Source organism: Manihot esculenta, chromosome 11 (assembly GCF_001659605.2).
Source record: "Manihot esculenta cultivar AM560-2 chromosome 11, M.esculenta_v8, whole genome shotgun sequence".
Classification (NCBI taxonomy): domain Eukaryota; kingdom Viridiplantae; phylum Streptophyta; class Magnoliopsida; order Malpighiales; family Euphorbiaceae; genus Manihot; species Manihot esculenta.
Genome location: NC_035171.2, coordinates 4,887,520 through 5,015,278, shown reverse-complemented (window position 1 = coordinate 5,015,278; position 127,759 = coordinate 4,887,520). Strand labels below are relative to the sequence as shown.

Genomic DNA, 127,759 nt, shown 5'->3' with positions numbered 1-127,759 from the left:
CACCAGATTATGTCCAGAAGGTGGTCACGTCTCCCATGCTTTATTTGCTCAGTTTGAGCAGCTCATGCACGAGGTAGCTTGTGTTCCAAAGAGTTTGAAAGTTGTGAAGCAAAAGCTAAGTTTATGAGAGTTTGAGAGTTTGAGGAGAGTTGGTTCATTTTCCTTGGTTCAGAGTGTTCATCTTCTTGTTACAGGAGGTAAGTAATGCTCTTAAACCTGTGTATGTGTTTTCTGAAGGTTTTATGGAAGTTAAGGAAAGAGATGCATGCTTAGGTTAGTATGGTAGTTTTGATGATTTATGGATGTATACATGTTTATGTGTTATGTTTGATTTGTTGTTTGGGGTTAGTAGATAGTTTTGGACCCCTGTGAACATATACTTATGTATATGAGTGTTGAGGAGTTGATATATGCATGTTTGGAGATGTTGAAGGGAAGGAGGAGCTTGGTTTGCCGTCGGGCTGAGTTCTGGATGAACTCAAGTTCGGCAGCCGAAGGGTCCTTCGGCCGCCGAACCTCTTGCATGGTGGCTTAGGCTGCCACAGCTTGCCCCCGCGAGTTTTGCATGTTCGGCTCTGTTTGGAGACTTCGGCCGCCGAAGGTGCCGCCGAAGGTGCTTGAGTTTCGTCTCTGGAGAAGACTTTCGGCCGCCGAACCTGCCGCCGAAAGTGTTCTGTCCAGCCTTCCTTTGCATGCTTTGCATGAGGTTTCAAGTGAGTTTAAGGGGAGTTGTGAGAAGTTTACTAGAGTGGGTCATAAGCTAGTTTGGTCCCTCATGTGCATTTATCTGTATCTGTACAGACCAGAGGAACCAGAGAGAGCAGCAGTGAGTACTGCTCCAGAGTGTTCAGAGCCTGCTCAGTTAGTCGGTCCAGTTAGCCAGAGGTGAGTGGAACGAAACTTAACTCTTTTAATTGACTAATGGAATGTTTTAGCATATCTCATGCATCATGATTATGCCATAGGTTGATTGCATTAGTATCCACGAATATGTTGCATTGCATAGTTAGTTGTTGATGTGGGTAAATGCTGAATGATCCAATAGTCACAGACAGGAAGTCCAGGAGCCTTTGACTACGCCCTGGCAGGTATAGTAAAGACCAGGAGCCTTTGACTACGCCCTGGCAGGTATATAGTAAAGTCCAGGAGCCTTTGACTACGCCCTGGCAATGGTAAGTACAGAGGTGTTATATACACATATACATATATGACAGGAAGACCAGGTGCTCGATTCTACGCCCTGGCACAGAGTTACTGGGACTATGTGGTGACAGGTTTACTCTTGATGTGATTTGTCTGTGTTATGACGCATTCCATGAGATCATGTTTTACTGAGATGTTTTACTGTTCTACTCACTGGGCTATAGAGCTCATCCCACTCCCTTAACCCCAGTTTTGCAGGTTCAGTGGGCAGTGTACAGGGACAGTTCAGCAGAGTACAGAAAGAGTAAAAGAGCTTGTAATAGTATAGCGTGGACATGTAACTTTTAAAGAGATGTTATAGTTGTGTATAACGTTAGAGTTGTGCTTGCCTTAGTTGTGTTGTGTTGTAAAGCTTTTGTTACATACATGATCTGTATATGTATATATATTTTATCACCAGGCTTAACAGGTATGAATTAACCCATCTAGAGCAAGCTCTAGTCAGGGGTACAGAGTACAGCGTACAGAGTACAGAGTACAGAGTACAGAGATAGTGCATGCACAGGTTAAGTCTTGGTTCAGCAAAGAGTTTTTATTTTCACAGAAAATGTATCATGTATGAGTTTTACAGGTGCACAGAGAGTATTGCAGGCTTGCTACGGGTTCTGGCGGCCTTAAGCTGACCTGAATCCTAGCGCCGGTGACGGTCCATTTTGGGGTCGTTACAAGTTCAAGCATACCTTTCTCGGCCTTTTGGCTAAGATCAAGTGTAGTATCTGTTCTTATCAGTTTAATATCTGATACGTGGGCCATCGGCTCACATGATATTAAATTAATTTTTAAGGGGGAGAGCCCGTTACAGTAGCTTGCTACTGGGGCTCTTGAGCGTCGTCCATGCGTTGCACTATTGCTTGGGCCTGGCGCACCCCACCAACTCTAGCTCCAAAATCTTTATTTTTTTTTTGAAAATTTTTGGCTTCGCGCTATTAGCGCATATTATTAAAATCCATCATCAAAGCCTCATACAGAAAATTAGGAGGGCATACCCCCCAAGAAAGACCAGACATGGAACCAGCCGCTCTTGCACAACAATGGGCAACATGATTCGCTGATCTATACACAAAACGAAAACTCACATTCGGTAGCTCATTTAATAGAGCTTTACAATCAACGATAATACTCTGAAAATAAGATAAAACCTCATTATCTTGAGATATCAAGGCTTTCGTTACTACCTGGCAATCCGTCTCCACAGTAACATGATGATATGGCAATGTTTTCAACCAACTTAGTGCTTCTCTGAAACATAACGCCTCTCCTATCGTTGGGTCAGCATTCCCATAAATAGCTTCAATCTTTCCAGCCTCACATAACCCCTGATGATTACGCAGAATAAAACCCAACCCGAACCTGCTGTTTGTCAAAATAGCTATGTCAATATTGCATTTGAACTTTCCAATTTCTGGTGCTATCCATTGTCTATTACGCGCCAATGCCACTACATTCTCCTTCGGCTTTAGTTGAGCATTCTGCCATTGTTGTAAAGTTGACCGGGCTCTATGAAGAACCACCAAAGAATCTTCATGCTTCTGCTGCCATAATAATTGATTCCTGCTGTGCCATAGACTCCAAGACAACATAAATAATTCTTCTTTCTGGGTATGTGTACCTGTCATAATAAGATTAGAAAACCATATTTTAAGATCATGTATGGGTTCCCATCCTATTATGGAAGACACCCACACAGCTTGGGCGTGAGTACAATCATGAAGCAGGTGTAACTCGGTTTCCTGGAATAAGCCACAAACAATGCAAGCATCCTGTACTTCAACCTTACGCTTCCTCAAATTAAAATTACAAGGTAAGCACCCACGAAGTACTCTCCATATAAAAAAATTGACTTTTGCTGGTACCTTCACCTTCCAAATTCGTTCCCACATATCATCATTCAAATAAAACTGAGGGTCCGCTTCATCTATAGCAAGTCTATATCCTTCTTTCACCTTGTAAACCCCAAGCCTGTTCTGATTCCAATACCACATGTCTGATTGTTGGCGCATGGATAAAGGAATTTGTTGTATGAGCTCCACATCTCTAGCTTGAAAATTACTCAAAATGAATTGAGAATTCCATCTTCCACCCTGAATTAAATCTGCAACCAACTGAATCTCATCATCCAAAAAAACAGACTGAATATAAGGGTTGTCATCTAAAAGCCATGGATCCTCTCGAACCCTTGTAGAGAGACCATCACCGATTCTTCTTCTACAACCTGCCATTAAAATTGAACGACTTGCACATATACTTCTCCAAATCTGGCTTGGATTTCCACCTACTTCAGCTGAGAAAAAATCAGTATCAGGGAAATACCGTTGTTTCAAAATCTTAGCCATCAAAGAATCTGGATGACGTAAAATCCGCCACCCTTGTTTGGCGAGAAGGGCCAAGTTAAACAGCCGTAGGTCCCTGTATCCGAGACCTCCATTGGCTTGGGGCACCACCATTCTTTTCCATCGTAGCCAGTGAATGGAGCTTGACTTGCCATTGTTCCAAAAAAAGGAATTCATCACCATCTCTAACTCCTTACAAACATCAATAGGAAGTAGAAATAATGACATGATGTAATTCGGCATTGCTTGTGCTACTGTTCTCAAAAGAACGTCTTTCCCCGCTTTGGACAAAATTTTGGCTTTCCAGCCCTGAATCCTCTTCGTCAATTTTTCCACCACAAACTGAAAAATTTGTTTTTTATCCTTACCAATAATTGAGGGCATCCCCAAATAGCTGCCGTGATTATCTACAGCCTGCACTCCAAAAATATGACAACAAACGTCTCGTTTCGGTTGTGGTGTACAAGGAGTGAACATTACTGATGACTTGGACAGATTTATCTTCTGACCAGATGCAATTTCATATGCCAACAAGCTTTCCTTTAAATGTACCGCCTCTCCTTCAGTAGCTTTAGTGAAAAAAAGGCATCATCAGCGAAAAAAATATGAGAAATTGGTGGAGCATTTCGACAAACTTGAGCCCCATGAATCTTCCCTTGAGCCTGCATTTTAGACAGCATTTGAGATAAACCATCAGCACATAGAATGAATAAGTAGGGTGACAGAGGATCCCCTTGTCGCAACCCTCTATGTGGAAATAACGGACCATACTCCTCTGCCCCTCGAACAAATATATATGAAACTGAAGTTACAATTCTCATAATTTTTTCCACCCACAATTCGCAAAAACCAAGCCCCAACATTATTTGCTTCAAGTAACCCCATTCAATTCTATCGTAAGCTTTGGACATGTCTGTTTTGAGAGATAAAAAACCCGTAAGCCCTTGGGTCTTCCGCTTCATAGTGTGAAACAATTCATAAGCCACTATAATGCTGTCCGTGATTAACCGATTTGGTATGAAAGCACTTTGTGAATCAGAAACCACATCAGCTAATATAGATTTAAGTCTATTTGCCAAGGCTTTACATACTATTCGATCCACCACATTACTTAACGAGATTGGGCGCAAATCAGCCACCACTTCTGGAGTTTTCTTTTTGGGAATAAGCACCACGTTCGTCACGTTTTTTCCAGGCAAAGAATTCCCTTCATTAAGACATTTTAGGCAAGCCTTTGTAACATCTTCACCTACAATCTCCCAATAGGCTTGGAAAAAACCAGGATTTAAACCATCAGGCCCTGGTGCCTTATCCGGATGCATAGAAAAAATTGCTTCTCTGACCTCCTCTGCAGAAAAATCAGTCATCAGTTTCTCATTCTGCCTCACCGTAACCCGCTTCTGTACATATCTTAATACTGGTTCTGTGTCACCACCCTCAGAAGTGAACAGCTTCGTGTAAAAATCAAGAATCAGATTAGGCAGACCCGACTCCCATTCTACCCAATTACCATCGTCATTTTTCAGCTTCTGGAACATATTCTTTCGTCTTCGATTGGAAGCGGTAGCATGAAAATCTTTATTTAGTAGTCAGCTTATTCGCTCCTTTTAAACTTTAATAATGACAATTTTTAATAGATGGCATCTCATTAAGCTGCAACATAAAATGAATTTTGAATTCAAGCTTTTCTCCGAGTAATGTCATTTTTTTTTTCTAAACTCACTAATGAATCACTCTTTGAACTATGCCACAGATGCAGCAGCTACTTTGTCTAGGCTGGCTTTATTTTTGCAAGTCCAATATGCTTGCAGTTTCTTTGGCTAAAATGGGTGGATTAAGACAAGATGTTTTGTGGCCTTTCTTTAATCGATTTTTGGTTGGGTGTCTTTGTATGAGAGGTTTTTCATCAACATTTGACTTTAGCTTTAAATCTGAGTATAGGATCCTGGGCTAGCCTTTTATTGACCTTTTCTCATTTTGTAATTTGTTTTTCTAGTTTGGGTTATCTTCATCAATATTTTCTTTTACCCCTTTCAACACATTTTACTATATTAGATTATTTATACTTACCCAAGAACTCCATGCTTCTCATTTTTAAAATGGAAGGGAACGTAAGAAAAAAAGTAAAAAATTGAAGTCTTTCTTCATCATCTTGAAAAAAATTTGAACTCTTTATCATGATTTAAAAAAAAAATCACTTGAATTGAGATAGTAATATAGATAAAAAATAAAAGAAGCAATGAAGAAAAATAAATGCAAGAAATGAACTTTATTTAAAAAAATTGAAAAAAGCATTTAGACATGATTTTTGAAACAAGTCACTTAATAGTATGGAGCTCTCATACCATTTATTAGTATTAGAGAGAGAAAAATAGCAAAATAAATAAAATATTTATTGTAGAATTATATAAAAAAAGAATCGATCAAACAAATCAATATTTTTTTAAAAAAAAATATTTTCCTTCTTCATTTTCAACATTTACATATGCATGATAAGGACTCCTCTTATTATTTTTCTTTTACTCTATATTTCTCAATTAAAGCAGTCTAAAATTTTATGTTCCTATTACTTAAAAAATAATCCTTTAGATGGCAAAAATGAATGCCCAATTTGTCTTTGCTCTTTTCATAATGACTACAAATTAAGACAAATTTTAATCCCACATTGAAAGTTTATGAAATAAGTGATATGAGTGTAAGATATAAATAGAAATCACATACAACCTTTCTAACATACTTACCTGGACGGGGTCAATGAGTGATCAATAAGACTCATGGCCTAGGTAGATGGCTTTCATTGCACTAGGAAGGTGCATCTGTCTAAGGTCTCCTCAAGTGGGAGAGCCTACGTCATAATTTATGGTAGTAGGGGCCTGCGTTCGCGCGGCCCCCGTCAATATCGATTCCCAAGCTTTTGTAACTTGTCCACTTGATGTAGAGGCAAAGGTTTCTGCTTTTTGCTTTGCAAGATTTGGTCTATAATACGACCTGCAAAATGCTAGTTCTTCTCTTTCATCTTTGTAGTGACGATGACTACAACATGGATGGGTATTGGTGGTTAATTTCTCTTTGCTAATCCAATGGTTTTATCTACTAGATGTCCCACTGAACATGCTAATCCTGAACCATTAGTAATTCCTGAACCATTAGTAAGTGGCAAATTGGATTTGGAGAAGTTGATAAAAATTTAATTTGGAGAAATTGATAGTTTTTGACATGATGGAAGATTTTGCATATCTACGATCTTGTTATATTTGACTATAAAATAAATAATTAAATTAAAACTTAGCTAAAGGTATTGGTAATAAAATAAATAATTAAATTAAAACTCAGCTAAAGGTATTGGTAGATTTGCAATTGATATTAATTAAAAAAAAATCATTGGATTGTCCGTTATTTTGTTATTATCCGTTATTTGGTTATAGTTAATTTCTAGTTAATTAATAATTTTATTAAACGTGTAGATTTAAATAATGAACTGTTTTAAAAAATAAAGAATTCAAACTTATAACAACGCAAGCGAATTATTTAAACCATTAAACCAAATATGCTAATTGCTACTTGTATTAACTCAATTAAATAATTATGAATTTATTTGGATTAATTAGTAGTATGTTGTCTTCTTAGGAGATTTAATAGACTTTTTGAATTCGTAAAAAGACAATAATAGAAAGAAGAGATTCAATAGGCCCTTTGAATTCGTAAAAAGACAACAATAGAGGTGTTGTTTTTCGAAAACAGAAATTAATTGAAAATAAAAATTGTGATGAATATAAATTAAAAATAAAATCTCACAACTTGATTAAATTTCAACTAAATAAAAAAGTTTAGTTTCCAAGAGTCATAATAAATTGTAGAAAATAAAAGAAAAAAAGGGAAGGAGTTCGGCTACAAGAGACCGAAAAGAAGAGAATGGAAAAGAAGAGATAAAAGATAAGAGATGGCTTTCTACATTTAAGTCCGTCTTTATATAAATTTTTTCTAAATAAAAAGATAATTATTTATAATTTAAGTTAAAAATTAAAATAAATCTACTACTCTTAGGTCGATGACTTTTATCCTAATTCTAATATGATTATATTTAAAGTCATTTAAAACAGTTTTAAACTGTTAAAATAGTAATTTTGAAATTTGTCCATCGAGTTTAGATCATATTCGCTCTAAAATAGTTTCAATTTGATTTATTTTTTCATTTTCAGCTCAAAATCTATCCAAAATTAAAATTTAAGAAAAAACAATTGTTTATATCAAAATTATAAAATTTAATATATAAAAATAATGAGTTTTGCAACTCATTACATGCTAAAAGGATTTCATGAACAGTTAAGGAAAATGAAGTACTTGCTCAATTTGTTTAACGTTCCATCTGTATTTTGGTTCTTGTAAAAGAACGACATGATCATATATTTATGTGATGTAAAATATTCTACTGTAATATTATCACAAGAATTTAACAAGTATTGGACATAATTAATATGTTGATACAGAAGATTAATGCTTTTATTCTAAGGCAGTTTGTACAGTTGAACGAAGCATATGCCAATGCAAGCCAGGATTTTAGCTTTTCAAGACTTGGAAGGACAATACGTTTGTTTTGTAGTGAGGTGGCTAAAGGCAATACAGTTATCGTATCCCACCTCGACAAATTAGCAAGAGTTGCCGAGACTGAGGAGAATAAAAGGAAGCATGAGATGCCTTGTTAAGCATACCTTTCTCGGCCTTTTGGCTAAGATCAAGTGTAGTATCTGTTCTTATCAGTTTAATATCTGATACGTGGGCCATTGGCTCACACGATATTAAATTAATTTTTCTATGGGGGGAGCATGTTACAGTAGCTTGCTATTGGGGCTCCTGGGCGTCTCCCATGCGCTGCACTGTTGCTTGGGCCTGGCGCACCCCCACCAACTCTAGCTTCAAAAGTTTTATTGTTAGCTTATTCCTTCCTCACTCTTAATCAATCTTAATCTTATCTCCTAATAGATTGTATCTCATTAGGAGTCTGCAGCATTGTTCCTGGTCTATTTTTAATTAAACTTTTTTTACTGTTATGATCCACTCATAATTAAAATGTCAGTAAATTATTATGAAACGAATAATTTTTTTATTAAAATTTTGAATTAATCATTCCTCCAAAAAATATATATTTTTTGTTAACTTACTAATAAATAACTCCTTGAATTATGCTCTACTTTTGTCTGGGGTTCCTGTATTTTTGCAGGTCGTGAGGCCTTTTTTTAATTGATTTTTGCTTGGGTGTTTTTGTGAGAGGAGTTTTGCATCAACATTTGACTTTAGCTTTAAATCTGAGCAGGATCATTTAACATTTTATTGATATTTCTCCTTTTGTAATTTTCTTTTCTAGTTTGGGTTATCTTCATCAATATTTTCTTTTACTTCTTTCAATAAATTTTCAATTTATACTTACCCAAGAAACCCATGTTTCTCATTTTCAAAATGGAAGGAAATGTAAGAAAAAAAAAGTAAAAAATTTACATCTTGAACAAAAATTTGAACTCTTGATTATGATTTTGAAAAGATCACTTGAATTGAGATGGTAATATAGATCCAAAATAAAAGAAGCAATGAAGAAAACTAAATGCAAGAAATGAACTTTATTTTGCATTTAGGCCTGATTTTTGAAACAAGTCACTTAATATGGAGCTCAGATTCCATTTACTAGAATTAGGGAAAGAAAAATAGCAAAAATAAACAAAATATCTTTAGTAGAATAATAAAAACAAGAATCAACTAAACAAATCATTTTTTTTTTAAAAAATATTTTCCTTCATTTCAACATTTACATGCATGATAAGAACTCTCCTCTTATTCTTTTTCTTCAGCTGTATATTTCTCAATCACAGCAGCCTTCTCTTATGTAATGCCTTTGAATGGAAAATTTTTATTTTTCCTATTACTTAAAAATAATAATTCAAATGGCAAAAATTTATTCCTAACTGTTAATTCCAATCAGAATGCCTAACTTGTCCTTTCCCTTGTCATCACAACTGAAAAATCAAAGAAAACAATAATCCCCAATCAAAAATTTATAAAACACATGACATGAGCCTAAGATATAAATAGAAAGTTCATGTTAACTTGTAAACATACTTGCCTGGATGGGGTCTATGGTTGATCGAGAAGACTCATGGCCTAGGTAGATGGCTTTCATTGTACTAAGAAGGTGCATCTGCCTAAGGTCTCCTCAAGTGGAAGAGCATAATTTGTGGTAGTGGGGGCCTGCGTTCGCGGGGCCCCTGTCAATAGCAATTCCCAAGCTATTGGAACATGCTGACCTGAAGTGGAAGCAACGTTATTTATTCTTTCTGCTCTGCAAGATATGTTTTGAATCCCCACTGAACATGGTAGTCCTGAAGCACGAGGAAGTGACAAATTGGATTGTAATTGATGATTTTGGACACGCTAAAAGGATATTATGCATGCAAGCAAGGATTTGAGCTTCTAGGTATTGTGGTCATATGTATAGACCTACAAGGCAGATAGAAAAGAAAGAACAAAATGAATAGAAATATCTAGAACAAGCAGCAGCCATTATTAATTCAGCGTCATAACTAAATGCTGCAAAGGTTTCTTAAGTTCACATAGAATGCTGCTGCAATCCCACATCGGTGGATAACTGACAGACATGACACCGACCTTCCTATATAGTTAGCAGCTGTCACATTTTCTTTCCACGCAGCCATGTAGTAAGCACAGAGCGAACTATTCTTTCGCCTTTTACTAAAGAATATCATGTGCTTGCTACTGATAAGTGGCATACGCTTATTTTTGGAGGGTTGATCTCATCCGAGCCCAGCCCTTAGCCAAATCAAGTCTATTGTTTTTTTATTTCACAGACAAGAAAAGATGATTGGTTGGTATAAATGATCGGATGTTAAACATGAATAACAATAATTCGCTACTTGAATTGATTTTGGATCTTCTAATTAGTTGATTTTCTACTTATTCAGCAAAATATAAAGCTGCACCGTTGCAAGATAAAAAATTTTTGAGTAATTTTTATTCTAAAGGGCTTGGGAATGAAAAACAAAAATGGGAGTTAAGACGGGTGCTCACAAGTCTTTGCATTATAACAACTGCTTGTTGCTGAATGTATTTCCCATCAAAGCGCTGTTCTAAAAGTTAGTATGAGAAAATACATTTAATCTTTTAACAGTTCCAAAAGTTCTGGCGAAAATAAATAGAAGCAGCCTCTCCAATCTCCTTCTCATTAATAATATGGGATTTTATTTTTCTTCAAAATTCTATTTTCTTGCATTGAGTTGGGATTTGGGTGTAAAACAAAAGTTCATTGTAATAAATGTTTTTCCAATTAATTGCAATGCCTAATTAATTGCAGTTTTGCCCTTGCACTCACAAGTCAGTAGTGACGGACTTGAAGCCCACATCGGATGGCTATGAAGACCATGATATGAGGCTAATCAATAAATAGGAATCATGATGCCTTGTAAACATACTTACCTGGACGGGGTTAATGGGTGATCATGAAGACTCATGTCCTAGGGAGGTGGCCTGCATTGCACTTGGAAGGTGCATCTGCCTAAGGTCTCCTCAAGTAGGAGAGTCTACGTCATAATTTGTGCTAGTGGGGGCCTGCGTTCGCGCGGCCCCTATCAATATTAACCCCAAGTTTCTATAAGTTGGCCTTCTGAACTACGTCTTCTCAAGTTTTTGCTTTCTGATCTGCAACTGTCTGTAATTTCTTTTGAATTGTCAACCACCACGAATATTCCATTGTGAGCTTTACGCCTGGATCTCACGCAACACCACCTGGTAGGCTAGTGAATCTGCAAGAATCATCCCCATTGAACATGGTGCATTTGTAAGCACCTTTGTAATCCAGAACCACCAGAAGTGGTTGGATATGCAAGTGATAATTTTGAACTTCAAAAGAGAATTTCATGGACAATTGAGGAAAATGAAGAATTATGAAGATGTGCTTGCTAAGTTTGTCATGTTTCCTTCCAGCGGACATATTGAAAGGATAATTCCTTCTGTTGATCCATCTACATTCTGGTTCTCTATAAAACCAAAGATGAAAAAGAAAATGTAATATTATGACATCATGATTCGATAGCATAAAAGTTCAAAGAACTAAAAAGGAGAAATTCGCGAGGCCTAGAATAATAATTGAAGTATTGGACGTAATTTAGTTTCTATATATTGGCATTGTATATAACATAATTGAATAGGATTTTTGCACTTCATATATGTGGCCTATAAATCAGCCAGAAGAGAAGAAATGATAATATGAATTGAAATATCTAAGGACATGCAATGAAGATGTTGAACGCCACAGTTAATTCAGCATATATCTCGCAACTACATGCTGCATATTGTATGTAAATGCTAATTTTACGTAGAATGATGATGCAATCCCACATCGGCTGATTACTAACAAACACGAAACCAGCCTTCCTATATCAGTAGTGGCTGTCGTTTTGCTTTCTCACGGAGCCATGTAGTAAGCACAAAGCGAACTATTCCTTCGCCTTTTACTAAAGAATACCGTGTGCTTGCTACTACTTAATAGTGGCATACGCTTATTTTTGGAGGGCTAATCTTACTAGATTACAGCTCTTACTCAAGACTAGTAATAGTCTTATTTTTTATTAAGATACTAAGCGACAGCAAGGTGAAAAATTTCAGTAACACTTTATTCATTACTCATCAGGAAATTAAGATAAAATTTTATGTTCCTAGCACATCGGATGGCTATGAAAGACATGATATGATACTAATGTATAAATAGAAAGCTCGTGTTACCTTGAAACTCATGGCCTAGTTAGATGACTTTCATTGCACTAGGAAGGTGCATCTGCTCAAGGTCTCCCCAAGTGAGAGAGCTTTATGTCATAATTTGCACTCTCAAACATTACTTAAATTTTTATATTATCTGTGCATTGTACAAGCACTGAAATGGTGATGACCAGCTTTCTAGCTGCACTGGACTGTATCCTTTGAATGGAGCAGGTGTTTCTCCAATACACCAAACATCTCAACATGTCTTCAGTAGAAGCACAGATTCATTCTGCTTTTCGCTAAGTAATTTCTTGTTCTCTGGAATTATCAAGCATGAATCTTCTGATTGTGAGCTTTATTACTCCCTCTGATCTTTTATAGTTTTTGTTCATCATTTTTTAATGTTATTATAATCAATTATTATAATTTTATTTAATTATATTTTATTTTTAAATTTTTTTAAAAATATTAATAAAATTTAATATCTTTAAAATGAGTATAATTAAAAAAAAAATTCATATAACTAAAAGTACTATCAAGCTAAAGTTTGAAATTTATTGGTAAATCCCTTCATAATTAATTTAAGGAAATTTTAGAAAAGAAGATTTATTTTTGATTGACATAATAAATTTTATTATTTTTTATATTTTTTTTGAATAAAATCACTTTCATATTACAAATAGTTTTATCTTATATTCATAAGTTAGGAAAATAGTATTTTAGAAACCAAAATAATAATGAAATGGAGAAAAAAAAGGAGTAAATAAAATAAGAGAAAATATAAAGAATAATAAGAGAAATAAAAAATGTATAGGGAAATAAAACGAGGATAAAAAAATGAAATAAGAAAAGAAAAGAGGAGCAAATGATAGAAAGAAAAAGAAGAGAGAAAAAGAAAAAAAATGAAGAAAAAATAAATTGAGAGAATGAAAGAATATGGTATAAAAAGGAAACAAAAAAGGAGCGTGATAGAAAATGCTAGAAAAAAAAATAAAAAGAGAGAAATGAAAGTACATAATAAAAAATTATGGAAAAAGGAAAGAAAAGGAAAGAAAATGATAAAAAAATAAGAAAAATGAAAAAATAAAAAATGAGAGGAAAAAAATGATAAAAAAGTGAAGAAATCATAAAAAATGAAATGAAAAAACAAAAATTGTAATGAATAAAATTATGAAAATAAATTGCATTATATTTTCAATCCATTATTAAATTCTAAAAATATTTTTTTTGTATAAAAATTAAATTCATTAATAAATTATTAACAATTTGCTGTTAAAGTCCGATGATAATCGAATAAATTTCTGTAAAATAAGGTTGATATGAAAAAATATATATATTTTTAAATGAAAATTGGTAATTAAAAAAATAAAATTTAAAACTTTTTAAATTTATTTAGATATATTTATTATCAATTAAATTTAATAGGAGTATATTAAATATTTTATTATTTTTTTTAAATAAAAAATAGCAGAAATGTACTAAAATTGAAAATTTAGAAATTGCCAATAATTCGTTACCATTCGTTTATTTTCAAGTATAATTAAATAATCTTGATGAATATATGCATGCTGAACCTCTCAATTTTGGAAAAACAAAATGTCCAAATTAAGTTAAATTACCTTTTTACCCTAAAATTGTCATGAAAATTGAGGCTTTAATCGACCTTTTCATTTATTCTATTTTAGCCTTATCCAATGGGAAGATGTAAGAAATGCAATTGCCATTACGGCGTCGTTTCGGATATAACAGAAATAACTAACTTAATGGACGTTTTTGAGAGGCAGAATTCGGAGCCTGGGGAGAGGTAGAAGGAGCTTGGCGAGCGAGGAAGATGGATACCAATGTCCGAAAAGAACGAAGAAGAAAGATTGTGGAGAGAGGGGGTGATCGTTTGGCTCTTATCACCGGCCAAGTTCGTGCCCTTAGTGCATCGCCGTCGTTACCATCGCCGACACCGGCATCATCACCATCGTCAGCAACTCAACGTCAACGTCATGCACACACAGAATCTTCTCCATCAATTATGTTCATGTCTAATGATAATACTCAAACTCAAATCCATGGTACCCATTTTCTCAAATCTGTTCATTAGTATAATACTATGGTTTCCCTGATTTGATTGTTATTAATGCTGGTTGGGCTAATGATAATTTAGATTTGCATTATTGTTCATGCATCATTGAACCAAAGTTAATGGAAAATGTTGATTATTTTATAATTTCTACCATTGTAGAAAAAACAAAATGAAGATAATGGACAATTTTCTTGATCTTGTTTAAAATAGAAAGAAACCCTTGTACCCTTTTCTTTTTCTAATCAATAATTGTTGTCAGATTTAGATTTGGAATCAATCCTACGTGATGTTTGAGAAAATTCTTAGTTGGTTTATTCCTTGATGGGTGTTTGTAGCTGGTCCTGAGGAAACAGATGGTGACTCTGATTCCAAATTGATCAAAGGTAGGACCATCAATGAGTATCCAGGGGCCAGAATCTTCCATAGAGGAAATCCAAAAAGTGTGACAAGTCCTGATCCCTTGTCCGGTATGGACAAAAATTTTGAGATCTCATCATCAGTTCAAAAGCCACTAAGTCAGGCCAAATTGTTCTCTTCCAAACGGATAAACTCCTGCATTATAGCTTCTGAGAGAACGAGAGCTATTTGTTCTCTCATTATAGCTTGTGTTGTGGTTATTTCTAACATTGATTATCCACTGATTGGATTTGACATTATGAGTTCAGATAGCTTCATTGCCTCCAGGCCTTTTTGCATAATCCTGCTAACTGATGTAACAATTGTGCTTGCGCTATTGTTTCTTGAGAGTGGAAATGACTCTGAGGAGGTTGACGAAGAAAAAGTTGCGGGTAAAGAAGATGAAGATAACTGGACTGGAGCAGTCAAGCTCTTGGAAAGAGGTTTGGTCCTGTACCAGATCATTCGCGGCATCTTCATTGACTGCAGTGTTTATTTGGTTGTGGTCATCTTTGGGCTCTCTCTAGTATAGCTAATTTGCCTACAAATTAAACTGATTAATAAGATAATTTTAACCTTCTGCAGGCTGCACTTAGTTTGTAGGCAGTGCAGCCAAAAAATAATTTTTGTTAAGTTCCATCTTGATTGGTTTTATTTTTTTTTCCCAGTTTCAATGAAGATATGTTACATTTTGTTTATTGTTATTGCCTTCCCCAATCTCTGTACAAAAATGTTTGAGAATAAATTTGAAGCCCTTTTTGTTGAATTAAAAATTCTACTATCATTATGAGTTCTTCCATTATTTTTCTCTTATTCATGTGCATCTGTCATTTGCTTATTACTTGGAGTGAATATAAGATTGCTTTGTTGGCTTCAAATCATGAAAGCAATCTCTAGTAAGAGGTCTCTTTTCAATTTAATGATACATGTTGAAATATTTTGTTCCTTATTGGGCCAATTATTGGAGCTTTTACTTTAAGTTTTTAATTTCATTAATGAATGCAAGAATATCCATAAAGTTCTTTTATGTTCTGATGATGCTCAGAAGATATGAATAGCTCAATAATTGGAACATAACATGACTCAGTATTTGATTGGGGATAAGAAATTAATTATATTATTTATCCATTTCATGTACAACTATACAATGATGATGGTCATTAATGGCTGGTTTGCAGATAGGTAGTGGATATTAGATATACTGGGACACGTGTGTGTTTAAGGTCATGACCATATACCAAGAATTTATCCATTGTTAGTTTCACTTGATGTAGAAGTATGCCAGGAAAAATAATGCAAAAGAGTAGGAGGTGAGATTGGTGGATATGGCTTAGATGAGTTCGTTGCCATTCTTAGTAGGTAAACTTGATATTTAAGTTGTTTGCTCTCTTTCAAAACCAATGGTAGAGATGCCATGAACCCAACAGCAACCTACAAAAACACAACTTCTTCTTTGTTGGCTGATTCAGTACCCAAAATCATATATCCTCCACTCTGTTTTGTAGGGGCTCCTCATAAGATGTATTACATGTATGCAGCAACTTAAAAGGGGGATCTGTTTGACCCACAAAGAAAACTGCTTTAGGATGCTTAAAATTAATTGCATCACCAAAATTTGACTAAAATTTTCTGTTGGCTTATGGTTATAGCTATCCCTGCCTTTATAATCTTGGGATCATATTGGCTTGGGGAAGTGCTAAAGGAGGTCTAAGTGTCCCTTAGAAAATGCATAAATCATAAAACAGTGTTATGAACCTCTTTATAGCTCTTTAATATGGGAAGTTTTTTGATTCCATAAGTAGGGCATGGGCATCCTCTACCATTATAATTGCTTGTGGACGTCATGTGAAGCAGAGTGTGAACCCTAGAAATATACAGCTTTTGTACTAGTTTGAATTGAAATCAACATATAGTTTTAATGAGACAGATGGGTCCTTGTGCAACTGTAATGCTGCACATGCACTGACTTGCCCCATATGCTTATATCAACTCACTGCTTTATTATTAGAATCCAATTGGAAGAGAGAGAATTTTTGAATTATCATCAACCACTGCTATATTATTAGAATCCAATTAGTTTCCACCATTATTTATGTTGGTGGAGAGATCCCATTTTGTATGGGGGCACATGGATTGCTGTATTTTTCTAGATAGATCATCAGCTGGTACAGTGCCTCACCCTTGTGAAATTTCTGGTCCACTAAATCAAAATTATTATTATTATAATTTCAATAATCAGTATCCACTAAATCTATTTTCAACGACCCATACACTTTTTTAATAATTAAAGCATTTCTTGAAATTGCAAAAAGATCGATGTTAATTTATTAATTAGTTCATTAATTACCCATTTGGAGATTAATTAATTATTTTCTTTAGTAATCATCATTGTTATGATTGGTTAGTTGCTTAAAATTTAATAGGAAAAAAAGAAAAAGAAAATATACATAAATCCAAAGGCATCTTTAGTTACGTCTGATTCAAGTGACAACGAGAAGAAGAAGAAGAAGGTGCCAAAAATACATGAACAGTATGAAAAAAATTCCAATTCCCCGAAAAAAAAAAGAGAAAAATTACATATTGAGTATCAAGAAATTATAAGAGAAAGATGAAGAAGGTAGCCTCAAATTAAACTCCATGATTTAATTTCTTGTGATTCCTACACTAAAGGATGAGTCTTTTCAAAGATCCTGGAAGAAACAGCAAACCTGGCAGAGAAGGAACGAGACATATTATCAGGATCAGACCACATTGAGCCTTGATCGAAATTCTGAGAATAGGTATAAGGATCATAAGAGAAATGCATCCGACGACTGCAGGCTGATGACGAGCAATCAAAAATTTTCTTCTTTTCTCTCATTATTTTCCTCCACAACAATCTCCATCTGGGCCTCCTCAAAGCAGTACTGCTCTCCAACACATTAAACGACGACACGATTCGGTCGTACCGACCATTCACGTAGGCATCCATGTTAGAGCTAGAGGTGCCAGAACTGCACCAGCTGCCGAGTTCCATGGGAGATAGCTAGCTAGCTTAGACAGATCTTGAAAGTTTAAGGTTTGTGTTCGTTTAATTCACAGAAGCAGCAGCCCTTTCTCTGGGTGTTATATATATAGAGAGGGCAAGGTGGAAATAAACAAGTTGTTTTTGAGACATGATCACATGGTAATATATAATCGGAGGGTAAATTTGTCATTTCATATGGTTTACATGCCATAGGATTTAATCCTTAGCTTTGTGTTTAAAAGTTTAAAAACAAAACCGCCTAAGTTGGTCTTCACGTCAGAGATTTAAATTTGAGTTCTTTCCTAAAAATAATTACTGAAATTAATTTATATTTTAAAAAATTATTTTTTATACAAAAAATATTTTTCAATAATATAATTTATATATTATTAGTTAATTTTAATTTAAAAAATAAAATTTATTAATAAATTTATATATAAAGATAATAAGAATATCAAAATATATAAAATAATTATTTCTTTTTAAAATAGAAAACCATTCACTTTAATCTAATTTATTTTTTTATTTATAAAAATATTTTTCGTTAATTAATTTTTTTAAATATTTCAAATGATAAAAAATATGAAAAAAATTCTATTTCAAAAAAAAAAATATGAAAAATAATTTTTTTAAAACATATTTTCCTTAAAAATATTAGGTCCAATCTTTTGTACTTATTCTAATCTCCAATATTTTAGGCATAAGTCGTTTAAGTTAGTTAACACAAACATTTAAATTTTAGATAAATTCACTTAATATTTATATTTAAGTATATTTTTATTAATTTTTAAAAATTAAAATATGAAAATTTACATTATATATAATATTTTATTATTTTTTAAATATAAATTAATTTTATGTATAAAAATAATATTAATTCATATTAAATTACATTTTAACTGATATATTTAATTTAAAAAATAATAATATTTAAATTGTTAAATATATAATTCATAATTTTAACAGTAGTTTTATTTTATTTTATAGTAATAATTATAAAAATTTTATAATAAAATATTTACTATTTTAAATTAAATAATATATTTATTGGAAAATATTCATAATTATTTATAGAAAATAAAGTCTATTATTATAAAAAAATATAAACTATATATTTAATAATTAAATTATTTATTTTAAATTTTAATTTTAAAATTAATCAAAATTACACTTTAAATATAAATATTAATAAATTCATTTAAAATTTAAATATTTTAATTAGAATACAAAATATAAAAATCGTTAGACATTTTTCGGTGAATCCACCTCATGGATATTATGGGTGAGCATTCGGTCGGTTCGGTTCAAAATCGAATCGAATCGAATAAACCAAAAACTAAATATTTAGTGTTTATGAAAACCGAACCGAATCGATTTTGGTCAGAAACCGAATCAAACCGAACCGATCTGATTCGGTTTGATCGATTTCAATTTTTAATTTTTTTTATTTTTTACTTTTATTTTTAATATTTTAAAATTTAATTAAAATATTTTAATTTTAATATGATTTAATTTCTCTATATTATTGAAAAAACATATTATTATCACTAATCGATTCGGTTTGATTTTTTCAATTTTTTTTATCAAAATCAAACCGAACCGAAATAACCGAAATTTCTAAAATTAAAAATCGAATCGAACCGAAATATATAAAAAACCGAACTAAATTTTCAAATTGATTCGATTCGGTCAATTTTTTCAATTTGAACCGAATAATGCTGTCCCTCAAATCCCACTTACCTTAATGAAACATTTTTGACCGATTGAAGCATATTAATTGAGTTCAAATTTTTATAAAGGTTATTTTTTTCATTTTATAATTTTTATTTATTATTTTAAAATTATTTTTTTAATTATAATAACATATAAATGGATAATTATAATTTTATTTTTTATAAATTTTTAAAATATTTTTTAATATTTAATAAAATTTAATATATTTAAAATAAATATAATTAAAAATATTAGACGCTTTAGTATGATCTAGAAATGACTTCACTATTGAACGCTCATTTTTACAATATTAAAAATATTTTTTAAAAAACTATTATTAATATTTTTCACAATATTTAAAATCTAAATCTTACATAATTTTTACCATTAGAAAATATAAATTAAGATGAAATTTTTTTTCAAATATTAACAAAATAAGATAATACATTTCTTAATATTTATTATAAATATATGCATTCAATTAATGCTCAATATTAAATCAAATTCTAAAAAAGTGCAAATACAATTGAAGTTAAAATAAAAAATAAATGACAAAGGAAAAGAAATATAAAATGAATTTAAGAGTTAATTAAATAATTTTGATATAAATGTTTTAAATGAAATTATTTTTTAAAAAATCTTAACAATTTTGAAAAAAAAAATATTTTTAATTCAAAATTATATTGAATTTGTACAGTTTTGCTAATACCTAAAAGTAAAAAAAAAAATTATTTTTTATGTAAAATAAATATAAAATGAGTTTAAGTACTGATTAAATAATTTTAATATAAATAATTTTAAATAAAATTATTTTTAAATATTATATATATGCAGTCTAATCACAGAAATAACATTATATATAATAAAGTATTAATTTCCATTAATTCTTCTTTAAATAATTTTCATTCTCAAAGAAACACAATAAGCCACGGATCATATGATTACAAATTAATTCCCCCTTTTCTTTCTACCAGAAACCAATTAATAATTCTTCGTCAAATTTGAAGAAATATCGATGCCAAATTCAGCAAACTGGATCAAAAACTCATTAATATCATTCATGGGTGATTTTTTTAAGCCATGTTTATAGAAAGCTTCATCAGCAAATCCAAAATTTGTAACAGCAACAACAAGCATAGATTTCACTTCTTCAATATCATGAGAAGAAAATGCAGCCGAAGCATGTCCAATGCTATTACTGGCTCTCCAGTATTGTTCCATGCTCATCTCCAAACTCTTCTTCAGTTTTAAAGGGGTTGATGGATCTTTATGCACGTCCATTGCAACAAAGGAAGCATCCTTAACAAGAACATCAAGGGTTTTGATCACAGCTTGCAAAGATGTAAGGGGAGTTACAGGCTGAGTTACGTGTGAAGCAAGTAAAGTGACACACATCTTAGGGTTTTGAGTAACAGAGCAGATATTTTCAAGGGAAGAGTGGATTGATGAAGTTGGAACCTTTGGGAAATGCATGGCGATAAATGTTGTGATATTGAAAGAAGAAAAAGTAGGGTGGGAAGCTTGAACAGCTGGTGAAGGAGATGGGGAATCTGGTAGAAAGAATTTAAGGTCGAGCTCTGAAGGAACTTCAGAAGTGGCTGAAGTAGTAGTTGAGAATGAGAGAATGGAAGAGAAGAAAAGGAAAATAAAGATTGATTTGTTACTGATAAGCTCCATTTTACTGTGTCCTTCTTAGCTAGGTTGGGATGCTAGATTTGAGACCAAGTAAAATGGAGCTTTGATTATTGCTGTGTGTGAAGGAAAAGAAGTGAGGTTTTTAAAGGAGATACTGTTAAGATTGAATGGTTGCTGTTTAGATTCTAATTTTGGTATTTTCTTAAAAAAGAAGTTAGAAAAATAATAAGAAGCATTAATTGGGTGGCCAATTTTATTAAGGAACAGACTCTTTCATGGCAAAATTATTTTAAATTTTTTTTTTAGACCCAATTTATAATAAATTTAATATTCTAACTCACATAAAATTAATTTTCCTTACCTATAATAATATCTCCTAATTAATAAATAAATGGTAAAATACACACAATCGGTTTCATTTGCAGCACTTGCTTATAATGACATGAGAATATATACACACATAGCAGAAACAGGCATATACAAGTTAAATTCTTTTAGCTTCTGGTGCATGCATGCAGGCACGTCGTCAATGGCCATGCATCATGGTGGAAGGACATGAGCCTCTCTCTTTCTCTCTATATATACCTCTGAGAGGCAATTTTGACGAACAATTGTCTGGCTGTTTGTGTTCACCAATACTTCACATGACATTTTTGCCTGCTAATTAGGAATCACATATTAAAAAAAGACATGAGATAAAAGCAAGAATTATAATATAATCTAGAAATCAAAGCTTTCAATATTTAACTTTCATGTGAAGTGGATATAATGGATGCAATTATAATTAATTAATAACAAAATTGAGGATATAATTATAAATAATTACAACATTCAAGGGATTAAATAGTAATTTCATTTCAAAAATATATAATGTCTTGAAATTTGATTATATATAATATAAATTTTAAAAAATATTAATCCTAAATGAAATATACATTCCTTTTTTCAACTATTGTTTTAGACAAAGTTCATAGGAGTACCTTCAAAGGAAAATAATAATAATAATAATATTAAAATAAACGAAAACTTTTCTTTTTTTGAAAAAAAGTCCTTAAAGAAAAGAAGAAGAAGCTTGATAATTACCTTCAAAGGGAACTGAAAGAACCAAAACCCAAGCTTCCCAGTGAAGGCAGTAGTAGTATCCAAGGGCACCCTGCCCCTAGCCAAATCCTCAAGCAAGAACACCACGTCAGACAGAACCCTGACCCCATTAAATTCCATCTCAGCATCCACGTAGGATGATGCTAGGGCCCTCACATGCCCTTCTCCTGATCTCACATTCCCTAGCATCTTCCCTCTATACTTGAGATCCACTTCGATGTGCCTAAAATCCATAGAATACACGTTTAAGTTACGTACTTTTACGGTGACGTGTAGTGACACGTCAATGCTGATTACAGGCAAAGTGTGGATATGCAGTTTGTTTAGCTGTAGCCGGACGATCTTGATGGAGGGATCGGAAGGACACAAGAGATAGAGGAAAGCAGCAACGAGGAGGAAGACGGCGACGGTGATGATAATACGCCTGCGCCAGGGAGGGAGATGGATGTTGGTGGGATGGTAAAAGGGTAAAACGATATAGTTTTGGTCGTGGTGGCATGGTAGAGGAGCGTAGTAATGGGGAGGAGGTGGTTCAGCTTTGGGGATATCCATGGGAAGGAAAGGTGAGTGGGGGTGAGATGAAGAAAGAGTAAAAGAGAAAATGAAGAGCGAGAGTTTTTGGTTTTTTGCTCTTCATTATATTTTGTTTTTGTGTGGGGAAATTGTGAAGGGAATTTCCCAGCTGTCGTAAGGTTTGCTTCAAGAAAAAATTATAAAATATTAAAATATAAATATTTTTGGGGTCCATCGAGAATGATTATATCTAGAAAAAATTTATCTAGACGATTTCTCATATTTACCTAGTGGTGTTCTGATACGATAATAGGAGAGGACCTTATATTTATAAAAAAAATTTTAAAGGAACTGTAGTGGGTTCCACAAGTCAAATGGGCTTATGCCATGGTCTTTACCCATTTATATTGGTCCACATATAGAGAGATAGGGCCGACCACTTCTTAATCGTGACAATGGCATTGAGAGTTATTGGAGTGATTTCGGATTTCTCTTCTTCTCCTAACAACTTTTGGTGTAATCTACATGCTTAATATCTCCTTAATGAAATGCAATGACATGGTGGAAAAGAAAAAGGAGAGAGGGGGAGAGCAGTACAGCCAATGAAATTTTAACAAAGAAATCGCAGCTTTTTCGAGTGTAACAGCTATATTATGCAGGACGTTTATATATACAATAAATAAATATAAAAATAATTATATATATATTTTTTAAAAAACTACTAATTAATTATCATAATTTTAAAATTTATTAGTTCACCTGTAAATTTGAATTATCTATTTATAAAATTTTATTATATTATGTAGACAATTCTTATGAGAATTCTACTATATAATTTGTTGTTGGCCAGGTTACACCCTTTTCTTTCGGATTAAAATCCCTGCCGGAAAATTATTGATTTCGAACATTCTGACTCATTTGTGAACTTTTCTCACCAAGTCCTCAACAGTATTAGATTTTATTGTATGGGCTTTGTAACATGATGGTTGGAACCAGATCGAGTTAACAACGCATTTAACAATGGAATCAATCAACCAACAGCACTGAGCTATAGAGAAAAAGAGAAAACCAGTAACAATGATGTCTGAAAAAACACAACTTGCCCAGTTCCACTTGACCCTTTAAGCTATAGCAAACAAAAAATTTTCCACCAGGCAACTCGACAAGTACTTACAAACTCAACCTTCAAGCTGCATCAATTTAATAAAACAAAAATATGTAAGGACATGTTTCATATCAAATTTGCAGCAGAATGACAAGTTAAACAAGACATAAGACAAGGATTTTCTTTTCCCTGAGGTTATTTTTTTATAGGGTATACAATCAAATAATACTGAGGCATAAAATTGTATTCTCATCATGAGTTCTGGCTTTGATTTCGATGTTGTGCTATGGACCTCAAATTACTGTACATGTCTGAACAAGCTAGAGCAATATCAGTCATTGCCCTAAAGAGCTCTGGTAAGCGAGTTTTGAGACTGGTGAAAGATTTCTCCCTCACCTGTACGCTAAGCTTTTGGCAAGCTTCCTCATCCTCTTCCAACTGCTTGCTCAGTGAATCCAGGACAAACTGTCTCTCTACCATGGCCTCCTTATGGGGGTTGTCTTCTGCCCTGTCAGGATCAGATTCAGTATTTGTAAACCCTATCATATGCTTTTGTTTCCACTCTTCAAATTGCTTGGTCTTGCGCGCGAGCTCCTTTCTTGTGACCTCACATTTTTCTCTCGCCTTCATTTCCTCTTCCTGCTGATTCATAATGGTCTGTAATACAGCAGCAAAATTACCTATTGCACTTCTTGCAACCTCATCTGGAAGTTTTTCCAAATAATCTTGCCAAGCTATGAGAAGCGCATGAATTGGAGGATTATGAACCCTCGGAGGAGAAGAAACCTTTTCCTTCAAATTGCTCTCAATAGGGATGAGATTTAGCTTTAACCAATTGTTGAGTGCCTTTATGTAATCTTTCTGATTGTCTACAAGCTTACAAAAATTTGTATGCCAATCTCTTACAATTGCACAAAGCTGACAAGTGCGATCATAATGATATTCACTAGTTTCCTTGGGGGACTGAGAAATGTCCAAAGATCTCAGGTCATATACAAGCTTAGCCTGGGTCTGATGGTGAAATCTCATGGTCTCCCACATTGTGGCCATCCTGAAATACACACCAATTCCTTATGTTTCCAAAGTAATACAATTGGTGCAAGGAGATCACAACAAATATTCCATTATTCAAGCCAAAACCACTATTTTCCTTTCATACCATTACAAAAGGAAGCAGTGTTATAATGAGGCATTAAGTATATTAATGTATTCCTAAAAAAGCATTTAAACAAGATTACCATCAACAAAACTTTATGCTGAACGGTGCCACTAGTAGCCAGTAACAAAAAGTCGCAACTTAGCAGGTACCACTTCAGCATAATGTGAAGTTCATCAGGTTTTAACGGTTGTACAGCTGATGCATGGAGTCATGTATAAAATAAAAAATGAAAATGAAAACAGTTCCTACCAGCAAAATTAAACATGTGGATTTACAAAAAAAGGATCAATTTTGCCTGTACTGTGGTTCTGGCCCAAAAGAACACATATATAGATCTAATAAGTGAAACAATTTCATGCATACCATTGAGTAAAAAATAATGATTGCAGTGAAACTGTAGTGTCTTGCATCAATCAAATTTTTGTTAAATAATTATACTGACTATTACAATGATGATGGCAACAACAATGATATGCTAAGCATGTGTGCTAATGAATGAACCAAGAAACACATAAACAACAAATGCAAATGATACCATCTTAGAGTACCCAACATAGTACTGACTGGCCCAAACTTCATAAGCAATTTAAGATTAATGTACAGTAGATAAAACAGATGTGTGCTAATGAATCAACCAAGAAACACAAAAACAACAAATGCAAATGATACCATCTTAGAGCACCCAACATAGTACTGACTGGCCCAAACTTCATAAGCAATTTAAGATTAATGTACAGTAGATAAAACAGATAATAGATCAATATGTTCAATGTGATAACCAATTCATTCAAGCTTCAGTTTAAATAACAAATGAGTATGATTTCTCTTATTCTTCCTGTGAACTCTTAAGCCATTGAGATGGATAAAATATAATGTTTTTATTCACAAATAAGTCTGAACTCATCAAGCTGTACAACTTCACCTAATTAATTATTATTATTAAAGCAACTTACCCGTCAACAAGCTCAACGAGTTTTGGATATAATTGTTCATCACGTAAACGATTTATCTCAGCAACCGTGGAGTCCAGTGATTGCATGTCTACAATGTATCTTGTGTGCAGATGGCTTACAGCTGCTTTTAATTTCTCCATCGACTCATAGCTACCACCCCGTTTCTTCTGCTTATTCAGCAAAGCGACCTTCCTTTGATACTCAAATTTCATAATTTCACCTGCCTATCCAGCACAGTTAAGCCCCTTATAAGCTTCATCACAAAACATGACATAATAAAAGGATTTCATACCAAGCCAGGAATAGAGACTGTATGTGTACTAGACTAATGCATTAAAGTTTTCCTTTTTGGTTTACCTTGGAAATGAAAATGGGGTGCTTAATTCCATCCCATTATGTGGTTACAAGGAAGCCATAATTTCTGCATCACATTGATATATTTGCCTCGATCCAATTTCAGTGCATACCAAAAAAGATTTCCAATTTTTGGTTTTGAAGCTGATTCGGTTTTAAAAAAAGTGAATGGTGAAAAAGGATATACACAGCCAACCTCAACTAGTTTAGAATTAAAGCTTAGTAGTTATTGCTTCTTGTCAATTTCAGTGCAAAATGATATCAGCTTTCTGTATAATTTTCAACTTTTCCTACAAACCATATTTTATGTCAAAATAAATCATAGATGGAATTTTTGGAATAGGATGTCTAAGTTACAGCAAGCATATCCCAGCAAATGAATAAAGGGTCAGGCACAAGTTTGCGACCTAACACTTCAAGCATATGAAATAGCAACAAACCAGATAAAATTGTCACTGAGTGATGATTGAATGAAAGTTAAAAGCAAAGAAAGTAATTAGTCTTTACCACTAAAAGGTTGCTGTTCTACGAAGAACAAGCAATTGCATGTGAACTCAAAGTTTTATATGCTCATAGGACAGGATAGGCTCCCTATCCCAAATATATATATATAAACTGATCTTATGAACAAATTATGGATGCATGCACCGGGTGCATATGTAAAGCATGAATGAATGAACCCAAAGGTGAGAGGCCATTGAAATGTACCTTGACTTCTTCATAAAGCTTCTTTTCCCAGGCTAGCATCTTATCCAACACAGTAGCATGAGTTTCATGCTCCTCTGTATCAAAATCATCCATACCGTCATCAACACTAGGCATCCCTTTAAACGACCGATTCCATGTAATAACTCGCATCACTCTTTTGGAATGATCAATATGTCCTACAACACAGGCAGCAGGGTCAATTCAATGTGAAATATGTACATCCTGTTCAAACTACTACCGGCACCCCAAAAAAAAAAAAAAAAAAAAATAATCAGCAGCTCCTTGCTCAGATAAATCATCAAAAGGGAGGTTCTGATGCACCGTCTCTTCCCAATTTTCTCCAACACAAACAATTCAACAGAAAAATGCATAATTAAACAATTGTTCACAACCAAATGTTATGAACTAATTGCAGCAGATTACTAAAGAAAACAACGAACCCATCATTACCCCGATTATCGGCAAAATTAGAGTGATAATGCAACCGTGTGGCCTCTAACATCTTGGAAACCTCATGGGCACTCTCAGAAGCCTTCAAGAAATGATCATCAAGCTCCGCAAATAAGACCACCAAATTCACCGGTTTTCCCACCCTCCTCCCCATTTCTCCAGCGCCCTTCTTCGCTACCTTCTTCTCCACTGCCGGAACCGGAACTGGCACTGGCACTGGCACAGGCACCTCCACGGCCTTCTCCCCTTTTTCCTCCATCACCAACACAGGATCCTCCTCCTCCTCCTCCTCTCGTGACACTTTATTTGCCTTTTCCTCAAACTCCCTCCGTCCCAATTCCTTCTCCGCCTCCAACGGTTCGGCCAAAGTCGGCCCCGGCATACTCTCCACTGGCGCAAAAATGTAATCACCCCAAGACGATCCCTGATGTATCGTAGGGCCGCGCATCACCTCCTCTTTCCACTGCTGCTGCTGCTGCGGCGGCGGCGGCGGCTGTGGCTGTGGTGGGCCCTGCTCCATCTGATTCTGAGGTTGATGATTCTCTTCTACAGCTCTGTTACTGCCACTTCCTCTGTTACTACTACTACGTTTCCTTATCAATTTCTCATTATCAGGAGTATCATACTCCATTTCCTCATCTTCCATGATCGTTGGCCCCACCGACTTCGTTTCCGGCTTCGTGATCTTCATCTGTGGCATGCTCGCGGAGCGATGCAACGAGGAATTCTCGAACGGGGGAGGAGGTGGAGGGAAGATAGTCTCAACAGTAGAAGAAGTAGCGGCAGCGGTGGTATGAGCGGGCGCGGAGGAGGAGCGGTGTGCAACCTCTCCCTGGGTGTAATCACTGAGAGCGGCGCCGGTGTTCTTCAAGGTTATAGCGTAGGCGGAGTGAGCAGCGGCGAAGGCGTTGCGAGCGGCGACGGCATCTTTCATGAATCGCTTGCGATCTTTGCAGCGAGAAACGGCTTCTTCATTCTCGATCTTGGATTGGGAACAACCCATCTCTCTACTCCAATTTCCACAAATTTTCAGCTTCTGTTCGCAATTGAAAATTTCTATTCTTGTGGCTTTGGGATTTTGAAGAGATTGCTGGACAAGTTATCGCTCGCTGTTACGGGAATAAGGAAAGGAAAAAGTAAAAGCAGAATGGTGGAATTACGATGTCGTTTAATGATCGTTTTGGTTTTTTGGGAGTAGTTAAAAGTGTTTTTAGCTTAACCAAACAGGAGGAAGAAAGGACAACGACTTAGGGATCGACGAAATCTGTCGGATTATAAGATAACTAACGCGGACGCAGTAAAACCTAAATAATTTTGTGAAATTAATGAAAATGAAAAAAATATTATGCTTAAATAATTAAAAGAATATTAAGCTCAAGTACATTTAGTTAAATTTAAAAAATAATAAATTTTAACGCTCTAATTTTTCATCTTTGTAAAAAACATATTTATATCTCTATATTATATTATATTAAATTATCTAAATTATAATAAAGCACTATTTAATTTAATTATCTTTTATCTCATATGTTTATTTTAATCCTAATAATTCTTTTTTTTTATTAATATATTCATAAAGAATGAGATAATTAAAAAAATTACTATATAATTTCTATAATATATGAAAACTTTTAAATATTTAAAAATACATTTAAATATTTTTTATATTTTAATAATTCAACTAATTAATCATCGCAGTTAGTTTATATGTCTGATAAAACTAATGATAAATAAAAAAATTATTTTGAAAATAATTTTTTTGTAATGTTTAAAAGTCTTAAATTTTAATAAAATTTCTAATTTTCTCCTATTTTCTATCCACTCGTCATTTTACATGGCAGCCAATGAAAACCCTTTAAATAACATAATTAAAGTTTTTGTATAAATATTTTTTTAATAAATCCAATCAAAATTCCTTGATTACATTTTAAACCATCAAATTTTAAGTATGCATAAATTAAAATATCTACATTTCAAATCAATAAACATGCATAAACTAAAAATGAAGGATTACCTGTTGTATGACTACTCAAGACCACGGCAACATGGTGCATTAAACAATGTCTAACGGCGAGAGAAGAGAGAAAGGAAAAAGGGAAGAGGGAGAAGAGTAAAGAAGAAGGGAAAAGGGAGAGATTCAGTGAGATGGGGTGGGGTGAGACGTGTTGGTAGAGAAGGGAAAGGAAGGAAGACGGTAGTGGGCTGAAAAAATACCAGATAAAGAACAGAAGAGAAAAAGGGAAAAGAGTAAGACTCGGTGGGATAGAGTGGGGGAGAAAAATTAGAATTTTAGAATTTTTTTTTATTTTTTAAATCATTTAAGTTATTAGTGTAAAATTTTAAGTATATTTTCATCCTCTCTATTATTTTTAATGATTTTTAGTAATAAAAAAATTAACTAGTAAAATTATTAAAATAGAAATGTTTTAATATATTTTTAATATTAAATTTAAATTTCTATACTTTAATTAAAATTAATAAGGTGATTCTGTGCATGAAGAGTCTAGCATGCTTCTTTTTCCTTTGAATCTTTATTTTTTGCAGGTACGCTTTTTGCACATGCTTAAGTTGCAAGCCAAATCCAACGAAAGTCCCACTATGAGCAAATCACCTCATGGATTGTTCTGGTTGGCCAGTTTCCCAAGAGCAATTGTAGTTGGTGAAGCAGAGGATCCAGACCAGATGATGAGAAAGATTGCTGGCATAAAATAGAAACTAGCAGCCTGGCAGGCATAAAGTAGAAACTTGGTATGGCAAATGTCCATCTGTAGTGGAACAACACAGACAGAATAAAGGGAATGAAAGAACCTTTGCCACTTTTTCATGTAAAATTCTTATATACATTTGGATTGAGATGTACAAGTTAATTAATATACTTAAGTAATCAAAAATTAAAATTCATTTAATTTTATTTTAATAAAATTTACTATAATTTTAAATTGAATGAATATTGATGTTAGGTATACAAGTGTGTAAATTTAGTATATGAGAATCATGTATCTCTTTTTATTTCTTTTTTTTTTTTTATTTTTTAGTGATGCATAATCGTCATTCTGCTACAGTTCCACTTGTTCTTGCGTGCTACCTGTCCTTATCATGCAGACTCGTACGTATAAACGTATCTACTTACCCATTCTCATCACGTGGCCATTTAATTTCTCTTTGGTACACATACTGATAAGGTCGTGATATAATCGGGCCTGCTCTCCTATTTTCCGTCACATCATACGAGTTAGGCTCTCTTTTGATGGGTCCAAATCTTGAGCTAGTCCCGCCTTTTTAGTCACATGTTATATGACGCGCTAATGAATTGGCCTGCTTGATAGATTTTAATGGATTTTGAGTCTGTTTCCTTCTAAAGTGTTCAGTCTCAGCTTAAGTGCTAAAAATTCAGCGTTCATAAAAAATCCGGCAAATATAAACACTAAGTTGCGTATAAAAATTTCTTCTTTTTCAGTTAATACGTGCCCCAACCAGCTGATAAGCCCCTGAGAAGGTCATCTAGAGCTATTGTTCCAAACAAGAAGTATTTGGACTAAAGAGGCCTTATTGCTTTTCTGTTTTTAGTCTTGCTGCTATTTTTATTAATTGTTATTTACTGCAATTATCTTTTAGTTGTTTGTTTTACTTAGTCAAATAGCATTTAGTTGATCGTGGGCAATAATATCTCTTTGTGCTAAGTGTGGCCAAGAGAATAGGACTAGGTTGTTTGATTTGTTCCTATTTATATTCTTTGTAGCAGCAGGCTTCAGGGGGAAAAAAATATCAGTAACTTCTTAATTTTCTTGTGTTAATCTTCTTGGCTTTGACTGGGACCTATCATTGGTATCAGAGCCACATTTTTTTTTTATTTTTCTTTCCTTCTCAATGGCCACAAACAAGGAAAGGATCGAAAATCTTGAAACAGGACTTGGCCAACTCCAAGACAATCTGTCCCGTATAGAAAAAGGGATTGGCGAAGACTTACAACATATTAAGGCGGCGATCACGAAGCTATCAGAACTCTCCTCATCCAATAGGGAGGAATCAAGTGGTGTCAACGATCGAGCTAGCCAGATACGCGCTACTCCTGAAATCTCCAGAGATGGAGGGAAGCTGTTATTTTCAGCTAAGCTCGCCAAACTGGAATTTTCCAAATATACAGGAGACAATCCGACGGAATGGTTCACAAGAGTCGATCAGTTCTTTGAGTACCAGGGAACTCCAGATACAAAAAAAGTCTCCTTGGCGTCATACCATCTTCGAGGTGAAGCTAACGAGTGGTGGCAATGGCTTCGACGAACTTATACTGAGGCCGGGAAAGGGGTTACGTGGGAGATATTCTCAGAAGAATTGTGGTCACGTTTTGGGCCCACAGACTGTGAAGATTTTGACGAATCGCTCTCTAAAATTCGTCAAACTGGAGACTTACGTGATTATCAGAGAGAGTTTGAATGATTGGGTAACAGGGTAAAAGGTTGGACTCAGAAGGCACTGGTTGGAACCTTCATGGGGGGACTCAAATCTGAAATCGCAGAAGGGATCATAATGTTTAAACCCAAGACCTTGAAGGATGCAATAAGCTTGGCTCGAATGAAGGATGAGCAATTGCTTCGTAATAAAAAAGCAATTCGCCCTTCTTTTCAAACGGGTAATTTCGCTCCATCAAAAAGCAAACCTTCCGCCCCTGTGAAACGATTAAGCTGGGATGAGATGCAGAAGCGAAGAGCTCAAGGGCTCTGTTTCAACTGTGACGAGAAGTTTACCCTGGGTCACCGTTGTACTAAGTCACTGTAACGACCCGAAAATCGGACCGCTACCGGCGCTAGGATCCGGGTCGACTTAAGGCTGCTGGGACCCGTAGCAAGCCTAACATACATCCTGTGAACCTGATTAATCCCATACATGATCAACAATCATACATAAAAATTAAAACTTTTCTTTCAATCATTCTCTCATACACCAAACTCAACCTGTGCATGCACGGAACATAGCCATAATCATAAACTTGACCCCTCTGTGGGATCCCAACAATGCCCCTAATGGGTGACATAACATGTGTTGAGATGGTTTACATAAGCAGTATAAAATATCTAAGATCATATATAAAAAAGGGATTACAATATACTATGGTCAAGCACACTTCTAACATCCTTAAACATCATTTCATAATATATCTATACTGAACTTTTACATTACATCATTCTACAATTTGTCATGTCCACATTCTAGCTATTACATGCATAAGACTTCATTACTCTTGCTGACTTCCTGGTCTACCCTGTACCTGCAAGCCTGGGGGTTAAGGGAGAGGGGTGAGCTATAACGCCCAGTGAGCAGAATAATAAAACATTTAAAATATATGATAACATGAAATGCATCACATCACAGCTAATCACACCAAGGATGAATTTGTCACCAGTAGTCCTCTACATGGTCCAACTGTGCCAGGAGCGTAGAATGGGCCTCACTGGTCTTTCTCTGACATAACATAACATAGCATAACATAACATTCCATAATGCCAGGGGCGTAGAATGGACCTCACTGGTCTTTCTCTTACATAGTGCCAGGGGCGTAGAATGGGCCTCACTGGTCTTCCGTACTGTATCATCATCATATCATAACCTATGAGGACTAAAGGATCATTCAACATTCATCCGCATCATCAACATATTATGCAATGCAGCATATTCGTGAGTTCTAATGCAAGCACCCTATTATTTCTCATGGCATTCATGATGCGTGAATCATGCTAAAACTGGTTTATTTATTTAAAAGCATAAGAGTTATTCCACTCACCTTTGGCTGAAGCTCTATTGACTCAGAAGCAGCTGACTCACTGCTGGGGTCCTCGGTTCCTCGGGTCCGAACCTACACAGGTGGACTCAAATGAGGGACCAAATATACATGAACATAACTCTAAACTACTCCCCAAAAACCCCTGTAACGACCCGAAAATCAGACCACTACCGGCGCTAGGATCCAGATCGGATTAAGGCCGCCGAGACCCGTAGCAAGCCTGACATGAAACCTGTAAACCTGTTTAATCCCATACATGATCAACAATCATACATAAAAATTAAAACTTTTCTTTCATTCCTTCCTCATACACCAAACTCAACTTGTGCATGCACTAAACATAATCTTAATCATAAACTTGACCCTTCTGTGGGATCCCATCAATGCCCCAAGGGGCGATACATCATAAGTTGAGTTGGTTAAACATAAACATCAATAGACATTAAGATCATGTATCAACAAGGGATTACAATGAACTATGGTCAAGCACACTTCTAAACCTCAATATCATTATACATAACATAACTATTTAACTTTACATCATTATACAATTTACCATGTCCACTATCTACCTATTACAAACATAAGACTTTACTCTTCTTGACTTCTCTGTCTAGCCCGTACCTGCAATCCTGGGGGATTAGGGAAAAGGGGTGAGCTACTAGAGCTCAGTGAGCAGAATAATAGAAAACATTTAAATCTCATGCCATCATGTAATGCAACACATCACAACAAATCACATCTCGGATGGTATTGTCACCAATAGTCCTCTACATTCTAAAGTGCCGGGACGTAGAATGGGTACAACCGGTCTTTCTCTTAACATAACATATCATGCATACCAATGTGCCAGGGACGTAGAATGGGTACAACCTGGACTTTCTTTTACATAGTGCCAGGGATGTAGAATGGGTACAACCTGGACTTCCATACCATATCATGCCGTAGCATCATCATACCATATGAGGACTAAAGGATCATTCAATAACCAATCCACATCAACATCATAAATGCAATGCAACATATTCGTGATTTCTAATGCAAACAACCTAATTCATCACATGGCATTCATGATGCATGAACATGCTCAACTGTATAGTTCATTTGCTTTAAAACATAAAGGTTTATTCTACTCACCTCTGGCTGAAACTTTACTGACTTAGAAGCAGCTGAACTCACTGCTGGGGTCCTCGGTTCCTCGGGTCCGAACCTACACAGGTGGACTCAAATGAGGGACCAAACAACTAGAACATAACTCTAAAAAAATATCCCCCAAAAATCCCCTTAAAACACCTCAAAACAATCATGCAAAAACATGCAAAGGAAGGCAGAACAGGGCAGGTTCGGCGGCACCTTCGGCGGCCGAAAGTCCCTCCAGAGCCGAAACCCAGGCAGGTTCGGCGGTCGAAAGTCCCAGACAGAGACGAAAGTCTCTTTTCGGGGGCAACTTCGGCAGCCGAAAGGCCTGCCTCCCCAGCCATGTTCGGCGGCCGAAAGTTCCTTCGGCTGCCGAACCTGGTTTCTGCCAAAGGGCAGAAACTTGGCTCCTTTAAGCACATTTGCCTCCAAAACTTCCAATCATGCATTTAGCTCAACCAAAACATGCAAATATACATACATTGGCTCCTAGGGGCTTCAAACTAACTTAAACCCCAACTACAACACACAACAACAACACAAATCCAACATACATTGCTCAAAACATAACATTAACTCAAAAACCTAACTATGAGCTAAACATGCATTCTACCCCATAGATCTTGCATAAAACTTACTTTAAACATGAAATGAGCTTAAGATCGGCTCTTACCTCTTGAAGATCGAGAGAGAGACGTCCTAAACTCGGAGGTGGGAGATTTTGAGTTCTTGAACCTCAAAGCTCCAAAACTTGCTTTAAACTCGAAAATCTTCAAAACAACGTAAAAACTTGTGAAAATCTTGAAAGATTTGAAGGAAAGAACTCAAGGATGGTGAGGAACGGCGGAAGGGCTCACCTTGGCCAAAAATAGGGAGAAAGCTCGCCCATTTCGGCTAAGGGGCTCTTTTATAGTGGCTGGCCAGGCCACATTCGGGAGCCGAACGTGCCCCTGCATGCATGCCATGTTCGGCGGCCGAACTTGAGGTTCGGCGGCCGAACCTGGGCTTCCCTCACTTATGCCTTCGGGGGCCTAAGGCTCACCCGAAAAGCATGCATGTTCGGCGGCCGAACTTGAGTTTCAGCGGCCGAACCTGAGTTTCCTCCAAGGGTGTTTTTATTCCAAAAATTCATTTCCTCTTTACTTAAAATCATCAAAAACATTAAAACATTTCATGAAAACATGGTTTTACCCTTCTAGAGGTCTCCGACATCTGAAATTCCACCGGACGGTAGGAATTCCGATACCGGAGTCTAGCCGGGTATTACATTCTCCCCCCCTTAAGAACATTCGTCCCCGAATGTTCCTCAACTAGCACATGCATAGAGTCATCACAACATACACATGACACACATGAAACATACAAGAACTAACCTTAGAAAAGATAAGGGTATTGCTGGAGCATGGACTCCCGTGTCTCCCAAGTGCATTCTTCCAAATTGTGGTGGTTCCAAAGGACTTTCACCATCGGGATTTCCTTGTTTCTCAGCTTTCTGATCTGGGTGTCTATGATCCGCACTGGCTGCTCAACATAGGTGAGATCCTCTTGGATCTCCACATCAGGCTCACTAAGAACCTTGCCCGGATCTGACACAAATTTCCTCAACATTGAAACATGGAAAACCTGATGGATTCTTGCCATTGAAGCAGGCAAATCTAGCTTGTACGACACATTCCCAATCTTCTGCAAGATTTGAAAGGGTCCGATGTATCGTGGGGCTAGTTTACCTTTCTTCCCAAAGCGAACCACTCCTTTCATTGGAGACACTTTGAGCAATACCAGATCCCCCTCCTGAAACTCTACCTGTCTTCTGTGGAGCAAATCTAGCTTGTACGACACATTCCCAATCTTCTGCAAGATTTGAAAGGGTCCGATGTATCGTGGGGCTAGTTTACCTTTCTTCCCAAAGCGAACCACTCCTTTCATTGGAGACACTTTGAGCAATACCAGATCCCCCTCCTGAAACTCTACCTGTCTTCTGTGGATGTCTGCATAACTCTTCTGTCTGCTTGCAGCAGTCTTGATTCTCTCTCTGATTATGGGTACCACCCTGCTGGTGATCTCTACTAGCTCAGGCCCTGCCAAGGCCCTTTCTCCAACTTCCTCCCAGCAAACAGGTGACCTGCACTTCTTCCCATATAAAGCTTCATATGGAGCCATCCCGATGCTAGCATGATGGCTGTTATTATAGGCAAACTCCACCAAAGGTAGATGCTGCCTCCAAGAACTGCCAAAGTCCAGCACACACATTCTAAGCATATCTTCGATAGTCTGGATGGTCCTTTCTGACTGTCCGTCAGTCTGGGGGTGGAAGGCAGTACTGAAATCCAACCTAGTACCCATGGCATTCTGCAGACTCCGCCAAAACCTGGAGGTGAACTGGGGCCCTCTATCAGACACTATCGAAACAGGAACCCCATGCAGCCTGACGATCTCATCCACATATACCTGCGCCAACTTGTCCACAGAGTAGCCACTCCTGACAGGAATGAAGTGAGCAGATTTGGTGAGTCTGTCCACAATCACCCATATGGAGTCCACTCTGTTGGACGCCGCCGGTAACCCCACTACGAAGTCCATAGCTATATTCTCCCATTTCCACTCTGGAATAGGTAGCGGGTTAAGCATTCCAGCCGGCTTCTGATGTTCCAGCTTCACCCTCTAACATACTTCGCAGGCGGACACAAACTGTGCCACTTCTTTCTTCATCGCTGGCCACCAATAAACCTTCTTCAAATCTTGATACATCTTGGTGGCTCCGGGGTGAACGCTGTATCTTGCATTATGAGCCTCCCTCATAATGTCTCCTTTTAGCCCTATGTCATCTGGTACACAAAGTCTGCTCCTATAGCGGAGGATCCCCTTACTGTCAAATCTGAACTCGCTGTCCTTGCCTGACTGAACAGTCCTGGCAATCTTCACTAACTCTGGGTCCTCATGCTGTTTCTGAGCCACCTGCTCCAGAAACACAGGTGTCACTCTCATCTGGGCCACTAAAGCACCGGTACCAGACAACTCCAACTGTAGACCTTCATCAATGAGCTTGTAAAACTCCTTCACCATTGGTCTCCTCTCTGCCGTGATGTGGGATAGACTGCCTAGTGACTTCCGGCTTAGGGCGTCTGCCACGACATTCGCCTTACCCGGATGATACTGAATCTTGCAATCATAGTCACTCAGCAGCTCTACCCATCTCCTCTGTCTCAAGTTCAAATCTCTTTGACTCAGGATGTACTGCAGGCTCTTATGATCTGTAAAGATCTCACATTTTACCCCATAGAGGTAGTGCCTCCACATCTTGAGTGCAAAGATTACTGCTGCCATCTCAAGGTCATGTGTGGGGTAATTCAACTCATGCTTCTTCAGTTGCCAGAAGCATAAGCAATCACCCTCTCATTCTGCATCAGTACACAACCCAGTCCCACACGGGACGCATCACAAAAGAATGTAAAGTCCTCATCACTAGATGGCAGAGCTAAAACTGGTGCTGAAGTCAACCTCTTCTTAAGCTCTTCAAAACTCTCTTCGCACTGGTCGGTCCACAGAAACTTCTGATTCTTCCTGGTTAGTCTGGTCAGAGGAGTTGCTATTTTCGAGAAGTCCTGAACGAACCTTTTGTAGTAATCTGCCAAACCCAAGAAACTCCTGATCTCCGTCACTGAAGTGGGTCTAGGCCAGTTAGCCACAGTTTCTGTCTTCTTGGGGTCCACCTCAATCCCATTCTCTAACACTACATGCCCCAAGAACGAAATGCTCCTCAGCCAGAACTCACATTTAGAGAACTTGGCATACAAGCCATGTTCCCTCAAGGTTTGCAAGACCAACCGCAGATGATGGGCATGCTCCTCTGCATTCCTGGAATACACTAAGATATCATCTATGAAGACAATAACGAAGTGATCCAGGTACTGGCTAAACACTCTGTTCATGAGATCCATGAATGCTGCAAGGGCGTTGGTTAACCCGAACGGAATTACAAGGAACTCAAAATGCCCATATCTGGTCCTGAAGGCTGTCTTCGGCACATCCTCATCCCTTATCCTTAGCTGATGGTACCCCGATCTCATATCTATTTTGGAGAAACAACCTACTCCAGCTAGCTGGTCGAATAGATCGTCGATCCTTGGTAATGGGTACTTGTTCTTGGTAGTGACTTTGTTCAACTGCTTGTAGTCGATACAAAGCCTAAGGGATCCATCCTTCTTTCTCACGAACAAGACTGGTGCACCCCAAGGTGAGGTGCTCGGTCGGATGAAGCCCTTTTCTACCAACTCTTGCAATTGTTCCTTCAATTCTTTCAACTCGGCTGGAGCCATCCTGTAGGGAGGGATAGAGATCGGTCGGGTTCCAGGCATCAATTCTATCTCGAACTCTATCTCTCTAGCAGGTGGTAAACCTGACAGCTCATCTGGGAAGACGTCTAGAAACTCTCTAACCACTGGCACCGAGGCGGGCTCTCTAACCTGACTGCTAAGCTCTCTCACATGAGCCAAATACCCCTGACATCCCTTCCTAAGCAACCTACGAGCCTGAAGAGCTGATATCAGACCTCTAGGTGTACCCCTCCTGTCTCCTCTGAAGATAACCTCTGACCCATCCTGAACTCTGAACCTGACTACCTTGTCCCTGCAGTCCAAGGTAGCACCATGGGTAGATAGCCAGTCCATCCCTAGAATGACGTCAAAATCTGTCAAATCTAGAACCACCAGGTCGGCGGACAAGCATCTTCCCTCAACAAACACAGGACTACACTGGCAGACTGACTCTGCCACTGATGGATCACACTTGGGTCCACTGACCCAGAGAGGACACTCTAACTCAGAGATCATCAACCCCAACCTCTGGACGGCTCTCGGAGCAATAAAAGAATGAGATGCACCAGGGTCCATCAAGGCATACACATCTGAACAACCAATGACTAAATTACCTGCCACCACGGTGTTAGATGCATCTGCCTCCTGCTGAGTCATTGTGAAGATCCGTGCTGGAGCCGATGGACCTTCACCTCTGAAACCCGCTGAAGAAGAGGCTGCCCCTCTCCCTCTGCCTCTGCCACTTGCCTGAGTCACGGCTGGAGCTGCTGGCTGAGCTACACTACCTGAAGCTGTCTGCTGAGACTGTGCTCCAAAAGCTGCCCTAGGACACTCCTGAGCCATGTGTCCCTCTTGCCCGCATCTGAAGCAGGCTGCTGTCCCAGCCCGACAAACTCCCCTGTGTAGCCTACCACACTTTGCACAAACTGCATTATCCGCGCCAGAGCTTGAGCCACTCCCTAGTCCCAGACTAGACTTGACCTTGTTCCAAAACTTGTTCTTCTTGGGCTTCCTAGTGGTGTTACTCCACTTTTTGCTACCTGAAGCTGCTGCACTGAAAGAAGAAGAGCCTGGGGTCTTGGAACCAGAAGGCTGTGCCACTGACTGCTTAACTGTTCCCTGAACGATGGCACTGGCCTCCATTTTCCGGGCCATATCCACTATGGCGTGGAAGCTCTCCCTATCTGCTGACTGGATCAAGGAGGAATATCTAGAGTGGAGTTTCATGATATACCTCCTTGACCTTTTCTGGTCTGAGTCAAGATTCTGCCCTGCAAATGGCAACAGCTCCAAGAATCTGTCTGTGAACTCCTCTACACCCATCTCATCAGTCTGCCTCAACTGCTCAAACTCTATCATCTTCAGCTCCCTTGAACTATCTGGGAAAGCCCATCCTGCAAACTCGTTTGCAAACTCCTCCCAAGACATGTTGTCTACTCTGGGGTTCACATAATTCTTGAACCACTCTCGCGCCTTCTTACACTTAAGAGTGAACCCAGCCATCTGAATGGCTCTACTATCATCAGCCCCAATCTCATCTGTGATCACCTTGACCCTCTCAAGATACACAAACGGGTCATCCCCTTTTTCATACTGGGGAGCACCCAACTTCATGTAGTCGGTCATCTTGACCTTGCTCCCACTGGCTGAGCTAGGTCTAGGAGGTTGGGTAACTGGGGCTGCTGGTTCTGTAGGTGGTGCAACATTTTCTGAGGTAGGGTTTGCTGGATTTGGATAGTAAGGTGGGGGTGGATACATTGGGTATTGTGAATATGGTGGGTAGTAGGGTGGGTATGGCATCTGTGTGGGATAAGGGGTAAAGCTAGGGTAATCCGATGTACCTCCCATCGAATACCCGGGATTTTGTGAGAAGTGTGGGTAGTGGGGTGGCTGGACAAATCCCGAGGCCTGAGTGCCTCCTTGGGATTCTCCCATTCCCTCTTCTGACATGCTAACTCCCAAACTGCCATCCCTCCTCTGCTCTACATCCATATCATCCCCCATGCCTTCTGACATTCCTCCCTGAACTGTTCCCCTCACTGATATGCTCCTACCCAGATCCAGAGACCTTCTAGGGTCTCTTACTGCTCTTTCTCTGTTAGACCTACTAGACATTGCCCTAGGCAATGTAGGAGGATGGGCGCTCATGCCCTCATCCTCAGGTGGCACTCCAGTCAATCTTGTTGATCGACGAGTTCCCCTCATCCTGTTTTCTGAAAAACAGCACATCACATAAACATTAGCATCATATGGTTCATGTGGGCACACATGAACCCTCATCACATACATATCATTCATATCATAGCATTAATGCACATGTATAAAATCATGGCATTTCACATCATCAAACAAGACAGGACTCCACATCCTATCCTAGTGGACATGATCTTCCTATTGTGCTTGACCTTCTACAACATCTATGAGCCCGACACTCTAGGTCCGACCATATGAACCTAGGGCTCTGATACCATTCTGTAACGACCCGAAAATCAGACCGCTACCGGCGCTAGGATCCAGATCGGCTTAAGGCCGCCGGGACCTGTAGCAAGCCTGACATGAAACCTGTAAACCTGTTTAATCCCATACATGATCAACAATCATGCATAAAAATTAAAACTTTTCTTTCATTCCTTCCTCATACACAAAACTCAACTTGTGCATGCACTAAACATAATCTTAATCATAAACTTGACCCCTCTGTGGGATCCCATCAATGCCCCAAGGGGCGATACATCATAAGTTGAGTTGGTTAAACATAAACATCAATAGACATTAAGATCATGTATCAACAAGGGATTACAATGAACTATGGTCAAGCACACTTCTAAACCTTAATATCATTATACATAACATAACTATTTAACTTTACATCATTATACAATTTACCATGTCCACTATCTACCTATTACAAACATAAGACTTTACTCTTCTTGACTTCTCTGTCTAGCCCGTACCTGCAATCCTGGGGGATTAGGGAAAAGGGGTGAGCTACTAGAGCCCAGTGAGCAGAATAATAGAAAACATTTAAATCTCATGCAATCATGTAATGCAACACATCACAACAAATCACATCTCGGATGGTATTGTCACCAATAGTCCTCTACATTCCAAAGTGCCGGGACGTAGAATGGGTTCAACCGGTCTTTCTCTTAACATAACATATCATGCATACCAATGTGCCAGGGACGTAGAATGGGTACAACCTGGACTTCCATACCATATCATGCCGTAGCATCATCATACCATATGAGGACTAAAGGATCATTCAATAACCAATCCACATCAACATCATAAATGCAATGCAACATATTCGTGATTTCTAATGCAAACAACCTAATTCATCACATGGCATTCATGATGTATGAACATGCTCAACTGTATAGTTCATTTGCTTTAAAACATAAAGGTTTATTCTACTCACCTCTAGCTAAAGCTTTACTGACTTAGAAGCAGCTGAACTCACTGCTGGGGTCCTCGGTTCCTCGGGTTCGAACCTACACAGGTGGACTCAAATGAGGGACCAAACAACTAGAACATAACTCTAAAAAAATATCCCTCAAAAACCCCCTTAAAACACCTCAAAACAATCATGCAAAAACATGCAAAGGAAGGTAGAACAGGGCAGGTTCGGCGGCACCTTCGGCGGCCGAAAGTCCCTTCAGAGCCGAAACCCAGGCAGGTTCAGCGGCACCTTCGGTGGCCGAAAGTCCCAGACAGAGACAAAAGTCTCTTTTCGGGGGCAACTTCGGCAGCCGAAAGGCCTGCCTCCCCAGCCATGTTCGGCGGCCGAAAGTTCCTTCGGCTGCCGAACCTGGTTTCTGCCAAAGGGCAGAAACTTGGCTCCTTTAAGCACATTTGCCTCCAAAACTTCCAATCATGCATTTAGCTCAACCAAAACATGCAAATATACATACATTGGCTCCTAGGGGCTTCAAACTAACTTAAACCCCAACTACAACACACAACAACAACACAAATCCAACATACATTGCTCAAAACATAACATTAACTCAAAAACCTAACTATGAGCTAAACATGCATTCTACCCCATAGATCTTGCATAAAACTTACTTTAAACATGAAATGAGCTTAAGATCGGCTCTTACCTCTTGAAGATCGAGAGAGAGACGTCCTAAACTCGGAGGTGGGAGATTTTGAGTTCTTGAACCTCAAAGCTCCAAAACTTGCTTTAAACTCGAAAATCTTCAAAACAACGTAAAAACTTGTGAAAATCTTGAAAGATTTGAAGGAAAGAACTCAAGGATGGTGAGGAACGGCGGAAGGGCTCACCTTGGCCGAAAATGGGGAGAAAGCTCGCCCATTTCGGCTAAGGGGCTCTTTTATAGTGGCTGACCAGGCCACATTCGGGAGCCGAACGTGCCCCCGCATGCATGCCATGTTCGGCGGCCGAACTTGAGGTTCGGCGGCCGAACCTGGGCTTCCCTCACTTATGCCTTCGGGGGCCTAAGGCTCACCCGAAAAGCATGCATGTTCGGCGGCCGAACTTGAGTTTCGGCGGCCGAACCTGAGTTTCCTCCAAGGGTGTTTTTATTCCAAAAATTCATTTCCTCTTTACTTAAAATCATAAAAAACATTAAAACATTTCATGAAAACATGGTTTTACCCTTCTAGAGGTCTCCGACATCTGAAATTCCACCGGACGGTAGGAATTCCGATACAGGAGTCTAGCCGGGTATTACACTAGAACATCATGAAACAATCATGCAAAACATGCAAAAGAAGGCTGGATAGGGCACTTTCGGCGGTAGGTTCGGCGGCCGAAAGTCCCTCCAGAGCCGAAAGTCAGGCAGGTTCGGCTGCCGAAACTCCCAGACAGAGGCGAAACTCATGCATGTTCGGCGGCACTTTCGGCGGCCGAAACTCCCAGATAGAGACGAAAGTCTCCTTTCGGGGGCAAGCTTCGGCAGCCGAAGGCTGCCTCCACAAGAGGGTTCGGCGGCCGAAAGTCCCTTCGGCTGCCGAACCTGGTTTCTCCCAAGGGCAGAAACTTGGTTCAAACATGCACAAATGCCTCCAAACTCAAACCAACATGCATTTAGCTCAACCAAAACATGCATACAAGCTCCTAGGGGTCTCAAGCTACCTTAAACCCCAACTACAACACATCAAACATACATATACAAGCCACATTGTTCATGAACATACATTTATACCCATAAACATAACCATAACCTAAACATGTATTCTACCCCCATAGATCTTGCATAAAACTTACTTTAAACATGAAATGAGCTTAAGATCGGCTCTTACCTCTTGAAGATCGAGAGAGAGACGTCCTAAACTCGGAGGTGGGAGATTTTTGAGTTCTTGAACCCCAAAGCTCCAAAACTTGCTTTAAACTCGAAAATCTTCAAAACAATGCAAAAACTTGTGAAAATCTTGAAAGATTTGAAGGAAAAACTCAAGGATTGGTGAGGAACGGCGGAGAGCTCACCTTGGCCGACAATGGGGAGAAAACTCGCCCGTTTTCAGCTAAGGGACCCTTTTATAGTGGCTGGCCAGGCCACGTTCGGGGGCCGAACGTGCCTCCGCATGCATGCCATGTTCGGCGGCCGAACTTGAGGTTCGGTGGCCGAACCTGGACTTCCCTCACTTATGCCTTCGGGGGCCTAAGGCACACCCGAAATGCCTGCATGTTCGGCGGCCGAACTTGAGGTTCGGCGGCCGAACCTGGGTTTTCCTCCAAGATTATTTTCATGCAAAAACTCATTTCCTTTCATGCTTAAAATCATCAAAAACACTAAAACATTTCATGAAAACATGGTTTTACCCTTCTAGAGGTCTCCGACATCCGAGATTCCACCGGACGGTAGGAATTCCGATACCGGAGTCTAGCCGGGTATTACAGTCACAGCTTCTCATCTTGGATGGTGGGTGTGATCTGGACGATAATGAAGATGACACAGAAGCTAAAATTTCCTTGCATGCCTTGATTGGTTGGACTTCAACAGGAACTATGAGGGTGGAAATTCAATTTAATTCTTGTCAATTGATTATTCTCATTGACAGCGGTTCGACTCATAACTTCATCAATGAGAAGATCGCCGGAATGCTCAAGTTACCGGCCAGACCAACAGCACCTTTCAATATCAAGGTAGCAAATGGAAATCCATTACGATGCACCAGAAAATTCAAAGATGTTTCTTTCTCTCTCCAAGGTATACCATTTACTGCGACGTTCTTTTCTCTTCCTATAATGGGTTTGGACGTTGTGTTGGGTGTATAGTGGCTACAACAGTTAGGGACAGTGTCATGTAATTGGAAGAACTTGACTATGGACTTCACATGAGGAGGACAACTGAGACATTTGCAGGGTATTTGTAGCCAACCGATTGAATCTCTATCCTTGAAATCAATATCCAAGGAACTGAGGCACAACAGTACAGCTTTTGCAATTTGTCTCAAAAACTCTACAGTCACACTTCCTGAGCAACTCCATCCAGATATGCTGCATCTGTTAACTCAATTTTCAGATATATACCAAAAGCCGAGTCAGCTACCTCCTCAACGAGAAATTAATCATCACATAATTCTCAAAGAGGGTGTTGATCCGGTGAATGTTCGCCCTTACAGGTATGCTCACTCCCAGAAAGATGAGATTGAGAAACAAGTACAGGAGATGTTGACAAAAGGCTTGATTCGGCCAAGCACTAGCCCCTTCTCATCCCCTGTTTTGCTGGTCAAGAAGAAGGATGGCTCTTGGAGATTCTGTACGGACTATCGAGCCCTTAATCAAGTCACTATCAGAGATCGTTTTCCAATACCCACAGTGGATGATATGTTAGACGAGCTCCATGTTGCCTCTTATTTTACTAAACTGGACTTCATTGCAGGATTTCATCAAGTCAGAATGCATCCTCCTGATATTCATAAAACGGCCTTCCGCACTCATAATGGCCATTATGAGTATCTGGTGATGCCCTTTGGGCTGTGCAACGTGCCCTCCACATTTCAGGCACTAATGAATTCTGTTTTTCGCCCCTACTTAAGAAAATTCGTCTTAGTTTTTTTTGACGATGTTCTTATATACAGTCCATCATGTGAGGCTCATCTGGAGCATGTGCAGTTGGCATTCCAGCTGCTTCGGCAACATCGATTCTTTATAAAGCTAAGCAAATGTGCTTTTGGGCTGAAACAGATCGAGTACTTGGGTCATGTGGTTTCCGGCGATGGAGTACAGGTGGATAAATAAAAAATTAGTGCAATTCTAAACTGGCCTACTCCAACAACAGTCACTGAATTGCGTGGATTTTTGGGACTCACTGGTTACTACAGAAAATTTGTTCAGTCTTATGGGATTCTTGCACAACCATTGACGAATCTATTAAAAAAAGGCAAATTTTTTTGGTCGGCAGATGCTGAAGCTTCCTTTCTGGCTTTGAAAACTGCTTTGACAGCCACGCCTACATTGGCAGTACCCAATTTTAATGAACCTTTTTTTATCACTACTGATGCTTCTAATACAGGAATTGGTGCAGTACTGTCGCAACAGGATCGTCCCATCACATTTATGAGTCGAGCTTTGGGTTCTTCGAAGCAAGCTTGGTCTACATATGCTAAAGAAATGCTTGCCATCTTGCAGGCTATCAAAACATGGCGACCTTACATTTTGGGTCGTAAATTCTTTATTCAAACAGACCAGCGTAGTCTAAAGTACTTGGTGGAACAGAAGATTGTTACTCTAGAGCAACAAAATTGGGTTTCAAAGCTATTGGGTTATGATTATGAGATCCTTTATAAACCAGGCAAAGAGAATCGAGTCGCAGACACTTTATCTCGCGTCACTGGAAGTCTAAGTCTCAATTCCCTATTTTTGTCGCACTCTTCTCTTTGGGATCGTATTAAAGCTACCCTCACTACTGACCCCTATATGCTTCATATTGGTCAATTGGCATCCAATCGCCCTGGGCAACCTTACATTTGGAAGAATGGATTGATTTTTTTTAAGAATCGGGTGGTAATTCCTCCTAAGTCTGATCTGCCTACTCAGCTTTTGCAGGAGTTTCATGATTCTCCTTGTGGTGGCCACTCTGGAGTCCTCCGCACATTTAGACGCATCGCACAACAATTCTATTGGCCTTAAATGCGATTGCAGATTCAGAAATATATTGCAGCGTGCTCAGTGTGTCAGAAAAATAAGTCGACCACAACTTTACCAGCATGCTTACTTCAGCCATTACCGATTCCTCACCAGGTCTGGGATGACATCGCAATGGATTTTATTGATGGGTTGCCCCCATCCTGTGGTAAATCTTCTGTTCTGGTAGTCATTGCCAGATTGAGTAAATATGCTCATTTTTTGCCATTATCACATCCTTACTCTGCTAAGGTCATAGCTGAATTATTTGTCAATGGAGTTGTCAAGTATCATGGCATGCCTCGGTCTATCGTCAGTGACCGTGACCCAATTTTCATGAGTCACTTTTGGCGTGAGTTCTTCAAGCTCTCAGGAACCCAATTGAATATGAGCTCTTCCTACCATCCACAAACGGATGGTCAATCGGAAGTCACTAATAGGTGCTTGGAGCAGTACCTTCGTTGTTTCGCCAGTCAACAACCTCGAAAGTGGTGTTCATTCTTACCTTGGGCGGAATACTGGTATAACACCTCCTTTCACATTTCTATTGGTATGACACCATTTTTGGCATTGTATGGCAGGAATCCTCCAATGATTCTGCGGTATGAATTGGGTTCTTCTCTAGTTCATGAAGTCGATCAAATTTTGAAGACCCGAGATGAGATTCTGAAGGACCTTAAGCTTCACTTATCACGTTCCATAGAGCGCATGAAACAGGTGGCGGACAAAAAACGCAGGGATGTGGAGTTCTATCCTGGTGACTTGGTCTATCTTAAGTTACAACCGTATCGACAGCACTCAGTGTACAAGCGTGCATTCCAGAAATTGGCTAGTCGTTTTTATGGGCCTTTCATGGTTGAAGAGAAGATTGGTTCCTTGGCATACCGCTTGCAGCTTCCGCCTGGATCAAAAGTTCATCCGGTCTTTCATGTTTCCTTACTTAAGAAACATGTGGGTGAAACTGTTCCTGTTTCTTCTGAAATTCCACATCTCACTGATGATGGCTATCTTGTTTTTGAGCCTGCTGAGATTTTAGATACAAGGTGGGTTCATCTTGGCAAACGTTGTACCGAAGAAAGCCTTGTTCGTTGGAAGCATTTGCCACCTGAAGATGCCACTTGGGAAATTTCTTCGGACTTGTCTGCTCGATTTCCACATTTGAACCTTGAGGACAAGGTTCCACTTCAAGGGGGAGGTATTGATAAGCCCCTGAGAAGGTCATCTAGAGCTATTGTTCCAAACAAGAAGTATTTTGGACTAAGGAGGCCTTATTGCTTTTCTATTTTTAGTCTTGCTGCTATTTTTATTAATTGTTTTTTACTGCAATTATCTTTTAGTTGTTTGTTTTACTTAGTCAAATAGCATTTAGTTGATCGTGGGCAATAATATCTCTTTGTGCTAAGTGTGGCCAAGAGAATAGGACTAGGTTGTTTGATTTGTTCCTATTTATATTCTCTGTAGCAACAGGCTTCAGGGGAAAAAAAATATCAGTAACTTCTTAATTTTCTTTGTTAATCTTCTTGTCTTTGACTGGGATCTATCACCAGCCTGTTGTGTGTATGGAATTTTTTGGGCACAAACAGCTTACCGAACAAGCCATATGTTACAGGCCTTGTTCATTTATTTCTCTGCCCTAAGGTTTTGATGTGAAAATAAAGTGGAATTTAATGGAAAATAAATCAAACACAATGAAATTAAAAAAGATAAAATTAAATTATATCATTGTATTTATAACGATTTTATTTATTATATCTATTAATACGATAAGTTCCACCAATTTTTCTGGTAACAAACAATTACACCCAATTGTCCCACCAAGATCATGCAGATCTCAAATCTTATTGAAGTATTGAAAAAATTCATAACATGATTGTCCCATCAAATTTATTGAGAGTGTAATGGATCTTTGGCCAAAACCTGAAGAAATTCTAGAAGGACTGGCCAAGTTCCAAGTCCTTCCTGTTTCTTATTGAAGAGAAAACAGAAATCTGGCTAGATATGGAATGCTCAGATTTAAGAACAAATGGAAACAAGTTTCATTATTTCAATGCTAAAACAATAAAATGAGCAAAGTCCAAAAGCATCAGATGAAGCTCAGATTCAGCTATCTACTTTTTTTATCATCTCCATAATAGCTTCATGAAGCATTTGCGGGTCAGAAATAGACTTGGAAACAGTCTCCTTTTCTAGGCATTTCGCAGCCCACGCCACAATCCCAGGGCAATCCACTGTCATGCTAAAGTTTCCCAGACTCTCGTACGTGTAAAACATGCTATAGAAAGGGATAAGTGCCAAATCTACGTAACCAAAGCTCTCCCCTGCAAAAAATGGCTTGTCTCCAAGCTCCTTCTCCAATGTTTGAAAGCTCTCAATCAGATTCTTTGCGTGTGTTTCCTTCACTTCTCCTTCAGATTTCCACAGCATCCTTCCATTTGGGTATATCTGCAGGCACTCAGTTCACATAATAAGATCAAGAAATCTCATTTTCATTTCAAAAAACAATAATAAAAGTCACCTTCTTGTCGATATAATCAGCCCAGAACCTGGCATGAGCTCGTTGATAGGGATCAGATGGCAACAAAGGAGCTGTGTCTTTCCAGACCTCATCAATATATTGAACAATGATCATGGATTCGCAGATGGGTTTCCCATTATGGATCAAGACAGGGACTTGCTTATGAATAGGGTTCATCTCAAGAAGAAGATGGCTCTTGTTGTTCAAGTCTTCTTCCTTTAACTCATACTTTATTCCCTTCTCGGCTAGGGCTATCTTCGCTCTTTCTGCAAAAGTAGAAAACTTGGCAGCCAGCAGAACTACTTCCTCATCTGCCATTTTTTGCACTGCTTCTTCCATTGGTGATCAACTACCTTTTTCTTTCCTTGCTTTGAGAAAATATGGTGGAGTTGTTGGACAAGATTAGCAAGTCTTATTATAACAACTGTGCTCTTCTTCATTCTCAATGTCATCATTGCTTGCATCAGAAATTCAGTATTGCAATAATCAGGCATGGCCAATTAGTTTTAAAAAAAAAAAAAAACTACGTAAAAAATATGTGATTTTTTTTTCTTTGGAATATGAAGCCATGCTCTAATTGAATTTTTTTTTCTTCAAAATAATGATTTTTTCCAATATCATGCGATCAAGGCTCCATCTTAAAGAATATGCCAATGCCCATAACTTGAATTAGGTGCAAAATTGGATTTTTTTTCACATGCCCATATATATAATTCACCTAAATAATTGATTATTTATTGTTTTTAAATAAATATTGCCACATTCATCATATGAACTACCTACCAATGTTTTGAAAATTGAAGAAATATTAACAAATTAATGTCTATATATATATATATAAATGTTTTACTTTATTTTTCATATGGCATATGGCAATCTCACAACACTTGAAATGCTAGATTATGCCACAGCATACAAGAGGCTATTGTTTTATCAAATTGAGAGTTACGCCTGATTCTAAATGTTCTGAACCTGTATCATTCTTCTGCCATCTTTTCATGGAAACCCAAAGAAAGATTACAAAATAATATGAGGTAATGGAGAAGCCGAGGCAAAATCCAAGATATTCTCTCTTATTCATAATTTTTGTTTATTTTATTTTTTCATATTTATTAAAAAAATAATTTTTTTTAAAAATTTTTTAATTATATTTATCTTAAAAACATCAAATTTTATTAAATATTTACTAAAAATATTTTAAAAATTCATTTAAAAAAATAATAATAAATGATAATTTATATTAAAATAAAATTAAATTAAATAGGATTATATAATAATTAATTTATATATCAACCTTAATGTAAATAAAATAGATAATAATTTACAAAAATAATCTGAGAAAATGGAGAAGCTGAGTAACCCTCTTCGTTTTATAATTTTTATCATTTTATTTTTTTACATATTAAAAAAAATATTTTTTTAATTTTTAAATATACTTATTTTAAAAATATTTAATTTTATTAAATATTAAGAAAAATTTCAAATAATAATCCATGAGAGGTTGTATTTGATAATCCTGGGCTTCGCACTCCCTTTGGGTTGAATCAGGACACACAAAAGCAGATCAGGTTTTGAGTTTGGAACGCCCCTAGACAGGTCTGCTAAGTGGTTTCGACCTAAGATTTAGCATGAAAGATAGGTCGTATCGTCTGCGAGCCCAAATCCAGTAAGAAAGAGGCCGATCCAAAAAAGAGATATGGAAAGAGATGAGCAAACCCCATCCTTTCACAGCTTTATCCGCATCTGCACTCAAAAAAGTTAAATGACCGCTTGACATAAGTATGGCAACTGACAGTATGAGCTCGCCTGACAGAGACAGATATCACTGTAGCAGAGAGACCGCTAGACACCACTAGCAAGCAAAAAGAAAATAATAAAAAAAAAGCAATACCTGAAAGGATCGAGCTTACATACACATAAAAATCCTATCTCAATAATCTCAAAACATATATAAAAAATTAATAGAAATGATGAGAGGAGTGTTTAATAGCAAAAGAATTTTCCTGGCGTGGACTGCATTTAAAAAAAAAAAACATAATAATTAAATGTAATCCTGTCCATCTATCGTCTGTGTGTGCTTGGTCCTATCACGCAATCAACGGCCAGTATCCACTTAAGTTCGAGGGCATTCTCGTCCTATTACAAGTTGTACTTAACCTAACAAACTATTAGTTACCATGGCATTTCCCTCCATTTCTTATAATTTCGTTTCAATCCCGTGCGAGCTTGCAATATGCCAGTTGCGACGCCCAGAACACAAACCCACGAGTGAAGAGAAAAAATCAATCGATTTGAAGATAATCGAAGCTAGAAAATGCTGAATGTAATCTTTGAAGTTGCAAATATGAAGAAGCTTAGCTTCCTCTTTTTCTTTATCTGTATCTTGATATCTCTCAAGAACCAAAATGCAGAGACCAAGAAAGGTTCTTCGACTTTTTGCACTGCAACCAATAGGTTTCCTTCTTCCTGGGATTTGTGTCCTTCATTATTCTTGTCTATGGAGGATGAAGAAGATGGCCATTCTCGGGGCTCACTGTCGTATGATTTTTACCGTAATTCCTGCCCACAAGCTGAGAACATCGTTCGAGAGTTGGTTCGGGATATTAACAGAGTCAAGTCCAGTGTCGCTGCTGCTCTCTTGAGACTTGCCTTCCATGATTGTTTCATTGAGGTCATGATCTTTCTTTCTTGTTCTTCTTGAATTTTTTCTTGGTTTCTGGGTTTTTTGGCCAAATTAAGTTGATCTGTGTTTTAGCAAAATTTTTGCTTTCCGGTTTTGGCGTTTTCTCTTGTTCTTGTTTTCCCCCTTTTATCATATTGGCATCTCAATTATCGATGGACTCTGATGTGGGTTTTGTAATACTAGTATATCCTAGTGGTAATTTTGTTTGGCTTTTCCGCTGGTAATACTATTTCATTGTAAGTTTATTTCTCTCTTTTTTTTTTTTTTTAATTCTCCTCTGTGAGTCTTGATCCAATTTCATTTTATAATGTGTTTGGTTCAGTCTCCAATTTTGATTAGTACTTTAAGACAACCCATGTATTTACAGTTCTGTGTTGAAGCTAAAATCTCTTTCAATCTGGTTCACAAATTTTGTTCAGTGTTGGGATTTCTTGATTCCTCATTTTATATTTCTATGCTTCATTTGCTGTTATCTGAACCAGTGTAAATTTGATTTATTTACTTTATCAATGCAAGTTGTGCAGGGGTGTGATGCTTCTATTTTACTGGATCCTGCTGGAGGCTTAAAATCTGAGAAAGAATCATCACCCAATCTAAATCTGAAAGGATTTGATATAATTAACAAAATAAAGTCACAGATTGAAGAAGTATGCCCTGGAGTTGTTTCTTGTGCTGATATTGTTGTTTTAGCGGCCAGAGAAGGTGTTGTTCAGGTATATATCTCCGCCGCCCACCTCCCTTCTCTGTCTCTCCGAGAGTCTCACTGAATTTGTGAATTTCAGAGTGGTGGTCCATTCTATCCAGTGTTCACTGGCAGAAGAGATTCTACTCATTCTTTCCCAGATGAGGCGACATTGAAGCTTCCTTCACCCCAAGCTCAGCTACCTGAAACCCTTGCATCTTTTGCATCTAAGGGATTTGATCAAAGAGAAACTGTCAGTCTCTTGGGTATTACTCTTCCCCCACTATGTTCCTCAATCTCTTGATTGCACATTGTATAAATAATAAATGTTTCCTTGTGTTGCTTCTAGGTGGTCACAGCATTGGAATGATCCACTGCAAATTTTTCATTAACCGTCTCTACAACTATAATGGGACTAATAAACCTGATCCTTCTCTCGATACTCAATTCCTTAACATTTTGAGGTTCATATGCAACAACAGTTCTGCATCATTAGCAGATTCATTACCATCAACACTGGTAGCTCCGTTTGGTTGCTCAAAGTTATTATCAAAAGCATCATCACCTGACTGTATGGGATCACAGTCTTCAACTTCTGAGAAGCCGAGAAGTAGCACACAACTGTCTTCGCTTGAGGAGCCAGGAATCAATATGGCTTATGAGGGACCTGGAGTAGATTTTGGCAGATTGTATTACCGGACTCTTCTACAAGGTAGAGGAATCCTAGTTTCCGATCAACAACTGATGTCTGGGGAAGAAACTGCCAAATGGGTGAATGCATACGCTTCAGATGTCTCTCTTTTCCGCCGAGATTTTGCACGAGCAATGGTGAAGCTCTCCAATCTCCAAGTCTTGACAGGTTCAGATGGACAGGTCCGGGTCAATTGTTCAAAGATGGCATGAGAGAAGGGAAACTCTATTACTTGTTGAGCTTCCTCTCTACTGGTTTTTGGGGTTCTGTTCTTGCACATTTGAAATTTTGAAGAACTCGAATAGAATTCTGTTGTTGCGTTGTAAATTAGTGTCCAGAGCAGAAGCAATTATCTCAAACACTAGTTCAACAAATGCTATAATGGAAGTGAGCTATCTGTACTAATTCCTGTTAGATCTATTGAGGCTTTTGGGTTTCCACACTATGATATATAGACCAAATCACCATTTATAAACCAAAGGAATTCTTCATTAATTATATGTTTATTGATAATTATGGAAACACAATACAGTTTTATTAATTAAAACTTATGAATTTTGTAGTAGATCAAGTTTGTCTAAGAATTTTTGGACTGAAGTCCATGCAGATCCGCTTCTGCTTATCTCCGAGATAATAGCATAAAACTTCTGCTGATCACATAAAGACTTAGAGACACTCTCCTTTTGCAAGCATCTCTGCGCCCAGTCCACAATCTTTGGGCACTCCTCTGCCATGCTCAAATTTCCCAAGCTCTCATATGTATAGAACAAGCTATGGCATGGAATGAGGACCAAATCAACGTAGCCGAAACTTTCACCTCCGAAGAAAGGCTTGTCTCCAAGCTCTTCCTCCAGTGTTTCAAAGCACCCAATCAGATACTTCTTTGCAGCTTCTTTCACTTCCCCTTTTGATGCTGCCAACTGCATCCCTCCACCAAAAATCTATGGATACCCATTGCAAAGGAAAGTGAGATCAATCTTATAGTACTTCAATTTTTTACGTAGAAAATGAAATTTAATTAACTGACCTTCTTATCGACATAGTCAGCCCAGAATTTGGAATGCGCTCGTTGGTGAGGATCAGAGGGGAACAATGGAGACTTGTGGTTCCAGACTTCGTCGATGTATTGTACTATTACCGTTGACTCGCAAATGGGTCTGCCATTATGGATCAACACTGGGATTTGCTTGTTAACTGGGTTCATCTGTAGAAGAAGAGGGCTCTTGTTGGTTAAATCTTCTGGTCTGGACTCATAATTTAATCCCTTTTCAGCCAAGGCTATCCTCACCCTTGCTGCGAAAGGACTAGGGTACCACTCCAATAGAATTAGCTCGTCGGCCTGGGACATTATTGCAGAAATTGAGAAGAAAAGTGGATATAGTAGATGTGGGAATTGTTTTCTCTGTGAGATTACTATGAAATTGAGGCCTAGGCAAGCTTTTTTATATTGCAATTTCATTTGGTTGAGGAATTTTGTAGCTTTCAAATGTTGTCATTGCTCACGTCAATGTTCAACTAACCCAGCAAGCCATGCTTATATAATATTTCCAAGTCAAAATAGCTGCATTAATATATATACCTTTCCGAGAAAAATTTAGCCATGAAATTGTATTTGGATTCTACAAAATCTTTAACAAGTTTATGTAGAAATACAAACTCTTTAAGTTTGAATTTACTTAGGGTTCAAGCGTTAGGGTGTTCAAAAATCACATCTTCTGAACAATGAAATTATTGGGTGTTCATAAAAAAATAAAGAAAAAAAACTACATAAAGTTAAAAAAATAAAATAATATTTATGAAATTTTTATTTTCAGCCAATTTATTAATTATTTGGAAATGAAAACAGATTTCAATACAAGAACACTGAAACAGAAACACACTCTAGTGTGCAAAAGAGTATATCAAGCAGCTAGCTTTGCTCTCATGGAAGGTCTCTACTCAGCCCCCAACTTCTTCCTTATCTCCAAAACAACTTCATAAACCTTGCTAGGCTCGCATAAAGACTTAGCCACACTCTCCTTCTGCAAGCATCTCTGAGCCCACTCCAGGAGCTTAGGGGACTCCACCGCCATGCTAAAGTTTCCCAGTTTCTCAAATGCGTAAAACATGCTATAGAATGGAATGAGGAGCGCCACATCTACATAGCCGAAGCTTTCACCTCCGAAGTAAGCCTTGTCTCCAAGCTCTCCCTCCAATGTTTTAAAGCATTCAATCAACTCCTTCGTTGAAGCTTCTTTCCTTTCGCCTTTTGATGCCCACAGCATCCGCCTAATTGGGTAAATCTGCAGGCAATCCAATTTCAATAATTGCCAACAAAAGATAAAAAGAATTTAGAGCTTAGTTAACTGACCTTCTTGTCGATATAGTCAGCCCAGAACCTGGCATGTGCTCGTTGGTAAGGATCAGAAGGCAATAATGGAGATTTGTGGTTCCAGATTTCATCAATCTATTCAACTATTGACATTGATTCACAAATGGGTCTGCCATTATGGATCAACACTGGGATTTGCTTTTGAACTGGGTTCATCTTGAGAAGAAGAGGGCTCTTGTTGCTCAAATCTTCTTCTTTGGACTCATACTTTAATCCCTTTTCAGCCAAGGCTATTCTCACCCTTGCTGCGAAAGGGCTAGGATGCAAATCCAGTAGAAGTAGCTGATCAGCCTGGGCCATTGTTGCAGAAATTCTAGTAGTTTTTTTTGTTATCGATCTGTGATGCTTTGGAAGCTGAGGCGTATAGGCAAGCTTATATATAATGCAAAATTAAGTTTACATAGAATAGTCCTCGTACATGTCGTCGTAAAATAGTCCTCGTACATGTAGTTCTAGGTAATTCCAAATGCTGTCATTGCTACAATCACATTTCAAACATATAATTTTCCCAAGTCATATTTAGCAGCTCCATTTTCTATACATTCTCTTATTTTACTTCGGCTAATTTTACAGTTTAGTCTTGGAGATACAGCAAAATTTAGCAATTTAATTATTTAAAGAAAAGTATTTCTTTTATTTTTTATTGTCTCAAAATAATTGTTGATAATTTTTATTGTTTAGACCGTAAAAGTATATAAATTGAATATTATAATTCTATTTAATTTTATCTCTTTTTCAAAAAAATCTCTTATGTCATTTTTAGTATTTAACAAAACTTAATATATTTAAAATGGGTATAATTGAAAAGTTAATAAAAGAATTTATATTTTTTAATATGTATGAAAAAATAAAGTGATGAAATATTTTTTTAGAAAAAATTACTTTTTAATTTCTGAGATATAGCATAATTAATGGATTTATACCTCTATTTTTAGAATCTAACACTTTAATTCCGTTAAAAATCAAGATCTCTTTGTAAAACATTTCTGTTAAATCAATGATTTTCACTCGGTCAAAGGAAAGAGAATAAATATGATTCCAAAAATACCCTTATCAATAATAAAATGAGAAATTACTATTTAATCTCTATAGTATGGAAAAACTCATTATTTAGTCCCTCAATTTTGAAAAGTATATTAAAATGTCCTTGACATTTTAAAAAGTCTGTTAGTTAGTTTCTCTATTAATTTTATTACTAAATATTTTACTATTTAGTCCCTAAAGTTTAGAAAAAAAATTATTAGTTGGTCCCTCAAATTATTAAAAAGTTTACTAATTAGTCCCTCCATATCAGGGGTATTTTAAATTTTTTTTATAATATTTAATAATTAAAATTAACGGAAAGTCTAATTAGTAGACTTTTTAAAATGTTAAAAATGTTTTAATGAATTTTTCAAATGGTGAGCAGTGATTGACGGCGAATGACATTATAAAAACAATTTATATTGAGTTTTAATTTTTTATTTTTAATAATTTAAATTTTATATATTTTGATTTTTATTACCTTTACTGAATTGAAATCATAAATTTATTGAAATTTTAAATTGTTCATAGAGATGGAGTTTGAGATTTTCTTCCTTAAATTTTGACGAAATTAAATTTCAGGGGGTAAAATGTTGCATTTGAAAAATAGAGGGACAAATATATTAATTATGTAATATCTTAGGGACGAAAACATATTTTTTTCTTCAATTCTTTAAAAGAGAGACCTATAAATTTATAGAAATTAAATTTCAGGAATTAAAGTGTTGGGTTCTAAAAAGGTAGTTCAGTCATTTTATTTGTCACTAAAGGCATTTTTGACGGAGAGATCTCTAATTTTAACGGAATTAAACCTTAAGGATGAAAGTGTTGGATTCTAAAAATAGAGGGACGAATCCGTTAATTACGCTATACCTCAGGGATTAAAAAGTAATTTTCCCTATTTTTAAATTAAAATTAAATAATAAAATATAAATTATTTTATTAAAAATATTTTTCAACTATAAATTATTTTCTGTAAATAAAAACTTATTTTCTAAATTTTTATTTATTAACAAAATAATCATCTAAATTTAGCGCAAATATTAAAATTAAAAAATTAACTATTATAAAAATAAAATTTGAAAGATTAAATTCTTATAATTTAATAATTAATTTTAATAAAATAAAACTTTAAACTAAGTTATTTATATTAAAATAATAAGTTATATTAAAATAAAAAAAAATTAAGTTATAGATCTATTAAATCTCAGAGACTACCTTATAAATTTGGCTTATTAATTTTATAAAAAATAAATTCTATTTGGAATTAAAATGAATTTCTTCGACCCATTCAAATATTTAACTTAATATTTAACTTAATAATAAGTGTGTTAGTTTTATTTTTTTTATTTTTAATTTTCAATTTAAAAAAAATGAATTTTTCCGATAGAGGAGAGAGAAAATAGAAAAGGAGATAAAAAAGGAAGAGAAATGAGGAAAAAAGAAAAGGAAAATAATTGTTACTTTTACAAAATTGTTTCCTTGTGTTGCTTCTAGGTGGTCACAGCATTGGAATGATCCACTGCAAATTTTTCAGAAACCGTCTCTACAACTATAATGGGACTAATAAACCTGATCCTTCTCTTGATACTCAATTCCTTAACATGTTGAGGTTCATATGCAACAACAGTTCTGCATCATTAGCAGATTCATTACCATCAACACTGTTAGCTCCGTTTGGTTGCTCAAAGTTATTATCAAAAGCATCATCACCTGACTGTAATATGGGATCACAGTCTTCAACTTCTGAGAAGCCGAGAAGAAGCACACAACTGTCTTCGCTTGAGGAGCCAGGAATCAATATGGCTTATGAGGGACCTGGAATAGATTTTGGCAGATTGTATTACCGGACTCTTCTACAAGGTAGAGGAAACCTAGTTTCCGATCAACAACTGATGTCTGGGGAAGAAACTGCCAAATGGGTGAATGCATACGCTTCAGATGTCTCTCTTTTCCGCCGAGATTTTGCACGAGCAATGGTGAAGCTCTCCAATCTCCAAGTCTTGACAGGTTCAGATGGACAGGTCCGGGTCAATTGTTCAAAGATGGCATGAGAGAAGGGAAACTCTATTACTTGTTGAGCTTCCTCTCTACTGGTTTTTGGGGTTCTGTTCTTGAAAATTTGAAATTTTGAAGAACTTGAATAGAATTCTGTTGTTGCGTTGTAAATTAGTGTCCAGAGCAGAAGCAATTATCTCAAACACTAGTTCAACAAATGCTATAATGGAAGTGAGCTATCTGTACTAATTCCTGTTAGATCTATTGAGGCTTTTGGGTTTCCACACTATGATATATAGACCAAATCACCATTTATAAACCAAAGGAATTCTTCATTAATTATATGTTTATTGATAATTATGGAAACACAATACAGTTTTATTAATTAAAACTTATGAATTTTGTAGTAGATCAAGTTTGTCTAAGAATTTTTGGACTGAAGTCCATGCAGATCCGCTTCTGCTTATCTCCGAGATAATAGCATACGACTTCTGCTGATCACATAAAGACTTAGAGACACTCTCCTTTTGCAAGCATCTCTGCGCCCAGTCCACGATCTTTGGGCACTCCTCTGCCATGCTCAAATTTCCCAAGCTCTCATATGTATAGAACAAGCTATAGCATGGAATGAGGACCAAATCAACGTAGCCGAAACTTTCACCTCCGAAGAAAGGCTTGTCTCCAAGCTCTTCCTCCAATGTTTTAAAGCACCCAATCAGATCCTTCTTTGCAGCTTCTTTCACTTCCCCTTTTGATGCTGCCCACTGCATCCCTCCACCAAAAATCTATGGATACCCATTGCAAAGGAAAGTGAGATCAATCTTATAGTACTTCAATTTCTTACGTAGAAAATTGAAATTTAATTAACTGACCTTCTTGTCGACATAGTCATCCCAGAATTTGGCATGTGCTCGTTGGTGAGGATCAGAGGGGAACAATGGAGACTTGTGGTTCCAGACTTCGTCAATGTATTTTACTATTACCGTTGACTCGCAAATGGGTCTGCCATTATGGATCTGTTAGATAATAATGCAAAAATATTTACTGCACTTTTAATGTTAGTTTTAATAAGTCAATGTTTGTTATTTTAGTTCCTATTTTATTGTTGACGTGAGATATTTAGTATCCACGAAATCTGGGTTTTTGATCATTTTGTGATTGTATTTAAAGAGCATTTGATGAATAAAAGGATATCCCATTTTTCCTCATATTCTCTGTTCTGCTCTGTTTTTATTAACATCTGGTATCAGAGCCTGGTTCTCGTCCAGATGGCTTATAATTCAGTAGGAGTTAATCTCTCACAACCTTCGGTTCCAATCCTTCGAGGAATCGACAATTATGATATCTGGAGTGTCAAAATGAAAACTCTTTTCCTTTCCCAAGAGTTATGGGATTTTGTGGAGAATGGTTACAACGAAACAGCATCCGCTGAAACTCTCAAAGACTTGCTGAAGAAAGATAACAAAGCTCTTTTTCTCATCCAACAAGCTGTAGATGATGCTATTTTTCCTCGAATTTCTGCTGCAACAAAAGCGAAAGTAGCATGGGATATACTTCACACTAACTACCAAGGTGTTGAGAAGGTGGTTACAGTAAAGCTGCAGACACTTCGCAGGAAGTTTGATTGCTTTGTTATGAAGGATAGCGAGTCTATGCATGAATATTTCAATAGAGTAATGGAAGTTGTAAACCAAATGCGAAAGTACGGGGAGCGGTTGTCTGATCAAAAGGTTGTGGAGAAAATTTTGCGGAGTTTGCCCAAGAAGTACGAGTCTGCCGTAGCTGCAATAGAAGAATCGAAGAACTTAAGCACCCTGACTATTGATGAGTTGATGGGTTCTTTACAATCCCATGAAGATAGGCACCGCGGTTACGAAGAAGATGATGTAGAAAAAGCCTTTCATGCCAAATTGCAGATATCTAAAGAAGGAGAAAATTATAGCAATGACCATAATAATCGCGGTGGACATTCTTTGCATGGAAGAAGAGGAGGCAGAGGTAACAGAGGGGGTGGACGAGCTGGTGGTCAGAGTCAGAATTACAACACTGAAACCAGTAAAGGTGAAAATCGTTCCCGTAATTTTACATGCTATAATTGCGGGAAACAAGGTCATATAGCAAAGTATTGTCGACAGAAAGGAAATCAAGCAAATTTGGTCGAGCAAGAGAATAAAGATGAATGTGAAAGTTTATTTCTTGCTGCCTTGGCTACTAAAGAATGTGATTCTAATGTGTGGTATATGGACAGTGCTAGCAGTAAACATGTGACTGCTAATTTGGGGGCTTTTGTTTGTTTGGATAAGTCCTTCAAATCCAATGTTAAAATGGCGGATGGAACAATTCGTCAAGCCCATGGCAAAGGAATTGTGAAGATGAATGATTGTGAGATTAAAGATGTTCTCTACGTGCCTGATTTGGACTCAAGTCTTTTAAGCGTCGGTCAATTTATGAGAAAAGGGTATTCACTCCTGTTTGAAGATTTCTCAAACAGCTGAACTTATACATGCTGATGTTTGCGGGCCGATGCGTACTTCATCTCTTAATGGCAGCAGGTACTTTGTTGTCTTTGTAGATGATTATAGTCGAATGACTTGGGTTTTCTTTCTTAAAAATAAATCAGAGGTGCTGCCAACATTCAAGAAATTCAGGAGCGTGATTGAAAAACAAAGTGGCAATGCAGTAAAAATTTTGCGGACGGATCGAGGAGGTGAATTTATCTCTGCAGAATTTGACAAATTATGTGAAGATTTTGGGATTCAAAGGCAGCTTACAGCAAGTTATACTCCCCAACAAAATGGGGTGGCAGAGAGGAAAAATAGAAGTCTTGTGGAGATGGCCAAGAGTATGTTGAAAGCCAAAAATCTTCCAAAAAGTTTTTGGGCAGAAGCTATTCATACTGCTGCCTACATTCTTAACCGGAGTTCTACATCAGCTTTATCAAATCAAACACCATTTGAAGCTTGGAATGGGTGGAAACCAAAGGTAAAACATTTTAAGATCTTTGGTTGTGTTGCTTATGTGTTAGTGCCATCTCAAAAGAGAGGAAAACTTGATGAAAATAGTGTGAGGTGTATTTTTGTGGGTTACAGTATGGAAACTAAAGGTTATCGTTTTTATGATCCTCTTTACAAAAAATTAATAATTAGCCGTGATGTCATTTTTGATGAGAAAAGTGAATGGAGTTGGAGTGAGATGCAGCCAGGGGTACATTTTTCACAAAATAATGAAGAATTTATTCCTGAACAAATTCAAAATGAAGGTAACAATGGTGGTTCAGATTCATCATCTCCAAATACTCCCATTTCCAGTCCTTCTAGTTCGACATCATCCTCTTCATCAAGTACACCTCCACGAAAATGGAGATCCTTACAGGAGGTTTATGAGCAACTTGATGAATGTCATCTTGTGGTCACTCAAGAACCAAGCAGTTTTGAAGAAGCAACAAAAATCATAGAATGGCAAAAGGCAATGGATGAAGAGATGGATGCCTTAGAGAAAAACAAAACGTGGGAGTTGGTTGACTTGCCATTTGGTAAAGAAGTTGTGGGGCTGAAATGGGTGTACAAGGTAAAACACAAGCCTGATGGGTCTATCCAGAGACACAAAGCTCGGTTAGTTGCACGTGGTTATATGCAGCGTGAAGGTGTTGACTTCGAAGAAACATTTTCTCCAGTGGCAAGGTTTGACACTATTCGAGCTACTCTTTCTATTGCTGCTTATCTTAACTGGAAAGTTTTTCAGTTTGATGTCAAATCGGCCTTTTTAAATGGTATTTTGGAAGAAGAGGTTTATGTGCAACAACCGAAGGGCTATGAAATTTCTGGTGAAGAAAAGAAAGTGTACAGGTTGAAGAAAGCTCTCTACGGCCTCAAGCAGGCTCCGAGGGCCTGGTATGGGAGAATCGACTCACATTTTTGCAGAAATGGTTTTCAAAAGAGTGCAAGCGAGCCCACTTTGTATGTCAAGAGAAAAGCAGACAATGAGGTATTGATCATTTGCCTTTATGTGGATGACTTAATCTATACTGGAAATAGTATTGAGTTATCCACTGAATTTAAGAAGATTATGGTGACCGAATTTGATATGACTGATTTGGGACTCATGAGTTATTTTTTGGGTTTGGAAGTGAGTCAAGGTAAAGCTGGAATTTTTGTTTCACAACAAAAATATGTGAATGATCTGCTTACAAAATTTAACATGAAAGATTGCAATTCAGTCACAACTCCAATGATCACAAACCATAAATATTGCTTGGATGATGGAGAAGAGAAAGTAGATTCTCAATTATATCGGAGTTTGGTGGGAAGTTTACTTTATTTGACAAATAGTCGTCCGGATATTTTGCAAGCAACTAGTCTCCTGTCAAGATTTATGCAAAGTCCGAGCAAGGTTCATTTTGGTGCTGCGAAGAGAGTGTTAAGATACTTAAAGGGAACCTCTTCTTATGGGCTGTTCTATTCTAGCTCAGACAATTTTAAATTGTATGGTTTCTCTGACAGTGATTGGGCAGGTTCCTTGGATGACCGTAGAAGTACTACAGGATATTTATTCTTGCTTGGGTCTAGTGCCATATCCTGGAGTTCTAGAAAACAACCATCCACAGCATTATCGTCGTCTGAAGCTGAATATATGGCAGTCACCTCAGCAACTTGTCAAGCTATTTGGCTCAGACGAATTTTGCAAGATATGAAGTTTGAGCAGAAAGAAGCAACTGTTATCTACTGTGATAATCAGTCCACAATTTCAATGGCCAAAAATCCAGTTCATCACCAAAGGACAAGGCACATTGATATTCGTCATCATTTTATAAGGGAGCAGGTTGCGGAAGGAAGTATCCAGTTAGAGTTTTGCAATTCAAGAGAGCAAGTAGCTGATTTGTTTACAAAAGCTCTTCCTCTTGAGAAGTTTGCATATCTCAGAGATAAGTTACAAGTTATAGATTTTTGCATTAAGGAGGAGTATGTTAGATAATAATGCAAAAATATTTACTGCACTTTTACTGTTAGTTTTAATAAGTCAATGTTTGTTATTTTAGTTCCTATTTTATTGTTGACGTGAGATATTTAGTATCCACGAAATCTGGGTTTTTGATCATTTTGTGATTGTATTTAAAGAGCATTTGATGAATAAAAGGATATCCCATTTTTCCTCATATTCTCTGTTCTGCTCTGTTTTTATTAACAGGATCAACACTGGGATTTGCTTGTTAACTGGGTTCATCTGTAGAAGAAGAGGACTCTTGTTGGTTAAATCTTCTGGTCTGGACTCATAATTTAATCCCTTTTCAGCCAAGGCTATCCTCACCCTTGCTGCGAAAGGACTAGGGTACCACTCCAATAGAATTAGCTCGTCGGCCTGGGACATTATTGCAGAAATTGAGAAGAAAAGTGGAGATAGTAGATGTGGGAATTGTTTTCTCTGTGAGATTGCTATGAAATTGAGGCCTAGGCAAGCTTTTTTATATTGCAATTTCATTTGGTTGAGGAATTTTGTAGCTTTCAAATGTTGTCATTGCTCACGTCAATGTTCAACTAACCCAGCAACCATGCTTATATAATATTTCCAAGTTCTACTCTCATTTTATATTAGAATTTATGTCAATTCGTTTTTAACAAGTTTATGTAGAAATACAAACTCTAAGTTTGAATTTACTTAGGTCAAGAATCACATCTTCTAAACAATGAAATTATTGGGTGTTCATAAAAAAATAAAGAAAAAAAAAACTACCTAAAGTTAAAAAATAAAATAAAATTTATGAATTTTTTATTTTCAGCCAATTTATTAGGATATTTAGCGTAGCAGTTCAAAAAGGGAAATAAATTCATTGCTATTACACTATCCACTACCACGGAGGAGCCCAACCCTAAACTTAGCAAAATCGTATTCATTTCCCTTTCAAAAAGGGAAATTTTTATTTTCAGCCAATTTATTAATTATTTGGAAATGAAAACAGATTTCAATACAAGAACACTGAAACAGAAACACACTCTAGTCTAGTGTGCCAAAGAGTATATCAAGCAGCTAGCTTTGCTCTCATCGAAGGTCTCTACTCAGCCCCCAACTCCTTCCTTATCTCCAAAACAACTTCATAAACCTTGCTCGGCTCGCATAAAGACTTAGCCACACTCTCCTTCTGCAAGCATCTCTGAGCCCACTCCAGGAGCTTAGGGGACTCCACAGCCATGCTAAAGTTTCCCAGTTTCTCAAATGCGTAAAACACGCTATAGAATGGAATGAGCGCCACGTCTACATAGCCGAAGCTTTCACCTCCGAAGTAAGCCTTGTCTCCAAGCTCTCCCTCCAATGTTTTAAAGCATTCAATCAACTCCTTTGTTGAAGCTTCTTTCGTTTCGCCTTTTGATGCCCACAGCATCCGCCCAATTGGGTAAATCTGCAGGCAATCCAATTTCAATAATTGCCAACAAAAGATAAAAGAATTTAGAGCTTAGTTAACTGACCTTCTTGTCGATATAGTCAGCCCAGAACCTGGCATGTGCTCGTTGGTAAGGATCAGAAGGCAATAATGGAGATTTGTGGTTCCAGATTTCATTAATGTATTCAACTATTGACATTGATTCACAAATGGGTCTGCCATTATGGATCAACACTGGGATTTGCTTGTGAACTGGGTTCATCTTCAGAAGAAGAGGGCTCTTGTTGCTCAAATCTTCTTCTTTGGACTCATACTTTAATCCCTTTTCAGCCAAGGCTATTCTCACCCTTGCTGCGAAAGGGCTAGGTTGCAAATCCAGTAGAAGTAGCTGATCAGCCTGGGCCATTGTTGCAGAAATTCTAGTAGTTTTTTAGTTATCGATCTGTGATGCTTTGGAAGCTGAGGCGTAGGCAAGGTTATATATAATGCAAAATTAAGTTTGCATAGAATAGTCCTCGTACATGTCGTCGTAGAATAGTCATTGTACATGTAGTTCTAGTTACTTCCAAATGCTGTCATTGCTACAATCACATTTCAAACTTATAATTTTCCTAAGTCATATTTAGCAGCTCCAATTTCTATCTCATGCTCTTATTTTACTTCGGCTAATTTTACAGTTTAGTCTTGGAGATACAGCAAAATTTAGCAATTTAATTATTTAAAGAAAAATATTTTTCACTTTTTATAGTGTATTGTATTGTGATGCTTAGAAAAATAGATTAATAAAAAATAGTTTATTAATTAAATTAAAAATTAAGTGATTTTAAAAAATAAAATAATTTTTTACATTGTAAAAATTATTTTATTAATACATCTGCATATAAATTTTAAATAAATTTTACTCTTTTTATCTCATAATTTTTATTTATCTTTTACTTTTTGATTGTCTCAAAATTATTGTCCATTATCTTTGTTAGACTATAAAAGCATATAATTTGAATATTATAATTCTATTTTATTTTATTTTATTTTTAAAAAATCTCTTATATTATTTTTAATATTTAATAAATTTTAATATATTTAAAATGAGTATAATTGAAAAGCTAATAAAAGAATTTATATTTTTTATTATGTGTGAAAAAGTAAAGTGTTCAAAAATAATGAAATGGATGAAATATTTTTTAAATTAAAATTAAATAGTAAAAATAAATTATTTTATTAAAAATATTTTTCAACTACAAATCATTTTCTCTAAATAAAAACTTATTTTCTAAATTTTTATTTATTAACAAAATAATCATCTAAATTTAGCTTTCTTTTCTGCCATAAGACAGAGAGTGGTTCATCTGTCATGATCGTTCCTCACCATAGTCAAACTATAACTGAGTTATTTATTTTTTCATTTGTGGTTTGCAAGTCTTTATTGTTCTAGCTACTTCTAAATGCTGTCATTGCTACCATCACATTTCAAACTTATAATTTTCCAATTCATATCTAGCAGCTCCAATTTCTACCTCATTCTCTTATTTTACATCGGGTAATTTTATGATTTAATTTTGAAAATATGCTAAATTTTAATCTTTATTTAAATAATAAAAAATTTAGAGAAAAATATTTTTTACTTATTATAGCGTACTGTATTGTGATGTTTGAAAAAATAGATTAACAGAAAATATTTCATTGATTAAATAAAAAATTAAACCATTTTAAAAGATAAAATAATTTTTATTATTTTATTTCACTGACGGATTGCACTTGAGTCCACTGACCCAAAGGGGACATTCTAACCCAGAAGTCATCAAACCCACTCTCTCTATGACTCTCAGAACAACAAATGAATGAGAAGCACCGGGGTCTAATAAAGCATACACATCAGAACAACCAATGATGAGAGTACCTGACACCACAGTGTTAGACGTGTTAATTTTCCTCCTGCTGTGTCATAGTGAAGATCCGAGCTGGAGCTGAAGGACCTTCACCACGGGAACCTGCTGAAGAAGAGGCTGCCCCTCTCCCTCTGCCTCTGCCCTGAGTCGTGGCTGGAGCTGATGGCTGTGGCATACTGCCTGGAGCTGTTTGATGGGACGGTGCTGTAAAGGCTGCCCTAGGACACTCACGAGCTATGTGTCCCTCCTGACCGCACCTGAAACAGGCTTACCACACCTCATACACTCTGGAACCTCTGTGCCTAAGCTCGATCCACCACCTAATCCCAGACCTGCCTTTAGCTTATTCCAGAACTTGTTCTTCTTTGGATTCTTAGTGGAGCCACTCCACTTTTTACTGCCTGAAGCTGCTGCACTCTGAGAAGAGGGATTTGACTTATCCCTGCCTGGGGTCTTAGAACCCGAAGACTGTGCCACTGGCTGTTTCACTGTCCCCTGTATAATGGCACTAGCCTCCATCTTTCGTGCTATATCCACCACTGTGTGGAAACGCTCCCTCTCTGCTGTTAGGATCAAGGAGGAATACCTAGGATGAAGCCTCATAGTGTACCTCCTAGCCTTCTTCTGATCTGTGTCATAGGCCTGACCCACATATTGCAGCAACTCCAAGAACCTGTTAGTATACTCATCAACACTCATATCATCTGTCTGCTTTAGCTGCTCAAACTCTATCATCTTTAACTCTCTGGAACTATCTGGAAAAGCCCATCCAGCAAACTCATTTGCAAACTCCCCCCAGGTCATGTTATCCAGTCTAGGGTCCACATAGTTATTAAACCACTCTTTTGCTTTCTTGCACTTCAGAGTGAACCCCGCCATCTGAATGGCTCTGGTATCATCTGCCCCCAGCTCATCTGCTATCATTTTCACCGTTTTGAGATACTCAAATGGATCATCTCCTGGTTTGTACTTAGGAGCATCCAGCTTTAGGTAATCGGTCATCTTTACCTTGCTCCTCTCAGATGGGCTAGGTTGAGGTGTTTGGATAACAGGAGCTACTGGTTCTACTGGTGGTGGAGGAGGTGCAGAACTCCCTGGAGTAGGGTGTGCTGGACTTAGGTAGAAGGGTGAGGGTGGATACATGGGGTACTGTGGATATGGTGGGTAAAAAGGTGAATAAGGCATAAAGGTGGGATATGGGTTAAAACTAGGATAATCCGATGTACCTCCCATCGAATACCCTGGACCATGTGGAAAGGGCTGGTATTGGGGTGGATAACCAAACCCTGAGGCCTGAGCGCCTCTAAGTGATGATCCCATACCCTCCTCAGACATGCCAACACCCAACCCTCCATCTCTTCTTTGGTCAACATCCATTGCTTCCCTCCCATCACCTAATCTTCTACCCTGCTCTGTTTCCCTTCTGCTTTCATCAAAAGACCTTCTAGGGTCCCTTGATGTTCTGTCTCTGCCTGTTCTCTGAGACATTGCCCTTGGCAAAGCAGGGGGACGGGCATCCATGCCCTCATTCTTTGGTGGAGCTCCAGTCAATCTAGCAGATCGACAAGTCCCTCTCATCCTGACTTCTGAAAACATAACATACACACATAAACATTAGCAACATATGGTCCATAGGGAAACACATGAACCCTCATCACATACATAGCATATCATTAAATGCACATGCATAAAATCATGGCATTGCACATCATTATTAAGATAGGACTCTACATCCTATCCTAGTGGACATGATCTTTCCTATTGTGCTTACCCTTTCTATAACCTCTATGAGCCCGATACTCTATAGGTCCGATCATATGAACCTAGGGCTTTGATACCAATCTGTAACGACTTGAAAACCGGACCGCTACCAGCGCTAGGATTCAGGTCGACTTAAGGTCGCCGGAACCCGTAGCAAGCCTATTGTGCACTCTGTGTACCTGTTAAATCCCATACATGATCATACATTTCCATAAAAATTTTGAACTTTTGCATTTACCAAGCTTGACCTATGCATGCACTAACTCTGTGAACATAAAACCACATACTAGAGCTCTCATCATAAGCTCTAGATGGGTCATCATCAAATAACAAGCTTGGTTCTCATCATAAATTACAATAAGACATAATGAAATGATCATGCACACAAGGGATAACATACTCTAGGGCCAAGCACAATACTATCTTCATATACATTACATCATCTCTATACATTACATTATCTCTGTGTACAATACATCATGTCCACTACTCTATACTATTACATAAACCTTTATCCTTGCTGTTACTCAGTCTTCTCTCAGGCCCTGAAAACATAGGGGTAGGGAGAGGGGTGAGCTACTAGAGCCCAGTGAGCAGAACAATAAAAATATTTAATAAAACATGCTATCATGAAATGCGTCATAGTACAAGTAAAGCACATCATGGATGGACTGACCCAAAAATCCCTCTGCTCTGTGCCCGGCCCTCAAAGGAGCTACTCAAGACTTCTGTTACATACAATATACATTGTGCTCGGCTCTCAAAGAGCTCCTCAGGACTTCTGTTACATGGAAATAATAACCAGAGGGCTAAAGGGTCTCCATGTTGTCCATCCCCATCGACAATAAACAATGCAATGCATCACCTTCGTGAACACTAATGCAATACACCCTAGTATAACATGGCATTTATGATGCATGAATCATACTCAAAACTTTGCATTTATGTAAAAACACAGTTCAGTTCCACTCACCTCTAGCAACTGCTGGGCAGTCTCTGTATCTCTAACTCTGTGGGCCTCTTGGGTTCCTCGGGTCCGTACCTACACAGGTGGACTCAAATGAGGAACCGGGAAGGAATTCAACCCATTCGCCTTGTGGACGCGCCCGGGGAGAATCAGAGGCCGTTACGCATGGGCAACGATCTGATTTCCTCGTACGTCCATATCAACGTGACAGGGACAGGTGGCCCAATGACATACATTCTGTTACACGTCACTAGCAGACAAAAGGAAACATATAAAAGGAGAAATACTCTCCTCTAGGTCTAAGCTTTTCTAGTTTTACAGAACCCTTGTAAAAACCCTATTATCTGGATCTCAGATCATCAGATCTTATTAAATCTCGGAGACTACCTTATAAATTGGCTTATAAATTTTATACTAGAAGTCAGCTTTCATTTGGAATTGAAATGAATTTCTCCCACGGAAGAAAGAATAAGAGAGAAAAAGAAGAGAATTGAGAAAAAAAAAAAGTAATTGTTTTTTTTCTATGAAATTTTAGTGGGTTTCTCTAAATTTTATTTTCTATAGTTTTATTTTATTTTATTTTGATTTCCATTTGTTAGCTTCTTTTTTGTCTTCCGACAGAGAATGGTTCTTGCCATGATCATCCCTCGCCATAGTCAGACGATAATTGAGTCTTTTATTTGCTTTCTGCTTTTTTTTTATTTGTGTTCTGCAATTCCTTATTGTTTGTTTGAATTTTGTGAAGACTGACTATCTCACTTTCACCGACGAAAAGGACTTTCTTAATATCGATGTTATATCTTTGGAACTGCACCGCTGCATCCAATGACTCACACTCCCTTTGACCGATGATCAACTGAGCTCTAGATATCTCTTTTCTATCGTGCTCTGATCTTTGCTTGGTTTATCAGTGTTGATATTCTTGAGAAATTTTATAATTTTCATTATTGCATGTCAGTCTATTATTGTGAATTCTACTATTTTCGACTGTCGTTATTGTCTCGCTTTACTTGTGCTATGTTACTCGATGTTGATAATGGTGGCGGTGTTATAATTGTGCGATATTGGAATGGTGCGGATAAATTTTGGCATGCAGTGGTGGATTGGATTGAATTAGTTAGTGCAGGTTGGCTTATAAATTCAGGTCGGGTCGAACCGGTGTGGTGATTGTGAGTTGAATTTAAATTTATAATTAACTAAATTTTAAGTTGATTTTCTTGTATCCTTTGAACCCTCTTACTTTACCTTCTTGGCTTCTAAATGCAATAAGATATGCATTACTACAAAAAAAAAAATGAATTTCTCCAGGAAAATTTCTGCCATTGCTTTCATTAAATAATAAAAAAATTTGACTTTCTTTATAATATAAAACGCTGCCTTCATTTTAATATTATTTCTGATGTAAAATAATTGATTTTCAAAGAAACAATAAAAAAAAATCGTATTAATGTCATAAAAACTAATACAAAGACATTATAATATAAATTAAGATATGATATTTCCAAGTAAAATAGCTGCATTAATGTCATTGCTCACGTCAATGTTCAACTAACCCAGCAAGCCATGCTTATATAATATTTCCAAGTCAAAATAGCTGCATTAATATATGATGACGTAGAGTCATCTGGGTCCTGGGTTCACACTAGTGAATATTGTCCGCTTTGGCTCAAGGCCGCATGGTTTTACTTAAAACGCGTCCACTGGGGTTTCAAGGGCAGAGACTTATAAGGCCTTCTCCCTTTGAACCTCTTTCCGATGTGGGATACTTTTGATCCACCCGCATAGGGCTCTTTCCCCCCATACAGGCCTGAGCGTACTCGCTCAGCGCACCGTACTCGTGAGGACCAGGGTTGTTTCCCACAAACGGCGTCAATTGATGATCTGCGATCCAGAAAATAGGGTTTTACAAGGGTTCTGTAAAATTGGAAAAAGCCTCCTTTCTAGAGGAGAGTATTTCTCCGTTTATATGTTTTTTTTTGTCTGCTAGTGACGTGTTAACAGAACGTATATCATTGGACCACCTGTCCCTGCTACGTTGATACGGACGTACGAGGGAATCAGATCTCTGTCCCATGCGTAACGGCCCCTGATTCTCCCCGGGCGCGCATGCGTATGGACCCACATGACGAACAGGTGGGTCTCCCTCCTGATTCCAAACTGGACTGGAAGATAAGTCACGAGCCGAGGCCAAGAAGGATCTATTAATGTCATAAAAACTAATACAAAGACATTATAATATAAATTAAGATATGATATTTCCAAGTAAAATAGCTGCATTAATGTCATTGCTCACGTCAATGTTCAACTAACCCAGCAAGCCATGCTTATATAATATTTCCAAGTCAAAATAGCTGCATTAATATATATACCTTTCCGAGAAAAATTTAGCCATGAAATTGTATTTGGATTCTACAAAATCTTTAACAAGTTTATGTAGAAATACAAACTCTTTAAGTTTGAATTTAGTTAGGGTTCAAGCGTTAGGGTTTTCAAGAATCACATCTTCTAAACAATGAACTTATTGGGTGTTCATAAAAAATAAAGAAAAAAAAACTACCTAAAGTTAAAATATAAAATAAAATAAAATTTATGAAATTTTTATTTTCAGCCAATTTATTAATTATTTGGAAATGAAAACAGATTTCAATACAAGAACACTGAAACAGAAACACACTCTAGTGTGCAAAAGAGTATATCAAGCAGCTAGCTTTGCTCTCATCGAAGGTCTCTACTCAGCCCCCAACTCCTTCCTTATCTCCAAAACAACTTCATAAACCTTGCTCGGCTCGCATAAAGACATAGCCACACTCTCCTTCTGCAAGCATCTCTGAGCCCACTCCAGGAGCTTAGGGGACTCCACCGCCATGCTAAAGTTTCCCAGTTTCTCAAATGCGTAAAACACGCTATAGAATGGAATGAGCGCCACGTCTACATAGCCGAAGCTTTCACCTCCGAAGTAAGCCTTGTCTCCAAGCTCTCCCTCCAATGTTTTAAAGCATTCAATCAACTCCTTTGTTGAAGCTTCTTTCGTTTCGCCTTTTGATGCCCACAGCATCCGCCCAATTGGGTAAATCTGCAGGCAATCCAATTTCAATAATTGCCAACAAAAGATAAAAGAATTTAGAGCTTAGTTGACTGACCTTCTTGTCGATATAGTCAGCCCAGAACCTGGCATGTGCTCGTTGGTAAGGATCAGAAGGCAATAATGGAGATTTATGGTTCCAGTTTTCATCAATGTATTCGACTATTGACATTGATTCACAAATGGGTCTGCCATTATGGATCAACACTGGGATTTGCTTGTGAACTGGGTTCATCTTGAGAAGAAGAGGGCTCTTGTTGCTCAAATCTTCTTCTTTGGACTCATACTTTAATCCCTTGTCAGCCAAGGCTATTCTCACCCTTGCTGCGAAAGGGCTAGGTTGCAAATCCAGTAGAAGTAGCTGATCAGCCTGGGCCATTGTTGCAGAAATTCTAGTAGTTTTTTAGTTATCGATCTGTGATGCTTTGGAAGCTGAGGCGTAGGCAAGGTTATATATAATGCAAAATTAAGTTTGCATAGAATAGTCCTCGTACATGTCGTCGTAGAATAGTCATTGTACATGTAGTTCTAGTTACTTCCAAATGCTGTCATTGCTACAATCACATTTCAAACTTATAATTTTCCTAAGTCATATTTAGCAGCTCCAATTTCTATCTCATGCTCTTATTTTACTTCGGCTAATTTTACAGTTTAGTCTTGGAGATACAGCAAAATTTAGCAATTTAATTATTTAAAGAAAAGTATTTCTCACTTTTTATAGTGTATTGTATTGTGATGCTTAGAAAAATAGATTAATAAAAAATAGTTTATTAATTAAATTAAAAATTAAGTGATTTTAAAAAATAAAATAATTTTTTACATTTTAAAAATTATTTTATTAATACATCTGCATATAAATTTTAAATAAATTTTACTCTTTTTATCTCATAATTTTTATTTATCTTTTACTTTTTGATTGTCTCAAAATTATTGTCCATTATCTTTGTTAGACTATAAAAGCATATAATTTGAATATTATAATTCTATTTTATTTTATTTTATTTTTACAAAATCTCTTATATTATTTTTAATATTTAATAAATTTTAATATATTTAAAACGAGTATAATTGAAAAGCTAATAAAAGAATTTATATTTTTAATTATGTGTGAAAAAGTAAAGTGTTCAAAAATAATGAAATGGATGAAATATTTTTTAAATTAAAATTAAATAGTAAAAATAAATTATTTTATTAAAAATATTTTTCAACTACAAATCATTTTCTCTAAATAAAAACTTATTTTCTAAATTTTTATTTATTAACAAAATAATCATCTAAATTTAGCTTTCTTTTCTGCCATAAGACAGAGAGTGGTTCATCTGTCATGATCGTTCCTCACCATAGTCAAACTATAACTGAGTTATTTATTTTTTCATTTGTGTTTTGCAAGTCTTTATTGTTCTAGCTACTTCTAAATGCTGTCATTGCTACCATCACATTTCAAACTTATAATTTTCCAATTCATATCTAGCAGCTCCAATTTCTACCTCATTCTCTTATTTTACATCGGGTAATTTTATGATTTAATTTTGAAAATATGCTAAATTTTAATTTTTATTTAAATAATAAAAAATTTAGAGAAAAATATTTTTTACTTATTATAGCGTACTGTATTGTGATGTTTGAAAAAATAGATTAACAGAAAATATTTCATTGATTAAATAAAAAATTAAATCATTTTAAAAGATAAAATAATTTTTATTATTTTATTTCACTGACGGATCGCACTTGGCCCACTGACCCAAAAGGGACATTCTAATCCAGAAGTCATCAAACCCACTCTTTCTATGACTCTCGGAACAACAAATGAATGAGAAGCATCGGGGTCTAATATAGCATACACATCAGAACAACCAATGATGAGAGTACCTGACACCACAGTGTTAGACGTGTTTTCCTCCTGCTGTGTCATAGTGAAGATCCGAGCTGGAGCTGAAGGACCTTCACCACGGGAACCTGCTGAAGAAGAGGCTGCCCCTCTCCCTCTGCCTCTGCCCTGAGTCATGGCTGGAGCTGATGGCTGTGGCATACTGCCTGGAGCTGTTTGATAGGACGGTGCTGTAAAGGCTGCCCTAGGACACTCACGAGCTATGTGTCCCTCCTGACCGCACCTGAAACAGGCTGTAGTCCCGAGACGACAAACTCCCCTGTGCGGCTTACCACACCTCATACACTCTAGAACCTCTGTGCCTGAGCTGGATCCACCACCCAATCCCAGACCTGCCTTTAGCTTATTCCAGAACTTGTTCTTCTTTGGATTCTTAGTGGAGCCACTCCACTTTTTACTGCCTGAAGCTGCTGCACTCTGAGAAGAGGGATTTGACTTATCCCTGCCTGGGGTCTTAGAACCCGAAGACTGTGCCACTGGCTGTTTCACTGTCCCCTGTATAATGGCACTAGCCTCCATCTTTCGTGCTATATCCACCACTGTGTGGAAACGCTCCCTCTCTGCTGCTAGGATCAAGGAGGAATACCTAGGATGAAGCCTCATAGTGTACCTCCTAGCCTTCTTCTGATCTGTGTCATAGGCCTGACCCACATATTGCAGCAACTCCAAGAACCTGTTAGTATACTCATCAACACTCATATCATCTGTCTGCTTTAGCTGCTCAAACTCTATCATCTTTAACTCTCTGGAACTATCTGGAAAAGCCCATCCAGCAAACTCATTTGCAAACTCCCCCCAGGTCATGTTATCCAGTCTAGGGTCCACATAGTTATTAAACCACTCTTTTGCTTTCTTGCACTTCAGAGTGAACCCCGCCATCTGAATGGCTCTGGTATCATCTGCCCCCAGCTCATCTGCTATCATTTTCACCGTTTTGAGATACTCAAATGGATCATCTCCTGGTTTGTACTTAGGAGCATCCAGCTTCAGGTAATCGGTCATCTTTACCTTGCTCCTCTCAGATGGGCCAGGTTAAGGTGTTTGGATAACAGGAGCTACTGGTTCTACTGGTGGTGGAGGAGGTGCAGAACTCCCTGGAGTAGGGTGTGTTGGACTTAGGTAGAAGGGTGAGGGTGGATACATGGGGTACTGTGGATATGGTGGGTAAAAAGGTGAATAAGGCATAAAGGTGGGATATGGGTTAAAACTAGGATAATCCGATGTACCTCCCATCGAATACCCTGGACCATGTGGAAAGGGCTGGTATTGGGGTGGATAACCAAACCCTGAGGCCTGAGCGCCTCTAAGTGATGATCCCATACCCTCCTCAGACATGCCAACACCCAACCCTCCATCTCTTCTCTGGTCAACATCCATTGCTTCCCTCCCATCACCTAATCTTCTACCCTGCTCTGTTTCCCTTCTGCTTTCATCAAAAGACCTTCTAGGGTCCCTTGATGTTCTTTCTCTGCCTGTTCTCTGAGACATTGCCCTTGGCAAAGCAGGGGGACGGGCATCCATGCCCTCATTCTTTGGTGGAGCTCTAGTCAATCTAGCAGATCGACAAGTCCCTCTCATCCTGACTTCAGAAAACATAACATACACACATAAACATTAGCAACATATGGTCCATGGGGAAACACATGAACCCTCATCACATACATAGCATATCATTAAATGCACATGCATAAAATCATGGCATTGCACATCATTATTAAGATAGGACTCTACATCCTATCCTAGTGGACATGATCTTTCCTATTGTGCTTACCCTTTCTATAACCTCTATGAGCCCGACACTCTATAGGTCCGATCATATGAACCTAGGGCTCTGATACCAATCTGTAACGACATGAAAACCGGACCGCTACCAGCGCTAGGATTCAGGTCGACTTAAGGTCGCCGGAACCCGTAGCAAGCTTATTGTGCACTCTGTGTACCTGTTAAATCCCATACATGATCATACATTTCCATAAAAATTTTGAACTTTTGCATTTACCAAGCTTGACCTATGCATGCACTAACTCTGTGAACATAAAACCACATACTAGAGCTCTCATCATAAGCTCTAGATGGGTCATCATCAAATAACAAGCTTGGTTCTCATCATAAAATACAATAAGACATAATGAAATGATCATGCACACAAGGGATAACATACTCTAGGGCCAAGCACAATACTATCTTCATATACATTACATCATCTCTATACATTACATTATCTCTGTGTACAATACATCATGTCCACTACTCTATACTATTACATAAACCTTTACCCTTGCTGTTACTCTGTCTTCTCTCAGGCCCTAAAAACATAGGGGTAGGGAGAGGGGTGAGCTACTAGAGCCCAGTGAGCAGAACAATAAAAATATTTAATAAAACATGCTATCATGAAATGCGTCATAGTACAAGTAAAGCACATCATGGATGGACTGACCCAAAAATCCCTCTGCTCTGTGCCCGGCCCTCAAAGGAGCTCCTCAAGACTTCTGTTATATACAATATACACCGTGCTCGGCTCTCAAAGAGCTCCTCAGGACTTCTGTTACATGGAAATAATAACCAGAGGGCTAAAGGGTCTCCATGTTGTCCATCCCCATCGACAATAAACAATGCAATGCATCACCTTCGTGAACACTAATGCAATATACCCTAGTATAACATGGCATTTATGATGCATGAATCATACTCAAAACTTTGCATTTATGTAAAAACACAGTTCAGTTCCACTCACCTCTAGCAACTGCCGGGCAGTCTCTGTATCTCTAACTCTGTGGGCCTCTTGGGTTCCTCGGGTCCGTACCTACACAGGTGGACTCAAATGAGGAACCGGAAAGCAATTCAGCCCATTCGCCTTGTGGATGCGCCTGGGGAGAATCAGAGGCCGTTACGCATGGGCAGCGATCTGATTTCCTCGTACGTCCATATCAACGTGACAGGGACAGGTGGCCCAATGATATACATTCTGTTACACGTCACTAGCAGATAAAAGGAAACATATAAAAGGAGAAATACTCTCCTCTAGGTCTAAGCTTTTCCAGTTTTACAGAACCCTTGTAAAAACCCTATTATCTGGATCTCAGATCATCAGATCTTATTAAATCTCGGAGACTACCTTATAAATTGGCTTATAAATTTTATACTAGAAGTCAGCTTTCATTTGGAATTGAAATGAATTTCTCCCACGGAAGAAAGAATAAGAGAGAAAAAGGAAGAGAATTGAGAAAAAAAAAAAAAGAAGAAAGCAATTGTTTTTTTTATGAAATTTTAGTGGGTTTCTCTAAATTCTATTTACTATAGTTTTTTTTTTATTTTATTTTGATTTCCATTTGTTAGCTTCTTTTTTGTCTTTCGACAGAAAATGGTTCTTGCCATGATCATCCCTCGCCGTAGTCAGACGATAATTGAGTCTTTTATTTGCTTTCTGCTTTTTTTTTTTTTAATTTGTGTCCTGCAAGTCCTTATTATTTGTTTCAATTTTGTGAAGGCTGACAACCTCACTTTCACCAATGAGAAGGACTTTCTTAATGTCGATGTTGCATCTTTGGAACTGCACCGCTGCATCTAATGACTCACACTCCTTTTGACCGATGATCAACGGAGCTCTAGATGTCTCCTTTCTATCGTGCTCTGATCTTTGCTTGGTTTATCAGTGTTGGTATTCTTGAGAAATTTTATAATTTTTATTATTGCACGTTAGTCTATTATCGTGAATTCTACTATTTTTGACTGTCGTTATTGTCTCGCTTTACTTGTGCTATGTTACTCGACGTTGATAATGGTGGCGGTGCTATAATTGTGCGATATTGGAATGGTGCGGATAAATTTTGGCATGCAGTGGTGGATTGGATTTCTGTGAATTAGTTAGTGCAGGTTGGCTTATAAATTCAGATCGAACCGGTGGTGGTGATTGTGAGTTGAATTTAAATTTATAATGAACTAAATTTTAAGTTGATTTTCTTGAATTGTATCCTTTGAACCGTCTTACTTTACCTTCTTGGCTTCTAAATGCAATATGATATGCATTACTACAAAAAAAAAATGAATTTCTCTAAGGAAAATTTCTGCCTTTGCTTTCTGATCAAGCATAATTTAGCCACATTTTTATTATATTTATTACTGTTTATTTACACATTTTTCTAGCTTAATTTGTGTTTTTGTTATGTTTTTACAGAAAAGGATGAAATTGGGAAGTTAGAGAAAAAGTGAAGAAAAAGCTGGAAAAGTGATTGGGTCTGAGTGATTTGGCCAAATCACTCGCAGGAACTGGCCAAATCACTCGCAGAGACAGAGACAGAAACTGGACTGAATCCCAGAAAGCGATTGGGGCAGATTGGGCAAGTGATTTGCCCAAATCACTCGCAGAAACTGCCCAAATCACCTTGACAGCAGAAGTTGACAGCAGAGCGGGAAAAGTGCAGAAATTAGAAATTCGAATTATCAGAAGTCCAAATCCAACTCAATCACTACCAACATAATTCCAGGAGCCACGAGACAATTTCTCACCTAAGGAATTCCTTTTACAATTAAAATCCACATCCAAAGAGGAATCAAAGACCAAGTCAATAAGGGATTTCAAAACCCTAGATGGATGAGAGTCTCCAACTATAAAAGAGCAACCTCCAAACCAGCAAAGGGATCTCTTTTCTGCATCTGCCATCTTCGGAAATTCTCCAGCAACACAGTAGAAACTTTCCTTCTTTCTTTTCTTCTTTATTTTTGTGTATTTTAGTCACCATGAGTGGCTAAATTCATTATTTTCTAGTTGAAGTTGAGAATATTCAGATTTGTGATGAATTGGGAGGTTTAATACTCCATTGTTGAACTCTTGCTTGTTTCAATATTTATGCAATCTGATCTTTTCCATAATTATTACTTTGCTTTTAGAATCAATAAGGGCCCATTGCTTTTAAATTGCTTAAGTGATAAATTGTTTGAATGATTTAGGTCCGTAATTGCTTAAATTGTTTGAACATAAATATAATCAGTTGCATAACCTAGCCTTGACCACGCGGTTGGCAAGGATAGAATTAGGTTTCTCTAAGTCTTAATGCGATCAACGGTTGTTCGATGCTAAATGCCCCAAGGACGTTCCTTGGCAACTTGTTGATCAGTGTTTGATTAGCGAACGTTTCCTAATAGAACTAAAACTAAGGAGGAATTTGGATTGTAAGAAGCGTCTTCCACAACCAAAACTGATTTATTGAAATCAAATAGGAGTCTTTAATAATCAATGATCAATTCTGAACAAACTGAATTAGGCTCACACTTCAGCTAGAATCTCTTTCCCATTGATATTCTCACTTATTTAAATTATTCTTCTCTTTTGCTTTTAGCTTTTAACTCATCAAAACAAACCCCCCTCTTTTACTTATTTGTTATTACTTGCCTTAGTCATTATTAGGAAGATACTTGGTGTCAATTCCCTGTGGTTCGACCCTATTGCCACTATCTGCAAATTTATTTGTTGATTGATAATAGGTTATTTTTGACGGCTTCGACAACCGCCTATCACTTTCATTAAATAATAAAAAAAATTGACTTTCTTTATAATATAAAACGCTGCCTTCATTTTAATATTATTTCTGATGTAAAATAATTGATTTTCAAAGAAACAATAAAAAAAAAATCGTATTAATGTCATAAAAACTAATACAAAGACATTATAATATAAATTAAGATATGATATTTCCAAGTAAAATAGCTGCATTAATGTCATTGCTCACGTCAATGTTCAACTAACCCAACAAGCCATGCTTATATAATATTTCCAAGTCAAAATAGCTGCATTAATATATGATGACGTAGAGTCATCTGGGTCCTGAGTTCACACCAGTGAATATTGTCCGCTTTGGCTCAAGGCCGCATGGTTTTACTTAAAACGCGTCCACTGGGGTTTCAAGGGCAGAGACTTATAAGGCCTTCTCCCTTTGAACATCTTTCCGATGTGGGATACCTTTGATCCACCCGCATAGGGGTCTTTCCCCCCATACAGGCCTAAGCGTACTCGCTCAGCGCACCATACTCGTGAGGACCAGGGTTGTTTCCCACAAACGGCGCCAATTGATGATCTGCGATCCAGAAAATAGGGTTTTACAAGGGTTCTGTAAAACTGAAAAAAGCCTCCTTTCTAGAGGAGAGTATTTCTCCTTTTATATGTTTTCTTTTGTCTGCTAGTGACGTGTTAACAGAACGTATATCATTGGACCACCTGTCCCTGCTACGTTGATACGGACGTACGAGGGAATCAGATCTCTGTCCCATGCGTAACGGCCCCTGATTCTCCCCGGGCGCGCATGCGTATGGACCCACATGACGAACAGGTGGGTCTCCCTCCTGATTCCAAACTGGACTGGAAGATAAGTCACGAGCCGAGGCCAAGAAGGATCTATTCATCGGGCCTAATTAAGAGGTTAAGCCGGCCTGATTGAGGAAATTGGTTGGAGTCCGATCTGAAGGGGAATGGGTTGGACCAGTTTCACGGGGAAGGCCTTGGACCCCCCAAATGATGGGCTCACGATATGGGTCTGGCCCCAGTCCGAGGTGGAGAAATCCAGCGGTCATCAATATATATACCTTTCCGAGAAAAATTTAGCCATGAAATTGTATTTGGATTCTACAAAATCTTTAACAAGTTTATGTAGAAATACAAACTCTTTAAGTTTGAATTTAGTTAGGGTTCAAGCGTTAGGGTTTTCAAGAATCACATCTTCTAAACAATGAACTTATTGGGTGTTCATAAAAAATAAGGAAAAAAAAAACTACCTAAAGTTAAAAAATAAAATAAAATAAAATTTATGAAATTTTTATTTTCAGCCAATTTATTAATTATTTGGAAATGAAAACAGATTTCAATACAAGAACAGTGAAACAGAAACACACTCTAGTGTGCAAAAGAGTATATCAAGCAGCTAGCTTTGCTCTCATCGAAGGTCTCTACTCAGCCCCCAACTCCTTCCTTATCTCCAAAACAACTTCATAAACCTTGCTCGGCTCGCATAAAGACTTAGCCACACTCTCCTTCTGCAAGCATCTCTGAGCCCACTCCAGGAGCTTAGGGGACTCCACAGCCATGCTAAAGTTTCCCAGTTTCTCAAATGCGTAAAACACGCTATAGAATGGAATGAGCGCCACGTCTACATAGACGAAGCTTTCACCTCCGAAGTAAGCCTTGTCTCCAAGCTCTCCCTCCAATGTTTTAAAGCATTCAATCAACTCCTTTGTTGAAGCTTCTTTCGTTTCGCCTTTTGATGCCCACAGCATCCGCCCAATTGGGTAAATCTGCAGGCAATCCAATTTCAATAATTGCCAACAAAAGATAAAAGAATTTAGAGCTTAGTTAACTGACCTTCTTGTCGATATAGTCAGCCCAGAACCTGGCATGTGCTCGTTGGTAAGGATCAGAAGGCAATAATGGAGATTTGTGGTTCCAGATTTCATCAATGTATTCAACTATTGACATTGATTCACAAATGGGTCTGCCATTATGGATCAACACTGGGATTTGCTTGTGAACTGGGTTCATCTTCAGAAGAAGAGGGCTCTTGTTGCTCAAATCTTCTTCTTTGGACTCATACTTTAATCCCTTTTCAGCCAAGGCTATTCTCACCCTTGCTGCGAAAGGGCTAGGTTGCAAATCCAGTAGAAGTAGCTGATCAGCCTGGGCCATTGTTGCAGAAATTCTAGTAGTTTTTTAGTTATCGATCTGTGATGCTTTGGAAGCTGAGGCGTAGGCAAGGTTATATATAATGCAAAATTAAGTTTGCATAGAATAGTCCTCGTACATGTCGTCGTAGAATAGTCCTTGTACATGTAGTTCTAGTTACTTCCAAATGCTGTCATTGCTACAATCACATTTCAAACTTATAATTTTCCTAAGTCATATTTAGCAGCTCCAATTTCTATCTCATGCTCTTATTTTACTTCGGCTAATTTTACAGTTTAGTCTTGGAGATACAGCAAAATTTAGCAATTTAATTATTTAAAGAAAAATATTTTTCACTTTTTATAGCGTAGTGTATTGTGATGCTTAGAAAAATAGATTAATAAAAAATAGTTTATTGATTAAATGAAAAATTAAGTGATTTTAAAAAATAAAATAATTTTTTACATTTTAAAAATTATTTTATTAATACCTCTGCATATAAATTTTTAATAAATTTTACTCTTTTTATCTCATAATTTTTATTTATTTTTTACTTTTTTGATTATCTCAAAATTATTATCTATTGTCTTTGAGATTATAAAAGCATACAATTTGAATATTATAATTCTATTTAATTTTATCTCATTTTCAAAAAATCTCTTTATCTTATGTTATTTTTAGTATTTAATAAAACTTAATATATTTAAAATGAGTATAATTGAGAAGCTAATAAAAGAATTTATATTTTTTATTATGTGTGAAAAAGTAAAGTGTTAAAAATAATGGGATGGATGAAATATTTTTTAAATTAAAATTAAATAATAAAAAATAAATTATTTTATTAAAAATATTTTTCAACTACAAATTATTTTCTCTAAATAAAAACTTATTTTCTAAATTTTTATTTATTAACAAAATAATCATTTAAATTTAGCGTAAATATTAAAATTAAAAAATTAACTATTATACAAATAAAATTTAAAAGATTAAATTATTATAATTTAATAATTAATTTTAATAAAATAATACTTTAAACTAAGTTATTTTATATTAAAATAATAAGTTATATTAAAATAAAAAAAAACTAACTTATAGATCTTATTAAATTTCGGAGGCTACTTTATAAATTTGACTTATTAATTTTATACAAAAGTAAGTTCTATTTGGAATTAAAATGAATTTTTTTTATATATTTACAGATTTAGTTTTACAATAAGTATATGTGAGTAAATTTGAGAGATTTCAGGTTTTATTCTACCAATTTCCGATTTCCAATGAATGAGAGAGAAAATGAAAAACAAGAGGGAAAAAAACAAAGAGAATTGAGGAAAAAAAAAGGGAAAACAATTGTTACTCTCACAAAATTTTAGTGCTTTTTCTCTAGATCTTATTTCCTATGGTGCTTTTCTTTTTTATTTTGGTTTCCATTTGTTAGCTCCTTCAGATAGAGAGTAGTTCCACTCCTTCAGATAGAGAGTAGTTCCACCTGTCATGATCGTTCCTCACCATAGTCGAATGATAACTGAGTTTTTTATTTACTTTTTGATTTGATAAATCTTTTTCTCCTTTTGCTCCATAATAGATCTGACTTTCTTCTTTGTCCATCATATGAGTCCATCAAATGTGTCTCTCAATATTCTGTTTGATGAAACGACCTGCAAAATAAGGAAAAACAGTCAGGAGTCTACCGGGATGCCCCGGTGGAAACCCTCCAACGTTTAAGTCAGATTTTATGAATTAGAGTAGTATCTTTAGGCAAGAGTTGATAAAAAATGGAGTTCAGGAAAGAGCAAGAAGAAGAAGAGGAGAGCCCCTTTTTTCCTGCCCCCCACATCTATAGTGCTACCTGTCTGTGTCTTTCAGGCCTGTACGTACGGACGTGTCAGGCCCTTCTCCACGCAAGCGGCCATTTAATTTACCTGGCACGCATGCGAACAGGGTTGGTGAGTGATTGGGCCTACTTCCCTATTGGACTTGTGTTCGTATCTGATCCGGATTGTCCTGGGTCGCTGGCCCAGGCTCGTGAAGTTGAGCCGTCTTTCGAGCATATGATCTAATGGGCTTTAGACCTGTGACGTTCTTTTGGATCCGACCTTATTCTTGAGCTAGAAAAGATATGGAGGTTATTACTTTTTATTTTTTATTTTTTATTTGTGTTTTGCAAGTCTTTATTGTTCTAGGTACTTCTAAATGCTGTCATTGCTGCCATCACAATTCAAACTTATCATTTTCCAATTCATATCTAGCAGCTCCAATTTCTATCTCATTCTCTTATTTTATATCGAGTAATTTTATGATTTAATTTTGAAAATATGCTAAAATTTAGCGATTTAATCTTTATTTAAATAATATAAAATTTAAAGAAAAATATTTTTTTACTTATTATAGTGTATTGTATTGCAAAAGTTAGCAATTTAATATTTACTTAAATAATAAAAAATTTAGATAAAAATGTTTTTCGCTTTTTACAGCGTATTGTATTGTGATGTTTGAAAAAATAGATTAACAGAAAATATTTTATTGATTAAATAAAAAATTAAGTCATTTTAAAAAATAAAATAATTTTTTATATTTTTTAAAAATTATTTTATTAACAATTCTACATATAAATTTGTTAATAAATTTTATTCTCTCTATCTCATAATTTTTATCTATCATTTATTTTTTAATTATTTTAAAATTATTGTCCATTTTTCTTTTTTAACTATTAAAACATATAAATTAACTATTATAATTCTATTTAATTTTATTTTATTTTCAAAAAATCTATCATACCATCTCTTATAGTATTTAAGAAAACTTAATATATTTAAGATGGGTATAATTAAAAAACTAATAAAAGAATTTATATTTTTTAATATAATTAGAAAGGTAATAAAAATTAATAAATTTTATAAAAGCTAATAAATTAAAATTAAATAATAAAAAATAAATTATTTTATTAAAAATATTTTCCAACTACAAATGATTTTCTGTAAGCAAATAAAAACTTATTTTCTAAGCTTTTATTTATTAACAAAATAGTCATCTAAATTTAGCATTTAAATTGAAAGTAAATATTAAAATTAAAAAAATTAAACTATTATAAAATTTAAAATTTGAAAGATTAAACTATTATAATTTAATAATTAATTTTAATAAAAAAACTTTAAACTAAATTATTTTGTATTAAAATAATAAGTTATATTAAAATAATAAAAACTAACTTATAGATCTTATTTAGGGATGTATAAGGGTAGGGTACCCGCGAAATTGAGGGTACCCAAATCCGAACCCGATTATATATAAAATTTTCGAATCCTTCCCAAATCCGTTTAGTATTTTAATTTTACTATCCGTACCCGTTCCAAATCCGTTTAACAATACCCGTACAATACCCGAATCCAATCGAACCCAATTTTTTTAAATTGAATTCAATGAAAAAAATTTAAAAATTTAGATCTTATAACCCAAATATCAAACCCTAAATTAGAAAATTTGCACAACCTGAATTAGAAAATTTGCACAACCTGAATATCAATCTCAATTATCTATTCAACTAAAACTATTCCTAAGATATGCACAACCCAGCAGTAGAAATATTGGAGACATACCCAGTAGAAATATTGAAGAGCAATAATCAAATAGCAAATATCCAAATAATCAAATTAATAGTTCATAAATTCTAAAATTCTTTAATAACAACTAAAAATTCTTTAACAATATGCACATAAAAGATCTGATTATCAAAAAATTTGATTGCAAACCTATTCCAGCCAAAGGAGATGTCGCCGACGCCGATTGTGGAGAGGCGGGGAGAGGAAAGAGTTGTCTCCGACTGAGAAGTGGGAGATATGGGGAGAGAGAAGATTGGCACTCGTCAGTGAAATGGGGGAGAGAGGCGTTGACTGGAAAGTGGGACTGTGGGAGATGTTAACGACTGGAGAGAGGAGATATTGATGACTGAGGGAGAAGAAGATCACAAAACCCTAACACGAACAAAATATCCCAATCCAATGAATTCCAATACCTGAAAATTAAACTCGATTCCGATTCACCGAGTTAGGGAAAGGAGCTGAGTCGTTTATAGGAGGAGAAGAATCGTTAATCACCGAGTTAGGGAAAGGAGCTGAGTCGTTTATAGGAGGAGAAGAATCGTTAATACCGCAATATAAACAAATGACTGGCGAGGAAGAACAGTGAGCTCCTGCATTACTACGGTGACTGCGGACGGGCGGATGAAGAAGAGAGGAGAGTGAAGTGGAGGAGAGAGGCCGATTGGGAATTGGGAATTGGGAATTATAGGAAGGGAAGCAGGGAGAGAGGCGCAGACTAAGAGAGGGTAGTGAAAATGAAAAAAAGGAATTATGGATCAGGGTTAGAGTTAGGGTTAGTTTTGTTATATACTAATCGGGTTCGGGTAACGAGTATCCGATAGTCTAATTCCGAACCCTATTCGAATCCGAGACGGGTAAAATTTTTCAAACCCGAATCCGCCCAAATCCGTTTTGTAAAAACCCAAATCCGTTCTAATAGGATTTGGGCGGATCGGGTACCCATGAAAACCCGCCCGCCTGACATCCCTAATCTTATTAAATCTCGGAGACTACCTTATAAATTGGCTTATAAATTTTATACTAGAAGTCAGCGTTCATTTGGAGTCCAGGAAAGAGCAAGAAGAAGAAGAGGAGAGCCCCTTTTTTCCTGCCCCCCACGTCTATAGTGCTACCTGTCTATGTCCTTTAGGCCTGTACGTACGGACGTGTCAGGCCCTTCTCCACGCAAGCGGCCATTTAATTCACCTGACACGCATGCGAACAGGGTTGGTGAGTGATTGGGCTTACTTCCCTATTGGGCTTGTGTTCGTATCTGATCCGGATTGTCCTGGGTCGCTGGCCCAGGCTCGTGAAGTCGAGCCATCTTTCGAGTATATGATCTAATGAGTTTTGGACCTATGGCGTTCTTTTGGATCCGACCTTATTCTTGGGCTAAGAAAGATATGGAGGTTATCACTTTTTATTTTTTATTTTTATTTCTGTTTTGCAAGTCTTTATTGTTCTAGGTACTTCTAAATGCTGTCATTGCTACCATCACATTTCAAACTTATCATTTTCCAATTCATATCTAGCAGCTCCAATTTCTATCTCATTCTCTTATTTTACATCGGGTAATTTTACGGTTTAGTCTTGAAAATACCGTAAAATTTAACGATTTAATATTTATTTAAATAATAAAAAATTTAGAGAAAAATATTTTTCAGGGTACTGTATTGTGATGTTTGAAAAAATAGATTAACAGAAAATATTTCATTGATTAAATAAAAAATTAAACCATTTTAAAAAATAAAATAATTTTTTACATTTTTTAAAAATTATTTTATTAACACTTCTATATATAAATTTATTAATAAATTTTATTCTTTTCGTCTCATAATGTTTGTTCATTTTTAATTTTTGATTGTTTTAAAATTATTATCCACTTTTCTTTTTTAACTATAAAAATATAAAAACATATAAATTAACTATTATAATCCTATTTAATTTTATTTTATTTCCAAAAAATCTCTCATTTAATGTCTTATAATATTTAACAAAACTTAATATATTTAAGACGCGTATAATTGGAAGACTAATAAAAAAATTTATATTTTCTAATATAATTGGAAAGCTAATAAAATTTATTAGTATAATTGGAAGACTAATAAAAAAATTTATATTTTCTAATATAATTGGAAAGCTAATAAAAACTAATAAAAATTAATAAATTTTATAAAAGCTAATAAATTAAAATTAAATAATAGAAAATAAATTATTTTATTAAAAATATTTTCCAACTACAAATGATTTTCTGTAAGCAAATAAAAACTTATTTTCTAAATTTTTATTTATTAACAAAATAGTCATCTAAATTTAGCATTTAAATTGAAAGTAAATATTAAAATTAAAAAATTAAACTATTATAAAATTTAAAATTTGAAATATTAAACTATTATAATTTAATAATTAATTTTAATAAAATAATTATTTTATTAATAAAATAAAATTTAAACTAAATTATTTTGTATTAAAATAATAAAAACTACCTTATAGATCTTATTAAATCTCGGAGACTACCTTATAAATTGGGTTATTAATTTTATACAGAAGTCAGCTTTCATTTGGAATTAAAATGAATTTCTCCAACGGAAGAAAGAAAAAGAAAGAAAAAGGAAGAGAATTAAGAAAAAACAAAAAGAAAGTAATTGTTTTTTGTATGAAATTTTAGTGGGTTTCTCTAAATCTTATTTCCTATATATTTTTTTTTTAATTTTGATTTCCATTTGTTAGCTTCCTTTTTTTTTGTCTTCGGACAGAGAGTGGTTCCTGCCATGACCGTCCCTCACCATAGTCAGACGATAACTGTGTCTTTTATTTGCTCTCTGGTTTTTTTTATTTGTGTTCTGCAAATTCTTATTGTTTGTTTGGATTTCATGAAGGCTGGCAACCTCACTTGAAAGAATTTTTTAATATCGATGCCGTATCTTTGGAACTGCAACACTCCATCTAGTAGCTCACACTCTCTTTGACCGATGATCAATTGATAGGGATATAAACGAATCAAACTATTTGTGAACTATTTGAGACTCGAATCGATAATCTCACATCGAAAGTTGAAGAGATATGTAGAATCGTGACTTCTCTATAAAAAAACAATACTTCTACATTCTTTTTCATTATTTTTGGGTTTGAGAGTCTTTAATTAAATAAAAAAATTTAATTTAAAAATCTCTTAATAATCTTATAATTTAAATTTGTTTATAATTTAAATAAATTTGAATTATATTGAACTTATTTATAATATAATCGAACTCAAAATTCGAGCCTAAATAAGATCAAATTCGAGTTTTTTGAATGAAATTTGAATTGGCTTGTTAATACGATAAATGAATTTATAACGAATCGAACTCGAGTTTATAAATGAAGTTCGAGTCGAACTTGAACTCAAATTTTTAAATTTATTTTCTAATCAAATCTGAGTTTATCAAAACTCAGTTCGGCTCGATTCGATTATAACTCTATCAACTGACCTCTATGATATTTCCTTTCCATGGTGCTTTGATCTTTGCTTAGTTTGTCACTTGTCACTGATAGTATTCTTGAGAAATTCTATAATTTTCATTATTGTAAGTCCGTCTATTATTATGAATTCTATTATTTTTGCTGTTGTTATTGTCTAGCTTTATGTGTGCTATGTTACTCGATGTTGATAATGGTGGCCGCGCTATAATTATGTGATATTGGAATGGTGCGGATAAATTTTGGCTGTGAATTAGTTAGTGTAGGTTGACTTATAAATTCAGATCGAATCGGTGGTGGTGATTTAGTTAGTGTAAATTGGTTTATAAATTCAGATCGAACCAGTGGTGGTGATTGTGGATTCAATTTAAATTTTATGTTAGATTTTCTTGAATTATATCCTTTGAACCCTCTTACTTTACCTTCTTGGCTTCTAAATGCAATATGATATGCATTATTAAAAAAAAAAAAAAAATTTCTCCAGGAAAATTTCTGCCTTTGCTTTCATTAAATAATAAAAAAAATATTGACTTTCTTTATAATATAAAAAGCTGCCTTCATTTTAATATTATTTCTGATGTAAAATAATTAATTTTCAAAGAAACAATAAAAAAAGTGTATTAATGTCATAAAAACTAATACAAAGACATTATAATATAAAATAAGATATGAAAAGCTCAAGTTTAAAATTTGTTTTCCTAGTCACTTCTCATTGTCCCTTTATATATATTTTTAATTTTTTTATTTTAAAATAATTTTAAATAATTATTCATACTTTAAAATATCTAATTATCATAATTATTTTATTCACTTTTAAAATCTTCATTTTTTTTGTCAAAGTAAAATCTTCGTTAACATAACAATATCTCAGTTACATAAATTATTATTATTATTAGTTTTTTTTTTTAAAAAAAAAAGAAAATTGATGGGACATCATTGATTTTAGGATAAAGATAATAATATGGTATTCAATTTATTTATTTTTTAAATCATTTTAATGCCCCATCCCCCCAAGACGTTTGTCCGCCCTTTAGAGAACTACGTCGTTTGGTGATCCCCGACTACAGACATTCAGCCAAGACAAAACAAGGGAGTAAAATTGCAATTTTCATCTTTCCTTTCAAGGACAACAGGCAGCAGCCTCCTACAGCCTGCTGCATGATCCGGTATTGCTAAACCAACAATAGCAGCTTGCCGTTCGAATTTTTCCGGCAACGGAAGTTTCTCGAAGAAGAGATTAATTATGGTTTGGATTTGTTTAAAAATGAATTTAAGCTGAAATCAAACCCCATGAATCTTCTGAACGGGTTTCCTTCCAGCAAACTTGATGTGCCAGAGTTCAACGTCATTTCCTCTGTCATACTCCCTAACGTATTGTGGAATTAATGAAAGATCAACACGTTTGCCAACAAAACAAGGGGAGGTTCCATATCCAAGTTCTTCATATTCTGCATCATTCATTGACATATTACAAGTTAAAAGGATAATACAAGTTACAGGAAGAGAATATGGAATTGGAAACACACATACCTTCTTCCTCCCTCCTGAGATAACTTAGGAAATGTGAATAGCCATTAGCAACGACATCAAGGTCATCAAGACTGAAGTTATAACGCTTTTCCAATGCCAAGTATAAAACCTAAAACACATGAAAATAACTTGCTTATATTCTCTTGGGACCATTGATTTACAGAACCAGATATAGAAAGACAGAAGCAGAAGAGCATGAGAATCAAAACCATGTAAGTGGAAACTTACAAAGAGTGACTTTTTTCTTTCTTATAACATTGAAGAGCAACATATCACAGTTTATTTTCATAATGATTACATGAAGTTTTTTTCTTTCTTTTTTTTCTTTTTTTTTTCTTTTTCAATATTCTTCGTCCTTTCTGTCGGCTGCAAGGTCAAATATCATTAAAAAATTATACTAAGCTAATACAAACATGAATGAGATCCAATGAACTAATGATTTACAGATGGGACCCTGAATATGGATCCTTGTACTTGAACACAATAAGGACCCAATAACCTATTTAGGATAATTTTCACTTACACTGACTGAATTTAAGTCATTATTTCACGACAGTCTCTGAACTTCAATTTGTTTCAGAAAAATCATTAGTGTTTAAATAGATATCTGAAATAGTCATTCGAATAATTTTCCGATCAATTTTTCGATGAAGCACATACGAAGCATATTCTACGTGACTTCAAAAATTTTGAAATTAAATTATTTTGCCATATCAGTGAGACTTTAAACATCTTGCTAAAAAAATTTCCCATTTCCCATTTTCTTCTCTTTCTCTCTCTTTCTATCTCAATGGCCTCAATCATCGCCCAATTGCTCCCTCGCTGCTCCTATCCAGGCCTCCCCCGGATCCTCTATGAAACCAGAATCAAATCGCCAGAGGACCTCTCCTCCTTCTGGGTGAGCCCCTCTCTTCGAATGGTTCTTCGATCCCAACTACGTTAACACCACCTCCAACAGCAATGTAGGGGTTCGTTCGATATCCAAGGAAAAGCATTTTTTTTCTTCTTCATCTGTTCATTTGCTTTCTTCTTCGTTGTATGGTTTTGTTTCTGTTATTTTTCTCTCCCTATTATTAAACCACTAATTCTCCTATCTGGGTTTCTTGATTTTCTTTTTTTAGATTTTTTTGGGTTTTTCCATGAGTTATTGCTTATTACAAATTCAATTACAAAATTTTGCGAGTTCTTTTTTTCCCTTGGATTGAATAGCAGAAAAAGAAAAATCTTTCTGTTTTGGGGTTGTGGTTGCTGCTTTAGATTTTGATTGTAACGCTTTGTTTGGTGCATATTCATTAAAGAAAACAAAAATCAAGTCTTTTTTAGATATGGGCTTTTCTAAGTCAGATCAAAGATTTCCTTTTCTTTTTCATGCTCTGTTTCATTGCCTAAAAAATACTATCTAGTTCACTGAAACACTCTCTGTTTTCTTTTCCCTGTTTTTGTTTTCGAGAAAAAAAGAGACAAACATGGGAGAAGAAAATCAAAACAGAAGCAGAAATAGAAGCAGCTATAGCAGTAGTAACAAAGCAATGGAGAGCCTCTCTTTGGAAATAAACAACTACCCAAGAGATGAAGAAGAAGAAAAAAAAAAGAATAACAGATGAAGAAATTTTTTTTAAGCCACGTAGGACATGCCACGTGTGCACTTTGTCGGAAATTTGATCGGAAACTCGTCTGAGTGACTGTTTCATATAACTATTTCAACATTAATGATTTTTTTTGAAACAAATTGAAGTTCAGTGACTGTCGTAAAACAATGACTTAAATTTAATGACCATGAGAGAAAATTACCCAACCTTTTTGAAACTCATATTCAATGGTCTTTTTTTTTATGGATCCAAAACATCAGCTGTCTAGTGGATTTTAAGCAGAAAAGAACCCATCATCCGTCCTATGTCACAAATGCTATTCCTTACTGCTAATGATTTTACTTTATGTATTTATTGATACATACCTTTTCTGAACCCAGTGACATTAGTTTCTCTAGAATACTAAAAAGAGCATCAGTCAGATCATCACTGTATATCACGTCAGCAGCTAGAAGCAAAGAAGCCCCCTGAGCTTCTTCAACTTCTGTGGGGATCCACAAGTAACTGGAAATCATCAGAAAGCATATTTAACTTTGTTATAAGAAAAGCAATTTCATTGAATAAAAGGAAGTTAATTACAACGTGGAGGATAAAACATGACACTATAGAGAAGAAAATACATAACCAAGCAACATAACCAAACAAATTAAAATCCACACCCTCTAATCTTGTTGCACTACTTAACTCTCTTGGATTTACTCTATCACGCAGACTCCTCGCATCTCTACTAAGATTTCATGATTTCTTTTTCTTCTATCCCTTCCTACTTTTTCTAATTTCCCATAATTGACAGAATTGGCCGTTCCAAACTTTCCTAATTCCCATAATTGATAAAATTGACCAACTTCTCCTCCCACAATTGATAAATTGGCCAACTTCTGGAACCCTCTCTCAACCTTCTTTCTTCCTACCATAGGTACATGGAGAAAGTAACCTTAACAGTTCCGATTATGTTCATGACCTACAAGGTTTGCAGGTCCGGATTTCTTTCCCATTAAAATTTGATTCTCCTTAAATACTATACATCTAATAGTATTTTAAAGACAGAAACTATCCTCCTGGGATGGGGACCAATCCTTAGCAAAATGGATCTCATTTGTACAGCCAGAACCTTTTCTCTTCTTCCCCAAAACAACAATGATTCAAACAGAATTACTCCTTTTCAGTTAGCGGCTTAGAGCAACATCATAAACAACACACTATCATCAATCCACAAGAAAATGTGATAGGTTTCTCAAATATATAGGCTGTATTTAGAAAGCTGATGAAAAATTATGTTGGAAGCCACCAAGATATTTTAAGTGCTTGTTTAAGAGAATATCATCTAAAACTTACCTTTTATGATCTCCAGAATTTCCAAGGCACATAGGTGGCCAGGAACTCAACCAATCAAGTTCACGTACATGAATTGCACCATGATATTTTAATACTTCAGAATTGAGGTGAACATTCCTTGCACAGTTGTCAAGAATTTCATAGCCTCGGTCTGTTATTAATCATGGAAGGCTTGTCTGAGACGCATAAAAAAAGAAGAAGCACTTCAAACTTTCCCTCTACCTGAAGTGTATGTATGTCCTCTTTGAAAATGTCAGCATCTCAATAAGACAACCACCAGTGTATCCATGCTTCTTAAATTGTTTATGACTTCTCAATATTAACCCTCTATTAATCAACTATGATAAACACTACTTCCCAATAACCGGCAATTTGGTAAAATGAAACAAGTTCCCAAATATTAGTGTTACTCCAGAAAGATGATTGCTACAAGACTAACAAAATACAAGGGAGGACCAACACTTCAAAATTGAGGAAGCAATTGTTAATTGTTATCACTAACACAGGTTCGTCAGTCAAGGACTCAAAAGTTGATATTCATTGGACTGAATTGCACTCCATACAGATCCTCAAATTTGTGGAAGAATTCTAAGGAACGGCTATATAATAGTACATAGATTCTGATAATTCACATTTTCCTTGCCTTTGGCAAGGACCAAAACAAATAATGGTTAATTTGGAAATGAGACAACAAAGAGGGATGGAAGAAAGAAAATACAAAATGTTGAATTTAAGATAAAAATCAGACAAGAGCTCCACTGAGGATACAACTGCCATATTTTGATGATGTTAATGTTTTAAAAAATTGTTTTGACAGGTGAAAAAACAAAATAATTGAGATAATGATATGTAAAGGATTGAAAATTGAGCTTTGAAAAGGATGGTATCTTTAAAAGATTGAACAACAAAAAGAATTACAACCCAAATGAAAGAAGTTTCAACATTTAATTATATTCATGCAATACCTGTTAGGAACACAGTTTTCGCAACATGTGCAAGCAACATACCCACCAGCCCTGGTAAAGACAAGTGAAATAAAATAATGTCACACGAGAAGTACTTTGGGCGTTTGCTGAGAGCCTCTAAAATAGTTGAAGCTAAAACAAAGAATATACAGCTGTAATTGTATCAATGAGTCTGTTAAATATTAGGAATCAGAACAACAGAAAAGGTTGACAATGGGTCTAGAAATTAATATACCAGTTCCAGCACCAAGTTCTAATGAACTAATCCCATCCAGTTCAGAAGAAGTAAACATTTTATGCAACACAAAATCAGATAATACCAGTTCTGCTTTCCAAACCTGACAGAAGAAAAACAAGTCATATTACATCATCATATGGCAAAGTAAGCTGAAGAAGTGAAAACAGCATAATAAACCAACTATCACCTGTAACCCCACACTTGGAATTGATGATGTGATATTATGCTGGATGGTTACACTAAAACTATGAGTTGGATAATCTGCACAGTTGCACAAGACATTTTCGGTACAGTCAATTATGTTAATAAATGCACAAGCTTGGGATAGAAAGCTAGAAATACAATAGGCATTGTTTAATGGTAAGACAAACCAAATCATAAAAAAAAATGAATTAACCCACTTAAGGCCTTGTTCGGCAATATTAACTATTTTAATAGTTGTTAACTGTTTTACTCTATGTTTTGGATGAGGTGAGGGAAGTGTAAATAATGGAAGGGAAAAAAAAGGTAAGGAGTGGTAAAGAAGGTTACAATAAAAAATTTGCATGTTTGGAATGAGGTGAATTAATGGAAAGGTAAAGAGAGGCAACATATATTTTTAAAATATGGAAAGAGGTGAAGGAAGGGAATAAAAAGAGAAAATGAAAGATAAATAAACCACTTACCCTCACCTCCCTAAAATTTGGAATTTGAGGGGTAAGGGAGGGTAAGAGTTACCTCTCCTTACCCTTACCCTCCATTAACTCAACACTTCCTAAACAAGAGTACATAACTTACTTACCTCTCCTTACCCTTACCCTCCATTAACTCAACATTTCCTAAACAAGAGTACAAGACTTACTTACCCCTCCCTTACCTTTGTTTACCCTTCCCCCACTCTCATGCAAACAGAGTGCTAGTAGCTAGTAGCTGTTCTATTATTGGTTAGCCAAATATTATAAAAGGTCCACTCTCTCAGCCTCTAAATACTAGTGTTTCGACTTAGTGGTTAATATTTCTATCCAGCCTATTGAAGTTAAGCTTAAAACATTAATAACAAAGAGCTAGGATCATGTAAAATTAGCCATCATGGCTCTTTCATTTTCCGTTGAGCTAATTGTATAAAAAATAATATAAAAAAATTAAAGCGACACATACAATCTAAATGCAATTGCAGTGCTGAATCCTAGGTGTTAATAGCGAGAGCTAACAATAAAGTGCAAGAAGCTCCCTCTAACTGACAATGGTTCGTATTACATAATAAGCAGAATCATTATGCAATCCTAGGTCCTAAAAGCACTCAAACCAAAATCCCCATTTAATAAACACAACATTTTAGCTCCAAGAGTTAGTCATAAATGAAGGGAACCACATAATTTGATAAGAGAACTGATAGACACATAATGAGTACTTACAGCTGCGTCTATTTAGAATAAGATCACCATCTTCGTCCAAACAAATCATTTGTTGCAGAGGTATTGATTCATCTTTAAATAAATCCTTACTTCTGCTATGATCAACACCTAAATAGCCCCAAGGTTACAATTTAAAAACCCTTTCAATGTGTCAACATAAGGGCGCAAAATCTCTATTAAGAAATCACCAAAAAAAAAAAAAAAGGAAACTAATTTCCCGTATGAGAATCTGAAGTTTTGATGACAATAAATAAATAAAACCCCACCCCCAAATTTAGCAAACAACCTAAGCAGACTAAGCAAGATGATTCTGCCATCGCATAACATCTATAAAAGAATTGAAACAGAGTTCAATACCAGGTGGAATGGAGATGGTAAAATGAGAAATGTGTGGCCCAGAGGAGTCAGGTGGGCAACCAAGGTGGACTTCGCTCATCACCTGAGCTTCCTCCTCCCTCTCATCTAAGCATGGCTGGTCCATTAGTCTCGATATTTGCACTTCTTATTTTTGTGACGACAGTAACGGTGGGGAAGCTGAAGATTTAACTCTCTCTCCTCCTCTATTGATAAAAGGGCATAAGCTGTCCTCTCCCTGTTCGAGGTAGATGACAACCTCAAAACGCTGCGTCTTGATACGTAATCTAACGAAACGATGCATTTTGATAGTAAAAAAATGGAATAAGATATTAAAAAAATAATAAAAATGAAAAACCTCTCCCATTTCAGCTAAAAATAAATTAAGATTCCGGGTTCTTATTTAGTGTTTCTGGTTTCCCTCCTACGTATCCAAAAAATTCAGTTCTCATAATTATTATGTTCTCCCAACATATTCTTGTCCATAACAATCTATGAATTCAAAAAATTATATGTTTTATTTGTTTTATATAAATATCACCATAATTATTATGTATTGATTTAGAATTTTTCTCTCATTTTTGCAGGAATAATTTTATATAAAAAAAAATAGATGAATTCTTATAAATTATTCATAATTTTATTTTTATATAAATTTTTTAAGTTAAAAAAATTATTTTTTTATTATAAATAAGAATTTTAATAAAATAAATTAAATACTTAAAAAATTTTTGATTCGAAATGGAGAGTTAAAAGTATTTTCCATCTTCCCTCCGCTGAAATATGAAGTTAATGGAGAAAATAAAAAATAAATTTGAACTCACCGTATGTAACCATATAATATTATTATTTAACAATTTCAAAGAACTAAAACAATCAGATTTCATTTGAATATAGTGGGACTATAGATGACAGAAAATACAGATCTCATATGCCAGATGTTAATGTTTTTCAAAAAATCCACTTTTATCTGTTTGTTTTAGTTATAGGAAACGGTTAATATCAAGCAGTCAAGTTCCAGGAAACTAATGCCATTTTTCTTTTATCTCCTCTTAAGAGCTGCAAATCGAGCTGCCAAATCTTCATAATCAGGCAGGTTAGGGTGCACATGACCATTCTCTGGCTGCATTGAAACTAATCGATTATGCCCTTTTGCTGCCTTCTTTGGACTTGCTTCTTCGGCTTGGTATGCTTCTCTACCTGGTGGAAAATGCAAGTCAGACTTTGTGCTTCTGAGCTTTGGAGGAGGTTTTAGATTTGGTTTCATTGAATCCTTGCAGTAATGCATCAGAAGACCATCAATGATCTTTTCCTCTTCTTCCTTTTGATCAATATCATCTCCTTGCGTTTTCATTGAACCCCTTTTAACCTCATCTTCTTTCACTGCAGTTGAATCAGCCTTTGCAACCGCGCCACTTTCAGGTCTGACAAAATTTTCATGGCCTGGCGGTCGCTTCAATGGTCTATCAACAATGCCAACAGTTTCATGACCTGGAGGTGGCTTCAATGGTCTCCTTCGGACTGATTTTGGTTTTGTCTTAGCTTCACTTATCAAATCAGCTTCAGTATGAACATTGCCAGTTGGTAGGCTGTCGAGGTCACTGCTACCTTTCCTCCTGTGAGAAATCACCTTATCTTCACTGCTGCAAGGCAGATTGTATCTCTCATTAAAGCTATTCTTCCTTCCACGAAATGCAAGTTTGGATTTTTCTTTTCTCAGCAACGTATCCTCCACCGTGTCATTCACTTTGTTCCCGGTTTCATGTTTTGTTCTTTTTGTGAAATCATCACCCCCATCGTTACCCTTGCAGTTTACTTTCGGGGAAATGTCATCATTGTTTTTAGGAAAACGATTATTCTGGTCCAGACAAAAAACACTCAGGCTGTGCTTATCAATGGAAGAACATTGCAGAGACCAAAATATTATCTCGTGTTGTGCTTATAAACTATGAAAATTTGGCTGAGCGGTGAGTGGGGTTATGTAGGGGCTTACCTCTTGAGGCTGTTTGAAGAGTTCCTGTTCCAAAGACTTTGCATTCCATTGTATATTGAATTCTTCTGCAATGTCATGCATTAACTGAAGCTTCATCTCCTTTGTCGTAGTCTTTGGCCTCAGTGTCTCAACAAACTACACAATCAATTTACCCTATCAGTTATAAATTTAATATATAGAAGAATTTTAAATAGATAAAGACAAAACTTTCAATTATTTATATGTTACTTTCAATGATGTAACAAAATTTAACGAGATAAAACAAAATTTTCAATGATCGAGTATTACAAAAACATTTTAATTTCTTTTGGGGTGGATTTATCTATTTACCTGTTTATTTATAAAAGATTCAAGGTGAGTCCCATATCTTTCGACAAATAGAGTTCGAAGATCTCTCAGTTCTGGGAATTCAGGAATTCTTGCTGCTGCATATATTAGAGATTGTACAGCTTCTCTGCATTCCTCGGGGCATTCCCTGAATCAGAAGATGAATGTGAAGTGTGAGTGTACTCGATTAAAGACAATAATATATTTTTGTAGTAAACTGGATAGCAGCACACCTCTGCTTACAAATGGCTGAAAGATTGCTGGAGATGCATTCACAGAACTGCTCAATGAAATTGAAGCATGCTAACATCTCCTGCTCAACCAAAAGCCCTTCAGCCTGCATAACCATCCATATAAAACTACAGTCAGTAAAGTGAACATGCCATTAAAGTGAGAAATTGGGTCCCACGTGGGGTCATTCGCTTAGGCCAAATTATTAAATTCACCTAGTGTAACACTTGCTGTGAGTTAGTTTTATCATAAAAATTTCCAATAAAAGCACTCTTCATTTGGCATGAGTTTTTACAACCAAAGAATTCAGATAATTCATATGATTTCTTTAAAATTTATACTAAATTTATTTCTTTAAAAATAAAGTTTTATAAGTTAAAAAAATAAATTATTCTACACTAAATAAAAAAATTTAATAAAAAATAAATAAATTAAATCAATTTTTTTGTGAAATCTTTGATTTCAAACCATTGAAAATGGAAATCGCAAAGGTTAAGGCAAATGGAAATATTCCTAGTGCATTGAAGTTCCAGGACGCCATATCAAAAGTCCAACAAAAATACAAAGGAAAAAAAAAAAAGAAGTCCAACAAAAATTATTCCAGAAAAAACAGTTGAACGTAAAGAACTTGTCCATTTTATTTTACAAAAAGCCAAGAGGAAAACTAACCCTGCAATAAGCATTGTAATCAAGGCCATTCCTGATAAGTTCAGCCATATCATTCTTTAAGAACTTTGCCACCGAGCTTTTCTTCTTCTTTAGCATATCCAGTCGAGCCTTTGTCATCTTCATCAGCGACTTGCTATAAAGGCATTTTGGAGTTTAATTAAAATTAACAAACAGAATCAACAAATGATTTAGGAAGAGGAAAGAAAAAACAGAGCACCATGAACAAAAGAAGGAAGAAAACATTAAAGAATTTAAGGTTTATAAAATACCATTTTGAATAGAATTTCGACTTCAATAATCCGTCAAGCATTTTGATCACTTCAAACTTTCAAATTAATCACGAAACTTCAAAGAATGACCAAAAAAATGAAAATGGAGGATCAATAGAACAAGAAAAGAGAAGGAGGAAGCTCCGAGAGGAGCAGATTCAAGAGAACAAGAAAGATAATAGAGAAGAGGAAGAAAGAGGTGAATGGTCAATCAAGAATCTCCAGACTGGCTATAAAAGAGAAGCTCAAAAGCAAGAAACGGAAGAAGCTGTGGCTTTAGAGCGAGAGAGAGGCCTTTTGGCTTTACCGTTGCCACGTGGAATTCTCGCTCTTTTAATGCTCAAAAGCTTTTGCGCGCCGTTCTGTTGCATTTTCAATTAATTACAGAACGATGACAGTTATTAGTTAATAATTTACTATAATGCCCCGGCGCCTTTCCAGGTGTATTTCACAAATGTGTAAGGGTAATTCTGGGTAATTAGTATATGACTTTGACGTAGACGTTATCTCTAAGCACAGCTGAGAAGAAACCGCGGGAAACCAAATGATTGGTAAATTTTGGCCCTATGAAATCGGCAATAACTGATTTTTGGCTAAATCTAATAAATCACGTGAATTTTATTATATGCATGCTTTATCATTTTATTTAGCATAAAATCTCATTTTATTATTAAATATATTTGAATGAATTTTTTTAAATTTAATTAAACAAAATGGAAGCATGCAAAATAATGGCATCCATAAGAACAAAGAATTTATTCCTAAAAATTAGAGATAAGAAAGACATATATGCAGCCAGCCGTTAAAGGCTGGCCTTGCTTCACGGGCCTGCATGAAATCTTACTCATATGACGATAATGCCCTCTCTATTTTTCATTTTTAAGCTAATGCACGGTTAAGGACGACAAATGGAAGCTTAAACTATGAAATATCCAGCTGAAGTGAGCAATTATTATGTTTCTTTAGTTTTGACACGGTTTGAAATTTCTTTCTTGCCAAACACTCCATTCATCGTCTGGTCATTCTATTTCTTCATGTAAAGTGAGTCACACTGCTAAGATGAATTCAACCAAATATTTTTTTTTTTTTAAAAAAAAGAAAAAGTCACAAATAAATTTTATATATATGCATGGATGTATGGATGTGGACGGAGTCTGCCGTCACATATATACTCATTCATTTATAGGCTATTTTTTTATTTAGTAATTTATTAATATATTCTTATTTTAATATATGTATTAGAAAATAAATTTAATAGTTTTAATAATTTATTAGAAAACCATTAAATAAAATTAATAATTTTAATTAATTAATGTCAATAATTTTTAAAAAATTATATAAAAATATAAATAATTATATAATTACGAGATGGTATGCGATTGATGAAATTACTACTTTATTTAATACTTTCTCGTTTGGTTTGGCATTGATTTAGGCTGAAAATCTGGCCAACCCACATCGAAGACCCATGTGGAACAAGCAACAACCATATAAATGTGTTGCTTATTTGATGAAAAAGTAAAGAATCATCATGCAGGCCCTCTGCCTTACACAGCTGTGATCCACACATCTTCCAATGGATGTGTACCCTATCATTTTTATTCATTTTATTTTTTTTATAAGTGACTAATAAATTTTAAATTTTATAAATAAACAAGTTAATTAAAATTTATAATGAGCTTATAGATTAAGCCATGTGTACCCTTCTTATTATTTTTTGAAACTAAAAGAAAAGCAGATGCTATAGTCGATGGACGTGGAAAAAAGAAGAAAACTTTTTCAGCTTGATCGTAGCCACCAATTTATAGTTTTGAATCATGAGAATCTATAATTAATATTGGACATAAAAGCTAATTTACCTGGAATCTAATCATGAGAATACCTTTATCCACCAATTGCCTTCCGCTTGATCCGATTGTTTCGGATTCGAACCTTCCATTATAACATAATAAAAAATGAGTACCTCTACTCTTCCATTTAATTTTAAAATTCAATTAAAATTGATTTTGGTATGGGCACTTGGTGGACTGTGTCACCTTAAAAAAAAAAAAAAAAAAAAATTCTAGCGTATAATATCTAAGGAGGAGGTAAAAGAAGAAGAATCCTAGGCACATTCGAACATGGAAGTTTGGTAGTCATTGATCAATTAATTAACTGTTAAGTGGTTGGGATCACACCATTAGTCATAATCACAGGTGGTCGTTGCTGTGGCCCTACAAGTCACGTGCCATATATATCTTATGGTCACACCTTATGGTCACACCAAGCATAAGAGTTTGGTGGACAAAAGTCAAGAGCTAGGGTATTTTGAGAGGACTATTATATTATATTGTAGCAAGTTCACATGGCAAAGAATCTCAACAGCATGCAGTTGTGGAATAAAAGTTAAGGCCAAGTAGTTGAAAATGAGCATAATGAGTTGCTTCAGCTTTGCTTTATTAATGGGGTTACGTTTGCTAAAACCTGTAGCTGTGGCTGTTCCTGTATATTAATTTATGAACACTATCAAGGAAAAAAGGTCCTAAATCTTGAAGGAGGAAAGGCAGAAAATACTATTATTGTGATAAGTAATTCAAAACAACATCAATTATATACATCGTCGTAGTGGTTTTAAAAGGATAAACATAGAAAAAGCATACCATGATCAGCAAATATATCACTCAACAGACATCAACATCTCCAATAGATGCATGGATCTTGGCGGATAAAGCCTCCTAAACACGCTGACGAATTTAGCTAAATGATCTGTTACTTAATAATGCAATATTTCTTGTATATTACATTTTGATCGGATTTGGCACGTCCATAATCCTCTTTGAATTGCAATATAAGGAATCCTGGAGGTTTTCTGGGGATTATGTTCTATTGAAATTGGCAGGCCCACGACGATTAGTTTGTAACCAGAGATTTGCCAGCAGAGGCCCATTACAGCTCTAATTTCATTTCACAAGCACAAAGAAAGATTACCCATAAACTATGAAATCAATTGATCTACTGATAGCATGTTTGGCATTGAGTCAGGAAAAAACCAACCCAGTTTAAGAAAATAATTTATAAAGGAATTTTTTAATATTTTGTAACCATTACATTTAAACAAAGCCTTATATTTTCTTGCGTCTCTTCAAAGGTCAAAGACTAAACGACTCACCAATCCATCCATGGATACATTGCATGACAAGTATGCAGTTCTCACTCTGAAACCGATTGAGTTTAAAAACAGCATGGAAATATTTGATAAAATTTTAATCTAATGCTATAGCTACCAGAAACAACTCAAAATACTGATGAGAAAATTAAACAAATAGTTTTCCTCATGAAGCAATTCTCGACGAACCAATCTCTCTAAGGTCAAGTTTCTCGGAAGATGATTGCTGTAATACAGTAAGGTGGTGAGAGAGGCAGCTGGCTGTGACATTAGTATCATCAGTAGCTTCACCAGTGATCTCATCATCAATGCCTGCAATTGGAACCCATCAAAACACACATTCTTCTGAAAATGAACATATGAACCACAGCCATGCAGAAGAACACACACAGAGAGGAAGAGAGAGAGCGAGAAGCATACCATGACCTCAAGAATGAAGAAGATGATAAAAATAATGAAGAGAAAAAACTAAGATTCAAATTTATTTAACTGCCAATCTTCGTTGAGCTGAGCTGATGTTCAGACCTACCCTTCTCTCTCGAGTCAATGAAATACAAAAGCATGGTTGAGAACTGCTAAAAGTGACTGAGAAACCCAAGTGATTGGGCTTTGTTGGTTGCTGCTCAACATTGGGCCTATCGAGACACAATAAAGCTCATAATTCACAGTCCACGCCTATCACCTTAGCTAACTCTACGAGAGCGACGGATCAGATATTTTATTTATTCAATTCAATTAATTCTATTTCTATCTTGAAAAAAAAAAATAATTCTATTAAAATGAATTTAAGTACTTATAATTAAGTTTAAAATTAAAAAAATAGTATTTATATAAGGATGAGAATGAAATTAAGAAAAGCACGTGCTTAATTATTGATTAATAATTTGGTGATTTTCACAAATGTTGCATTAATTTTTTTTTTTGGTATTTCATATATATTTTACTTTATTGTTTTAAAAAGAATTTTCAAAAGGGAAAGAGGTTTTCTAGTTTATAAAACTTCAATAAAATCAAATATCCTTTTTTTTTTTAATTATTTATAGTTCATATAATGTTTAAATATGATCACAGTAAACTTGTAACAGCTTTTTCAGAGTGGAATTGATAACAGACTATGCACCAATATGCATTTTTCTGCAAAAAACTATCAGGGTGAAAATTGTAAAACCAGAACCAAATATGTATTCTCTGTCAGTTTGGTCCTAATGCTCTTGCCAATATGAAACCAGACCATCATCAGCATTAATAAAATAATACAACTGGTCAATAAGGGATCACAAATTATATAAAATTGTCTCCATCTCTAAAGTCAAGAATCAAAATAATCAGCTAAGTATTATAAAACATTGATAATATTTCTTCATCTCTGCCCTCAAGCTTCTCCATCGTGGCTATCAATCAAAGAAGCCAAATCGTTCTCAGTTTTTTATATTATTTCCTGTTGATTGGTCCCTCTCATTCGTTTACAGACACGTTACTACAAGGCCAACAGCTTAAGGACCAAGATCACTAGACCATCATCAGCATTAATAAAATAATACGTGGAAATGTCTGCTGAGGAAGCCTTAAACAGGAAATAAACTAAACAATGGTCAATAAGGGATCACAAACTATATAGAAAGTTGACATTTCTCTTGTTGCAGTAACCAACAATGATCATTCCCCAGTTAAATACTCACATAATTCTAAATTATTTGAATAAATAAAGGCACAATTGAAGTATCTGTTAATTATATAACTTAATAGTAAATATATTTTCTTATGAATAGAATTGTTATCTGAACCAAAAAGTCAGACTCTTCCTTTTATAGTGTGATTGATGAGTACGCGTGTGGCTAGTATTATGCATTTGTTCAACATGGTCACCTACATGAAGTTTCACATTAAGAAAAGTCAAGAGTCAAAATAATCAGCTAAGTATTATGAAACATTGTCTCCATCTCTAAAGTCAAGAGGCAAAATGATAAGCTAAGTATTATGAAACATTGATCATATTTCTTCATCTCTGCCCTCAAGCTTCTCCATCATGGCTATCAATCAAAGAAGCCAAATCGTTCTCAGTTTTTTATGTTATTTCCTGTTGATTGGTCCCTCTCATTCGTTTACAGACACGTTACTACAAGGCCAACAGCTTAAGGACCAAGATCACTTGATTTCAGCAGATGGGAGTTTCAAGTTAGGATTCTTCAGCCCTGGCACTTCAAGAAGCCGATATTTGGGAATATGGTACAACGTTGTAGATGAGAATAAAATTTTCATTGCCAAGAAGAAGGAGGTGTGGGTTGCCAACAGAGATAATCCAATCTCTGATGCATCTGGAATCCTGACAATAGATAAATCTGGCAAGTTGACAGTATTGCATGGAGACAATTCCACCATTCCATTAAGTTCTGTTGAAGCAGCAAGCAATGTGAGTGCAGAACTGTTGAATTCTGGGAATTTTGTATTGAAAGAGATGAATTTAGATGGTTCAACAAAGCAGATTCTATGGCAAAGCTTTGATTACCCAACAGACACACTATTGCCTGGAATGAAACTTGGATTTGATAATAAAAAAATGCATATTTGGTCACTTACTTCTTGGATAAACGACAACAACCCAGCTCAAGGTTCTTTTTCACTTACCCTTGGCATGGCTTTCAACACCAGCCAACTCGTCATATGGTGGAAAGGAAGCATATATTGGACTAGTGGAATGTGGCAAAGTGGGCGTTTTGAACTAGCATCTCAGTTATCAAATGAATGTCATCCAGACTTTAGCTTCATCTCTAATGATGGCCTGAATTACTTCACATATTCCTTGAGTCAAAGTGAAAATCATAGTTTATCAAGATATATGATAGATTCAAGTGGTTCACTGCTAGAAATAGGGGGGATGGCACCATTTGGTGCTTGCTCCTACAAATCTGATCCTGGTTGTGTAGCTCAAAAGATGCCTGATTGCAGGAGCCAGAACGTTTGGTTTGAGGCCAAGAAAGGATTCATGTCTGCTGAAGGACAGAAGTTCATGGAAAGTTCCAACTTGAGCTCTTTTGATTGTCAAGCAAAGTGCCTGAACAATTGTTCTTGTGCAGCATATGCTTATAGCAGTGCAAACCAAACTGTTTGTGAGATATGGAGTCAAGGGATTACGTTCACAGAGAAATATGACGAAACCAGAGTCATATATGTCCTCAGAGGAAAGAAAGGTAGATACACATACCTCCCCATCTTGTTCAAGTCATCATGCATTTTAATTATATCACTCATTTTATTATGGTGGGAGTTTATCTCTGCCTTGCCCCATGGATGTAAACCCGTCCGTGTTGCCCCATGGATGTAAAACTTTTGGTCAAATTATGCTAACTTACGTCTTTTCCCTTCTCTCTCTAATATTACCATTGAGAGTGCGTGTGCCCCTAGCATCGTGTGTTTATTTCAACAATGTATTTAGTAAGGACATGTCTTTTAATGCAGCGAAGAGGTGGATATGGGCTGCCATAACATTTCCAGTTCTTATGGCTACACTCGTGGCTTGTTCAGTGTATTACTTCATACAAAGAAGAAACAGAATGGCAGGTAAGTTCTTGCAAATACTTGGAATGTTTCAAAGGATTGCTAATCAACATTAGACATTGGTTGTTTATTAGCCACTTAATCTCACAACATATACAATTTGCAGCAGAGAATGATGCAGAACAGGAGATTTTACTATGTGTATTAGAAACTGAGGCAACAGATTCAAGTCCAACTGGGAAGTTAAATGACGTTAAAAGAGACAGGAAGAAGAGCCATGAGCTGAATTTTTTCAGCTTTGAAAGCATAGTATCTGCTACAAATAATTTTGCAGCTGCAAATAAGCTTGGTGAAGGTGGATTTGGACCAGTTTTCAAGGTACATTAAAATAACTATGGGTACAATGGATCGATGAATTCAACTATATTTTGAAGTAACTGGTTATTCTTTCAGGGAAAACTAAATGATAGCCAGCAGCAGCAAGTTGCAGTAAAAAGACTTTCAAGAAATTCTGGGCAAGGACTAGCAGAATTTAAGAATGAACTTTTGCTAATTGCAAAGCTGCAGCATACTAATCTTGTCAGGCTTATTGGCTGCTGCATTCAGAGAGAAGAGAAGATACTAATCTATGAATTCATGCCAAACAAAAGCTTGGATTCTTTTCTATTTGGTTTGCAAACTTAAAACACTTTCTACTAGTTTTATCTGGTAATATTCAGTCACTGAAACGTTCATTTTGTTAACTTCTTCTGGAACAGATCCTGAGAAAAAGCACTTATTGGACTGGAAAAAACGCCTCCATATCATAGAAGGCATTGCTCAAGGACTTCTTTACTTGCATAAATATTCAAGATTGAGAATAATTCATAGAGATTTGAAAGCAAGTAACATTTTGCTTGATGCTGAAATGAATCCCAAGATATCAGATTTCGGCATGGCTAGAATATTTGGGAAGAATGAATCAGAAGCAAAAACTATCAGAATCATTGGTACACAGTAAGTATATATGATCAGCTCCACAAACAAACATATTAGATCATGTAAATATATGTTTGTCTCTTCAAATGCTAAGATTTTTAATCAAACTTGAATTCAGTGGCTATATGGCTCCAGAGTATGCTTTGAAAGGCGTTGTTTCAATTAAAATAGATGTATTCAGCTTTGGGGTTCTACTACTTGAGATAGTGAGCAGCAAGAAGAGTTACAAAGACTATAGTTCTGAATATCCACTCAACCTTATAGGACTTGTAAGTTTTTCTCATTCAATTTGACATTCCCAAAATTTTTTAACCCACATATGCAATTTTAACCTTGACAGTGCCTATGCTACTGGGGTTTTTTCAGGCATGGGAGCTGTGGAGTGAAGCTAGAGGCTTAGAGTTTATGGATCCAACTCTGGAAGAATCATTTTCGCCTAATGAAGTTCTGAGATCCATTCATATTGGCCTCTTGTGCGTACAAGATCAGGCAACAGATAGACCCACTATGTCAGACATTGTTTCTATGCTAACAAATGAAACTTTGGATCTGCCTGCACCAAAACAACCGGCATTTTTTCTTGATAGATCTGCAGATGAGCGGGAGGTTCACAGAAACAGTTCAGAAAATTCTTTAAACAGTGCATCAATTACAGTGGTGGAAGCTAGATAAAGTTCTCTGCTTAGATGTAAATATTTATAATGGTTGATTGAATACTGGGATTCTGTTTTCAAGTTTCCCATTTTATGTAGATTCATGCATGAGTACAGATATTTCAGATCCTATGAAATGTTCAAAATAAGGCCACAAGTCAGGTCTAGTGCTCGATCTCCATTCCCAAATTTACATGTTTTTATTACAAAGCATACTAAGTAAAAGCCCAAAACAAAGAATTCCCATTATTTAGATCTAAAGGATCAACAACAAAATGGGACAAAGGATCTTATAAATGGCCTTACCTCAATGGAAGTTTGCCATGAGTGTAACGACCCGAAAATCGGACCGCTACCGGCGCTAGGATCCAGATCGGCTTAAGGCTGCCGGGACCCGTAGCAAGCCTGACATCTAACCTGTAAACCTGTATAATCCCATACATGATCAACAACATACATAAAAATTAAAACTTTTCTTTCCATTCATACACCAACTCAACCTGTGCATGCACTATACATAACATAATCATAACATTGATCCCTCTGTGGGATCTCATCAGTGCCCCCAATGGGTGACATAACATATGCTGAGTTCGTTTACATAAACATCATAAAAATCTCTAAGATCATGTATAAAAAGGGATAGCAACAATCTATGGTCAAGCACACCTCTAACATCCATAAACATCATCTCATTACATATCTAAACTGTACTTTTACATTACATCAAAATCATTTATCATGTGCACACTAACTAATACATAACCCAAACTTCATTACTCTATCCGGACTCCTGCTCTATCCTGTACCTGCAAGCCTGGGAGTAAAAGGGAGAGGGGTGAGCTAAAAGCCCAGTGAGTAGAACTATAAAACATATTAACACTATGCTCTATGAAATGCATCATAACACAGACAATTCACATAAGGGTTGGGTGAACTTGTCACCAATTAGTCCAAGCTAACTCTGTGCCAGGCCGTAGCATGGGGTCCTGGTCTTCCTGTCATAACATACATTACTTACCATTGCTCCAGGGCCTCCTCTGGGCTCCTGGTCTTCAAGTCCTATAACCATGCCAGGCCGTAGAATGGGGTCCCTTACTCTGTACCAGGCCATAGAATGGGGTCCTGGTCTTCCTGTCATGGACTAATTGGGTCATCCAATATTCACCCATGTCAACAACAATCGATGCAATGCGACATATTCGTGAAAACTAATGCATTCATCCTATTACATAATCATGGTGCATGAAACATGATAAAACATTTAATTTCTCAATTTAAAAGATTAATCTTGGTTCCACTCACCTCTGGCTGACTCTGACAACACCAAAGCAGCTGAACTCACTGCTGGGGTCCTCGGTTCCTCGGGTCCGAACCTACACAGGTGGGCTCAAATGAGGGACCAAACACACCTGAACATAACTATAAACTACTCCCCAAAAACACCCTAAAACATCATGAAACAACCATAGAAAAACATGCAAAGAAGGCCTGGACAGGGCACTTTCGGCGGCAGGTTCGGCGGCCGAAAGTCCCTCCAGAGTCGAAAGTCAGGCAGGTTCGGCGGCACCTTCGGAGGCCGAAACTCCCAGACAGAGACGAAACTCATGCATGTTCGGCGGCACTTTTGGCGGCCGAAACTGCTAGACAGAGACGAAAGTCTCCTTTCGGGGGCAGGCTTCGGCAGCCGAAAGGCTGCCTCCCCAGCCATGTTCGGCGGCCGAAAGTCCTTCGGCTGCCGAACCTGGTTTCTACCAAAGGGCAGAAACTTGGCTCCTTTTGCACATTTCGCCTCCCAACCTTCCAAACATGCCTCAAACCTATTCTACAGCACACATACACAAGCATACATGTTCCTAGGGGCCTCAAACCATCATAAACCCCATCTACAACACATCAAGCATCCACATTGTTCATGAACATACATTTATACCCATAAACATAACCATAACCTAAACATGCATTCTAACCCATAGATCTACTTAAAACTTACTTTAAACATGCAATGAGCTTAAGATCGGCTCTTACCTCTTGAAGATCGAGAGAGAGACGACCTAAAACTCGGAGGTGGGAGAGATTGGGTTCTTGAACCTCCAAGCTCCAAAACTTTGCTCAAAAGCTCAAATCTTCAAAACAAAGTTAAAACAAATGAAAATCTTGAAAGATCTAGAGGAAAAACATCAAAGATTGGTGAGGGACGGCGGAGAGCTCACCTTGGCCGAAAATGGGGAAAAAGCTCGCCCGTTTTCGGCTAAGGGACCCTTTTATAGTGGCTGGCCAGGCCACGTTCGGGGGCCGAACGTGCCTCCGCATGCATGCCATGTTCGGCGGCCGAACTTGAGGTTCGGCGGCCGAACCTGGACTTCCCTCACTTATGCCTTCGGGGGCCTAAAGCACTCCCGAAGTGCATGCATGTTCGGCGGCCGAACCTGAGTTTTCCTCCAATGCTATTTTCATGCAAAAACTCATTTTCTTTCATGCTTAAAACATAAAATACATTAAAACATTTTATAAAAATATGGTTCTTACCCTTCTAGAGGCCTCCGACATCCAAGATTCCACCGGACGGTAGGAATCCCGATACCGGAGTCTAGCCGGGTATTACATTCTCCCCCCTTAAGAACATTCGTCCCCGAATGTTCCTCAACTAGCACATGCAAGGCATACAACATAACATACACATAAAACTCATAAGGAACTAACCTTAGAAAAGATAAGGGTACTGCTGGAGCATGGACTCCCGTGTCTCCCAGGTGCATTCTTCCATATTGTGGTGGTTCCACAGGACTTTCACCATCGGGATTTCCTTGTTTCTCAGCTTCCTGATTTGAGTGTCCAGAATCCGTACCGGCTGCTCAACATAGGTGAGATCCTCTTGGATCTCCACATCAGGCTCACTAAGAACCTTGCCCGGATCTGACACGAACTTTCTCAACATAGAAACATGGAAAACCGGATGGATTCTCTCCATTGAAGCAGGTAAATCCAGCTTGTACGATACATTCCCAATCTTTTGCAAGACTTCAAAGGGTCCGATGTACCGCGGAGCCAGCTTACCTTTCTTCCCAAACCGAACCACTCCTTTCATTGGAGACACCTTGAGCAATACCAGATCCCCCTCCTGAAACTCTACTTGCCTTCTGCGGATGTCTGCATAACTCTTCTGTCTGCTTGCAGCCGTCTTGATTCTTTCTCTGATTAAGGGTACCACCCTGCTGGTGATCTCTACTAACTCAGGCCCTGCCAAGGCCTTTTCTCCAACTTCCTCCCAGCAAACAGGTGACCTGCACTTCCTTCCATATAAAGCTTCATATGGAGCCATCCCGATGCTAGCATGATGGCTGTTATTGTAGGCAAACTCCACCAAAGGTAGATGCTGCCTCCAAGAACCGCCAAAGTCCAGCACACACATTCTTAGCATATCTTCTATGGTCTGGATGGTCCTCTCTGACTGTCCGTCTGTCTGTGGATGGAAGGCAGTACTGAAATCCAATCTAGTACCCATGGCATTCTGCAGACTCCGCCAAAACCTGGAGGTGAACTGGGGCCCTCTATCTGACACTATAGAAACAGGAACCCCATGCAGTCTGACTATCTCATCAACATACACCTGCGCCAACTTGTCCACAGAATAGCCACTCCTAACAGGGATGAAGTGAGCAGATTTGGTGAGTCTGTCCACAATCACCCATATGGAGTCCAATCTGTTGGACGTCGCCGGTAACCCCACTACGAAGTCCATAGCTATATTCTCCCATTTCCACTCTGGAATAGGTAGCGGGTTAAGCATTCCAGCCGGCTTCTGATGTTCCAGCTTCACCCTCTGACACACTTCGCAGGCTGACACAAACTGTGCCACTTCTCTCTTCATAGCTGGCCACCAATAAACCTTTTTCAGATCTTGATACATCTTGGTGGCTCCGGGGTGAACGCTGTATCTTGCATTATGAGCCTCTCTCATAATGTCTCCTTTTAGCCCTATGTCATCTGGTACACATAAACGACTCCCATAGCGGAGGATCCCCTTGTTGTCGAATCTGAACTCGCTGTCTTTGCCCGACTGAACAGTCCTGGCAATCTTTACTAACTCTGGGTCCTCATGCTGTTTCTGAGCCACTTGCTCCAGAAACACAGGTGTCACTCTCATCTGGGCCACTAAAGCACCTGTACCAGACAACTCCAACTGTAGACCTTCGTCAATGAGCTTGTAAAACTCCTTCACCACTGGTCTCCTCTCTGCCGTGATGTGGGATAGACTGCCTAGTGACTTCCGGCTTAGGGCGTCTGCCACGACATTCGCCTTACCCGGATGATACTGAATCTTGCAATCATAGTCACTCAGCAGTTCTACCCATCTCCTCTGTCTCAAGTTCAAATCTCTTTGACTCAGGATGTACTGCAGGCTTTTATGATCTGTGAAGATCTCACATTTTACCCCATAGAGGTAGTGCCTCCACATCTTGAGTGCAAAGATTACTGCTGCCATCTCAAGGTCATGTGTGGGGTAATTCAACTCATGCTTCTTTAGCTGCCTAGAAGCATAAGCAATCACCCTCTCATTCTGCATTAGTACACAACCCAGTCCCACACGGGACGCATCACAAAAGACTGTAAAGTCTGCATCACTAGATGGCAGAGCTAACACTGGTGCTGAAGTCAACCTCTTCTTAAGCTCTTCAAAACTCTCTTCGCACTGGTCAGTCCACATGAACTTCTGATTCTTCCTGGTCAGTCTGGTCAGAGGAGCTGCTATTTTCGAGAAGTCCTGAACGAACCTCCTGTAGTAACCTGCCAAACCCAAGAAACTCCTGATCTCCGTCACTGAAGTGGGTCTAGGCCAGTTAGCCACAGCTTCTACCTTCTTGGGGTCCACCTCTATCCCGTTCTCTGACACTACATGCCCCAAGAATGAAATGCTCCTCAGCCAGAACTCACACTTGGAGAACTTGGCATACAAGCCATGTTCCCTCAAGGTCTGCAGAACCAACCTCAGATGATGGGCATGCTCCTCTGCATTCCTGGAATACACTAGGATATCATCTATGAAGACGATAACAAAGTGATCCAGGTACTGGCTAAACACTCTGTTCATGAGATCCATGAATGCTGCAGGGGCGTTGGTTAACCCGAACGGCATCACAAGGAACTCAAAATGCCCATATCTGGTCCTGAAAGCTGTCTTTGGCACATCTTCTTCTCTGATCCTCAGCTGATGATACCCAGATCTCAGATCTATTTTGGAGAAACAACCCGCTCCTGCTAGCTGGTCGAATAGATCGTCGATCCTTGGCAATGGGTACTTGTTCTTGGTAGTGACCTTGTTCAACTGCCTGTAGTCGATACAAAGTCTAAGGGATCCATCCTTCTTTCTCACAAACAAAACTGGAGCACCCCAGGGTGAGGTACTCGGTCGGATGAAGCCCTTGTCTACCAGCTCCTGTAACTGCTCCTTCAACTCTTTCAATTCTGCTGGCGCCATCCTGTAGGGAGGGATAGAGATCGGTCGGGTTCCAGGCATCAGTTCTATCTCGAACTCTATCTCCCTAGCAGGTGGTAAACCTGGCAGCTCGTCTGGGAACACATCTAAGAACTCTCTAACCACTGGCACCGAGGCGGGCTCTCTGACCTGACTGCTAAGCTCTCTCACATGAGCCAAATACCCCTGACATCCCTTCCTAAGCAACCTACGAGCCTGAAGAGCTGATATCAGACCTCTAGGTGTACCCCTCCTGTCTCCCCTGAAGACAACCTCAGACCCATCCTGACCTCTGAACCTGACTACCTTGTCCCTGCAGTCCAAGGTAGCACCATGGGTAGATAACCAGTCCATCCCTAGAATGACGTCAAAATCTGTCAAATCTAGAACCACTAGGTCGGCGGACAAGCATCTTCCCTCAACAAACACAGGACTACACTGGCAGACTGACTCTGCCACTGATGGATCACACTTGGGTCCACTGACCCAGAGAGGACACTCTAACCCAGAAGTCATCAGACCCAACCTCCCCACGGCTCTCGGAGCGATAAAAGAATGAGATGCACCAGGGTCCATCAAGGCATACACATCTGAACAACCAATGATTAAGTTACCTGCCACCACGGTGTTAGATGCATCTGCCTCCTGCTGTGTCATTGTGAAGATCCGTGCTGGAGCCGATGGACCTTCACCTCTGAAACCCGCTGAAGAAGAGGCTGCCCCTCTCCCTCTGCCTCTGCCACTGGCCTGAGTCATGGCTGGAGCTGCTGGCTGCGCTACACTGCCTGAGGCTGTCTGCTGGGACTGAGCCATCGGGACTGCTCTTGGACATTCTCGAGCCATATGCCCCTCCTGACCACATCTGAAGCAGGCGTTCGTCCCAAACCGACATACTCCCTTGTGTGGCCTACCACACCTCGCACAAACTGCATTATCAGCACCAGAGCTTGAGCCACTCCCAAATCCCAGACTAGACTTGACTTTGCTCCAGAACTTGTTCTTCTTACCCTTGGGTTTACCCCATCTCTTACTGCCTGAGGCTGCTGCACTCAGGGTAGAGGGATCTAACCTTCCCCCACCCGGAGTTTTAGAACCAGAAGGCTGTGCCACTGTCTGCTTAACTGTCCCCTGAATGATGGCACTGGCCTCCATTTTCCTGGCCATATCTACTATGGCATGGAAGCTCTCCCTGTCCACGGACTGAATCAAGGAGGAATACCTGGAATGAAGTTTCATGACATACCTCCTTGACTTCTTCGAATCTGTATCCAGACTCTGCCCAGCAAAAGGTAACAGCTCCAAGAACCTGTCGGTGTACTCCTCTACACTCATATCCTCTGCCTGCCTCAACTGTTCAAACTCTATCATTTTCAGCTCCCTTGAACTATCGGGAAAAGCCCATCCTGCAAACTCGTTTGCAAACTCTTCCCAAGACAAGCTCTCCACTCTCGGGCTCACATAACTCTTAAACCACTCTCGGGCTTTCTTGCATTTTAATGTGAACCCAGCCATCTGAATGGCTCTACTGTCATCCGCCCCTAACTCCTCTGTAATAGTCTTGACCCTCTCAAGATACACAAACGGGTCATCACCTGACTCAAATTGGGGAGCACCCAGCTTCATGTATTCAGTCATCTTGACCTTGCTCCCACTGGCTGAGCTAGGTCTAGAAGGTTGAGTAACTGGGGCTGCTGGTTCTGTAGGTGGTGGAGGTGGTGCAACATTTTCTGAGGTAGGGTTTGTTGGATTTGGATAGTAAGGTGGGGGTGGATACATTGGGTATTGTGAATATGGTGGGTAGTATGGTGGGTATGGCATCTGTGTGGGATAAGGGGTGAAGCTAGGGTAATCCGATGTGCCTCCCATCGAATACCCAGGGTTTTGTGAGAAGGGTGGGTAGTAAGGTGGCTGAACAAATCCCGAGGCCTGAGTGCCTCCTTGGGATTCTCCCATTCCTTCTTCTGACATGCTAACTCCCAGACTGCCATCCCTCCTCTGCTCTACATCCATATCATCCCCCATACCTTCTGACGCTCCTCCCTGAACTGTTCCTCTGACTGATCTGCTCCTACCCAGATCCAGAGACCTTCTAGGGTCTCTTACTGCTCTTTCTCTGCTAGACCTACTAGACATTGCCCTAGGCAATGCTGGAGGACGGGCGCTCGTGCCCTCATCCTCAGGTGGTACTCCAGTCAATCTTGCTGATCGACGAGTTCCTCTCATCCTGTTTTCTGAAAAACAGTGCACATCACATAAACATTAGCATCATATGGTTCATGTGGGCACACATGAACCCTCATCACATACATCACATATCATAGTATATCATTAATGCACATGCATATTATCATGGCATTTCACATCATCATACAAGACAGGACTCCACATCCTATCCTAGTGGACATGATTTTTCCTATTGTGCTTGACCTTCTATAACATCTATGAGCCCGACACTTTAGGTCCGACCATATGAACCTAGGGCTCTGATACCATTCTGTAACGACCCGAAAATCGGACCGCTACCGGCGCTAGGATCCAGATCGGCTTAAGGCCGCCGGGACCCGTAGCAAGCCTGACATCTAACCTGTAAACCTGTATAATCCCATACATGATCAACAACATACATAAAAATTAAAACTTTTCTTTCCATTCATACACCAACTCAACCTGTGCATGCACTATACATAACATAATCATAACATTGATCCCTCTGTGGGATCTCATCAGTGCCCCCAATGGGTGACATAACATATGCTGAGTTGGTTTACATAAACATCATAAAAATCTCTAAGATCATGTATAAAAAGGGATAGCAACAATCTATGGTCAAGCACACCTCTAACATCCATAAACATCATCTCATTACATATCTAAACTGTACTTTTACATTACATCAAAATCATTTATCATGTCCACACTAACTAATACATAACCCAAACTTCATTACTCTATCCGGACTCCTGCTCTATCCTGTACCTGCAAGCCTGGGGGTAAAGGGAGAGGGGTGAGCTAAAAGCCCAGTGAGTAGAACTATAAAACATATTAACACTATGCTCTATGAAATGCATCATAACACAGACAATTCACATAAGGGTTGGGTGAACTTGTCACCAATTAGTCCAAGCTAACTCTGTGCCAGGCCGTAGCATGGGGTCCTGGTCTTCCTGTCATAACATACATTACTTACCATTGCCCCAGGGCCTCCTCTGGGCTCCTGGTCTTCGAGTCCTATAACCATGCCAGGCCGTAGAATGGGGTCCTGGTCTTTCCTTACTCTGTGCCAGGCCGTAGAATGGGGTCCTGGTCTTCCTGTCATGGACTAATTGGGTCATCCAATATTCACCCACATCAACAACAATCGATGCAATGCGGCATATTCGTGAAAACTAATGCAATCATCCTATTGCATAATCATGATGCATGAAACATGATAAAACATTTAATTTCTCAATTTAAAAGATTAAGCTTGGTTCCACTCACCTCTGGCTGACTCTGACAACACCGAAGCAGCTGAACTCACTGCTGGGGTCCTCGGTTCCTCGGGTCCGAACCTACACAGGTGGACTCAAATGAGGGACCAAACACACCTGAACATAACTATAAACTACTCCCCAAAAACCCCCTAAAACATCATGAAACAACCATAGAAAAACATGCAAAGAAGGCCTGGACAGGGCACTTTCGGCGGCAGGTTCGGCGGCCGAAAGTCCCTCCAGAGCCGAAAGTCAGGCAGGTTCGGCGGCACCTTCGGCGGCCGAAACTCCCAGACAGAGACAAAACTCATGCATGTTCGGCGGCACTTTCGGCGGCCGAAACTGCCAGACAGAGACGAAAGTCTCCTTTCGGGGGCAGGCTTCGGCAGCCGAAAGGCTGCCTCCCCAGCTATGTTCGGCTGCCGAAAGTCCTTTGGCTGCCGAACCTGGTTTCTGCCAAAGGGCAGAAACTTGGCTCCTTTTGCACATTTCGCCTCCCAACCTTCCAAACATGCCTCAAACCTATTCTACAACACACATACACAAGCATACATGTTCCTAGGGGCCTCAAACCATCATAAACCCCATCTACAACACATCAAGCATCCACATTGTTCATGAACATACATTTATACCCATAAACATAACCATAACCTAAACATGCATTCTAACCCATAGATCTACTTAAAACTTACTTTAAACATGCAATGAGCTTAAGATCGGCTCTTACCTCTTGAAGATCGAGAGAGAGACGACCTAAAACTCGGAGGTGGGAGAGATTGGGTTCTTGAACCTCCAAGCTCCAAAACTTTGCTCAAAAGCTCAAATCTTCAAAACAAAGTTAAAACAAATGAAAATCTTGAAAGATCTAGAGGAAAAACATCAAAGATTGGTGAGGGACGGCGGAGAGCTCACCTTGGCCGAAAATGGGGAAAAAGCTCGCCCGTTTTCGGCTAAGGGACCCTTTTATAGTGGCTGGCCAGGCCACGTTCGGGGGCCGAACGTGCCTCCGCATGCATGCCATGTTCGGCGGCCGAACTTGAGGTTCGGCGGCCCAACTTGAGGTTCGGCGGCCGAACCTGGACTTCCCTCACTTATGCCTTCGGGGGCCTAAAGCACTCCCGAAGTGCATGCATGTTCGGCGGCCGAACTAGGGGTTCGGCGGCCGAACCTGAGATTTCCTCCAATGCTATTTTCATGCAAAAACTCATTTTCTTTCATGCTTAAAACATAAAATACATTAAAACATTTTATAAAAATATGGTTCTTACCCTTCTAGAGGCCTCCGACATCCAAGATTCCACCGGACGGTAGGAATCCCGATACCGGAGTCTAGCCGGGTATTACAATGAGGATTTCCTGCAAGCATCCAACAACTTGTTGTTTGATAACGACAATTTTTTAAAGAATTCTAACAATTGAATATGAATCCTAAATTAATAGAAATTGCAAGTCATGAGTTAGGAACTTTTTGTCCTTTCCTTCAATGATCCATTCTAATTTTCTGACCTATGTTCTGCTTGTAAACCTAACTGCCTTGGCTGACTCATCTTGTATTTAACGATTTTAAGTTGTCCTTTGGGCCATTTATCAAGTAGATTTATCCGAGCTATGAGCCCTTCCCAGTTTTACGGGAGTACCTAGGTTCACTTTCCATAATTTCTCCTGGGCCACGAGCTCGGTTATATTGTACTTTAGTTAGTTTTCATGTATTTGCCTAGGGATGTCAGGCGGGCGGGTTTTTACGGGTACCCGATCCGCCCAAATCCTATTAGGACGGATTTGGATTTTTACAAAATGGATTTGGACGGATTCGGATTTAAAAAATTTTACTCGTTTCGGATTCGGGTAGGGTTCGGAATTAGGTAATCGGATACCTGTTACCCGAACCTGATTATCTATATTAACAAACTAACCCTAATTTCCTTTTTCATTTTACTCTTTCCTCTCTCCCTTGCTTCCCTTTCCTCTCTTTGTTGACGCCTCTCGCGTTCCTTTCCTCTCGCGCCTCTCTCCCTCGCGTCCCTTTCCTCTCTTCGTCAACGCCTCTCCCCCACGTCACTGACGACTGCCGGCAGCCCAGTCGGCACCGGCTACGTCTCCTTTTTTTCCCGATAAATCTTCTCTCTCCACAGTGCGATATCTCCTTCTCTCTCTCCCGTCGGCGACATCTCCCACTTCCCAGTCAAGGCCTCTCTCCCCCACTTCATTGACGAGTGCCGGCAGTCGGCACCGGCGACGTCTCCTTTCTCTCCCTAGTCGACGATAAATCTTCTCTCTCCCCGGTCAGCGATATCTCTTCTCTCTCTCCAGCGGCGGCATCTCCGACTGGTAAGTGGGAGACAACTCTTCCCTCTCCTTCCACTGCTATTTCTTGTCATTGAACATTTCTCCTTCTACTCCTTCTACTGCTGGGTTTGCTGGGTCTGCTGGGTCTGCTGGGTCTGCTGGGTTTGCTGGGTTGCTGGGTTTGCTAGGTTTGCTGGGTTGCTGAGTGTGCTGGGTTTGTTGTTTCTTGTCATTGAACATTTTTCCTTCCACTGTTAGGTAGTTTATTTGGTAATTTTTGTCATTGAATTGATTATATTTGATTAATGTAATACTGTTGATTTTTAGAATTTATGAACAATTAATGGTTATAAATCATTATTTGCTGGGTTGCTGCTGAGTTGCTAGTTCTTGTCATTGAACATTTCTCTTTTACTGCTGGGTTTGCTGGGTTTGCTGGGTTGTGCAAATGTTAAGAAGTTTATTTACTAGTTTATTGAATTTAAAAAATCGGGTTCGGGTATTGTGCGGGTATTGTTAAACGGATTTGGGACGGGTTCGGATAATAAAATTAAAATATTAAACGGGTTTGGGATGGGTTTGGGAATTGTATATATAATCGAATTCGGGTTTGGATACTCTCAATTTTGCGGGTACCCTACCCGTTTACATCCCTATATTTGCCTTGTGAGCTTGTTCATGTTTACAGGAACGATTGCTTTTTAAGCCTTTTTTGTGCATTATGAGCCCTTGAGCCCGTTCGTGTTAGGAGCTCGGGCGCCTTGTACTTGTCATTTTCTGACGCATTTATGGTCAGCGAGTCCTTCCGTGTTAAGAGCTCGATCGTTTTGTACTTAGCCTATTTTTATCATAATCTTTATAAGTTGCGGGCCGTCCAAGCTGTGAGTTTAGTTATTATTTTTCATTCTTAACTTAGCTTTATTTTATCATGTGCCGATAGGCTATGAGCTAGTCCAATCTGCAGGCATTATTTTTTATTTATGCTTAGGCCATTTTTCGCGTGCTTACAGCCTGCAAGCTTGACTATTTTTTATTTTTCATACTTAGCTTACATTATCATGCACTTATAGGCTGCGAACTCCTTCGAACTGCGAGCTCGATTTTTTATTTTTGCTTAGGCTTTTTTATCGTGCTTATAGCCTGTGAACCCGTCTGTATTGCGAGCTCGGGAATTTGAATTTTTGCCTCTTACACTTTGGTGTCCCGAGCTCTTTTGTGAGGTCGGGCTCAATATCTTGCTTACTTGTTGTGCCTCATATGTGTTATATTTCAGGCTGATTGCTTGCTTGTTTAGCTTTAGTTTTTCTTTTGAGGGGAGGCTCAAGGCATTTATTTCTTCTTCGTTGACCTTCATCCTCTCAACCGATTTTGTGGTGCCGACAGTGATTCTCCGAGATTGGTCACTCACCTCATTGAGAGCTTCTTCCTCTCAGCCGGTTTTGTGGTGCTAGTGCTCATTTTTCGAGATTAGTCACCCACCACACTAAGGGCTTCTTCCTCTCAGTCGGTTTTATGGTGGCGGTGGTCATTTTTCGAGACTAGTCACCCACCTCACTGAGTGCTTCTTTCTCTCAGCCGATTTTGTGGTGCCGGCGGTCTTTTTCCGAGACCGATCACCCACCTTACTGAGGGCTTCTTCCTCTTAGCTGGTTTTATGGTGCCTGTGGTCTTTTTCTGAGACCGGTCACCTACCTCACTAAAGGCTTCTTCCTCTCAGCCAGTTTTGTGGCACTGGCAGTCATTTTCCAAGACCAGTCACCCACCTCATTGAGGACTTCTTCCTCTCAACCGGTTTTGTGGTGCAGGTAATCTTTTTCCGAGACCGATCACCTACTTCACTGAGGGCTTCTTTCTCTCAACCGATTTTGTGGCGCTGGCAGTCATTTTTCAAGACTAGTCACCCACCTCACTGAGGGCTTCTTCCTCTCAGCCGGTTTTGTGGCGCCGGTGGTCTTTTTCCGAGACCGGTCACCTATCTCACTGAGGGCTTCTTCCTCTCAGTTGGTTTTGTGGTGCCGGTAGTCTTTTTTCGAGACCGGTCACCTACCTCACTGAGGGTTTCTGTACCTGTTTTGGGGATACTCAAGATAGAGAGTATAGAGGCAACATTTCTCATTTATATTTTCAAAGTACAGATTTTTACATGGCACATTTCTCAAGGAAAATACCTCTTCAAGTGCTAGATATTCCACGCATGAGGTTCTGGGTTCCCTTGTAGGTCTTCAATTCGGTATACCTCAGGCTTGACGACTTTAGTTATCCTGAAGGGCCTTCTCAAGTTGGTGCCAGTTTACCCACTGCTGCTCTCTTCTCCGTCGCTTTTAATCTTCTCAGGGCCAGGTCTCCAGCTTTCAAGCTCCTTTCCCTAACCTTCTGGTTGTAGTACCGACCTGCACTGATAAGCAACAGTGCATACTTGAGCTTCCTCTCTGATTTCCTCCAGGGCGTCCAAGTTGCTTCTCAACTTCTCCCCGTTGGTGTCCTCATTGTTGAATTGGACACGGTGAGAAGGAATTTGTAGTTCTATGGGGACTACCGCTTTGGTGCCGAATGCCAATGCGAATGGTGTTTCCTTTGTCAGCGTCCGAGGGGTAGTCCAGAATGCCCATAGGATGCTATTGAGCTCGGCTGTCCAGTTCTTCTTTGCTCCATCTAACCACTTCTTCAGTCCCGGAAGGATAACCCAGTTTGTAACTTTTGTTTGTCTATTTGTTTGGGGGTGAGCTACCAAGGAGAACTTATGCCAAATGCCCATGTTTTTCATGAAATCCTTGAAGGATTTACAGTCAAACCACTTGCCATTATCTTATATGAGTGTCCTCAATATCCCAAACCTACATATGATGCTGCCCCAGACCAAGTCTATTACCTTGTGGGCTGTTATTATGGGTATCGCCTCTGCTTCAGGCCACTTAGAAAAGTACTTCATTACCACTATCACGAACCTCTTCTGCCCTGTAGGTTTAGGGAAAGGGCCCAAAATGTCTATTTCCCATTGTGAGAAGGGCCAAGGGCTAGATATATTGGACTATGGTGTGGCCGGGCTATTGATGGCATTGGCAAACCTTTGGCAGATGTCACATCTTCTGACGAACTCTTCTGCTTCTTTTTTAACCGTGGGCCAGTAATACTCTTGCCTAAAAATTTTATTTGCCAATGTGGTTGCTCCTTCATGTAGTCCACAGATTCCCTGGAGTACCTCTTGAATTACCCTGGTAGCCTCTTTAGGACCCACACATCTCAGCCACAGGCTAGACTTTCCCCTCCGGTACAAGGTTCCCCTTATCGCCTGATAATTAGCAGCCCTAGCTGCGACTCCTCTCGCTTTTGTTTTATCTTTTGGCAGCTTTTTGGTCTCCAAGTATTTCAGATATGTGTCATCCAACTTTGCCCTTCTTCATTTTGCGTTACAGTGGTGGGTTTCTCAAAAGTAGGTATGCTAATGTGTTATATGTATACCTCATCTGGGACTATTCCAGTTCTTCCTCGGATAACTGGATAAGTAAATCTGCTTCTTCATTTTCTTCCTGGGTATCCTCTGATACTGTACAGCAATCCCCTATTCGCTGAGCTCGGCTTCCAGAACTCGTACCCTGGCCAGATATTTTTGCATGATGGGGTCTCTTGCCTAGTATGCCCCTGTTATTTGATTAATTACTAGCTGGGAGTCATTGTTTATTTTGAGATCAGTTGCCCCCACTTCTAACGCTATATGCATCCCATTTATGAGGGCTTCATATTTGGCCATGTTATTAGAGGCTGCGAACTCCAGGCGCAGGTCGTAGCAGACCCTGAATCCTTCTATTCCCTGAATCCTTCTGTTCCCTTCAAAAGTATCCCAGCTCCACTGCCCCCGGCACTGGATGCCCCATCTACAAATAAGTTCCAACTAAACTCCTGTGGTTGTTGGTCTCCATCCCTTCCTTCAATTAAGCTTGGTAACCCCTCGCTCTATTCCTGCTATTCTGAATTGAAAGAGCACTTGGTTATGAAGTCAGCTAGGGCTTGGGTTTTGATGGCCGTACGAGGTCGTATATAAGGCAGTATGGGCTGATTTCGACAGACCAAGCCAGCATCCGCCCTGAGGTTTCAAGTCTGTGTAGAATTTTCTTTAGGGGCTAGTCTGTCATTACAACTTCCTGGTGGCATTCAAGGTATACTCTGAATTTTCTCACCGCCAGTTTTTCTATGTTCATGTACCTGACCTTGGCATCTTTAAGCACCTTGCTGACATAAAAGATAGGCTTCTGCTCTCCCCTTCTTCTCTTACCAGGATGACACTTATGGCTTATTCTGAGGCTGCTAAATATATCAAGAGTTCTTCCCCGGCTAGAGGGCTGCTAAGCACATGTGGTAAACTGAGGTATTGCTTAAGGTTTTTAAAGGCCTCTTGGCAATCCTCTGTCCATTCAAAGTTTGAGACTTTCCTCAGTTTCTTGAAGAATGGTAGGCACCTTTATGCAGATTTCAACATAAACTGATTGAGTGCCACCACCCTTCCTATGAATTTTTGCACATCCCTTACACATGTCGGCTCTAGCATCTTCAATATGGCTTCCACCTTCTCTGGGTTTGACTCAATGTCTTTCCTACTAACCATGTAGCCCAGGAACTTTCCCCATCTAATAAAGAAGGCGCATTTCGCCAGCTTTAACTGTTAGTGTATTTGCCCTAGGCCATTATCTTGGACCTTTTTGTATGTCATTTTGGTTATTAATAAAAGATGTTTTATTATCATTATTATTTATTTGTATGTTATATAACAAATTAACATTCCTGATTACTTATTATTATGGTGATAATAATGAAATATGACTAGTATGATTATTGATTGATAATCATGAGATGATTATGTATATGTTGATATAATTCAATAATCATAGATATTTGCTAGAGAACAAAGTATTGGATGGACCCACATTGAGATCACTACGTTATTGTCATAAGTGAATCTCAAGATAGTTATGTTTTAATCATTTGACTTAAGATTGTCATAGTTTCCAATATAAGGACTGTTATGTTTTAACATAACCAAATATTGTCTTTAATCGGATAATCATAAAGGTTATGATTGAGCATAATAGAAATTATGTAGAGGATATTGAACAATCAAGATAGAATTTGTCCCTCTCCTTGAGAGATATATCTTCTGGGCCCCTCGATAAGTGAGATTAAGAAATACATGGTCGTGCTCAAATGATATTGATTACACTCAAATGAATTGATAGTTTAATCAATATCATTTAGTTTTATCAGTCTACTTAGAGATCGAGAAATCATAAGTTTGAACATTATAAGTTTGACATTGACTATAACTTATACTCAAACTAGATATCATGTGACAAAAAGATTAATACATGTTCTATTTTTTAGGCTTTATCGGACTATCGATCCTCATATTAATTGGGTAGTCACAATGTCTTGCTAGAGGCCGCTTATGATTTATGGGCTTTGTGGGACTAAGTCTATTGCCAATTAATGTGACCCTATTGGGTCACACACAAAAAAACGTCGTTGATGTGTTATGTCATATTAATGGGCTAAAAGCCCATTAGTATAATTAATAATAATAAAAATGTCATTATTATTAATATTAATTATTTATTATTATAAGATAATAATATTTAAAAGATTTACAGTCTATCTATAATTGTTACAGATAAAAGATTTTTTCGTTTTCCTTTTCAAAAAGGACTTATCACATAGATATTTGAGTATCTGCGAGATTGTGATAGTTTGTTATGAATACAACTCTTTTGCGAAAAGAAGTGTGGGAAAATAAAAGACTAAAAAATGAATAAAAGACCTACTTTTCAATCGTGGGAAAAAGGTTTTTGGGGTGATCGAATTCCCACGAAAGCCAGACCCATAGCTATGGGCCCAAGGCATTTGGAAATATGCAAACTGGATAACCAGAAGAATAATGGTTAAATGATGGGATAAATTTGAATTCTTTGGAACTCCATCAGTCTATAGTAAAAAGGGATTAATAAGTTTGATTAAAAAATCAAACACATCCCAAACTCAGATAGAATGTCGGTGAGATACAAGTTGAACAACACTGCTATCTACAACAAAGGTACCTGTTTCGAAATCTCTTTTTTAATGGTAAAAGGATTATCTCATCTGGTTATACTAGGCAATCCATTTCTCCGCATGCTATATCCGATATCATTTTTCTGAGTTGCAGATTGGGGAGTACATAACTTATCCATCAGTTGAGAGAGCTAGCACTCTAGACGAAAACGTTCGTGTGGATACCATTGAGGGTGTTCGTTCGTTTCAGAAACAGCACCATCAGTTCAGAACCGTATCTTCTCGTCGAGTCTAACAGGTTAGTCTCTTATCCTTCCTTTCGAAATAAACGAAGCACTTGATCCTGAAAGGGTAACAGAGATTTTTATTTTCCGCTGCGTGTTTTGGGTTGCAGTAATTTCTGAGTTTCCTAACATTAACCTCATTCTATACTGCTCTAGCACCCCAAATACTTTTTTCAGGTCAGCCAAGTGCTGCTGAAAGGTTTGGCTCTTCACCACCATGTCATCAACAATACCTCTACATTTCTTCCTATCTGCCCTTTGAAGATTTTATTCATTAGTCGTTGATATGTCGCCCCTGTATTTTTCAGCCTAAAGGGCATAGTCTTATAGTAGTAAGTCCTATCTTCGGTTATGAATGAGGTTTTCTCTTCATCCGACCTGTCCATAGGAATTTGATGATACCCAGACATAGCATCAAGGGACGACATATAATCAAAACCGGCCATAGAATCGACCATTTTATTTATATCGGGAAGGGGATAACAATCTTTGGGGCAGGCCTGGTTCAGGTCAGTAAAATATATACACATTCGGTATTTTCCGTTGGCCTTTTTAACTAATACAGGGTTAGCTAACCACTGTGGATATATAACTTCCCTAATGAATCCAGCCTCCTCCAGCTTTTGGACTTCTTTTATGGTGGCTTGTTGTTTCTCCTTCCCGAATACTCACTTCTTCTGCTTTATTGGTTTAGCTCCGAGGAGGACGTTCAGCTTATGTGTCATCACTTTTGGATCTATCCCGGGCATGTTCGAAGGTTTCCAAGTGAAGCTCGAGACATTTCCTCTGATGAGAGCCATCGTTGTCTCTTTCTGGTCTCTGTCAAGGCTTGTATTGATGCTGAAGTCTTTGTCAGCTTCTTCTTCAGACAATGGGAATGTCTCCAGCTCATCAATGGGCTCCATCTTGGCTTCCTTCTTCTCATCCCGGACCTCTATGACTTCCGGATTCACCTCTTCTGCCGCTATGCTTGGCTCTACCACTGTGGCCAGATATACCGCCCGGGCCTCCTCTTGCCTCCCTCGGTCTAACCCCACCCCCGCCTCAGTGGAAAATTTTATGGTCAGGTACCAGATACTAGTTACTACTTCAAAGTCATACAGCACTGACCTTCCCAGAATGGCATTGTAACTCAGGGGGAGTTTCACCACAAGAAATATTGCATAGTGAGTGCGCGACAGGAATGGTTCTTCCAGTGTCAGGGCCACTTTTACCTTTTCTTCCACCGCCACAGAATTCCCCCTATCCCTTTGATTGGGGCCTGATCTGTAACTAGCTGCTCCTCCGAGATATTCATCTATTGAAAGACTCTGTAGGGCAGCAGGTTCACTTTATTCCCGTCATCCACTAGGATCTTGCAAACCCAGAAATCGTGAATGACGGCCTCGATGACTAGGACATCATCATGAGGCATCTGGACTCCGTGAGCATCCTCAGGAGAAAAAGAGATGGTCATCGAGGAGTGCTCTACTAGCTGCATGACTTCATTACTGCTCCCTTCTCCACTCTGATTCCTCTTCTTCCCTCTCCTGCTCATCTGACCTCTAGTTCCTCCCACAATCATGTTAATGGTGCCGCTGGAGCCAACATTCACAAGCCCTACCCCCTATCTGCATGGCCCTCCGCCACCGTATTCTGCTGAGACCTCT

The 127,759-nt window shown here is 37.4% G+C and overlaps 15 protein-coding genes, 1 long non-coding RNA gene, 7 other non-coding genes and 1 pseudogene across 24 annotated transcripts; 11 read left to right on the top strand and 13 right to left on the bottom strand.

Moving 5' to 3' along the window:
* The first annotated feature begins 1,879 nt into the window (after positions 1-1,879).
* Positions 1,880-2,074, top strand: LOC122725196. Its single transcript, XR_006352669.1, has one exon. It is a non-coding gene; the product is annotated as a U2 spliceosomal RNA (small nuclear RNA).
* A 4,192-nt stretch (positions 2,075-6,266) lies between these two features.
* On the top strand, positions 6,267-6,427 carry LOC122725204. Its single transcript, XR_006352677.1, has one exon. It is a non-coding gene; the product is annotated as a U1 spliceosomal RNA (small nuclear RNA).
* Positions 6,428-8,238: 1,811 nt separating this feature from the next.
* LOC122725199 lies at positions 8,239-8,434 on the top strand. The gene has a single exon (XR_006352672.1). It is a non-coding gene; the product is annotated as a U2 spliceosomal RNA (small nuclear RNA).
* Positions 8,435-9,637: 1,203 nt separating this feature from the next.
* On the top strand, positions 9,638-9,791 carry LOC122725236. The gene has a single exon (XR_006352705.1). It is a non-coding gene; the product is annotated as a U1 spliceosomal RNA (small nuclear RNA).
* A 437-nt stretch (positions 9,792-10,228) lies between these two features.
* LOC122725205 lies at positions 10,229-10,344 on the top strand. The gene has a single exon (XR_006352678.1). It is a non-coding gene; the product is annotated as a U5 spliceosomal RNA (small nuclear RNA).
* A 660-nt stretch (positions 10,345-11,004) lies between these two features.
* Positions 11,005-11,165, top strand: LOC122725215. Its single transcript, XR_006352685.1, has one exon. It is a non-coding gene; the product is annotated as a U1 spliceosomal RNA (small nuclear RNA).
* An 841-nt stretch (positions 11,166-12,006) lies between these two features.
* On the top strand, positions 12,007-12,126 carry LOC122725206. Its single transcript, XR_006352679.1, has one exon. It is a non-coding gene; the product is annotated as a U5 spliceosomal RNA (small nuclear RNA).
* A 1,982-nt stretch (positions 12,127-14,108) lies between these two features.
* On the top strand, positions 14,109-15,472 carry LOC110626722. Its single transcript, XM_021772774.2, has 2 exons — positions 14,109-14,356; positions 14,703-15,472. The coding sequence occupies exons 1-2, from the start codon at positions 14,125-14,127 to the stop codon at positions 15,293-15,295; spliced, it is 825 nt and encodes a 274-aa protein (XP_021628466.1). The 5' UTR covers positions 14,109-14,124; the 3' UTR covers positions 15,296-15,472.
* Positions 15,473-20,464: 4,992 nt separating this feature from the next.
* LOC110626717 lies at positions 20,465-21,160 on the bottom strand. Its single transcript, XM_021772767.1, has one exon. The coding sequence runs from the start codon at positions 21,158-21,160 to the stop codon at positions 20,465-20,467; it is 696 nt and encodes a 231-aa protein (XP_021628459.1).
* Positions 21,161-21,437: 277 nt separating this feature from the next.
* On the bottom strand, positions 21,438-22,865 carry LOC110626296. The gene is made up of 2 exons (XM_021772119.2): positions 22,202-22,865; positions 21,438-21,775 (listed from the first exon to the last, which is right to left on the bottom strand). Exons 1-2 carry the CDS (start codon positions 22,769-22,771, stop codon positions 21,659-21,661), a joined length of 687 nt encoding a protein of 228 aa, XP_021627811.1. The 5' UTR covers positions 22,772-22,865; the 3' UTR covers positions 21,438-21,658.
* Positions 22,866-23,785: 920 nt separating this feature from the next.
* Positions 23,786-28,644, bottom strand: LOC110626686 (protein ROLLING AND ERECT LEAF 2). The gene is made up of 4 exons (XM_021772732.2): positions 27,462-28,644; positions 27,012-27,187; positions 25,950-26,173; positions 23,786-24,888 (listed from the first exon to the last, which is right to left on the bottom strand). Exons 1-4 carry the CDS (start codon positions 28,462-28,464, stop codon positions 24,090-24,092), a joined length of 2,202 nt encoding a protein of 733 aa, XP_021628424.1. The 5' UTR covers positions 28,465-28,644; the 3' UTR covers positions 23,786-24,089.
* Positions 28,645-48,645: 20,001 nt separating this feature from the next.
* Positions 48,646-49,691, bottom strand: LOC110625802 (probable glutathione S-transferase). Its single transcript, XM_021771452.2, has 2 exons — positions 49,304-49,691; positions 48,646-49,230 (listed from the first exon to the last, which is right to left on the bottom strand). Exons 1-2 carry the CDS (start codon positions 49,640-49,642, stop codon positions 48,889-48,891), a joined length of 681 nt encoding a protein of 226 aa, XP_021627144.1. The 5' UTR covers positions 49,643-49,691; the 3' UTR covers positions 48,646-48,888.
* Positions 49,692-51,508: 1,817 nt separating this feature from the next.
* On the top strand, positions 51,509-53,671 carry LOC110625797 (putative Peroxidase 48). The gene is made up of 4 exons (XM_021771449.2): positions 51,509-51,974; positions 52,511-52,699; positions 52,769-52,934; positions 53,018-53,671. The coding sequence occupies exons 1-4, from the start codon at positions 51,618-51,620 to the stop codon at positions 53,569-53,571; spliced, it is 1,266 nt and encodes a 421-aa protein (XP_021627141.1). The 5' UTR covers positions 51,509-51,617; the 3' UTR covers positions 53,572-53,671.
* Positions 53,672-53,826: 155 nt separating this feature from the next.
* On the bottom strand, positions 53,827-54,784 carry LOC110625798 (probable glutathione S-transferase parC). The gene is made up of 2 exons (XM_021771450.2): positions 54,387-54,784; positions 53,827-54,300 (listed from the first exon to the last, which is right to left on the bottom strand). Exons 1-2 carry the CDS (start codon positions 54,705-54,707, stop codon positions 53,908-53,910), a joined length of 714 nt encoding a protein of 237 aa, XP_021627142.1. The 5' UTR covers positions 54,708-54,784; the 3' UTR covers positions 53,827-53,907.
* A 371-nt stretch (positions 54,785-55,155) lies between these two features.
* Positions 55,156-56,093, bottom strand: LOC110625799 (annotated as a pseudogene).
* Positions 56,094-58,267: 2,174 nt separating this feature from the next.
* Positions 58,268-58,807, top strand: LOC110626716 (putative Peroxidase 48). The gene has a single exon (XM_021772766.1). The coding sequence runs from the start codon at positions 58,268-58,270 to the stop codon at positions 58,805-58,807; it is 540 nt and encodes a 179-aa protein (XP_021628458.1).
* A 336-nt stretch (positions 58,808-59,143) lies between these two features.
* LOC122725137 (glutathione S-transferase 3-like) lies at positions 59,144-59,950 on the bottom strand. Its single transcript, XM_043961903.1, has 3 exons — positions 59,882-59,950; positions 59,624-59,767; positions 59,144-59,536 (listed from the first exon to the last, which is right to left on the bottom strand). The coding sequence occupies exons 1-3, from the start codon at positions 59,948-59,950 to the stop codon at positions 59,144-59,146; spliced, it is 606 nt and encodes a 201-aa protein (XP_043817838.1).
* A 4,810-nt stretch (positions 59,951-64,760) lies between these two features.
* On the bottom strand, positions 64,761-65,630 carry LOC110625801 (probable glutathione S-transferase parC). Its single transcript, XM_021771451.2, has 2 exons — positions 65,210-65,630; positions 64,761-65,142 (listed from the first exon to the last, which is right to left on the bottom strand). Exons 1-2 carry the CDS (start codon positions 65,528-65,530, stop codon positions 64,798-64,800), a joined length of 666 nt encoding a protein of 221 aa, XP_021627143.1. The 5' UTR covers positions 65,531-65,630; the 3' UTR covers positions 64,761-64,797.
* A 6,680-nt stretch (positions 65,631-72,310) lies between these two features.
* LOC110626138 (probable glutathione S-transferase parC) lies at positions 72,311-73,295 on the bottom strand. Its single transcript, XM_021771896.2, has 2 exons — positions 72,879-73,295; positions 72,311-72,811 (listed from the first exon to the last, which is right to left on the bottom strand). Exons 1-2 carry the CDS (start codon positions 73,197-73,199, stop codon positions 72,467-72,469), a joined length of 666 nt encoding a protein of 221 aa, XP_021627588.1. The 5' UTR covers positions 73,200-73,295; the 3' UTR covers positions 72,311-72,466.
* An 8,192-nt stretch (positions 73,296-81,487) lies between these two features.
* LOC110626139 (probable glutathione S-transferase parC) lies at positions 81,488-82,530 on the bottom strand. Its single transcript, XM_021771897.2, has 2 exons — positions 82,057-82,530; positions 81,488-81,989 (listed from the first exon to the last, which is right to left on the bottom strand). Exons 1-2 carry the CDS (start codon positions 82,375-82,377, stop codon positions 81,645-81,647), a joined length of 666 nt encoding a protein of 221 aa, XP_021627589.1. The 5' UTR covers positions 82,378-82,530; the 3' UTR covers positions 81,488-81,644.
* A 7,948-nt stretch (positions 82,531-90,478) lies between these two features.
* Positions 90,479-97,018, bottom strand: LOC110627169 (methyltransferase-like protein 22). Its single transcript, XM_021773431.2, has 9 exons — positions 96,796-97,018; positions 96,439-96,546; positions 95,232-95,305; positions 95,042-95,144; positions 94,807-94,857; positions 93,842-93,992; positions 92,872-93,010; positions 90,918-91,026; positions 90,479-90,835 (listed from the first exon to the last, which is right to left on the bottom strand). The coding sequence occupies exons 1-9, from the start codon at positions 96,917-96,919 to the stop codon at positions 90,669-90,671; spliced, it is 1,026 nt and encodes a 341-aa protein (XP_021629123.1). The 5' UTR covers positions 96,920-97,018; the 3' UTR covers positions 90,479-90,668.
* Positions 97,019-97,627: 609 nt separating this feature from the next.
* LOC110627094 lies at positions 97,628-100,539 on the bottom strand. The gene is made up of 6 exons (XM_021773328.2): positions 100,282-100,539; positions 100,013-100,145; positions 99,346-99,449; positions 99,116-99,260; positions 98,786-98,920; positions 97,628-98,650 (listed from the first exon to the last, which is right to left on the bottom strand). The coding sequence occupies exons 1-6, from the start codon at positions 100,320-100,322 to the stop codon at positions 97,835-97,837; spliced, it is 1,374 nt and encodes a 457-aa protein (XP_021629020.1). The 5' UTR covers positions 100,323-100,539; the 3' UTR covers positions 97,628-97,834.
* A 2,779-nt stretch (positions 100,540-103,318) lies between these two features.
* Positions 103,319-103,990, bottom strand: LOC110626991. The gene is made up of 2 exons (XR_002489815.2): positions 103,847-103,990; positions 103,319-103,738 (listed from the first exon to the last, which is right to left on the bottom strand). It is a non-coding gene; the product is annotated as an uncharacterized LOC110626991 (long non-coding RNA).
* A 1,400-nt stretch (positions 103,991-105,390) lies between these two features.
* On the top strand, positions 105,391-108,847 carry LOC110626865 (G-type lectin S-receptor-like serine/threonine-protein kinase CES101). 2 transcript variants are annotated; one of them, XM_021773007.2, is made up of 7 exons: positions 105,391-106,614; positions 106,883-106,984; positions 107,091-107,299; positions 107,375-107,591; positions 107,680-107,917; positions 108,018-108,168; positions 108,266-108,847. In XM_021773007.2, exons 1-7 carry the CDS (start codon positions 105,453-105,455, stop codon positions 108,569-108,571), a joined length of 2,385 nt encoding a protein of 794 aa, XP_021628699.1. In that variant the 5' UTR covers positions 105,391-105,452; the 3' UTR covers positions 108,572-108,847. The 2 variants fall into 2 exon arrangements, with proteins under 2 accessions (XP_021628699.1, XP_021628696.1); XM_021773004.2 differs by having other exon boundaries at positions 107,088-107,299; positions 108,266-108,846.
* The last annotated feature ends 18,912 nt before the right edge of the window (positions 108,848-127,759 follow it).

Coding starts and splice junctions, on each gene's coding strand:
- LOC110626722 (XM_021772774.2), top strand. CDS start 14,125: ATGGATACCAATGTCCGAAAAGAACGAAGAAGAAAGATTGTGGAGAGA. Junction 14,357..14,702: donor TACTCAAACTCAAATCCATG/GTACCCATTTTC, acceptor GGGTGTTTGTAG/CTGGTCCTGAGGAAACAGAT.
- LOC110626717 (XM_021772767.1), bottom strand. CDS start 21,160: ATGGAGCTTATCAGTAACAAATCAATCTTTATTTTCCTTTTCTTCTCT.
- LOC110626296 (XM_021772119.2), bottom strand. CDS start 22,771: ATGGATATCCCCAAAGCTGAACCACCTCCTCCCCATTACTACGCTCCT. Junction 21,776..22,201: donor TCTTTCAGTTCCCTTTGAAG/GTAATTATCAAG, acceptor CCTAATTAGCAG/GCAAAAATGTCATGTGAAGT.
- LOC110626686 (XM_021772732.2), bottom strand. CDS start 28,464: ATGGGTTGTTCCCAATCCAAGATCGAGAATGAAGAAGCCGTTTCTCGC. Junction 26,174..27,011: donor AGCTTTATGAAGAAGTCAAG/GTACATTTCAAT, acceptor TGTGCTGGATAG/GCAGGTGAAATTATGAAATT. Junction 24,889..25,949: donor CTCGTTGAGCTTGTTGACGG/GTAAGTTGCTTT, acceptor TGTGTATTTCAG/GATGGCCACAATGTGGGAGA.
- LOC110625802 (XM_021771452.2), bottom strand. CDS start 49,642: ATGGAAGAAGCAGTGCAAAAAATGGCAGATGAGGAAGTAGTTCTGCTG. Junction 49,231..49,303: donor CTGATTATATCGACAAGAAG/GTGACTTTTATT, acceptor GAGTGCCTGCAG/ATATACCCAAATGGAAGGAT.
- LOC110625797 (XM_021771449.2), top strand. CDS start 51,618: ATGCTGAATGTAATCTTTGAAGTTGCAAATATGAAGAAGCTTAGCTTC. Junction 52,700..52,768: donor CCAGAGAAGGTGTTGTTCAG/GTATATATCTCC, acceptor TGTGAATTTCAG/AGTGGTGGTCCATTCTATCC. Junction 52,935..53,017: donor AGAAACTGTCAGTCTCTTGG/GTATTACTCTTC, acceptor TGTTGCTTCTAG/GTGGTCACAGCATTGGAATG.
- LOC110625798 (XM_021771450.2), bottom strand. CDS start 54,707: ATGTCCCAGGCCGACGAGCTAATTCTATTGGAGTGGTACCCTAGTCCT. Junction 54,301..54,386: donor CTGACTATGTCGATAAGAAG/GTCAGTTAATTA, acceptor GGGTATCCATAG/ATTTTTGGTGGAGGGATGCA.
- LOC110626716 (XM_021772766.1), top strand. CDS start 58,268: ATGATCCACTGCAAATTTTTCAGAAACCGTCTCTACAACTATAATGGG.
- LOC122725137 (XM_043961903.1), bottom strand. CDS start 59,950: ATGGGATATCCTTTTATTCATCAAATGCTCTTTAAATACAATCACAAA. Junction 59,768..59,881: donor TGATCAAAAACCCAGATTTC/GTGGATACTAAA, acceptor ATTATCTAACAG/ATCCATAATGGCAGACCCAT. Junction 59,537..59,623: donor ATGACTATGTCGACAAGAAG/GTCAGTTAATTA, acceptor GGGTATCCATAG/ATTTTTGGTGGAGGGATGCA.
- LOC110625801 (XM_021771451.2), bottom strand. CDS start 65,530: ATGGCCCAGGCTGATCAGCTACTTCTACTGGATTTGCAACCTAGCCCT. Junction 65,143..65,209: donor CTGACTATATCGACAAGAAG/GTCAGTTAACTA, acceptor GATTGCCTGCAG/ATTTACCCAATTGGGCGGAT.
- LOC110626138 (XM_021771896.2), bottom strand. CDS start 73,199: ATGGCCCAGGCTGATCAGCTACTTCTACTGGATTTGCAACCTAGCCCT. Junction 72,812..72,878: donor CTGACTATATCGACAAGAAG/GTCAGTCAACTA, acceptor GATTGCCTGCAG/ATTTACCCAATTGGGCGGAT.
- LOC110626139 (XM_021771897.2), bottom strand. CDS start 82,377: ATGGCCCAGGCTGATCAGCTACTTCTACTGGATTTGCAACCTAGCCCT. Junction 81,990..82,056: donor CTGACTATATCGACAAGAAG/GTCAGTTAACTA, acceptor GATTGCCTGCAG/ATTTACCCAATTGGGCGGAT.
- LOC110627169 (XM_021773431.2), bottom strand. CDS start 96,919: ATGGACCAGCCATGCTTAGATGAGAGGGAGGAGGAAGCTCAGGTGATG. Junction 96,547..96,795: donor TACCATCTCCATTCCACCTG/GTATTGAACTCT, acceptor GGGGCTATTTAG/GTGTTGATCATAGCAGAAGT. Junction 95,306..96,438: donor TATTCTAAATAGACGCAGCT/GTAAGTACTCAT, acceptor GCAACTGTGCAG/ATTATCCAACTCATAGTTTT.
- LOC110627094 (XM_021773328.2), bottom strand. CDS start 100,322: ATGCTTGACGGATTATTGAAGTCGAAATTCTATTCAAAATG. Junction 100,146..100,281: donor TCGAAATTCTATTCAAAATG/GTATTTTATAAA, acceptor ATGCCTTTATAG/CAAGTCGCTGATGAAGATGA. Junction 99,261..99,345: donor TCAGCCATTTGTAAGCAGAG/GTGTGCTGCTAT, acceptor CTTCTGATTCAG/GGAATGCCCCGAGGAATGCA.
- LOC110626865 (XM_021773004.2), top strand. CDS start 105,453: ATGGCTATCAATCAAAGAAGCCAAATCGTTCTCAGTTTTTTATGTTAT. Junction 106,615..106,882: donor TGTCCTCAGAGGAAAGAAAG/GTAGATACACAT, acceptor CTTTTAATGCAG/CGAAGAGGTGGATATGGGCT. Junction 107,592..107,679: donor CTTGGATTCTTTTCTATTTG/GTTTGCAAACTT, acceptor CTTCTGGAACAG/ATCCTGAGAAAAAGCACTTA.